Source organism: Podarcis liolepis, assembly GCF_965112155.1.
Source record: "Podarcis liolepis genome assembly, chromosome: 14".
Taxonomy (NCBI): Eukaryota; Metazoa; Chordata; class Lepidosauria; order Squamata; family Lacertidae; genus Podarcis; species Podarcis liolepis.
The window spans coordinates 14987615-15122618 of NC_139569.1; the positions used below are offsets into that span (position 1 = coordinate 14987615).

Genomic DNA, 135004 nt, shown 5'->3' on the forward strand with positions numbered 1-135004 from the left:
CTTTTACATCCATCAAAAATTATTTATCTTAATGCTGTCAGCGTTTTCAGCTGTATACAGTTATGTTTCACATATTAAATAAATGTTTTCCTATGTGTTAAATCTGCAAGTTGTGCATAGTCTGTCAATTTACTCTTTCGTTGGGACTTCGCTAACTTTCCATTTTTGGGCTAACAAAACATGGGCCACAGTTGTTGCATACATAAATAACCTTTTGTGACTCCTGGGCATTTCAGTCTAGGTTATCCCCAACAAAAATGACTCTGGTTTTTTGGGGGGAAAGTAGTTTTTAACATTTCCCCCAATTTATTATAAATCATTTCCCAATAGTTTTTGGCTTTTCCCCCCAACTGATAGGCAGCATTCTGTGACTACTACCAAGCATGCCCACCTGTCATCAAGTTGTTGTTGTTGTTGTTGTTGTTGTTGTTGTTGTTGTTGTTGTTGTTGTTGTTGTTGTTGTTGTTGTGTGTCCTATTATGTTTTTAAAATGTTTCTCTGGTGGTCCCTTGTTTCTCCTGAGCATGCTGATACCTGAATTTGTCTTGTTTCTCATTGGTGCAGTTGAACTATGATCCTTTTGTCACTTAGCATCTGAGTTCACTCTTAGACAGGTGTGTGTGTGTGTGTGTGTGTGTGTGTGTGTGTTTCTTGGGCTGTGAATTATAAGGCTGTATCTGCACTGAAAGCACATAGTACAGCCATAATACCACAGGTCAGGTTAACCTAAGCAGATTGCATTTCTTTTTCTTTCTTTAATATAATTCTTTATTGGAATTTTTTTTTACAACATAACATAACCCCCCACCCCCCAATACAGAAATCCACCCTCATTAAACGTGAACATAACATACAATAAATAAATCTTTCGCCTTTTACTAAGCAGATTGCACTTCAACCTTGACATTTACTCATGTAAACTAATAAGCAGATTGCATCTGAAATGAATTCCTGTTCTGTCCTTGTAAAGGGTTTAAAAGATGGGGATAATAATACCCCCTACGACTCTAAGGCTATGCCTTTGAAAGTGCCAACGATGCTTTAATTTAAGATGCCAGGCAATAACAAGAGTAAACAAACTTTTACTCAGAGTAGACTCATTGAAATTAATGGCTGTTACTAACTTAGGCCCATTGATTTTAATGAGTCTGCGCTGAGTAAAAGTTAAATACAGCCCTAAGTGTATTGAGTGTATAACTACTGAAGAAGATATTTATGCCTTTTAATGTGCCTACCTTATGTCTCATGTTCTGGCCCCCAGGCGTCTGGGTCTGGCCTTTGGAACGCTCCCCAGACTTTGCCCCTCACTGGTCCTGCTTCTCATCCCAAGTGAAATGTGTCCTTGAACTCTGGCGATGTTCAACTCTGGCCTTGGTGGAAGAAAGGGACAGGTATGTGCAGGAGCCAGCCACTGTTACAAAGGTATTCATTGCTCCTCCCACACTTGCCTCCGGCCCTGTGCAACACTGGCATGTGGCCCCTGGAAAGCTGCCTGGAAGAGCCTCCCCACCCCTGCTGTAATCCATAGGGTACCATAAATCTGCTGGCCTTTAGGATGCCGCGAGATACCTTTCCTCCAGAGGACGTTTCTGTGACCCTTTTGCAATCTGTAGCTTGTGGGCCACTTCTTTTAAAACTCCGCTGTATGAAAATTATATACATTGAGTTGGTACAGATTTGCCACTCAGTGACCCCTTCAGTCAATGTCTTTTCATTCTGTGACTCACTCACAGTGTGAACCAAAAAATAATGGTGTTTTCAAGGACTGTTAGGTAATATGAAAACTGGCTAGGGTTGGATCTGTGCTCTATACATGTAGGTGATGAGGTTTGGAGGCTGGTTACTGGATCAGGCCAAAGGGCCATAAAATTCAGCATCCTCTTCTCACAGTAGCCTATAGGATGCCTATGGGTTGTTTGCAAGAAGGACCTGTAAGCACAACAGCCCACTCCCCACTTTTGATTCCCAGTTACAGTGATGCAGAAGAGGAGTGGGGGTCTTGTTGCCTGGGCAACTGGCAGTTCTCCCAGTGGTGTCCCACTGGTGCTGTTTTGAATGACATATTTACATGAAATCATAGAGTTGGACGCGGGTGGCGCTGTGGGTTAAACCACAGAGCCTAGGATTTGCCAATCAGAAGGTCAGCAGTTCAAATCCCCGCGACGGGGTGAGCTCCCGTTGCTGGGTCCCTGCTCCTGCCAACCTAGCAGTTCGAAAGCACGTCAAAGTGCAAGTAGATAAATAGGTACTGCTCCGGCAGGAAGGTAAATGGCGTTTCCGTGCGCTGCTCTGGTTCGCCAGAAGCGGCTTAGTCATGCTGGCCACATGACCCGGAAGCTGTACGCCGGCTCCCTCGGCCAATAAAGCGAGATGAGCGCCACAACCTCAGAGTCGGTCATGACTGGACCTAATGGTCAGGGGTCCCTTTACCTTACCTATAGAGTTGGAAGGGACCCTATGGATCATCTAGTCCAGCCCCCTGCAATGCAGGAATATGCAGCTGTCCCTTACTGGGGGTCGAACCTGCAACCTTGGTGTTATCAACACCATGCTCTAACCCAGTGTTTCCCAACCTTTTTTGGGCAAAGGCACACTTGTTTCATGAAAAAAATCTCGAGGCACACCACCATTACAGCCCCGTGACGTCAGCGCGCAGCGTCACGCCGGGAGGGACATGAATTGCTAGCAAATTACATAATCACCTCCTTGAGGGCTGGCTCATCTTCTCCGAAGGCAGAACCCCATTAATTAACAGCACAGACTCACACCATAGCCAAGACGAGGGGGGAAAACCTCAGTCATGCACAGTCATGCACATGTGGGGGCTAAATGAGGACGAAGACCGGGCAGAGAGCAGGGTTCAAATCACCCCACCTGGCCAGGACAATCCCTGGGTGCTCCCTTGGGCCACTCGCCTGACCCACCTCGCAGGGCTGTTGTTGCGAGGATAACACGGGGAGAACCACGCGCGCCCCCGGGAGCTCCTTGGAGGAGAAAGCGGGCGATGAATGCAATGCACGAAATATATGAGAGGCGACCAGGTTTTGCAGGTGAGGGGCCCCCGCCAGCCTCCGCTTCCAACACCCGGCGCAACGACGCCAAAGTTTCCCCCCCGGGCTCGGCTCGGGGAGCAGCGCTGCTCCCCCCGGCTTCCCTTCGCCCTCTCTGCCGCCCACTGGGGACCCCTCTCACCTGCCAAGTCCGGAGCGCCGATGGAAGTTGCATGCATGCATGCAGGGCGCCGCGTTGCCATTGCATTGCACTGCACTCCATGCAACGCCTGCACGCATGCATTGCCTTGCACGCCCGCCAAGGGGTCTCCCTGCGGTCCAATGCGTCCCCTCCGGCGCGGATGCAGCATTGCAAAAATAACCCCCCCCCCGACACAGCCCTACCTGGGGGGCAGCCTCCGCCTCTGCCGCTCCGCCTCTGCGGGGATCCCCGGGCTCCATCCTGCCGCCCGATCTCCACGGGGGCGCAGGCGGGCTGCGCGGGGTCTGCGCGGAAGAGCCCCTGCCTGCCCGGCCGCCGCCGCTGCGCTCATTCCATGGCCGGGAGAAGAGCGCTTCAAACAAAACGCCCGGCTCGCCAGGCCACACTGGGAAACGTAGTTCGCGCACCCCGCGCGGGCGCGGAGCCCAAGGGCGAGGGGACTACGGATCCCGGCAGCCCCTGTGCCGGGGACGGAGGGGGAGAGGCCGGGTGCAGGGATGGAGGGACGGGTGGGCGAGCGAGTGAGTGAGTGGCAGCCGCCAAGCCTTGGCCGAGAGCCAGGAAGGGCCTCCCCGGAGGAGGAGGAGGGAGGCGCAGAGCGGGAGGGAGGGAGGGAACCCCAGGGGTCATCTAGTGACGGCGCCCCAATCGAAAATTTGACTTTTTTAAAAAAAAAAATCTTTCGAATTTTTTAATTTTTCCCGCGGCACACCAGGCAACATCTCGCGGCACACTAGTGTGCCGCGGAACAGTGGTTGGGAAACACTGCTCTAACCAACGGTGCTATCCAAGCATGCAGTTTGTAGCATTTTAAGTAGAGAGCAGTTGGTGCACGATGCCCCGTCGTCTCTCGGCTCTCCTTCGCCTGGAAATCAACGCAACACAAAATCGATGGTGGGTGTCTGCCTCAGTTTGCCGAGCAGGGAAAAGCAAAAGCATTTTTAACGCAGCTCTGTTTTCAGGGATTTTCATGGTTACGACTGTGTGGCATGGTAAAAGGGCATGTGCTTCTCATTTGCTTCATGGCTACTGTACTTGTTGAGGGTCTGGGGAGAGAGAACTGGAGCGTTCGCTCCATTAAAGTTCAAACCACTTGATTTCAAAGGAGGCGTGCTGTTAAAACCAAGCACTCATAACAAAACTTAATTGCTGGATCTATACTGTGGGATGCTTTAGGTGCACTGGGCCTCATTAGCAAATATTAGCTTGACTAACCACTCGAGTGGAAGCCTATTACTTAGCGCCCTATTAAAACAAGAACCTCGCCATGATCAATAAAGCTTTTGCGAAATCTGGCACGCCAAGCACAGTGCTGCTGGATCAGGCCAGGGGCCCATCTAGCTAGCATCCTGTTCTCGCAGTGGCCAATCAGATGCCTCAGGGAAGCCCCCAAGCAGTGCAATAGTGCTCTCTCACCTGGCAACTGTCATTTGGGTTGCTGATCATGGCTCAGCACAGGGCTGCCAGAGCCTTATCTCTCCCCTTCCGATGGGGAGAGGAGATAGAACCTTCATATTAGAATTGATACGATCATCTTTATTTTCATTGTCCCATAAAGAACAATGAAATTGAAAAAATCTACATCAGACATTCAAAAACCAACAAGCTTGCTATCCCAGCTATCCCAGCCTGGTTAAGGTAAAGGTAAAGGGACCCCTGACCATTAGGTCCAGTCGTGGCCGACTCTGGGGTTGCAGCGCTCATCTCGCTTTCCTGGCCAAGGGAGCCAGCGTACAGCTTCCAGGTCATGTAGCCAGCATGACTAAGCCGCTTCTGGCGAACTAGAGCATCACACGGAAACGCTGTTTACCTTCCCGCCGGAGCGGTACCTATTTATCTATTTGCACTTTGATGTGCTTTTGAACTGCTAGGTTGGCAGGAGCAGGGACCCAGCAACGGGAGCTCACCCCGTCACGGAGATTTAAACCGCTGATCTTCTGATCGGCAAGTCCTAGGCTCTGTGGTTTAACCCACAGCGCCACCCGCGTCCCTTCACCTCACAGGGTAGTTGGGGTCAGTGGCGTAGCGTGGGTTGTCAGCACCCGGGGCAAGGCAAGTAAACCCGTGGATTTGCGCCCCTTAACCCGTGGATTTGCACCCCCTAACCCTAACCCCCAGATGTTGCGCCCGGTGCGGCCGGCCCCCCTGCACCCCCCACGCTACGCCACTGGTTGGGGTTAAATGAGGAGGGGGAGGAGAACTGGGTACAACCCACTGAGTTCTTTGGAGAAAAATGTGGACTATAAATGCAACAAACAAATAATAATAATAGGGGTATCCTAACACCTCTCAGCACCCATAACAAACTACACTGCCCACAATTCCCAGCCTGGTTAACCCCCTAAAACTCTGATACCCCACAATTAAATACAATATACTCCCACAGAGACTACCTTAAACTGCGTTTAAACCAAAATCGCATTTGGATAAAAACTGTTTCTCAGGCGGCTAGTCCTAGTCTTTATAACCCTGTACCTTCTTCCAGAAGGCAGAAGCTGAAAGAGATCATTTCCGGGGTGCGTACTATCGTGCGCTAACTCTGCAGCTTTCTTATGGCACCTGGAAGCATAGATTTGATCTAATCATAGACTCATAGAGCTGGAAGGAAACCTGAGGAACATCTAGTCCAACCCCTGCAGTGCAGGAATATGCAGCTGCAGCAAGAGTCCCTCTTGCAGCTCGTGCGTGCAAATAAGGGGAGGTGGGACAGGCATGAACAGCCAAGCTGAGCAAGATATAACCCCTCCTTCATGAAATGAACAGAGGCTTAAATCCTGCAGCATTGGTTGTGCTTAGCTTTTCCCTACTGCATATGCAGCCAATACAGAATTTAACCCTGCCCTCCAACTCAAGAATGGCACCAGCTGATTGATAGGTGGGCAGGTTTGGGCAGGTCAAATTGGACTCCCCAGTGGGCCAAGATTGGCCCAAGGGCTGGTGGCTCCCCACCCTGATGTCTCTAATGGAGCGGCCTCTAGCCCACAAAAACAAAGGACACAATAAACCTATTAGTTTTTTAAAGTGCCCCCAAACTCTTTTTGGTGTTTTGTTGTAACGGATTGACAAAACGGCCCCTCTGGAATTTGTTGACTTTGATGAATTCATAGAAGATAAGTCTATCACGGGATACTAGGCATGATGGTCATGCTCTCCTACGGCTGGAGGCAGTAATGCTCCTGAAAATCAGTTGCTGGAGACCACAGGGAGGGAGAGATGCTCAAATCCTGCTCCAGGGTTTCTCAGGGGCATCCTGTTGGCCAGTGTGAGAATAGGATGCGGGATGAGATGGGCCTCATCCAGCAGTCGCTTTTTACGTCCCTACGTTGCAGAATTCAAGAGAAAAACATGACATCCTACACCTGAAAAGCGCAGATCCACCACTACCCAGTTTTCAAGTTAACTAGCTGTGCTTGAGGTAGACCCATTGAAATTAATGGGCATGACTAATTTAGGCTCATTAATTTCAATAGGTCTAACACTGAGCAGGACATAGTTGACCACAACTCTTGGTAGCTGCGAAACAATGAAACTTTTGCAAAAATGTAATTGTAACTTTTAACAATGTGAGCTAAGGATTACATAAATGTGAATCATTCACTGAATGAGTTTGTTTTGTTTTTTTATCCTCAAATACCTGAGCCAGCCTTGCCCAACCTAGTGCCCTCCAGATTACTGTCACATTACTGCAACACACATCGGCCCCAGCTAGCGTGGCCAACTGTCGGCCATGATGAGATATGTAGCTTAATATCTGGAGGGTGTCAGGCTAAGGAAAACTGGACTACAGTTGCCAAAAAAAGTTAGAACAGAAATAAAGTAAAGCAACAAGCGGCTATGGGGAAAGTCAGTTTTTAAAGGCAGTTGCGCTAAGAAAGCAGTAGTAGGCCAATTTAAACAATTCTCATCAGATGATCAGGTATTAACTAATGTCCTGATACTAAAACATTTCAATAATAACTAGCTGTACTTGAAAATGCAGTTACTTTCTGCAAAAATGCAGTGGTAGCCAGCAACTCTGGTGGCTTTAAGAGAAGAGTAGACAAATGCACAGAGGGTAAAGCTATCAGAGGCTACTTGCCACCATGATGGCTGTATTCTACATCCACTGTCAGCATCCCTCTGAATACCTGTTGCTGGGAATCTCAGGTGTGGAGGGAGGGATGCTGTTGCCTTTAGGTTCTGCTTCCAGGCTTCCAATGAGGATCTGGTTGGCCACTGTGGGAGCAGGATGCTGGAGACGGGCCTGATCCAGCGGGCTCTGCTTGTGTTCTTACGGTATGTGCTATTGAGAGTGGTCCAACAGAGTTGGAATATTGATCTATCAAGCTCAGTATTGTCTATACGAGGGTTTCCCAAATCTGGGTCTCCAGCTGTATTTGGACTACAACTCCCATCATCCCCAGTGGTCAGGGATGATGGGAATGGTGGTCCAAATACAGCTGGAGATCCAGATTTGGGAAACTCTGGCCTATCCTAACTGGCAGTGGCCCTGCAGGGATTCAGAGAGGAGTCTTCACCAGCCTTACTTTAAGAAGTCAAGGAATTATTTTTATTATTAATTATACCCCGGCTGCCTGGCTGGGTTTCCCCAGCCACTCTGGGCGGCTTCCAACACATATGAAAACATAATAAAACACCAGACATTGAAGCTGGGACCTTCTACATACATGCAAAGCACACATTCTGCCATAGAACTGTGGATCTGATTTCCTTTTGAGATAACCAGATCGTAACCGAGACAAGTTGACCTGCCAGATAATGATGGCATGATCTCAGATAAAATGATTTATGAATTGCTTCCACCTGCTGCCCCACCCCCAGTGAACTGAAGTCATTCTGGAGGGTCTCATGGTAAACAAAGAGTTGGAGGAAAAGCACCATTAAGCAATGCAGAGCTGGCTGGAGATTCCTTATCTCACAAGGGAGGAGCACAGCTGGAGGTAATTCTGAATCTAGTGAGCTCTAAATTACTTTCCTTTGGGTTTATTTATTCCTTTTGAAGGCCGGCACAGTGGAATGTCTTCCATCAAAGTTTCATCATGATAGAAGTCCCATCTGGTATGAAGGAAATGTTGTGAAGAGACTCAGGAGGCCACCAAAACAGATTTCTGGTTTCCAAGCATCCAAGATGTAAAAAAAAAGGGGGAGAGAGAGAGGAAGGGGGACTATTAGAACAGCTAATGATTTTGTTGTCCTAATAACAACCTGATTTCTGCACTGGAACAAGTTTCACAGTTTTCTTGCAATCAAAGGATATGGTTGCCATGCTCCCCCAAATTGCACTGTGATGAACCCGTTGTCTGATGTTGCTCCACAGTGGCATCTAGAGCAACTGGGATGTTGCATCCTTGTCGTGAACCCTGAATAGATAGCTACCAACTGTCCAGAGTCTTCAAGAAGGTGGAACTAACTCTAAGTAAATTTCTGATGGACCACAGAGATCACAGACATGAGAGATGGAGCAAATTTTGTTGTGTTTCAGTCAAACAGCAATCTGTATCCACACTCCAAGGCTGGCTTTTACTTGTCTCAGATTCCCACGAAAGTTACGTTTTGATGACTTTGTAGCAAAAGGCAGATAAAGCATCTAATAAAATAATAAATAACTAAACAGTGCCGTTTCAACGCCAGGTAAAAACATGGCTATTTATCCAATCATTTGGTGAAAACGCTGTCCCTCGCTTGTCTAATGATGTAATTATGTTGCTAATATTATGTTGCTAATATTTTGGTACTGGTATAATATTCCACCCTTCCTGAGGTCCTGCTAGAGAGAAACAAGAGGGCTTTGGCTCTTGTGAAATTTTCCCCCCAATATGTCCTTTTTCATATCTACTGCCTTAAAAAAACAACAACTTCTGGGCACCTTCCTCAGAATGTAAAGACAGAATTTTTTAGGCCAGCCATGGGTGACTTGTGGCCTTTCAGACGTTGCTTAACTACAACTCCCATCATCCTTGCTGGCTGGGGCTGATGGGTGTTGTAGTCCAACAGCAACCAGTGGGCCACAGGTTTCCTATCCCTGATTCATCCTGTGTCATTTCTGCCAAATGCGCTCTTTGTGCCCTTCAGCTCTGCATATTCTATCAGGGCCTTCTCAACACTGGCTCCGGCCTGGTGGAATGCTCTGTCTCATGAGACCAGGGCCCTGCGGGATCTGATTTCTTTCCGCATGGCCTGTAAGACAGAGTTGTTCTACCTGGCCTTTGGCTTAGAATCAGTTTGATTCCTTCCCCCTCTTTCTTTTTCCTTTCTCCTCCTATGAAGAGGCTGCATCCTAATGTTTTAATGTTGTATTTTTATCTTGTTTTTAAATTGTATTTCAATCAACTTGTTTTTATTATTGGTTGTTAGCTGCCCTGATCCCGGTCTTGGCTGGGGAGGGCGGGGTATAAATATAATTTATTATTATTATTATTATTATTATTATTATTATTATTATTATTATTATTACCTGTACCCTTTATATAACTCGTAATTTTGTGCTTTTTATTCTGTTTGTGCCATTTATATGCTCTGTTGTGTTAATGGTTCCATTTGCACAAATTGCACTGCCTGGATGACTTCTGGTAGCTATCATAGGCTATTTGCATAGGTGATGTAATTAGGTGTCTGTTTGCGCTTGCTGTAAATACGGCTGTGTGGAATGCAGCATGCACCTTGGGTGGAAAGATAATAAGTGGGTGTGTACTTCAGCTTGAAGTCCGAAGCAGCCCTATGTTCCAATGGATAGAGGAGGTTGGCCCACTAGAGCAGATGGGAAATGGCCAAACCAACCTCAGCCTGTCCTCAGCCAGCCAATTGTCATGGACTGGTTGGACACAGAGGAATGGTTGGAGGAGCCACCTGAGGAACAACCAAGCGAAGAAGGCTCAGAGACTGGGGAGTAGTGCTGGGACAATGATGATTGGTCAGAGGGAGAAGACTGGGAAGAGGGGTTCGGAAGATGTAGAAGTAACAGGGCTTAGTGAGCTGGGAGACTCAGTGGCAGAGATAAGTCCAGAATAGAGCCAGAAGCTGAAAGGTGGGAGGAGAGAGGCTAAGAGGCAGAGATGAATCAAGCTAGTGAAGAGTCACAGGTGTCTCCCCCTCTTGCTATGATAAGCTCCCCTCCCTGTTGTCTCCCAGAACCAGAAGAGGCATGAAAAGAGCGGAGGAGAGATTGGCAACATGCTGACATAGTCTCCAGTTGCTTGAGAAACACCCCTGGAGAGGAGGATACTTCAGCAGCTGTGGGGAGACCTTCAGGCTCAGCAACTGCTTCATAGGGGCAAGACCGACCAGAGACGAGTTGCCGGTGGAAGCTGGAGGCCTGTTCGCCATTAGGTTCAGCAGCATCTGATTGTGCCATTTCCACCTCAGTCGTGGTGCTCTGGATTTCTATTCAGTGCAGTCCCTAAGGGGTGGGGGAAGGAGAGAGATGTCTCCATCTCAATGCGCCACAGATAAGGTTATCTTAACATGACATGGCTCTTGGGAAAGCTCTTATTCTTTTGCTTCAGACAGGAGCCTTGGCATTGCGGGCCGAGCCTTAGACTGTATAGATCTCGAGTAATGGATGTGCTATTTTCAGACTGTAGGTAGTGGGCAGATTACTGCACACAGCTGCCAATCTTCTCCTCTTGAGTCATAAACAATATTATCTATCTCTTGTGTTTGCTTTACAAACTAGATTTCAATGGAGCCATTTGCTCCATCTCTTGTGTGCTTTCATGGAGCGAGAGGTTGTGCCTAAGAAGACACAAATGTTTTCACAAGAACTTGCTTATGTACATGTGTATTTGTTTACTTTATTTTATTTTGAATATAAAATTATTTATTTTATTTATTATTTATTTTGAATGTAAAAAATTGATTTCAGAAGTTTTTATTTATTTATTTAAATGCTGGGATTATGTGAAAGGAAGATAAAAGGGAGTTTTTAGAGCTGAATCCCTTTGGGTAGCTTGGAGGTTATATCAAACCACTAATAATCAAGGCTGGAGATGCCTCTGGGCTGTCAGCAGTGCCAGATTTATGTATAAGCTAAACAAGCTATAGCTTAGGGCCCCACTCTCTTGGGGCCCCCCCAAAACTAAAGGAAAACCTGCATGTACATTTCCAAAATATAAGATAAAAAACAAATAAAATAAAACCTACTACATACAGCAACAGTGTTTTGTGTTGTGTAGGCTCCTAGGATGTACCGTATTTTTCGCTCTATAAGACGCACCAGACCACAAGACGCACCTAGTTTTTAGAGGAGGAAAACAAGGGAAAAAATATTCTGAATCTCAGAAGCCAGAGCAACAAGAGGGATCGCTGCGCAGCGAAAGCAGAGATCCCTCTTGCTGTTCTGGCTTCTGGGATAGCTGTGCAGTCTGCATTCGCTCCATAAGACGCACACACATTTCCCCTTACTTTTTAGGAGGGAAAAAGTGAGTCTTATAGAGCAAAAAATACGGTAAGTAATGGCCCCCACCTGCTAGCCTGCTCACTGGTTTGCTCATTTATAGATATAGGGTGCCTACATTTTGCATGGACTGGTTATTTTGTTATGTGCAAATGGCTTTAGATACCCATTAGGTCCATAAGTTACCATATAGCATATATTCAACACAAAAAAACAGCAACAATTTGTTGTTGACGAAGGACAGCTGGACATATAAAGGGCCCCATTACCTTCAGTAGCTTAGGGCATCATCAAACCTAAACCCCGCCCTGGCTGTCAGTATTTTGCAGGGAATTTTGAGGGAACCCCCTGGGCAGATTTAGGGGGTTCATGGGGAGAGGGAGGGGAAGTTCCACTGCACAGCTAAAAGTCCTTGCACTGATGCAACAAGGGAGTCGAATGCCGCTCAGTGTACTGTATTTAAACCTTCCTAAGTGCACTAGTATAAATAAAGAAGGCGCCACAAGATTGCTTCCTTTGTACGAAAAGGAGGGGGGAGGTAGATTTCCCCTTCCCCACTGTTCAGATGACTCATCCAGAGTTGCTTGCCATCATTCTGTTTTTTAGCAATATCTCCAAATTGATTCTTCTCCTGGGTTCAGTTGCTTAGCAGCCACCTCTTGACTTGTGTGATTAGTCTGGGAGCAAAGTGCTCAGAGATTACCTGAATTGCCTGATGAATAACAGTTTAAGGTTTTTATTTTTAAAGACCGGGCACCGTTAGGGATGGGCAGATCTGTCCATCTCAGTTTCTCCTTGTTTCCATCCCCCCCACCTCAATACTGAGTTCAGTTCTCGGCATTTCTATATCAGTTTTCAAATTCTTTTTATTTGTTTTTGAAAATGTCAATACGAACATTTATCAGAGGTTTAGTGTGCGTTTCTCCTAATATACATACTTTTGGAAGCAATTTCCCCTGATTAAAATGCATGTCATTTTTACTAATCTATGCATTTTATGCAAAATTTTCGCCAGTATATGCATTTCTGTGCATATTACATAGAGAAAATTCCATTGCAAAATGTCCCCTCCTTGGCCAGGGTGCAGGATGCCAGCACCTTTACCCCAGATGGAGCCTGACGACCTAAAGCGTGAGCTATAAAGTGTGCACCGTATTTTTCGCCCCATAGGACGCACCGCCCCATAGGACGCACTGCCCCATAGGATGCACCTAGTTTTTTTGGGGGGGGAGGGAAATAAAAAAATATATATATATTTCCCCCCCAGGCACGGGGCTGGTGCAGGGGAAGCCCGAGCTTCCCCCGACCCCCGACCTCAGCCCCCAGAACAGCCTGCTATCCACAAGCCTAGGGAGGCGCGAAGCCCAGGAGCGCTCTTTAGCGCGCCCCAGGCTTCGGCGTGCAGGCAGCTCTGCGCAACCCTTGGGAGCCCGGCGCGGGCTCCCTAAGGTTGCGCAGTGCTTCGTGAAGCCTGGAGAGCAAGAGGGGTTGGTGCGCACCGACTCCTCTCGCTTTCCAGGCTTCAGTCAAAGCCTGTATTCGCCGCATAGGACGCACACACATTTCCCCTTCATTTTTGAAGGGGGAAAAGTGCGTCCTATAGGGCAAAAAATACGGTAAGTAGATTATAAAACTTGCTGATATTATTAGCATAAGAGAAAGTAGGGAAAGAGAGAACTGTTTGGTTGAAGAGTTTCTATCTTACTCAAATGAAAAAAAATATCCAAGATGCTTTGAAGTCTTTTATGTTGTTGAGAAAGATATACAGTGGTACCTCGGGTTACATACGCTTCAGGTTACAGACGCTTCAGGTTACAGACTCTGCTAACCCAGAAATAGTGCTTCAGGTTAAGAACTTTGCTTCAGGATGAGAACAGAAATCGTTCTCTGGCGGCGCAGCAGCAGCAGGAGGCCCCATTAGCTAAAGTGGTGCTTCAGGTTAAGAACAGTTTCAGGTTAACTACGGACCTCCAGAATGAATTAAGTACTTAACACGTGGTACCACTGTAAAATCAAATGTTAAAGGTTATTTTTAGGTCAGAGAAATAACTATTTTGTTGAAAGCTTCTTTAACTGAGAAAATTTAATTGTAAAAACCAGTTTACACATACAGTACTGTATAGTTGTAGGACTTACTATAATTTTGGATGATGTAAAACATATACTTATTTCTAATTTCATATGCGTATATTTCATACATACATAGCCTAATGAGTCTGCCGCACAACCTCGTTTAATGCATCCGAAAGGGGATGTTCTAATTCATTCATGAAGGTTTTATAATGTTCTGCAGTGAAGCCTTGTGCTGCAGGTGTGCTCTATTGACTGCCGTTCTATAATGACTCTTCCGGGCCCTGCAATTGTCATTGGGCTTTTTAAATGTTCAATATCTGTTTCAATTAAACCGTTTAATCTGAACCCGGTGGGATGTGCTATTCAGTAGGCAATGGGTGGTCCTGTTAATTGATTAATTCATTAATCAACTGCATTTCATACAATGAATGAGCTAAGATTCGTTTCCCTGAGTGTCTGTAACTTACCTTACCTGCCTTGGAGATACAGAAACTCAAATGACAATGAGTGTGCAGGTTCTAGAGGTCTTAATCAGACTTGCTTGCATAAACAATGGATGCTTTCCATTAAAAAAAAACCTCTGACAACATGTATAAAAATAAGAATCACATATTTTGCTTTGATCTCTTTTGCCTCTGGCCTTGCCCACCACTGAGAGGTGTCCCTCGCGAAGGCTGTTCATGGAGGAATCTGGCCCCTAGACAGAAAATGGTGCCCCACTCCTGTCTTATGTGAATCTGTTCGTCCTTGAAGATGGACTGCTCTGCCCTTCCTGACTTCTCCTGCTCTGCCCCCTTGCCTTTTGAGGCACAGCTGATGGCAACATGCAAAAGGACACCACCACATGCACCTTGTACATGCCAAAGAGGTTATCTTCACCTGGCAAATGTCAGACCTGCTTGGTGTAGGTTGTATGAGACTAAGAAGTGTCCAAAGTTTACATTTGATCTATCTGTAGGGAAAGCTAGCCATCTGCTGGTGCGTGCAGGAACTACATAAAAACTATTTTTGTTACATTTATTCTTGATAGTACAGTGGTACCTCAGGTTACATACGCTTCAGGTTACATATGCTTCAGGTTACATACTCCGCTAACCCAGAAATAGTGCTTCAGGTTAAGAACTTTGCTTCAGGTTGAGAACAGAAATCGTGCTCCGGCAGCGCAGCAGCAGCAGGAGGCCCCATTAGCTAAAGTGGTGCTTCAGGTTAAGAACAGCTTCAGGTTAAGTACGGACCTCCGGAACGAATTAAGTACTTAACCTGAGGTACCACTGCAAAAGGTAAAGGGACCGCTGACCATTAGGTCCAGTCGCGGATGACTCTGGGGTTGCGGTGCTCATCTTGCTTTAGTGGCCGAGGGAGCCAGCATACAGCTTCTGGGTCATGTGGCCAGCATCACTGGCGAAACCAGAGCAGCGCATGGAAACGCCGTTTACCTTCCCGCCGGAGCAGTACCCATTTATCTACTTGCACTTTGACGTGCTTTCAAATTGCTAGGTTGGCAGGAGCAGGGACCGAGCAACAGGAGCTCACCCAGTTGCGGGGATTCGAACCCCCGACCTTCTGATTGGCAAGCCCAAGAGACTCAGTGGTTTAGACCACAGTACCACCCACATCCTTTATTCTTGATAGAGGAGCTACAAAAGGATGAGTGCTTTTTCATCACACAAAGGAATATGTTTTTCTATCTATCTATCATCTATCATCTATCATCTATCATCTATCATCTATCATCTATCATCTATCATCTATCATCTATCTATATCTATATCTATATCTATATCTATATCTATATCTATATCTATATCTATATCTATATCTATATCTATATCTATATCTATATCTATCATCTATCATCTATCATCTATCATCTATCATCTATCATCTATCATCTATCATCTATCTATCTATATCTATATCTATCATCTATCTATCTATCTATCTATCTATCTATCTATCTATCTATCTATCATCATCTATCTATCACCTATCATCTATCATCTATCATCTATCTATCTACAGTGGTACCTTGGGTTAAGTACTTAATTCGTTCCAGAGGTCCGTACTTAACCTGAAACTGTTCTTAACCTGAAGCACCACTTTAGCTAATGGGGCCTCCCGCTGCTGCTGCGCCGCCAGAGCACGATTTCTGTTCTCATCCTGAAGCAAAGTTCTTAACCTGAAGCACTATTTCTGCGTTAGCGGAGTCTGTAACCTGAAGCGTATGTAACCCGAGGTACCACTGTATCTATCTATCTATCTATCTATCTATCTATCTATCTATCCATCATCTTTCCCAGAGATTGTGTCCAACTGAGGTGATAAGATGACCAATTTCAAATACCTGAAGGCCTGTCAAATGGAAGACGGAGCAAGCTTGTTTTCTGGGTAGACCCAAACAAATTGATTCAAAATACAATACAGGAGATTCTGACTAAATATTAGGAAGAACTTTCTGATGGTGAGAGCTGTTGAACAGTTGGCCTGACTACCTTGAAGGTAGTGGACTCTCCTTTAAAGGAGGTTTTGAAGCAGAGTTTGGATGATCATCTGTCAGGGATTCTTTAGCTGTGATTCCTGCATTGCAGGGGGTTGGGCTAGATGACCCTTGGGGTCCCTTCCAAGTCTACAGCTCTATGACTCTAAGTCCTACTCAGAGTAGAGATTAATGAAACTGAGTTAGGGCAACTTCAGACAGCACTTCGTTCACTTTTACTGATGTTTCCTTACCTGATAATTTCAGTGTTTTATATGTGATCTTTCACATGATCTAGAAAAGCAGGGTTCCTGGTGTTCAAACACTTTATTTCTTCTTTGTAATGTTTTAGTTGCTCCGAATAAAACTTGCAACTACAGTGGTACCTCAGGTTAAGAACTTAATTCGTTCTGGAGGTCTGTTCTTAACCTGAAACTGTTCTTAACCGGCGGTACCACTTTAGCTAATGAGGCCTCCTGCTGCCACCGCGCCACTGCTGCACAATTTCTGTTCTCATCCTGAAGCAAAGTTCTTAACCCCAGGTACTATTTCTGGGTTAGTGGAGTCTGTAGCCTGAAGAGTCTATAACCCGAGGTACCACTGTACTCACCCCCCCCCCCATGGACCAACACAACTCCCATCACTTTTTATTTTGTATTTTCTTTCCTTGCATTGTTTTAATTGTTCTTTAAGCTGCCTTGGGGACTATTGGTAGAAAGGCAGGGTATGCTTTAAAAAAACCAAAAGCAAATTTTAATTCCCACACTAGCTATTTGTGGTTCGAGGACCCGACCCCCGCGATGCGGAATGAATACACAAGGACACATGATATAAGGTTAATGGGCATGGAAAGGCCACAACTTTATTGATTACAGGAGTGGAGACGACGAGACGATGGCGAAGAATGAGGCCGGGGAGAGGCTGGCACCGCAGCAAAAGGCTGCTGAACACGCCGCCTCCGAGGCACCTGGTTGGCTGCCTCCCGAGGGGCGTGGGCGCCAGCCAGGTGAGGTGGAGGCAGGGGGCTATGCCCCCTGCTAGGGGCGGTGCTCGGGCTCCCATCCACAACCACTCCCCTCTCTTCCAGGGAGGAGAGTCTTTCCCACAGGGAAGAAGAATGAGAAGGACATGCAAAATGAAAGCATGCCAAAGAGTCCTCTGATGGATGACTTGCAGAAGTAAAGCCAAGCCACAAGGAAAAAAATGTTTTTGAAAAAGCTCTTCCTCTCATAACTGCCTAAAACGAAGAGTAAATGTTGCTAAATAGAGAGAGTTGCAGCATCCCTTATGTAATAAGAACAACTAGATTCATTACGCAATGAATTAAGCACTTCATTGAACATTTCTTAGAAAAACCAAGGAAACAGGTATTATCTCCAGTGGTTTGACTTCACACGCCCAAAGGCACAGTCCTCCATCATCCCCCGAGACAAAAGGATGCCAACAATTGAGTGGAAATTAGTGCAGGATAGGCTTGAGTTGACTTCACAGGCTCCTTACTATAAGGCCTCTTGCGCAACATACATTTAAAGCACTATGATTCCACCTTAAACAGTTCAAGGCTTTCCCCCCAAAATACTGGGAACTAGAGGGACACAAGTGGCGCTGTGGTCTAAACCACTGAGCCTCTTGGGCTTGCTGATTGGAAGGTTGGCAGTTCAAATCCCCACGACAGGGTGAGCTCCTGTTGCTCTGTCCCAGTTCCCACCAACCTAGCAGTTCGAAAGCACACCAGTGCAAGTAAATAAATAGGTACCACTGCAACTGGAAGGTAAATGGCATCTCCATGCGCTCTGGTTTCTGTCACAATGTTCTGTTGTGCCAGAGGCAGTTTAGTCATCGCAAAGCATTGGAAGACCCAAGATCTACCCACTTTGGAAGAATGGCAGATGAAGGTGATAGACTATATGGGACTGGCTGAAATGACTGGCAGAATCCGTGATCGGGGGAAAGAGACGGCGGAAGAAGACTGGAAGAAATTAAAGTTTATCTTAAGAAACATTGTAAAATCAATGAATGCTAAAATGTCGAGGTTTTAAGGGGGAAAAAGGAGACTACAACTGTAAAAGATTAAGTAAAAGAAAAGAATAATGGAAATTTGACAAAACTAAGTGTTAGGATTTGCTGAAATAATTTTGGAAATTGGGATGTAGAAAGGGGAGGTATGGGGAAGTCGGCGAAGTAAGGTTTAAGAAAAAGGGATTTGAAATTATACATGTTGTTTGTGTGTTTGTTTGTTTGTTTGTTTGTATTGTGTGTTGTTTGTGTTTATAAAAACTGTGAAAAACCAATAAAAATTTTTATTAAAAAAAACAAAACAGAGGCAGTTTAGTCATGCTGGCCACATGACCCGGAAAGCTGCCTCTGGATAAACGCCGGCTCCCTTGGCCTGAAAGTGAGATGAGAGCTGCAACCCCATAGTTGCCTTTGATTGGACTTAACCGTCCAGGGATCCTTTACCTTTTTACCTTTATTGGGAACTGTAGTTTCTTAAGGATGCTGGGAGCTGTTAGGAGACCCCCCATTACCCTCCCAGAGCTACAATTCCTGGGCTGCTTTAACAATAAATCCCTCTTGCCATGGTACTCTACCAATGGTAATAAATAGATAGAAGTGGGGCTTGGTGGTTTTCTGTTTGGATGAACTGATTTGGCGTGGAGGGAATTCTATCTTGTGAGCCTCCTGTTTGTGTCTGAAGTGATGTGGCCCACACACAGCTTCACCAGTTCGGTGAGAACTGCGTCTTAAGAAATGTTTGGCCTTCTGACAGAATTCTAACATTTCCCCCCCTTAAACAGAATTAATTGGGAAAAGAAAAGGAGCTGCGGTCTATATCTGACCGCGTCATGCTGAAGCGTGGTTGCAGTAAGCCTCATTAATTGCATTTATTTAATGTCAAAGGTAAAAAGGTTTGCTGAAAGTTGTACAGGTGGCTGGTTTTGTTAAATCAAAACCCCTGCCCAAAGTGTACTGCTTTTTCCCACGCTTGTTATTATGAACTCCAAATGCTATCTTCAAACCAGGAAATCTGAACTCGTCTCAATGCATTCTAGTTGTTTTCTCCAGAGCTGGCACCTTCTTCTTCTTGAAAAGGTCAAACTAGACATGACACAGTGGATCTGTGATAGAATCTCCTGGAACTGTGTGGTTGGTTTTTTAAAAGTAATTAAAAGCAGCAGTACAGAGTGTTTTTATATATATATATAAGATCTGTTAATTAGGCAAGTTGTCTTTCCCTTCCATGATCTTTGCTCTTTCAGGGGTGAGAAGCTGAACTTCCGGAAGATGCTTTTGAATTAAATAAACAGTGCAAGATATCCTGTCCAGACACATGCGCCCCCTTATAGCCTATATCTTTTCAATATCTTTATGCGCCCCCTTGCCCAGATTGTCCGGAGTTTTGGGCTGGGTTGTCATCAACCCATCTGTTTAAGGTTTGCCGCCCTGACTCGGCCCCGGACACACTGACCAGCTGCTTGGAAGCTGTGGCTGGATGGCTGCGTGGGAGCCGGTTGAAGTTAAATCCTTCGAAGACAGAGGTCCTTTGGCTGGGTCGGGACGACATGGGTTGGGGGGCCAACTCCCATCTCTTGCGGGGGCTCAATTAGTGCCAGCGCCTTCTGTCAAGAGCTTGGGTATAACCTTCGACGCCTTCCTTTCCATGGAGGCGCAGGTTGCAGCCACAGCAAAGGTAGCATTTTTCCATCTCCGCCGTATCAAGCAGTTGGTCCCTTACCTTTCTCACCCTGATCTGGCCACAGTGATCCATGCGACGGTCACCTCTAGGCTTGATTATTGTAACTCACTCTATGCGGGGTTGCCCTTGAAGCTGACCCAGAAACTCCAGCAGGTGCAGAATGCCGCGGCAAGGCTCCTTATGGTGTCCTTGCCACGATAGCACATTAATCCAGTGCTTTACCAGCTGCGCTGGCTCCCGGTGGAGTACAGGGTCAGGTTTAAGGTGCTGGTTTTGACCTTTAAAGCCCTATGTGGCCTAGGACCCTCATACCTGCAGGACCGCCTCTCTTCGTATGCCCCGTGGAGGACCTTAAGGTCCACAAATGACAACACTTTGGAGGTCCCAAGCCGCAAGGTGGTTAGATGGGTCTCAATTAGGGCCAGGGCCTTTTCAGTACTGGCCCCGACTTGGTGGAACGCTCTGTCACAAGAGACTAGGGCCCTGCGGGACTTGATATCTTTCCGCAGGGCCTGCAAGACAGAGCTGTTCCACCTGGCCTTTGTTTTGGACTCAGTCTGACCCTTATGTTTCCCTCCTCTTATGGTTTTGATTTATGGGCTACTTTTAAAATGAAGCTGCATTTTAAATTGTATTTTAACCTGTATTTTAATAAACTGGTTTTGTTTGTTTGTTTGTTCCCCCCCATTATGTTTTATTTTAATTTTATTGGTGTTAGCTGCCCTGAGCCCAGCTCTGGCCGGAGAGGGCGGGGTATACATAAATTTCTTCTTCTTCTTCTTCTTCTTCTTCTTCTTCTTCTTCTTCTTCTTCTTCTTCCTCCTATATTTCCATGCTTTTCTTTGCTGCATGTTTTGCCACGTTAAATCCCAGCTGGTGTGCTCTCATCAGAGTACTTGCCCCAAGCTCGGGTCTTGGCTTCCAGGATTTCCAATCTCTATCTAGTCATCAGAATTCTCCTCAGGCTATACATTGACTCCTCCTTGGCCCTGTTATGTACCAGAAATGTTTTTTCTGGAGAGGAATGTGTTCTTGAACTCTGATAAGGTCTCTTGCTTGTCTCGTGGGTGGATAGAGAGGGGTGTGTGCCTATGTGTGGAAACTAGCCTGTTGTACAAAGGTAATATCTTCACTTGCTCCTTGCTCCACGCACCACTGGCATGTGGTCCCAGGAAGGTTGTCCAGAACGGAGTGTGGCTCCACACTCCAGAAAAAGGTTCCCCACCCCTGCTGTGGGTGATAGATAAGATGCACATTCATCAGGGCTTAGAAACAAATTAGGAACCAATGAAAATGAAGCAATATTGGAATCACATGCTCCAAAGAAATAACAACAACAACAACAAAATTATTATTTATACTCCGCCCATCTGGTTGGGTTTTCCCAGCCACTCTGGGCGGCCTACAACATATATAAAAACATAGTAAAACATCAAGTATTAAAAACTTCCCAATAGAGGGCTGTCTTCAGATGTCTTCTAAAAGCTGTGTAGTTCTTTATCTCCTTGACATTTGAAGGGAGAGTATTCCACAGGGAGGGCACCACTACCAAGAAGGCCCTCTGCCTGGTTCCCTGTAACTTAGCTTCTTGCAGTGAGGGAACCACCAGGAGGCCCTCAGAGGAGGGCCTTAGTGTCTGGGCTGAACGATGGGGATGGAGACACTCCTTCAGGTATACAGTGGTACCTCGGGTTAAGAACTTAATTTGTTCTGGAGGTCCGTTCTTAACCTGAAACTGTTCTTAACCTGAGGTACCACTATAGCTAATGGGGCCTCCCACTGCATGATTTCTGTTCTCATCCTGAAGCAAAGTTCTTAACCCGACGTACTATTTCTGGGTTAGCGGAGTCTGTAACCTGAAGCATCTGTAACCCGAGGTACCACTGTACTGGGCTGAAGCCATTTAGGGCTTTAAAGGTCAGAAAGAAAGAAAGAAAGAAAGAAAGAAAGAAAGAAAGAAAGAAAGAAAGATCCTTTGTGATTATCAAAGTGGCTACACCCATACAATACATTTAAAGCACTATGATACCATTTTAAACCTTCATTGCTTCCCCCAAAGAATTCTGGGAGCTTTAGGTTGTTACGGGTGCTGTGAGTTGTTAGGAGATTCCTTGTCCCCTCATAAATACAGTGCTCAGAATGGTTTAACAATCAACTCCTCCCTACAGGGAACTCTAGAAATTGCAGCTCTTTGAGGGGAGTAGGGGTATCCTGACAACTCTCAGCACCCAAAACAAACTACAACTCCCAGGATTCTTTGGGGGAAGCCATGACTGTGCTAATGTATGGTGTGAATGTGGCCAATGTTTGAAAATCAGTGACAGCCCACTCATGAGGCAAGGTGAGGGAACCACCTCAGATGGCAGGATCCACTGGGGCAGCAGATTCCAATGTTGATCTTTCCCCCTGCTTGTTCCTGATGTAGATATTCCCTCTTTCCTTATTCCCTGGCAGGGAGGGAAGCACCATTCTGCGGTCTGCCTCAGGTGCCAAAATGTCTTGGGCCAGGCTCTGTTGAAAATGCACATGCAGTTTCAGCCTTGCTCTGACTCTGCTTGCACAGCACTGGCTGCTACTCTGTTGCTCCATTGAATTGGGACCCGTTTTGTGCAGAATCAGGAATATACCCTGCCTATGTTTCTTCATTGGCTTGCAAGTATAGAAGGTCCCAGGTTCAGTTCATGGCATCTCAAGGTAGGAATGAAACCCTGGAGAGCTGCTGCCAGCCAGTGTAGACAATACACTGGACCAATGTTCCAGTTTCCTATGCTACTTTTAAGGTAAGCAGCCTTGCCAAGGCTATTGTCCTGAAAGGTGGCTTAGAAATATTTGAAATAATAAACATAATAAAGTTTGACCTTAACAAGATTTCTCATGAAATAAAGAGAGGTAAGCCCATGGTTGTGACCTTTTCTACATGTCTCCAAAAATAGAGCAACGGCAAATGTATTAATATAGACCTGTGTTATCATAGTTTAGTTTATAGACCTTTTCCTTGTAAAGGAAGTGTTATTGTTTTCATTACTATACTCAAACGACTCTCTTGCTTTCTCTCTCGGGAAGTGGTCAAGGATATTGTTTCATATTTTCAGTGCAGACATCTTGGTTCCAAATTATGAACACGGTTGTCAAGGAGACATATCACCACCAGAATGCATTTCTTATATTTAGCATTTACTGTGCAATGCAAACCCTGGACTCTCTCCAGGTCAGAGAGAGTTTCACTATGGTGGAATTCCCACCCCAGTAATAGAGAGAGTCCATGTGGGTGGAAATTCTCTGCTGCTCTTGGAACCCCCTCCTCACCCCATGGACAGCCCAATTGATGGGAGATTATGTCCACTGTCAATCTGCTGGGAAGGTCACCCCAAAATGAGGTTTGATGGAGGCAGAGAAGGGGCATGTCAATGGGGTGTGTGTGCCTGGCAGCACATCCAACCCCCTGCAGATGACAGCCATACCCTTACAACCAATTGGATCCTATACCAATGAAAGGGTTGGTGGAAGGAGGGCTTCCTCAATAGGAAACAACAGGTGGGCCTGATTCAATAATTATGGGCTGCCACCTTTCCTGGCTATGCCCATTCCTATGCTGACACAGGAGCATTCTGGAATATGGCAGAGGCTAGTTGCCACATGACCATGGCAGGATATACTGTAAACCCTACATGCACCAGATGCAGCTCATATGACACCTCATCTGGTGCAGGATTATGCCTTGCACACACTCCTGGTGCAGGGACTTTTGATTGCAAGAAGGGGAGCTCTGGGGAAGAGGCGCCGCTCTCAGGAGCATTGAGTGCAAAGCTAGCAAGTTTGTCACCCAGTTAAATAAATCCTAGTTCATGTGTCTAACTGACAGATTCAAGCTGCATAATTTTGCAAATGGGAAAGCACCCAAAAATTCTAAAGAAAAAGCCTGCTTCCTTTGTTTGCTTGTTTTTTTTTTAGATTTTGTGTGTTGCAGCAGGCATCATTTTAGAAGATTCTCACACAGGAAGAACTGTCTCTTGTAAGGTGGGGCTTACTATCTGCGGGTTGTAGGTGTGTTTTAAATAAGAACTATTATTTAAATTTTTAGTTATAAAAATGTGATGACTATTCATTAATTGAGTAATCTAAGAGGTTTTAACTTCACCAGGCCCTGATAGCTATCTCATTCAAAAGCACAGAAAGATACCATGCTATCTGGCAACCATATCTGAGCTCCCATTGACAAAATAGACCATCCTGGCTTATTAACCAAGAATTTGCCTAGCAAAGGAATGGTCCACAAGGAGCCATAACAATGTACGACTTAGAATCCCAATGCTTTATGGTCATTTGGAGAGTTCTCAGTTCAGATCTCACCTTAGGCATAAACCCAAGTGTCGATCAATCTTATATACGTCTAAAATGTAATACCCACTGAATTCAATAGGACTTACAGGTGAGAAAAGGAGCTGTCTTATCCATGATTTTATGAAAAACGCTGTTCTCTTAGCCTAACAACATAGAAAATAAGACTGGCTGACCTCTGGGAAGCTACCGAGATTATTGAGATGTCAGTGTGATATTTACAATGCAGTCCAAGGGCAAGAGGTGTGTCTAGATGCTGGGTTTGGGGAAATCTCATGTAAGAATCCTGAAGATTCATTAGGAGCTACATTCATGTATCTAGTTTTTACTTCCCTCCCACTCCAAGTTGATAGTTCTAGTCATATGAAGTCAACAATGGTTCAGAAAGTGGCAACCAAAACGATCAAGGGGGTGGAGCAACTTCCATATGAAGAAAGGTTGCAGCAATTTGGCCTTTTTTAGTTTAAAGGAGAGTAGCAGGTCACACTGTAGAAATGTATGAAATTATGCACGGCACAGAGAAAGTGGAATGAGAAGTCCCCCCCCCCCCCGTCTGATAACACTAGAACCCATGGATATGTAATGAAGCTGAATATTAGAGCAGTGGTCTCCAACTGTTCCACCTCTGACTCCTATCCTGCAACACAGAACCCACTTTCACATATTCACTTTTCTATTTATACTTAACAGTGCTAATAAGGCAAGACACGGCCAGTTTACACCCCCCTTTTCCTTATTGTTGTTTATTAGATTCATAAGCTGCCTTTCCTCCCAAAGGAGCCCAGAGCAGCAAGCGTTACCATGGAATTGCCCAATGGGCGGAGGACCTCACAGCCCTGCCTTGTGCTGAATTTGAACGTATTTCATATGGCCGTGGGCCTGACCCAGGACCCTTTTCTTCTTCTTCTTCTTCAATTTATTGAATTTATACACCGCCCTATACCTGTAGATCAGTGGTTCATAGAACGAAATCAAAATAGAAAACCACAAAATATATAATCAAAATTAAAACCACCACCCAATAAACCCCCAACCACATTTTAAGAGAGGATGTCCCTGATGACGCCAGTTCTGCTTGCAGATGACCATATGGACATTTTGGAGGGGTTGCAGCACTAACACACGTTTAAGATGTTTGCACTGACGGTGACTGTATCCTAATTATTTTTTGTTCCTGGCATTGCTTAAATACTATTTTTCTTTTTATTGTCTGTATATTCCTCTCTGTCATTTGTTAAATATGTCCATTATTATTATTATTATTATTATTATTATTATTATTATGAATCTGACAGCTAGAGAGAGCTGTGGCTGCCATAAAAGAAGAGTGACTAGTGGGGTGCCACAGGGTTCTGTCTTGGGCCCGGTCTTATTCAACATCTTTATCAACGACTTGGATGATGGACTCAAGGGCATCCTGATCAAATTTGCAGATGACACCAAACTGGGAGGGGTGGCTAACACCCCAGAGGACAGGATCACACTTCAAAACGACCTTGACAGATTAGAGAACTGGGCCAAAACAAACAAGATGAACTTTAACAGGGAGAAATGTAAAGTATTGCACTTGGGCAAAAAAAATGAGAGGCACAAATACAAGATGGGTGACACCTGGCTTGAGAGCAGTACATGTGAAAAGGATCTAGGAGTCTTGGTTGACCACAAACTTGACATGAGCCAACAGTGTGACACAGCAGCTAAAAAAGCCAATGCAATTCTGGGCTGCATCAATAGGAGTATAGCATCTAGATCAAGGGAAGTAATGGTGCCACTGTATTCTGCTCTGGTCAGACCTCACCTGGAATACTGTGTCCAGTTCTGGGCACCACAGTTCAAGAAGGACACTGACAAACTGGAACGTGTCCAGAGGGCGGCAACCAAAATGGTCAAAGGCCTGGAAACGATGCCTTATGAGGAACGGCTAAGGGAGCTGGGCATGTTTAGCCTGGAGAAGAGGAGGTTAAGGGGTGATATGATAGCCATGTTCAAATATATAAAGTGATGTCATATAGAGGAAGGAAGAAAGGTTGTTTTCTGCTGCTCCAGAGAAGCAGACACGGAGCAATGGATCCAAACTACAAGAAAGAAGATTCCACCTAAACATTAGGAAGAACTTCCTGACAGTAAGAGCTGTTCGACAGTGGGATTTGCTGCCAAGGAGTGTGGTGGAGTCTCCTACTTTGGAGGTCTTTAAGCAGAGGCTTGACAACCATATGTCAGGAGTGCTCTGATGGTGTTTCCTGCTTGGCAGGGGGTTGGACTCGATGGCCCTTGTGGTCTCTTCCAACTCTATGATTCTATGCCCTGAGCAGAGAGGTAGGAACGGGAAGAACCCAACCCGCCCCTTCTCCTCTCACGACTCGGCCAGAGCAGCGGCCGTCCCATGATGCTCCGCGGCAGGCGGTCACCTCGGCTCGTCTCGGCCTGCGTTCCCGGCATGCCGCGCGCGGGCCCTCGCCTCAGCCTGCTGGAATCAGCAGCACTACTAGCAGGCGGGGCCGCCGTCGCTGTCGTCGCCTCCTCCTCCTCCGCCTCCCCGCCTCCCGTGTGAGACAGCAGGAGGAGCGCCCGCCGCCTCAGGAGGAGTAGCCACCCCGCCGAGCCGCAGTAGCCGCTCGCCTCCATTACCGCCGCTCTTCTTGCTGCTGCTACTATTATTGTTGTTATTGCCTCCTCCTCCTCCTCCTTCCCCTGCCGCCGCCGCTTCCCCGGCCGGCCATGCCGTCTCGGGCAAGGTAATGAGCCGCAGAGCCCCGGGGTCTCGGCTGAGCGGCGCTTCTTCCTCCGGCACCAGGCAGCACTATCACCCGCGGAGCTGGAATGACTGGCAACCCAGGTGGGCGAGCGGGCAGGCGGGTGTCTTCTATGGCGGAGGCGGCGCGGCCTAGGGTCTGAGGGCAGCGTGCGGGTGCCTCCCTCGCTCCCCTCAGCCTTGGCAGGGGTCGGGCCAGGGAGGAGGCCCTGAGGCAGGAAGGGAGCCGGCCGCCCTGGGTGGGGTGGGGGTTGAAGGAAAGTTGCCCTCTCATGCGCCCACCCGCCGCCACGGCAGGGCTCGCCTGGCGCGGCCTAGCGCGGAGAGGGAGAGGCTGGCCGCTTCGGCCCGTGTTGGGGATCGTCGGAGCGGGAAGGAGGAGGTGGCAGGAGACGGGGGAAGCCCTTGCAATTTCTCTCCCTCGCGGCCTACGAGGGAGGGAGGGAGGTCGCGGGGCTTCTCCTCCCGCCGCTTCTTCGGGTTGGTTTTGAGGCCTAGGGAGGTTTAAAGCGGGTGGGCAAATGTGTGTGTGGAATCCCACCCCATTTCTTCCTCTGTTCCTTTCTTATGTCTGTGTCTCTCCACCTCCACCCTTGTTGGCAGGGCCTCCGTGGAGATACTGGTTCCGGGTACGTGTGTGTGCGGGGAAGTTTGCTTTCACTCTCTCTCTCTGCATGTGTGTGACAAACCCAGTGGGCTGGTTGGAGGTAATAGGCCCCTTGCGTGGTGGGGTTTTTCCTAATTCATAGATCTTTTATTTCTGGGGTGGGAAAGAGGATTTGGCATGGGGTGGGAAACATGTATATTGGGGGGAGTTTTTGTACGAAGATGTCCTGCCTAGGAGGTTGAACTCGATGGCTTTTATGTAACTTCCCATCCAGATGTGATTCTACGAGTGGGTGGGATAATTTATAGAGAGGCACACTCCCCTCCTTGCCAGTTGAGGAATAATAAATATTAATGGGCTGTGCAAAAGCTGATGCCATAACAAATGCTGCAATAGAGCAAAAGCACGAAATACAGCATCTATACCCACAGTAGAGGACTTTGGGTTGGGATAGGTAACCTATGGCCTTCCAGATGTTGCTAGACTCTCAACTAAAATCACCTCTGGCCATTGGCCATGCTGGCTGGAGCTGATGGGAGTTAGGATCCAGCAACATCTGGAGGGCCACAGCTTTCCCAGCCCTTGCGCCAGGTACCGTTTCCATGCACGTTCCCATGCTCTGCTTCTGCAGATCTCCTTCCTATGATTGATGGAATTTGAATTAATTGTTCATTGGATGCCTTCATCCACTGGGTTAATTTCACAGGACTTTGGAGTTGCAACTTTGTTGTCTAGTTGGTAACTTGTTGATACTGTCTAGACATAAGGAAAGCCTGGTGACTTCTGTAAAGGATTTAGTGTCTAGTTCAAAATGCATTTACAGTACTTGAAAGGGTTTGAAACCATTAACTCTTAAATTTGGGCTTTTTAGATTGCTTATGACGCTGTTAGATTTTACATTGAATCTAGTATTTTAAATGGGTGATAAAATTAAATCCTTAATGGTTCAGATTTTCTATTTTTAATTTTAAAATTTGTCATAATTTGGTCTAATATGTTCACTATACTTAGGTACTCAGGACGTATCTTTTCACTTGCAGCACATTGGTGACATCAAAGTGCACGTAGGCTGTAGTGCTATACACAGTTATTTGAGTTCTATTAAACTCTAGGACTTTAGAATAGATGTTTATAGGGTTGTGCTATTTGTATCAGTGTTAAAGAAATGGATGTGAGGTGATAATGTCATGTACCTAAAGGATGATAAGATTTATTTATTTTATTTATTCCACAACATTTATATGCTGCTTGATTGTTTTAAGACCTCTAAGCAGTTTACAAAAAATAAGCATTGGTTCTGTTCCACATTTTCAGGTGTGTAAAAATAATAGTTCACTTTTGCTTGTCAATAATATTTAGATAAATCATTTGACATCTCCATAAAGGGCATATGAGTTTTGTACTGCAAATTGGTATCCAAGGAACTACTTGGGCATTGCCAGTGTGGTTTTTTGACCACTAAGAAGAGCAGGCCCCATGTCATACCACAGTCTGCTCATGAAAGTCCCCTCAGTTTCAAAAATGATTTGCTATGTGACATGTGGGGTTACTGTTAAAAAGAAACATGTAAGTAGTTTTCTTCAAAAAACTGGATACTTATCTCTTGAGCTCCAGTTTTCCCAGTAGCATTTATTTAGTGGTGGTATTTAGGACCAGAGAGTCAACAATAGAGAGTGCAGGACATGAGATTGCTCCTAAAGCCAACACTGCTAAACCGCAACATAGAGGGGTTTGTTTGTAAGGCAACAACAGTGTTAAACAGAATGTTGCTAATTTTTTTGAATAATGGAAAGAGAGAAGTTATAAATTAATGATGAGAGGCTAAACTGAAGGCACTGTATAAATAAAATTGCATCAATGTCATAATCGCATTTGAGAGAAATCACTTAAAATGCATGTTGGCAACAAGCTTGATGTAATCGGTCCGAGAACCAACTTCATCCTTTCAGATACATAAATGATACTGCTAAGATACACAGCACTCCAGTTTGAATGTATTGTAAATGAAGTACAAACTTTCATGCCTCTGTCATTCAGGATAAGGACTTAAGGTGAATTGTCATAGCTTTTTTTGTGGAGGTTTATTCTTTGGATGTAGATTCAATTCCAGACATCCCTAGGTAGGGCTCCAGGAGTTGCTGCTGTCTGAAACAATGGCAAGGTGTTTGATAATAGATGTTGGTGACTACTAGGGCTGGGTGATATATCAGTAAATCATCCAAAACTGGTTTGAAGTCCATATCATGATATTGGTCTCATAATTTTTGACCTGGCAATATACATGTGTATGTGCTATGCAAAAATCACAATGTGGGGAAAACCGTGGAGCCAGCCAATGCAGCCCTTGTTAATTCTGTTGGCTCAGCTCTCTCCAACCTCCTGCAGGGGGCAGCAAATCACAGGAGCAAGCTCCGGCAAAAATCACAATGCGGGAAAAACCAGGAAGCCAGCCAATACCTCTACATAGCTCCATCCTTATTTCAGGCATCCTGATATATTGGTATATCGCTATGTTTAGCTGATGATATATTACAGTGTTGAAAACCAGTGACTACATGAAATAAAAATATAAAAATTTGTAAATTTTGAGGCTGTGGGGAGGAAACTTTCCCCAGGAAAAAAATTGAAATTTTGGGAAAGATTGAAAATATGTGCTGTACTTTCTTATCAGACTTAAAGGTAGTTTCCTGTTTTAACAAAACAAAAGGTATCATTTATTATATAAGATTATTATAATATTAATTTATTGTATTTTAAATTATGTTTTATTACATGTGAACAACCTGTCTGTCTATATATGACCCACTCTTCTTACTGGAGCTTATGCCTAGTAAGCAAACATAGGATTGAATCCTAAAAGGATAAATACCTTAGTTTTGCAGCAGGGTGTCTTCCCAAGAATCCTTTGATGGTAGAGGTGAAAAGTTGACCACAAGGGAGGGACCAAGTCAGAAAGACAGCTTCCTAATATCTCCAAATTAGGTCACCAGAGAAGGCAAGCAGCAATTCATGAACCATGTAGGCCCTTTATGTTCCTTTCTTGAAAAGGACAGCACCTTTTAGCTGCAGAAATACGTACTGGATTTCACTTGACTTGTAGACATCTACAATCTTCAAATAAATTATCAGTCTCTAATCTCTTCATACCATACACTTTGAGTGGGTAAAACATTGTCTTAGGCAGCCTCCTAAGTTCTGCTCAAGCGAGAAATACTAGAGAATGCTTCACTTGATATGGTTAATCTCTATGTTACTACATTGATAGAACGGACTTTGGGTAGTGTTGTGAAGAGGGCCATTTGTGTGGTGAATTTTTCAATAAACTATTGATAACTCACCATGACCATTAACCATTGAAATTGCATTCCCACTAAAGGCTCTAGCTTAAACTCTAGGCATTTCCAGGAACATTTAAGTTTGCTACCTTTTTCCTGGCCCTGTTTCTTTAATTGCAGCCTGGCACAGGTTATACAGGTGAAGTTTTTCTTAGAGTGGAGAAAAGCAATGGGAAAAGCTTCTTCTGCTAGTTTCCTAATTGTCAAGCTGCTGTCAAAGGCACAGGAGCAGTACCAGTTAAAAAAGAAAGAAAATGGTAATCCTAATAATTGATCCTCATACATAACTCACTACTACTTCTTCACTCTGTTGTGCCTTATTACATATTTTTTGATGTCCTCTGTTCCTGCCTTCCTCTTTTTAGCAGCTTCAGGAAAGCCTTTTCCATCTAGAAAATTCAGCTGCATGCCTCTTGGCTCTGCATATGGTTTCCCTCTTCTTTTGCAGTCATGGTTGTCAGTACAATATTTGCTATGGGAGCACTTATCCTTCTTCCATAGATAATTCAGGTCCATATAGTAGTTGTGCTGGATAAATATTTTTATAGCTTTATTTTTCTGTGTGTGTACTGTATTTTTGTAGAATAGTAAAATTAAGTTTCTACTTTAAAAATCCTATTTCCTTGGATATGTTTATAGTAAACTGAGAGACAAAGCCAACCTCCACTCAAGCTGTGACTTTCCCTTTTTAGTATCTTTGTGGGTCATATGATGGTGTGAGGAGTAGCAGGGGTTAGGGTAAACATATACTTCATTTAGGAACTGTCACAACTTGCTCGGCAGCATAGCAGCACTTAGAATGGAGTTTTATCATTTTTGAAGGCAAAAAGTCATGTGTTAAACCTGCCATTTTTTAACAAACACACCATTTAAAGCACAATGGTAGCATGTTCTTCAGAAGATGCAGTCTCAAAGCTTCTCTTTTCAGGAAAAATAATCACTCTTCTAGTAATGTTGAGGTTGTGTCAAATATTACTTTCAATTCTCCACAAAACTGCTGTTAAAGTGGGTAGTATTGGCTTCTTGTTCTTAGTATGTTTGCAGAGCCAAGGATGCAGTATGGTTATGATGTTGTAGCTGATGTGGTGAGCTCTAGGTGTTGTGGACTGCAACTTCCATCAGTCCCAACATGGCTAGTGAGCATGGATGATGGGAATTGCACTTCACAACACGTGAAGGGAAGTAGGATATCCCTGGTCTATAACAGCTCAATATCATATGTAAAATGAAGAAAGAATGGAAGTATCAGTTCTTAGTGTGCTATACTGACAGTTTAATGAGAGAAATAATAATAATTTTATTATTTATACCCCTCCAATCTGGCTGGGTTTCCCCAGCCATTCTGGTCGGCTTACAGCATATATAAAACATAGTAAAATATCAAACATTAAAAGCTTCCCAATACAGAACTGTGTCCAGATGTCTTCTAAAAGTTATGTAGTTCTTTATCTCCTTGACAGCAAATCTTACATGTAGCTAGAGGGGGAAATTGCATTATAGTGGTTCAGTTCCTTAGATGGCAAAATGCGAATTATTAACTACAGTTAGAAATAAGACATTACTGAAAATGTATGACAGTTATTGAAAATACATTGTCAGCTGCTCTTTTCAACTCGCTTTGGGGGGGGGGGAGAATGGATGATATCAGATGTTATGCAAGAGGAAGAAATGGGAGTTCTTTCCCCTGCAGCCCCTCCAAATCTGCTCTGGAGGGTCCTCTAGCACTCTAGAGCAGATTTGGAGGGATGGGGTGTATGGAGAGGAAGGGGAAGTTCCATTTCTCTAGAGGAAGTCACTTCCGTTCATGAATGGGCAGAATTGAACGTCCCCCAATGTGTGCCTTGATGCCTTCACTTTTCCATTCTCCTGTACATGGCAGCCAATGAGGTTGGTCAGGGAGAATTTGAATAAGATGACTTGTATCATTTGTTCATTTTGCTGCATGTTGTAAGAAACAAATCCAGGGAATTGAGCACTATCACACCATCCATGGCTGTCATTTTTGTTGTCTCTTGGAGATTGAATGTGTTGGGTATTAAGATGCACGAGCGAAAGTCTTACTCACATGCGTTGGGTTGTAGCTAAGGTGCCTTGTGTGAGCAGATAGGACTTCACCTTGTACAAGGCAATCCTCCCTGCACTCCTGTTTTGGCAATTCTTCACTCCTACTGGAAGCCCTATTCTGCGACTTTTCAGAGTGTCTGGTTGGTTGAATATTTATATATGGTAGATGTGTGTTTTGTCTACCTCTAACTAAGGGCACTGTGGGACATTACTAATGTGAAATTGACTTGGTTTGTTTTGTATCCTATTATGTGTTGCTTTATATAGTACAAGAGATCAAATGAGTTAAGGTGAGCAGTTTTATTACAAACAAGGAATAGTATTGTGGCATTTAAAGACTAACAAATTTATCATGGCATGAGTTCTTTATTATTGTGAGATGCATTCGTGAGGAGAGGTGAACTGTGCTGCTTTGGGATTTTTCCTCCAACAAAAGAATGCTAACAGATACTTGTAAAATTCAGAAGCTTCAGTTCTAGTGGTCTCTAGCAACCACAGAATTTGGTTTGGATCCTCATTTGGCATTTGGGAAACAGCCTGATTTTGTTCGAAGCAGTTTGGAGATTATCCAATTTGGCTTGCAGTCTGAAGTTGAATCAGAGTTGGATGAAATTTGCAGGCCTTGTAGCCCCTTCTGAGAGGACGAATCCTGTCAAATTTCAAGGGCAACCTTTACAATTTTAGGGTGATTAAAAAGGGATTCACCTAATTTCCCCTATTATAGGGCAGTTTCTATGGAAATAACATACATCAAAGAGGTTCTTCCTAGATAAGAAACCTGCCAAATTGCAGACAAAGCGGTCTAGTGGTTTTAAGGTTGCTTTTTTAAGGGGGGGGATATCATCCTCCCTCCCTGTGGTTTATGAGCAACGGTTTTACTCTGAATATGGAACATAGATCTTAGAGGTGTCACTATGAAGGCAAACTGCCATATTTCAGGAGGATGGTTGCATGGGGTAGGGATTAAGAACTCGAAAAACAGCTTCAGGCATGTGTTTTGCTCAGTTGGTACCAAAAGACGCAGAAACCAAGTGCAAACAGATTAGATAGAAGTGGATGTGTGAGCATGTAACAGACATAGAATGACTTGAATGCCCAGCATTTTCCAAGCAAACGCCATGAGCAGAACTAACAGAGCACAGAACAATCAAGAAGATACCTTTGCCAAAGCGAAGAGCCCTGGTAAAACCATTATCTCAGAGTAGAAGCTAGACATATCAGTCTTATAAGAGACCTCTCTTCACTTTCTCCTCACTTTCTGTTTTCTTGGCAAGCAAGCTGTGGGGAAAATGTTTCTGTTTCTTCAGATATGCTGTCTGCAACTTTTTTTTTAAGCACCTCTGAATCTCTGAAGTACTCAGAATCAATTTGGTGGTCCTCAGTTCAGGGTACTTTGAAAGATCCAGTTTTGGGCTCAGATAAGCCATGAATCTGTCTGAAGTGGCCCGCTTTGGTCTTGTAATTCATCTGAATCTGATGCATAACCCAGTGTTGGGTATTGAACACCTTAAAAGGTGAAGGTTTACTAAAGTGTCAGATTTGATCATCATTTGTATATATTTTGTTTTTAAGGTTGATAATGGATATAGGATTCTGAGAGAGCTGCTCTACTAGATGAGAGCTTACGACTACTAAATCATGGTGCCACTTAATCAAAATACTTTTTGTTAGTGGGCAGAGGGGGGTATGGGGAGCTGAGGAACCTGTGATGTCAAACACTGGGGAGCTTTTTATATTAGCCACGTCTGATGTTGAAAGTCCTTCCATGCAGGGTGGAACTGTGTAAACTTCCATGTTACATCACTGATGCATGTATTTCACTGGCCTAACGTGTGGTGGAATAGATATGTTCATCATTCTAGGTCAATATTTGGTTTTTAAAAGGCATTTCCCATATGGGAATGCATCTCACATAGCTGCATAATATTTGAGTCTCCCTTCTCTAATAATAATTAATAATTCTCTCTCTCTTTTTACATGGTGAAAACCTGAGGACTGTTGCTAATTTGACTTGGAATAGCATTGAGAAGCTGTTAGTTGTGGGCTTTCCTGTTAGGGAAGTTTCTGCAGGTTTATCATTCGTAGGAGCTCTTTAAGTTTTTACAGGTTTTACTCCACTGAAATTTAGTTCAGCTTTTGCTGTGTCCTTGATGCACTTTTAGCTGATGCCGCAATAAATTAAATACAGAAATAGGTGGTACTGACCTTCTCCTCATACATGTGCTTAACTTGCTTGTTACCTTGATGAATTTTTCACTGGGCCAGAGATGTTTTATCAGCTGGGACTCCACTTATCAGATTGTTAAGTCACAGGGAGAATTCATATGTTCCACAAGCTAGTGAATACTTCTCCACCCTTCCAACCTTTCCTATTTAGAGATCAGAAATTCTAGAAATATGGGAATAGTAAGGGCCAAATCGGAGTAGAGCACTCACTTCAAACATTTCTCTTTTTGCAGAACTGACAGTGTATCAGCTGACCAAGAGAATTTAAAATACTCTTCATCCAGAGATCGGAGTAGTTCTTCTTCTTATGGATTACAATCCTCGAATTCAGCGGTGGTGTCTCGACATAGACATGATGATATCAGAGTCCCCACTGACATACAGAATGAAGAAAAAGGTACATAATTTGTCTTCATAGGTAAAAAGGAATACTGCCAGTGGAAATAAACTAGTTTGTGGTCTAGATGAGGGGTGGCTGACTTTTTCAACCCCATGGTTTCATTGAGGGTCAGCTGCTCCTCTGAAGCTGCTTGCTAGCAGTGAGCATGCCGAGTGCAATCTTGTATGTGCACACATTCACCATACACAGGTTACACATGCATCAAGCACACGTATTCACACAGCTGGGGAGTGGGGTTGGCTTACAGAAATGCAGCAGACTCTCACACAGAGATAGGCAGGCACATGGGGCAGGTTACAACAATTAAAACACAATATTTGCATTAAAACACAATATTAAAAATGGTTTAAAACAACTTAAAATTACAGAAATAGGGTGGGTACTAATACTACCTTCTCTTTTGTTGCCATCAGCTATATAAGTGGTCCCCAAACCCTGGTGGTGGTGTGAGTAGCAGTTATGGGACTGGTTTTTTGAGATCAGTGTCACAGACTCTAGGGAGTCCTGTATGTTATCATGAAGACTTGTTTCCCTATTGAACAATATATGGGTACTCCTCTCCAAGTATCCCCTGTGGAGAGCATGGCTGCCTCCCCCGACCACCTCTCTCATGATATGCAACCCCATGTTTATGCTAGACTTATTCTCTTAAATGATGGTTTAAGAAACACCCATTGGCTCAAGCACCACAAAAGCTGAGAAACTGGAAAGTAAGGTCTCTAATGCCTTAACAGATGTGCCCCGTGATCAGTGATGATGTTGTGCAATGTTACAAACTATGCTTGCTTACATCTTACCCTTAGGCCAAAAAATTGCCTCATTCTTTCTTCAGTTCTCTCTTTGCTCTTACCCTGATACAACATGAGAATTGCACTGTGCATGCTTAACTTATGTGATAAGCGGACTGGGCCTCTTTACAGCTAATTAAGAAATAATCACCAAACTAAAAATGTACGCTTTGGTGTGAATATCCACAAAAAAGCATTCCCAGATCTCTAATGTCTCGCATTCCCAGATCTCTAATGTCTCTTAACTCTTAGATCTTAAGATAAATCAACTATTGCACCACACTGCCTCTCCACTTTGGACAGGAGCACTGTGATGCTGGCAGTGTGGTCTAATGGTTTGACATGTGAGTCACAGGATACATTGCCACAATTACGACCGTATTTTTTCGTGTATAAGAGTAGGTTCCCCCCCAAATAATGTCAAATATTAGGGGTCATCTTCTACTCTGGGCCGTCTCCGCCCATTTTTGTAAATCTGAGTCCCCCAAAACGGGGGCGTCTTATACATGGGAGCATCTTATAGACAGAAAAATACAGTATCTCTCCACGTGACCTACACCACTGGGTTGCTGTTAGTATGATTCCAATATTTAATCTGTCTTCCTAGTGAACATTCTGAGGGTGTTCACTGTGTGGGAAGAGGTTCAGTGTCAGGCAGTGTGTATGTGTTTCAGTCTAGGGTGATTGTGAGGGGGTAAGGGGTGTGTGGGTGTTGTGTGGAGCAGTATGTGGGGGTGGCTTTTAAATGTACAGTTTCAGTGTTTAGAGTTTCAGTGCAGGGTGGGTGTGGAGGTCTCAGGATGGGGCAGGGATTGCATGAGCGTTTTCATTTATGGAGTTATTTATCTGGATAAACAGAAGGCATGCCACAGTTGCTGTCTCTCTACATGACCTAGTTTAAATGGTGGTTGTGAGATGAAATACTAAAAGAAACTCACCGTTGTCAGACCTCCTGTGGAGACAGTTGAGTGTGGGATGGGATATTTGTGAAGGAGGTTTCAGTGTAAGGCAGCATATATGTGGTGTTCACCATGGGCTAGGGCACATATTACGTTGCGGAAAACAGTGGGGTGGGTGCATGCATGGCTATGGGGTGCATGGTTCCCCCATGACAGTTTCTAAGGTGGTCAGAATTATTTATTTTATTCATTTAGGGCATTTATATCCCACCTTTTTCTCCAAGGACATCAAGGTGGCACACATAGTTATTCCCATCCTTATTTAATCTCCATAGCAACCCTGTGAGGTAGGTTAGTCTGAGAGGCAGTGACCAGCCTAAGGTCACCCATTGAGCTTCATGACTGAGTGGGGATTTGAACCCTGGCCTCCCAGGTCCTAGTGCAGTACTCTAACCACTATACCACACTGGCTCTCAAAGCCATATACTCCCAAAACTTTGGTGTCCCCCTGTGTTGCTATTGCATCACACAGTCACACGCGGTATTGTAGTTTTACAATGGGAGAGCATGTATATTAATGGGGTGTGGTCTTCCATGAGTTTCTTGGGTTTCAAATGTGCCCATGGCCCCAAAAGGTTGACAAGCCCTTATTTAACCATTGCTTCGCACTATGATATTTCATAGTAACAGAGTGTAACAGAGGTAACAGAGTGATTCATAAACTTAAATAAATAACCATCCCCGCTAAATGTATCATTCAGCTGAGAAGGACAGGTAGCTCTTAACCTTGGAAGTTTTTCAGAAACCCACAGTTCATGGCTGTCAAGAGAAACTAACATGGCTCTGGCACCTTTTCTTCTAGGTGGCTACAGTGTCAATGGAGGATCTGGGGAAAATACTTATGGTCGGAAGTCGTTGGGGCAAGAGCTGAGAGTTAACAATGTGACCAATTCTGATTTTACCAGTGTTCAGCATGGGAATCGTGCTTTAGTCACAAAAGACATGAGGAAAACACAGGGTAAGTGTTGTGTTGTCCTGAAGAAAAAGGGAAATTCTGTTTTTCTGGCAAAAAAAAATCCTGTTGCTACAGTAGCACTAGGGTCACTGCTCAAAGTAAAGTAGAGCCCTATTAAATTTTTGCAAACTCAAAATCTCTAGCATTTTGTCATGATTACACTTTAGTTTGTATAAATTGGGTATACTTTGTCTCTGAAAGTACTGCAAGAAGAGGCTTTTTCAATGGTAAGAATGATCCTTGGTCAATTGTTGCAGGTTTGGATTTGCTTCAGGGCTAGAAATCTTGTACTAAAGTTACTGCAAGTTGTGAGGTAAAGATGAAGTAAGCCTATTGCGTATAAGTTGCTCCTTGGTAATTGTTTATTTTATACTTTATACTTGGATAGAAGCATGCCCATGTGTAATATCTCAATTTTAGAGCGATCATTGTCTTACTCTGATGAGTCTCGACTGTCAAATCTTCTTCGGAGGATTACTCGGGAAGATGACAGAGACCGAAGACTGGCTACTGTAAAGCAAATGAAAGAATTCATTCAGCAACCAGAGAACAAACTGGTTAAGTATCTTCTGTTAGCAACATATTAATACTTTGTTACTCATATGATCTCTCTTGGGGCAGGTTTCTGGGTTGTAGGGGCAAAGAATGAAGGTTTGTCAGCACTGTCATTGGTTGCAGGATAACTTTGGCTCCGAATACTCTCAACCCTCCATATAAGCTTTCCTCACTGACTATATCAGTGAGGAAGGAGGGAGCCAGCTGACTGTCCCCACAACTTTGATTTTTGGAGAGCAGTTAACTGGCCTTTCACCTTCCTTCCCTCCTTTGATAACGAGAACCTTCCCTGTTCATCCATGTCCCACAGATAGGAAGGAGTAGCAGCAGCTTGCTTGCTTGCCAGAGGGAAGAAAGAATTTCTGGCCAGGTGACTTCATCCTGGTGTGACTGACTTTCCATGGCAGTTGGAAGGAAGGAAGTAAAGATCAGCTGTGCCACAGATAAATGAAGGAAAGGGACTGGTCTTGAGGGTCCCTTTTCCTTGTAGTAAGAAGCCACACTGAGAATAATATACATCAGCTGGCAGGCAGTGGGAGGTGGGGACTGTCTTTCCTTGGAATGGGGAGGGTGGGGGGGACAGAGCAGTTTTCAAATACTCTCCAGTTTTTCAGTCAGCCAGTTTTTTTCCAGAGGGTAATTAGTTTCCCTGTTTTCACATAGTCACTCTTTATGAATAATTAGTTCTAATCTGAGCCTCCTCAGGCTACTCTACAAATCTAATCAAATATTAGTTTAAAAGATCTGTAAATTGCTTGGCTTGAAGTTGTTGAAGTATTTCAATGATGTGTTAATACTTTAGCCTGGAGGGCTGGCTTCTGCTGAAACCAAGATGCCCAAGGACTAGCTTGTTGGGTCAGAGGAGGAATGGCTATGGTGATAATCTCTTTATTCATTGCCTTATGCCAAGATGGTTTCAAGAAATAAGAAATAAAGTACATACCAGTATAAAAAGAAATTAACTTTTATTTCTTAGTGACCATGTGCAAACCTTGACAGTTAAAAACCACCCCACACATCTGGTCAGGCAGTGCCGTATGAGCTGCTGCTTCTGATCTATTAGGTACCCCATGTGGAATGAGAATCCTCTGTGACTTGGATAGGGAGGAGAGCCTAAAAGTGGCATGGACAAGGCAAGAAAACACTGGGCATCCTTCCAGGGTAACATCTATTTCAGAAGGGATGGGGTGGCGCAATAACTTGGATTGTGGGCCATCACTTGACTGTTGTTGATTTGATTAACAAAGTTTCATCACAATTCGTAGTTATAATTGTATTTGGCAGCTATATTTATCAAAACATATTTTACCTATATACCACGAATCTTGTGGTTAATGCAATTTGCTTGGACTATTTCCCAATAGCTTTGTTTTATATTTGTATCTCTAAAGAGGTGTTGTGCATAACTTCGGGTAGACTTGCACTGAAACTTAAGAAAAATGGGACATGGTTGCATCCAGTTGCTAATATTAACAGAAGGTGTTAAAAGCGACCTATAAGTGAAACAATGACTGCTTGCGCTGCACATTTTCCCTCAAAGTCTTCATTGATATCATGAAGGATGTTTTTAGTATATCTAATGTATGCTTCATAGATTAAGCACTATTGCACTCAGCTTCCAGTAAAGCAGTCACACCCGTGCTACGAACAACCAGGAATGATATACACTTTTTGGAGGGACAAAAAATACGATGGCAAGCAGTGGTGTTTATCTTTCAAATGACAGAGCAATCTGAATTTAAATTACAATAGCAATTATTTTAAAAGGTGTATATGTTGGCTATTGCAGGTGCTTGTTAAACAACTGGATAATATCTTGACTGCCATACATGATGTACTTAATGAAAGGTAAGTTGGGCTGATGCATTCTTGAAGTTAGTGTATATGTGGCCAGCAAGCCAGGTAACACCTTCAACCTGGAAGCTGCTGCAGGAAGGACAAAGCACGGTTCATATAAAAGGGAAACAAGCAGCATCCTGCTTGCTTCTGACCAGCCTAGCCAAAATGTCTCATGATTACTTTTGGAAATCAATAACTGAATTCTTAGTTTGATATCAGTGGGAGCATACCATGTAGTGAACCTGTTGCTGGGCCAAGACAGACATCATCAGCTTGTTCAGGATTGATGCAGGCTTAGCACTCCTGAAGCAATAGGAATTGACTTGGATTTGCTTTGGAGATTGGCTTGAATTCTAGGAAGTGTGTTTCATTGCATGTTTCCTCTATGGTCAAACCTCAGTGACTGCTTTGTGGAGTATGCTATCCATTCTTGACCCCCAGTTATTGTGGGTTGGGTTCAGAGTGAGCTAAGAAGTGTGAGTCACAGGTATATATTTGCATATCTATTTGCTGATACGTCCAGGCAAAATGAAACAGGGGCAGAGCTGAGTCTGATGGAGACCAGTGAAATCCTATGGAGCATGCAGAATTTCAGTAACTGCTACTACTAGACATAGTAGTTCCTGGGCTGATTTAGAATGGCAACTGTGGCAAGAAATTCTGAGCTGCTGAGATAGGGGAGAGACAGAAGGTAGAGTCCTTCCTACCTTCCTCCTTGTGTTTCACATTGAACCACACACAGCACTTTAGTGTATAGAGCCCATAGAAAACAGCTTTCCATGCTCCTGCTCCTTATCTGATTCCCGCTTGTATGTTGGTACCCCACAACCCCGGGCAATATGCTACCAATATGCTGGCAGGTATCCATGAATAAGTAGATTTGTGTGAACAGAAATACTTGGGTGTATGTGAATGTTCATCTGTATGAATGACGTTTTGATTTCCGTGTGAGAGAGTCTTTGTGCTTGTAGATGGAGGGGAAAGCACAGGACAGAAGGGAAGAGGAGACATTTCATCCCTTTTGCAAATGCCTTCAACATGCTTAATCTTCAGGTTACCACCTGTGAGTTGGATGGAAAGAGAAGGGAAGTGGAAGGAATTGACAGCAAACCATGTGTTTCCACATTAATGGAAAGTTCTAACCAGATCATAGCCATTTATTCAAGTCTTTATTGTCCTCATTTGCTAAATGTCTACTGTTCATGACTGAAAATCCTTACCACTACTTTTTCTTTTTTCATAAATGCAGTAGCAAATTGCTTCAAGAACTCAGACAGGAGGGAGCTTGCTGTCTTGGACTTCTTTGTGCTTCTCTGAGCTATGAAGCGGAGAAGATCTTTAAATGGATTTTTAGTAAATTTAGCTCATCCACTAAAGATGAAGTTAAACTTCTTTATTTGTGTGCAACCTACAAAGCACTGGAGACTGTGGGAGAGAAGAAAGCATTTTCATCTGTAATGCAAGTAAGGATAAAAGTTAAATTGGAGCATTTTGACTTTTCAGATACTGAATCATTTTCTGAAATGAAGAAGCTGAAATTTAAGCAGGCTAGCATATTAGCACATTGAAACTTCATTTTAGATATTGGGCATAATAAACAGTTTCAGAACTTTGTGTACCTGAAATCCATAAGTGTTGAAATGTAGATTTGATGCATATTTTAATGTGCATTTTATAATGTTTATTTTTAAAACTGTTGATTTTATTTTTTATATATATTTAATGTAAATTGCTTCCGGGTTTTGATGATAAAGCAGCTTATGAATCTTGTTAAATAAATAAATGTGCTGTAGTAATCTGCTATAACTGATTGGTCTCCTAGCTCAATGTCATAACTTTTCACTGCTAGAAATTGCCTGCCAACAGAATTTTAAACCAGTTGTGGAATGCTCCAAACCTATTGAGACTACTTTCTGATCTCAGAGCATCTCCTTAAAGGCGTGTGATGTCCACATTTCTGTTTAACCATGAATTAAAATTACTAGAGTTGATTAGTGTCTGGAAATGATGGTAGAAAAACTGACATGATGGGCAGGAATTATTCAGTGGTGGAGACTGAAATTTAGAATTGGGGTAAGATGAAGGGGCAAGTGGGTTATATAAAATGAGTGGAAAAATCTAATAGTAGGAGCAACCCTTTGTTTTCTCTCAGTTGGACTGAGGTTCATTAGAACCAGTATCCCTCTTGCCAGTCCATCCAGACCCCTCTCTCCACCCCTGTAAAGCATGTGTCCAACATAGATTGAGAACCAAAGCAGTTCTACTCGGAAGCAGGTCTACTACTTCATCAGCAGGCATTTCTACACGTTGTTGACAAGATAAATTATTTATTTAAATAGTAGTTATTGATGCACTTCTGTAAACAGCGTGGTTGTTTTTTTAAAAATATATAGCCTGAATAGTTTTTGTTCAATATGGGTTTTTTGGGTGCACACTTTTTTTTCTTAAAGCTCGTCATGACTAGCCTGCAGTCTATCCTTGAGAACGTGGATACACCAGAATTGCTGTGTAAATGTGTCAAGTGCATCCTCCTTGTGTCCCGATGTTACCCTCACATTTTCAGCACTAACTTTAGGGTGAGCACCTTTGCTTCTCTTTCTTGGTTTTAGATCGGTATTGACACATGTGCTACAGGTGGATTAATTTTTCTGTATTGCTTTCCAAGGACACTGTTGACATATTAGTTGGGTGGCATATTGATCACACTCAGAAACCTTCTCTGACACAGCAAGTGTCTGGTAAGTCTTAAAAAATAAAATTTCATGTGATGACCTTAATAGATGTTCTTGGCTTCCTTCTGGAAGGTGAAGTGTTATTGCTAGTGTATACTTCACTTTGCTTATAGTGGAATGAGGAAATAGTATTAGTCACAGGGATTCAGTTAAAACATGAATCTCAGGGCTTGTGGGAATTTTGAGAAAGTGCTGTTGGTATCACTGTCTTTGATTGCTTCTCTCCGTGCCCTTCTCTACGTCCCGGTCAGTCTCCTTCCCTTCCTCCCCACCCCACCCACCCACTCTCTTTGCTTTTATAAGAGGTATGGGTAAATATCAGAGTAAAATTAAAATGGACCCCTTCCCTTGTGTCCCCGCAAAATCACCATCAAATTAAAGCTTAACTGTGACAGACCTTACAGTAAAAATCATAAATCCGGTTCTTGCCTGCAGAACAAACATAGATCTGAGGCGCAGATCCTCATGGATCTTCATGATTTTTACTTAGGATGACAACAAAGCCACGAGGTGACCTATGATTTAATGCAGGTTTTGAAGGGATTTATTGTAAATATATAATAATAATGAGGATACATGTTTTTGTTCCATGACAGTGGTAGAAAGCACCAGAACTGTATTTATAATTTTTATAGTTTAGTTAATGGAAGGTGGTAGTGATCTATGGTTGAGAACCTGTGAAAAAAATTGTGTAACTTCAAGAGAATCTGCTTTACTGGAGCCACTCCCCCCCCCCCCCATTTTCTTTCCCATTTCCCAGATTCTTCAGTTTTTGCTTCTGCCCTCTCTTTCACTCTGCTTTCTGTACAACTGCTCAGGGCATGATCAGAGCCTTGAAAAGCTCATAAAACTGAAAGAGGAAGTAGGGGAGAATAGCACTCCTCTTTTCATTTTTAGGTGCTATTGAAGGCTCACTCCTTCAACTTCCTCCTTCAGCTCTGTATGCTTTTCAAAGCAGGAAAGGTAACTACTCTCCCCACTTCTTGATGAAGGGTGCAATGGGTATGTGGTGAGCATGGTTTTGTGTGCGCTAGGAGAGCTCCTCGGGGGCACCACATTGGCAGCCCCAGTGTTAAAAGGAATGTCTGGCTTTCCTGAAGTTGAACATTTTTATCAGAATCAACTTGTTGAAAAATAAAATAAAATAATAAATTAGTGGCATCATACCATGGGAAAATGATCTGGTTTTCCCAGAGGTCTAAAGCTGGCTTTCTATCAAAATTGTAATTTGGTTTAATTTATACCTATGCAAGAACCAATAACTGAACTTGGGGCAAGGGCAGAGTTAATAAGGTGTTCTTTTGCACATTCCCATTTCTTGCAAATACGTTAACCATGAACAAGCTTGGATTGTTGCCAAATTCACATACAAGAGGGAGATACAGGTAGGCTCAGAGGAGTTCAAAGTTTGCAGAAGTAATGGAATGGAGTATCCTGGCATAGGTGGCTGGAACCGTGAACATGAGCATTTCATATTGCAAGTGTTCCCCCCCCTCCAACAATTGCATATGAGAAAGTTTCCTGCCCTCTCTCCCACCCACATTTCACATATAGGGCATATTCATGTTGCAACTATTTTGCTTTTTTGTTGCTGTTCATTTCATTGAGGATGTAGTTTTGTGGAGACCTCTCTGAAGTAGTGGCCAATCTTTTCCTATTTTTTAGTAATATACACCCCCACCCCATAAGACCATAAAGTTGCTATGTGTCAGTAATTGTGCAGCTCCCTCAGTAGACTTTCCTCTTTTAATGGAATGCCGGATTCTGATAAAGCCTTCCTTCCTTAATCCGATAGCCTTGAATTTCTTCAGTGTTGTATGTTGTGTCCCTTATTGCAGATGCCCCATGTCCCGAGAATACCCAGCCCTAATGAAGACCAGTGTTTGAAAGTTTAGTTTTTTATTGGCAAAGCACTTGATTACACCAGCTTCTAAGGCGCAGCAGCTTTAGCTACTTCTGTTGCTGTAAGCCTGTTCTTGTCTATGGAGACAGTGGTGGAGGGGACAGAGGAGATTCTAACAGCCCAGCTCTCTCTGGGACTGTCACTTCCACCTATGCACCTTCCTGCAACTCTTTCCTCTCCTCTTGTCTCTGACTGCCCGTACTTTCTCTCTTCTTCCTTCCCCTGGCTCCCCCCTCCCAAATTGCTGCCTCCCTTCCCCTGGATCATCTTCCTGCCGCCTCCTCTGCCCACCCCTCAGACTCCTGCCTGTCCCTGACACCCTGCTACAGAATCTCCTTTCTTTCAGAATATAGTTACCTGGCAACCTCATTCAATTCTGTAAAGTTGTTTTTAACTAATTATGAAATGAAAGATGCTTTATTTAATTTCCCAATATTGAGTCACATCCACACCATGGCTTTGAAGCATGTAGCTTCGCCCAAGGAATCCCGGGAACCTTAAGTTTATCCATCACAGAGCTACAATTAATAGCATTTTCAACAAACTATAGTTCACAGGATTCTTTCGGGGAAAGGGTGTGGCTTTCATTAGGTAGAATTTGGCCACAAATGTTCTCTGTTGACTATGCCTGGCTTATGCATTCTTCTAAATGTCTTGCTCTGTTTTTGATTTTCCTGATAAATGTAACTGATGTTATAAAATTACCACTGTGTAGGATTTATTAGAGCTGGTTGTTTGTTGTGTGTACACTTCACTTTGAGTTGACTTTGTTTCTGAGTAAACCAAGTGTACTTTTGATCATAACTTTGTTTTTATTGGTTTGGCACTTTGTACAGGGTGGTTACAGAGCCTCGAACCATTTTGGGTAGCTGACCTTGCATTTTCTACCACACTTCTTGGTCAGTTTCTAGAGGATATGGAAGCGTATGCTGAGGTAATAAAATGTTGGTCTTGATAAGTGTTTAAAAAGGAGCAGGGTATTGGGTATTGTTGGATATTGGGCCTTCCCTTGCATATAAATAATAGGCAGAATAGATTAGCACACTTTAAAAGCATTGTAAGGGTCAGGGAAATCTGTTTGAACATATGAATCTTCAGTTTTCACTCAAAGCTCATTTTCGGTGTCTCCTATATTGCAAGAGATGGTGTTCTAGAGGGTTGGTGCTACCATAGTGAAGGCCTACTTCCAAAAAAATCATCAGACAGCCGACCAAAGATAGTAGAAGCAAGGCCATTTTTGAAGGTCTTAAGATTTAACAGCTAAGCATCATAGCTGCCAAATTCTTCACTAACTGAACCTTCTGGAATATGCTTATGTTAGCATAGAGCTACAGTATGTTGCACTGTGGGGTTAGAATATACATAGCTTGCAGTTGTGAATTTGCATTGGGTATATGCTAATTACATTTCTTCATGTAGGACCTTGGCCACGTGGCTTCTGGAGAATCGGTAGATGAAGATATTCCTCCTCCTAGTGTTTCACTGCCCAAACTGGCAGCACTACTTCGAGTTTTCAGTACCGTGGTGAGGAGTATTGGAGAACGATTCAGTCCCATTAGAGGGCCACCAATTACTGAAGCATACGTAACTGATGTAAGGCTTCCTGTCTTTCATGTTGCATACCTAAAAACCCTTTGTGGCAGTGAACCCCAAACTGAACAGGAATCTGATAAGCTTGTTGCCTCTTCTCCTTAATTGTTGTCACCCATCGGTTGACATACTGGGTGCTCCCTCCCCAATCTTTCTGTTGGGAACATGCCTGCACCACAGGTGTGTAATTCCAGAGCATCAGATGTCACTGGATTAAAATTCACTGTTCCATACTTTAGTTTCAATCAGCAGAAAAGGACCTACGCAGAATACCTCTGTGGGACACATTCCAGCCAAAATTAACCATCTTCAACCCCTGTTTCTTTCAGTGGGATGAGGATGTGCTTATATCTTTTCTGTTTAAACCTCTGGAAGATGCAGTTGTGCTTAACTTTTGCATTGTTCCCTGTGTGCTGTCTGTACTTATGCCACCAGACTTTAAAATCATTTTCCATTTTGATGTGCAGTAGTGGTTATTAGTATTTTCTAGTGAAAGCGTGTGGCTGGAATGACTCCAGATGGTTGTGCAGTTTTACCCTCAGAGGAACTTGACAGCACTCATCTTTCAGTTAATTGTATCTCTTTTCCCTCTGTTTTCAGGTTTTGTACAGAGTAATGAGGTGTGTGACAGCAGCAAACCAAGTCTTCTTTTCTGAGGCTGTATTGACAGCTGCCAATGAGTGTGTTGGTGTCCTGCTTGGTAGTCTGGATCCCAGTATGACTATACACTGTGACATGGTCATCACTTACGGATTGGATCAGCTGGAAAATTGTCAGACTTGTGGTACTGATTATATCATCTCGGTGTTGAACTTACTGATGCTGGTACATACAGTTCTCATAATATCTCACTTTAATCATAGGTTTTTTTTTGTTCATTTGACAATTTAAGATTATGAGTGAGTGTACAGGGAGACCATTCTCTAGCTTGATCTTGGTTTTTATAATAATTTTATGGCCTTGAGCAAATCACTGCTTTTCCAGCCCCACCTCTCCATCTTTAAATGAGGAGAAAGGTGATTTACCTGATAGAGATGTTTGGAGGGATAGGAAGGGTTTAATAGCATTTTAAGGATTTAAGTACTTTGTAAATTATGGGATCACTTCTTATGTCTGTATTTTTAAAAGCTTACAATTTCCACCTGTCAAAATGTTGATGCTTGTTCTACATATTGGCTCTGGTACTAGCAGCCATTGTGGGATTATATCATTCCATATCCTTTACCTACCCAGGCGGCATTCATTAATGAATGGCTTAAGTCCTCCCGATAAGCAAGGAATCATGTGACTAAGCTTTTGTAGCTACCCGTGGCTCTTTAGGGGATGGGTAGGTGCCTATGGGGCTCTTTAATTCTGGTGGTTCCTTCCTGTCTGAAGCTGCACTTCTGGTATGCCTCAGATTTCTTTTGTCTGTCATAGGTGTGGCACCCTGGGCAGAACAGATACTAAAGCTTAGTATGATTCCTTGCTTCTCCTTGGTGGAGGGAGGATTTAAGCCATTTGCTTTTGTATGCCTTGTTCACCGCCAGAGAGAAACCACCTTCACAATAAACATCCTGTGTACCTTTCTAAGTTGCCAGTGGAAAGAAGAAATCTAAAATTGCCATTGGCTAAATATCTCAGCAAGCTATCAATGTTTTTCAAAATATGTATTTGACTTAAAGTGAAGATTTGACAAGTAAAAGTATAATGACAAAGTCTTCTTCTCTGTCCAGATTGTTGAACAAATAAATACAAAGCTTCCATCATCATTTATAGAGAAATTGTTTATACCGGAATCAAAATTGCTTGTACTCCGCTACCATAAGGAAAAAGAGGTAAGCAATAAATGGTTACCTTCATGCCACAATTGCTTAGATGCACTTTTAGATTTTGCATTTTGATGTTAATTTCTAAATTAAAAGAAAGCACATATGTACACACCCTTTAATTTTACAACTGACTCAGTGTGAGTAAGCTGTTCTGCATGGTTAGTAGCTCAATTCATGCATCATGCCCAATTGGTTTGCAGTGCTGCTCGAATTGACAAGCATAACTGGCCGTTGCTCCATCTCTGGAGGCTGTTGTGCCTAGAAACAGGAGTGGACTTAAGAAACCAAGTGCTAAGAGAACGAGAAACGAAGGCAGACAAGCAACTCTAGAGCATGCTTGGTATATTGAGCTGTTGTACTTGACAAGGCTCTTACAGGAGTTTTGTACAAAGGCCACAATATGCTTAGAGCACGCTTTGGGTGAAACAACTTTTTATTTTTAGGAGGATGGAAAATATTTTTGTTTGATCTTGATTTTATTTGATTGTTTCTGTGCTAGATATGAATTACACTACTCGTCCCCTCCCTCTGCATCTCTATAACACACAGCTTGCATCATTTGATAGCTCTCCCCTTACTCTCTGGAGAGGCTTTTTGGGGTGAGGGTGGTGATGGGTTGCAGCGCTGAAGAGGTTATTGAAAAGACTGGCTGCCTTTTTGCATAAAATTGGATACAACCCATAATTGACACTCTTGTCATGGTCCACAGGCAGTTGGTGAGCCTTCTCATTAATGAGGCTATGAATCAGTCCCATATAAACCATGAACAAATTTTATGAAGTAAATAAATAATGTTTTAGTACTTTAACTTTTGTATGTTTTAAAGTATAGTTGTGATTTTTTTCTTGATTTCACTGTTTTATTTTTTTTGTAAACCACTTTGAGGATTTATTTCTTACAATCAAGCTGTGTATAAATTTTATGAGTTGAATAAATAAATATTTCCATCCATGATCGCTTATCAAGGGTTTTACATAAGGGTGATATCCAACTTTAGCCATACGCAGAGTAGGCTCACTGAAATCAATGAACTTAAGTCCACTTGCTTCAGGGGGCGTGCTCTGAGTTAATTGGATGTTGTTCTAAATCTTTATGCCTTTCGGCAGTGCATGTTATAACTGCAGTGTGGGCATTCACTTCCAATAACAAAGACTTTCAGCTGTGATTATAGTAATTGTGGTTGTTCTAAGGAAACATATTTTGTTTATTACTATTTTATTTGTTAAAAAAACACTGCTAAACCACCCTTCATCCATGCTGATGCCAAGAGCAGCATACAGTGGGCATGGATAAAAATTAAAACACGCCACAAAGAACAGTACAGTAAAAATAATCAACTATTATAAAATTAGAGGCAAGTAAAATAAAGTTTAAGAATAGACTAAAATGCCAGATTTATTTTATACCAGTACTAAAGGTAAAGGTAAAGGGACCCCTGACCATTAGGTCGAGTCGTGGCCGACTCGGGTTGCGGCACTCATCTCGCTTTATTGGCCGAGGGAGCTGGCGTACAGCTTCCGGGTCATGTGGCCAGCATGACTAAGCCGCTTCTGGCGAACCAGAGCAGCGCACGGAAATGCCGTTTACCTTCCCGCTGGAGCGGTACCTATTTATCTACTTGCACTTTGACGTGCTTTCGAACTTCTAGGTTGGCAGGAGTAGGGACCGAGCAATGGGAGCTCACCCCGTCACGGGGATTCGAACCGCCAACCTTCTGATCGGCAAGTCCTAGGCTCTGTGGTTTAACCCACAGCCCCACCTGTGTCCCAGTACCATAACCTTCAACTGTGTTAATGATTGTGAAGAGTGGGCAAGCTATAGGTAATGTGTAACATGCAGCTCCAAACCTTTGTGACATGCTGATTTTCTCTTGTTTCTCAAGGTGGTTGCAGCAGCACATGCAGTGTATCAAGCAGTCCTAAGCTTAAAGAACATTCCGGTTTTGGAAACAGCCTACAGGTTGATTCTTGGGGAAATGGCATGTGCCTTGAACAGTCTTCTTTGCAGTCTGCAGCTTCCAGAGGCTTGTTCTGAAATCCAACACGATGCTTTCAAGAACCATGTTTTCGATGTAGCGAATGCAAAATTTGTTGTTATATTCGACCTTAGTGCTCTGACTACAATAGGAAATGCAAAAAACTCATTGATTGGAGTGAGTATGTTCTACAGTGTGAATATGAATGGCAATTATATTGCTAAGTGCTTACATCTTAGTGGCTGTTTAAAATTTAAAATCTGGTATAGCATCATATATATTGTCATGTCATTCACTTTGCTACATTGAAGGACAGCCACACATTTTTACTTGGGTGGGAAGTTCTTCCTGGGTTAGAATGGTTTACCAATCAACTTAACTCTGCTGTAGGAAACCTTAGCCCAGCCAGATGCTGCTGAACTACAACTTCCATCAGCCCTAGCAATCATGGCCAGTGGTCAGGGATTATGGGAGTTTTATTTCAGCATCATCAGGAGGGCCAGAGGTTCCCCATAGTCACTGTAACTAATTAAAGTAGACATTATCTTTGCTTTATTAGCTGCAACACAGGGTCGTATGTCAGTACACAGTGGGGAACACATTTTCTGTTTTTCCTCTCAATGCTGCCACATATGAAGAGAGAGTTCAAACACTAGCTGAAGTCACTTTGCTCTTTAAGATCACTTTATGGTGATTTCAGTTGTGGAAAATGTCCAGTATCTCCTGTCTCATCCCCTTTTGTCCTTGCATCACACTTTACAAGAAAACTTCTCGTTGTTGCTCAAATGTTAGTTTACTTCTAGTTTTGTGATTAGGTAGCAGCTGTGAGAAGACATAATCATGCTTTTTAAAAACAAAACAAAACAAAAACTAAATGAATATAGTACTGACAGCAATGTAATTTTCATAAATACTTTGTTCTTTACTGTTGCTTGCTTTGGCAGATGTGGGCTCTATCGCCAACAGTGTTTGCATTGCTGAGCAAGAATTTGATGGTTGCGCATGGTGACATAGCAGTTCACTTTCCTGCAGTCCAGTATGCAGTGCTCTACACCCTCTATTCACATTGCACCAGGTGTGAAGGCATTCATTCCATAATGTAAATGATAAAGTAGCAGCGCTATATCAGTTCAGGCACCAAATGCACTTGGTTGTTTTAGTTGAACAATGGAAGGTATTGTTAATACCTTATCAGTGTACTGTGTGCAACACAGTAGGTGCTATTGTACAATCTCCATTCTTTTTAATGGGCGTCCCCTCACAAACCACAGTCAGATAATGATGGCTGTGTTAGAAGATATCTGTTGTATTGTACTTTTTTTGTTTTCATGAGTGATAGTGAAACCTCTGCTCTTGACTGAGGTAATTTCTTAAAATGCTAAAAAAAATCAGAAAGCAACAAAATGGGCAGTATGGAGTGTTCCTAGTGAGTCTCTTTAAGAGAGAAAGAGAAGTGAGAGGATTGGGTTACTGGGATTAAAAACTTAGTTGCAAGAGAACCCTAGATTGGCAAGCCTGAATGAGAAGCGATTCTAGGAGGCAGTGAAGCAGGGTGGGTTGGGTTTTTTTAACATTATGAAGCTGCAGCAACATGTGGTGTTAACCCTGTGTGTGGTCACCAGATAGTAAACATTGAACTTTGTGTTGATCTCCAGGCACGACCATTTCATATCTAGCAGCCTCAGCTCTTCCTCTCCTTCCTTGTTTGATGGGGCTGTTATTAGCACTGTAACTACAGCTACGAAGAAACATTTCTCCATAATACTTAATCTCCTGGGACTTTTACTTAAGAAGGATAACCTTACGCATGATACCAGGTAACTAGTGCTTTCTCCCTGTCCAAAGAAGACATGTCTCTGACAGAATGATTAGTACTAATTAAACATCAACAGTATATTTATACATAAAAATGAGGGAACGTGATGCATTTATGTTTCTCATAACAGTTTGTGGAATTAGTTATGCCTTGCCAGAAAGCAGTTTCTTTAAAAAAAAAAAAAGTTTCACAGTATGCCTAACTACTCCAAAGCAACTCTAAAACAGCCAATTTTGTCTAGTACATTCCACATGTGCAGTTTTACTCTGCCTGTTTACTCAGAAGCAATTCCAGATGTTTTCAGTGGAGCTTACTCCCTACTATGTGTTCATATTTTATGTAAACCGCTTTTAGAGGTTTATATGATTCAGCAGTATACAAATGGGTTAAAAACTGCAGCCTTACTTTTTAGATAACATGCATTCTACTCAGTTCTCCAGTGATAAAATTAGATAAACGTTTCTTGCATTACTAGTGAAGTGGCTATGTCTGATATGTATGTACCAGGTCACTCAAACCTTGTGTTCTGTGTGTCATCTTAGAGTTGGATCCAGACTTGTCCTTCCATAAACATACAGACCCCTTCAATTTATGGAATGGACTGAGATCCAGCGGAAGTGGGTAGGGAGAGGTTCCTCTTTCCCTTTGTAGCTCTGCCACCTCACATGCTGCTAGGGGGGAGGGTATTGCAATTGAACATAGGGGGGGACCGGGGGGGGGAGGAGGGAAGAAAATGTGAAAATCTCCTTCCCCTCCAGTGGGAGCAGAACTCCTTTCATGACAAGCCTAGATCGAGCCCAACAGGATTAGAAATGTTAATTTGTAATTATCTAGACTAACTGTTCTATAATGTATCTCTAGGAAACTACTGATGACATGGGCTTTGGAAGTGGCTGTCCTAATGAAAAAATCAGAGACATATGCACCACTGTTCTCCCTCCCATCTTTTCATAAGTTCTGCAAGGGACTCCTGGCAAACAGTAAGTGGTTTATTATTCCGCTTAGCATAAGAAATGGGTAAAGTCAAGTCCTTCCAATTCTGTTGTTCATGCTTTGGCTAAACCCATAGTCAACCATTTTTCCAGTCCAGCCTAAAATTCATTTGCTAAATGGCAAATTCCGGAGGTGTAGACATCTTAGTCTGTTTTGGCAAAACCAGTAAAGACATCTGTGTGCCACCTTAAAGACTAATACATTTTATTATGCTTCGGTGCTTTGGTTAAGTTTTTAGGGTACCACACAGGAGTCTTGGTTAGTTAAATGCCCTTGCATGAAGTGACCCAAGCTGTAGAATTGACTGGGCATGGTAGTGAGAACTTGATGCTTCACATGGCTCTAAAAGGATAAGTAATCTGACAGTGCGTTGGATTATTGTGCTGTATGTAGAGCAATTAAATTTCTACATGAAGAAAAGAGGAACAAAAAATCCAATGAATTTCGGAACTCATGTCATGAGCCTAAGGGGTCATGATGCTTTTTTTTTTTTTACTGTACACTCTCCTCCGAACTGCACAACAAACTTCACTTTGTTGCAGAAGCTGTTTGTGACATGGCATGGACATAAATTCAAAGAAGAAAATGTCAGCATGGGAAAATGTCAGCATGGATGACACTACATGACTCACACTCTGGAACGAAATTATGTTAATGATGCACATCATTACTTTTATTTTCAGTGGCTTTTATAGCTCCTGGTGTAATAGGCCTATACTGGAAATTCTATTAGCATTGGTGTGTGAAATTAAGGACAGGGAGTGACGTATAATATTTGATCTTGGTTTTTAGAAAAACAAATAGAATTGTTGTTAGATCGTGTGAATTAAATATAGTGATAGCCTAAGTTACATGATTAAAAAAAATTAATACTGTCTCCTTTTTACCCAATACATAGCTCTTCTGGAAGATGTAAATATTTGTCTTCAGGCATGCAGCAGCCTCCATGCTTTGTCACCGTCTCTACCAGATGATCTGTTGCAGAGGTACGTTGTTAATTTTGTTTCCAGGACAAATAATAATGTTCAAATTTGTATGCAGTCCTTATTGTATTTATTTATCTGATGCAGATGTGTTGATGTATGCCGTGTTCAGCTAGTCCACAGCGGGGCTCGTATAAGGCAAGCTTTTGGAAAACTGTTGAAGTCTATTCCTTTAGATGTAGTACTAAGGTAAGTGTGTATGCATTGAATTTTTGGAACGAGGGTACTGGGTGTGTTAATCTGGTTTTAGTTACTGTATTTTTCGCTCTATAACACGCACCCGACCATAACACGCATGTAGTTTTTAGAGGAGGAAAATCCGTAGGCATGCCACCCGTAGGCATTCCCTCCATAACACGCACAGACATTTCCCCTTACTTTTTAGGAGGAAAAAAGTGAGTGTTATGGTGCAAAAAATACGGTAGATCTATATTGTAGTCTCTACTTGTAGCTACTTGTGAACGGAGAAAGTAGGGACAAGTGCACCAAGGGTGAAAGCGTCACAAAACGTAATGAGTTTCTGTACGTCAATAGCAACTACACACACACTAACAACAAATCTTCTAACTTCACACACACTTTTGGCTTCCGATTCTCCTTATTGTGCTTTCTACATATTCTTTGCCTATACGTACTTCCTGTTATATCTATTGCATATATATTGCATACTGTTCTTTTTTTTGTCTGTGCTGTTTTATGTAAACTGTTTTGCAATTAATTTTTTAAAAAACAACAACAAAAAGTAATGAGTTTCTGTATTTGCAGTAACAACCAACACACAGAAATACAAGAAATCTCTTTGGCTATAAGAAGTCATATGAGCAAAGCTCCAAGCAATACATTTCACCCACAAGACTTTTCTGATATCATTAGTTTCATCTTGTATGGGAGTTCTCACAGAACAGGGTAAGTCCGTGTTTGTATTATAAAGGATAAGTATTTTTTAAGATATTTGTATTTTTTTCTGTTGAAAAAAAGATCTGTGTTTTGCTTCCAGCAACCCAGCTGCCAAGAGATTTGTAAATTTGTCTTTACGTTAAGTAATTCACCAACCAGTTTATTGCACAATATCTATTGCTTCAATAGATTTGCATTCACAATTCGTTTGCTTAGCTGCTTTTACTTTTCTTTAGAACTAAATCCATGTTGAAGACACCTAAATGACTGGTCCTTTAGTATGGTGTAGAAGACAGCTTTTAATGTTGGATGTATGCATTCACCTTTTAAGCAAATCTTGATAGCAGGAGACATCTAACAGTGTCTGTCTGTTCATGCAATGGGGCTTCCCCTTGCGCAGCTTCCCTCTCCACCCAAGCACTTCCCCCCAAGGCAGTTGGAGGGCCCCCCAGAGAGCAGATTTGGAGGAGGAGGAGGAAGAGAGGAAGGAAAAGTCCAATTGCATTAGTGGACATCTGCTCCTTGGATGTCACCCATTTATTTTTTTTCATATGACAATAATCATTCAGGAAAAGCAGCTTCATCATAGATACAATAGATTAATGTTTGCGTGACTATCGCTGCTGTACCATGTGTCTTGCATACTCCTTCTCCCTTGGGTCCAAGTGGATATACATAAATGCAAATATTATGAGTTACATGTTTGTCTTAATACCTGATTTTATTTCAGGAAAGAAAGCTGGCTTGAAAGGTTATTTTACAGTTGCCAGAGACTGGATAAACGTGACCAATCAAATATTCCCCGCAATTTATTGAAAACTGAGGCTGTTCTTTGGCAGTGGGCTATCTGGGAAGCAGCACAATTTACTGTTCTTTCAAAGTTAAGGACTCCACTAGGCAGAGCTCAAGATACATTCCAAACAATTGAAGGTAATCTTAAAGAGCGTGTATATTTTTTGGAAGATTTTTTTTTTTTAAGTTTTAAAATCGTGATATAGCATTTCTTCCATTAACAAGTTAAAATGTATTTGGAGAAAAAGTGTTGATTTGTGTTTAGCTGCATATTGTCATTTTGGTTCTGTAGGTGACTTTCATTAATTTGAATGTTCATTGAATTGAGATTGAATGTCACAACATATTTGCATCTATTATGGTGTTAATTAAAATGTTTGATGTAGGTTATTTGTGATGCTTTCTTGAAGAGTTATTCTCAGGTTGGCATGGGATGAGTTGTGTCCTGTGATTCTCCCCAGTGTTCTTTGGAAATGGCTTAGAGGCTTTCAGTAAGCAGTACAGTTCATAAATGTTGTTGAATGGAAAAAAGCAAGAACATGTGATTGAGCCGTTGGAAGGACACCTTTTCCCTCTGGTTCTGCTTTTGTCTAAAGCAGACAAGGTCTTCCTTTCTCAACTTTCTCTGTTCCTTTCTTTTCCTTTCTATATTTTTTCAAACCTCTTTCTTCCATTAAGATTCTGTTTATCTTAGTTGTGCCTCCTGTTTTCTTAGAAAAAGAATATATATTTTCCCTAATCCTTACCTGTGCTTTCCCTTGCTTATTCCTTCACTGCTGGGCCTTACTCCAACTGAAAATAAGTCTTCCAAACCTAAAAAAAACTCAGTAGGCCACCAGTGCCTGGTGATCCTCACTGATTCTTCTGAAACATCTCCTAGTCTTCACAGACAATGCCATGATGAAAGTCCATTAGAATGGACAGAACCAGGTCCTTCTAACACAGGACCTGAACGCTCCTTTTCTGAGCTGAGAAGTATTTTCTCTTGCTGACGTTCCAGCAAATTAAGGATGGGCTCAACTGCACAGCAGGCTTCCAGAGCAGAGCTTGGTTCCAGCTGTGAAAGTGGATCCTCAGCAGCTCCACCTTTAAGCTACTTCAGTCGACCATGGACTCACCCTCCTAGACCTCTTCACCACGCTGGTCAGTGTGGAGCCTCTGTCTCCACCTGCCCCCAGTTTCAGATTTCAGAGCAGAGGCTATAGATTCCCTTACAGCTCCTTGGCACCAGGGTGGTCTGTTCAATTTTATTTCAATCCTTCTCCTGTCTAGAGTTCCTGAGTGGCCCAAGTCCTCCTTATTGCACTTCCCCAGCCCTATCACTTTGGTTTCTGGACCTCCTCCACTTAGACTTGTGGTTCATGCTGCTCAGACTGAGTATTATCTCCTGGGGACCAATACTGCCTGGGTCGACCTAGCCATGTGGACATTGAGTGAAGCTACCTCATCAGCTCACCTCATTACCTCACCATCCTTGCATTTCATAGGCTGTCCTCTGAATCTATGAGGCTGCTTGAAGAGCCTTTTGCAGATGAGCAAGGAGAAAAAAGCATTGTTGCCCTGTGTCCTGGCATTAAAGGACTTGTATACTTCCATCAAGTTGGTCTCGACCAAGGCCTCTTACCAGATGCCCTTATATACCAAACTAGTACCCTCTCCTATTTAACAATGATCTAATTGCAAACCCCCCTGTTTGCATCCACATGTACAGCACTTCTAGGGTGGAGGGGGGTCACTAATGAGACCTCTTGAGTGGTGTATCACTTTCTAGCATGGCATCTCCACACCGTTCTGCAGGCCGTGTCCTATTCACCCTATCTCAGTGCATTATTGTCTTCAAATACACATTTTCCAGGAGGACAGCATTGGACTGACCCTTCATTTGTACCTAAAGTGAACAATGCAAAGTGTTGGTGCTGACCTTTAAAGCCCTAAACGGCCTTGGCCCAGTATACCTGAAGGAGCGTCTCCACCCCCATTGCTTAGCCCGGACACTCAAGTCCTCCTCAGAAGGTCTTCTGGTGGTTCCCTCAGTGCAAAAAGTGAAGTTACAGGGAACCAGGCAGAGGGCCTTCTCAGTAGTGGCACCCTCCTCTTCAGATGTCAAGGAGACAAAGAATTACACAACTTTTAGAAGACATCTGGAGGCAGCCCTGTATTGAGAGATTTTTAACTTGATGTTTTGATTAAATTTTTAGATATACTGTAAGCCGCCCAGAGTGGCTAGGGAAACCCAGCCAAATGGGTGGGGTATAAATAGTAAAATTATTATAATATTATTATTAGGGCTCAAGATTTAGTCTTGCCCTCATTTTGTCCAGATGTGTCCTACGGAACACCCTGCCTAGTTGGAATGACCACCTTTTATAAAATCTGTTCCCCACTGTTGGTTATGATTTTTTTGGTAGATTGTACCATTGTCTAAATGTATCTCATGCCAACCTGAGAAGGGAACATTGCTTGCTTACTGTGAATGGGTCTTCTAGGTTGGCATAGTGATACATCCTCAGCAGCACTTTGGGAGGTTAGGGGTGTTTCCAGTGGCTGTTTTGTATTGACTCATTTCCCACCTCTTCACTCTAGTCTATTTCATCTTCCTCACTCAGATACATGCCCTTCTCGGTCCCCAACCTGATTTCCATCCCCTTGTAGGGAAAGGGATTGTGGGGATTATGTTTTCTTGTTCTCTGTAGTCTGAACTTTCTCCTTTTAGTTTGGCCACAGACGGAACTGGAGGAGGACCCAGAGGGAGACCTCCAACAGTTCAATCAATCACATGTCCTTGCCTTAAGCGAATTATAGGGCACAACCCATCTCATGAATGTATCCATATGCCAACCTGGAAGGTCCATTCATGGTAAGTGATCAGAGCTCCTTTTTGGAAATCATGGTTTTGGTTTGAAAACATCATTCTCATATCCTGTACCTTGAAATGTTCTGAATGGATGTTTCCAGGCATCATTAGAAGTCTTGCAGCCCACACCTTAAACCCTGAACAAGATGTCAGCCAGTGGACTACAGCAGACAATGATGAAGGTCATAGTAGTAACCAGCTGAGACTGGTTCTGCTTCTGCAGTACTTGGAGAATTTGGAGAAACTGATGTACAATGCCTATGAAGGATGTGCTAATGCACTCACATCTCCACCCAAGGTTTGTGTTCAGTAACATAATTGCAGTACCTTGCACTGGGTCTTCAGATTGTTGTGGAACATATCCATAGACCTTGTTTGGATGTAACAGTAAACTGTGGTTTAGCACTATGTGTTTCCTTGAAACTGTACTTTGGTGGGAAGAAGGCATCCAGGCTTGGTTATCTGCTAGGACTGTCCAGTGTACAGACAAGGATTCTGTGACTTGATCTTTGTATGCTAGGTGTGCCTTTCACTGGTTCTTCCCCAGTTTCTTCCCTGCTTTTCCCAGGAACAAAACACATCCTCTTGCATTTAATACCTAGCTTGTCAGTTGCTTCTTACTCTACTTTTTGCAACTGTCTTTAAATCCTTGAATTACTAGGATGATGGCTGTTGCAGCTGTATCAAATAGATATAAACATTTAATTTTTCTAATAATTCTGGGTGGTATCAAACTAATTTCTGCTCAGAATAGACCCATTGAAATAAATTGAATGATTATTAAGGCCTGCTAATTTCACTATGTGACTTGAAAAATTGATAAGACTTGATGCAAATAATTTTTCAGAGTGCGGAAGAAATACTGTAAAAACAAGTTGTTTTTTTCTCTCTGTTTCTGCTTATGAAGGTTATCAGGACATTCTTCTATACCAATCGCCAGACTTGCCAAGATTGGTTAACTCGAATTAGACTTTCCATCATGAGGGTTGGATTGTTGGCTGGACAGCCAGCCGTGACTGTAAGGCATGGCTTTGATTTACTGACAGAAATGAAGGCCAATAATATCTCTCAGGTACTGCATTTACATATAATTTCCTCCATAATATTATTGTGTCTTGAGTAAACAAGGGTGAGGATGCGGGTGGCGCTGTGGTCTAAACCACAGAGCCCAGGGCTTGCCGACCAGAAGGTCGGCGGTTTGAATCCCCGTGACTGGACCTAACGGTCAGGGGTACCTTTACTTTTACCTTTACCTTTAAACAAGGGTGGCTTTAATTCATGGCAAATAGATCTCTTGCAATGATAAATAATGATCCATCAAAGGAAACCCACACATTCTAATAAATGCAAGTAGTTGTACATGTCTTGGCTCCAGAGAAAAATAATTTGTCATTCTTGAATTACAGCTGATTGACTCCATTTTAAGCGATGCTTGTAATGGGTTACTGCAGTGGGAAATGTTACGATTGCCCTTCAGAGATTATTGTAAGAGTATACACAGATATGTAAATGAGTTTAAAAGGACTTTGTGGGTTGGTGTAATCTTGTTTCACTCTACCCTATAAATTGAAGTCTCTTTGTTTTCTCCATCCCACTATTAGGGGAATGAATTGGAAGTAACAATCATGATGGTGGTGGAAGCACTCTGTGAGCTTCATTGCCCTGAAGCAATCCAAGGAATAGCTGTCTGGTCATCTGCTGTAGTTGGGAGGAGTCTTGCTTGGATTAATTCCGTAGCCCAGCAAGCAGAAGGACGGTAAGTTAGTCCAAACATACAACCTACCTGAGAGTATATGTATGTATTTTATATTTAAGTGAAATGGTATTAACTGCCCCCCCCCCCGCAGTCCTGCAGTTGGGTTCTGTGCTTGTACAGAACATTTACAGAACCTGCTAGAAATCTCTGGTCAGTAAGACCATTTTCCCATCCCTCACTTCATACAGAAATATTTGCTCTCTCTGTACATGGCTTGGATGTGTGGGTGGGGACCACATTATGTCTTATTGTATATTCAGTGCTTTTTTTCTGGGGGAATGTTTTCCCTAAACATTTTGTGAATCTTTGTACTTTTGTTACTTTTGTCCATTTACTGTACAGTGGAACCTCGTGTTATGTACCGTCCTCCTTACGAATGCTTCGGGTTACGAGCTCCGCTAACCCGGAAGTAGATGCTCCCGGTTGCGAACTTTGCCCCAGGATGTGAGCAGAAGTCGCGCTCCGGCTGTGCGGCAGCAGCGGGAGGCACCATTAGCGAAAGCGCGCCTCATGTTAAAAACGGTTTCCGGTTACGAATGGACCTCTGGAACGAATTAAGTTCGTAACCGGAGGTACCACTGCATTTATTTTCCCCAATTTGAACTATAAAGTGCTGATTTTCTTGAGTCAAAATGAGAATACCCCAAAACATTTTTTTAGAAAAAAGCACTGTGTATATTAATTAAGAATCTGGTGCTTCAGTAACTCCAGTATGTTTATGAACACAATTCAAAGTGCTGGTGTTTTACTTCTGAAAAGCCTGTGTGGCTTGGGACCTGCGTACATGAAGGAACATATTCTACCACGTCAACTTGCGTGTGTAATAAGATCATCTGCCAAGAACCTCCTCTGGGTTGCACCTGCAGGAAAAGTCAAGAGGCTTAAGAGATATAAACAAGATATCTTCTTGCATTGCTTCTGCTTTTCCAAGCCTGGCAACAGATCAGAGCAAGAGGAGAGGGAGAGGCTGGTCATACAAAGATGAAATCATCCTTACACACCTCTCAGATACCCTTCTGTCTCTTTGCCTTTTCTGCCAGAGAATCCCAGCTTGGCAAGTAGGAAGGTGCTGCTGCCGTCGCCACGCTTCCTTGCTTGTTTTCATTGTCAGGAGGGGGGGCATAGGAGTCTTCTGTCCCAATCTTAGTGGCACTGACGGAGAGACAGAATTATCTGTGAGCATTATCCTAGTTTCATAAATCTGTCTCCCTTTGCTCTGAAGAAGACACCCAGAAGTAAAGGGAAAATGAGAACAGGGAGGGAATACTTAATTCTGCCATCCACCTGTATGCTTTTTCATTGAAACAACAGCAAAAGCATTTTAGTGAGGGATGCAGTATCTGTATAAACAGAAATGATACCTAACAGCTGACACTAAATCTTTTTAAGGTATGAAAAAGCTGCTGTTGAGTACCAGGAACATATTTGTGCCATGACAGGAGTGGATTGCTGTGTCACAGGATTTGATAAATCTGTTCTGAAGTTGGCCAATTCCAACAGTGGCAATAATGCCAGCCCCAGACACTCTGTAAATGGTAAGTATTATTGGAGGTAGATTGTATTGATTTGAATATGAGATAGTCACCTGTTGGCCTGAGTCTGTCCTTCCTCCGCCTCCAAATGTACCCCACTGCCGACTGAGTGAGGTGTGAAACAATCCTAAATCTTTACTTTCATAGGGGATTCGAGGAAAACAGTACTGTCTAAACCAAGTGACTCTTCACCTGAAGTCATAAATTACCTGGGTAACAAAGCTTGCGAATGCTACATCTCCATTGCTGATTGGTCTGCTGTGCAAGAATGGCAGAATGCTGTCCACGACCTGAAAAAAAACACAAGCAGTGCCTCAGTCAGTTTAAAAGCAGATTTCAACTATATCAAGTAAGTACCATTGACTTCTGCAATAGCAAACTGTCACACTAATACATGTCAGCCTGGTAAATGGTGTAGAATAGGAAAAATGGGAAGCGAGAAGTGCAAGATTTTCACAGTTCAGGTAAAAACAGATTACAGCTTTATTTAATTAGAAGACCAGATATTTGGACAATTTCAAAGCAGGAGCCAGTGCAGGCAGCCCGAGAGAGAAACACAGACTGACTGACTGACCCACATGCAGCTTGCCCAGTCCTGGGAGGAAGATGGTAGGAAGATGCTGTTTATGCCTCTGTTCTTTGATCTGACATTGTAGACTGTGTAGACTGTCAAAAATTGGAAATTTCTCTGGAATTGGAGTGAGCAAAACATAGGATCCGCTGGTAGATTAAATATTAAATTTATCTGGCTTTCCCTGTTCTGATTTAGAATGGTCATAAGATAAAATATGAAAATGTATTAAAACTTCATTGCAGGTCTCTAAGCAGTTTTGGATCTGGGGAGCTGGAAAAATGTACAGAACAGCTAGAATTGCTTCCAGGGGAAGACATCAACCTGCTTATTGGAGGAGCCAAAGAAAAAATAGGTATAAGTTGAGCACTAATAGATACATGAAGATTCTCAAGTTCTTTAAGCCTCGGAACTCTGTTTTAATTTCCATGCTTGTACATGGGTGATGTTACTTCTATGTTTTGTTGGTGGGAGGGGAGAAACAGAAAGAAAGAGAATATCTGCCAGCCACTACTGATAAATCTGTATGTATTGTCAACCTTTGCAGATATGAAGAAGCTTCTTCCCAACATGCTATCTCCTGATCCAAGAGAACTTCAGAAAGCAATTGAGGTTCAATTATTGAGAAGCTCGATATGTTTGGCAACAGCTATTAACCATATTGAGCAGGAACAAAAATGGCAACCCGTTACTGAGTGAGTCTTTCAAAATGCTAATGCAGCACTTCCAAAAATTAGAATAGAGCACAGGAGTTTTCTATAGGCTCTCCTCCCCAGGCAACTGCAGTCCCAGGATGAGTTGTATTAAAAGATATATAAAATGACAGAATCTAAAATCAAGTGCGGTATTACAAAAGGTGCAGCAGCAATATATCAAAATGGGGTGGTCGGAGTAATAGTAGTAGTAATAATAATAGTAGTAGTAGTAGTAGTAGTAGTAATAATAATAATAATAATAATAATAATAATAATAATAGCAGCACAGTGGTACCTCGGGTTAAGAACTTAATTCGTTTTGGAGGTGCGTTCTTAACCTGAGGTACCACTTTAGCTAATGGGGCCTCCCATTGCTGCCGTGCTGCCGGAGCACTATTTCTGTTCTCATCTTGAAGCAAAGTTCTTAACCTGAGGTACTATTTCTGGGTTAGCGGAGTCTGTAACCTGAAGCGTCTGTAACCCGAGGTACCACTGTAGTAGTAGTAGTAGTAGTAGTAGTAGTAATAATAATAATAATAATAATAAATTTCTTATCCCCCACCCCTTTGATTGGGTTGCCCCAGTCACTCCAGGGAGAAGAGGGGAGGGAAGAGAAGCACCATACTTTAAAATCTTCCCAAAACAGGGCTTCCTTCAAACCTCTATGAAAAAGTATATTGTTTGACATCTGCTGGGAGCCAGTGTGGTGTAGTGGTTAAGAGCGGTAGTCTCGTAATCTGGGTAACCGGGTTCGAGTCTCCGCTCCTCCACATGCAGCTGCTGGGTGACCTTGGGCCAGTCACGCTTCTTTGAAGTCTCTCAGCCCCACTCATCTCACAGAGTGTTTGTTGTGGGGGGGGGAGGGAAAGGAGAATGTTAGCCGCTTTGAGACTCCTTAGGGTAGTGATAAAGCGGGATATCAAATCCAAACTCTTCTTCTTCTTCTTCTTCTTCTTCTTCTTCTTCTTCTTCTTCTTCTTCTTCTTCTTCTTCTTCTTCTGGGAGGGCATTCCAAGTGTGGGTGTGACTGCCAAAAAGGCCTTCTGCCTGGTTCCCTGTAATTTCACTTCTTGCAGTGAGGGAAGCGCCAGAAGGCCCTCGGAGCTGGACCTTAGAATTAATTAAAACATCTCACCCTACCCCCTCCAAAAGCTTGCACAACAAAGTGCTGATGGAAGATGTACGATAACAGTGCAGGATGTACCTCTGAGGGGAGAGCATAATTAGCACTGCCTACTGTGTTAAGAAAATGGGGCTTATTTATATCTGACTGGAATGTTAATGCTCAAGATAGAACTTCACACCTTGTTCTCACTTTCATAATTTAAAATACAGAGCATTGCATAATGATTTGTACATACATTTATTTTGTGAAGTATAACTGCTTTAATAATTCTTATCTCATGCAATCTTTATTTCAGGAACCTTGTGAAATACTTAAAACAGACTTCACGAATTGCCATTGGGCCTTTAAGACTTGCTACTCTGACAGTGTCTCAGTCTTTGCCAGTACTGAGTACCCTGCAGCTGTACTGTTCATCTGCTTTGGAAAATACAGTGTCAAATAAGCTTTCTTCAGAGGTATTTTTCTTTTGCATAACCTAAGCGTTTGGTAAATTCACAGGTTTATGTGTATCGACACACACATTCATGTGTGGATTGCCCTGCTATACTGTATATATTGGCACATTGAGGGGAGAAATTTCATCAGCTAGTGGCTCCACATCAGCTGATGTGGAACAGGACCAAAACTGTCAGCAGTAATACTTTCAGAGGGAATAGTAACTTTCTGCCCCTATGCCGGTGTAAATTACACAAAGCCTGGTGTTAGCATTGTGATTTGTGTTACTGCTTATTAGTGCTGCTGTGAATGGTCACTGTGCTTATCTTGTGTACATTCCACATTAACTGATAAGGCACATGAACTGTGGCATCTGGATTGTATCCATCTAAATTATATTCAAGAGGAGACCCACGGAAATTAACAAGCCTAAGTTATTCATGTATATTGATTTCAGTGGATCTACTCCTGAGTCGGACTAACATTTGATGCAACACAAAAATTTAGTTCAAAGAACCTGTGTAGGAATGTTTTTATTAGAAGGTTAAGGGAAAACCAGAGCTTTTTAGGCAGCTTAAAGCCCTATCAAGCACTCAACTTTTATGCTTTTTACAGGATTGTCTCATTCCTCTCTTCAGTGAAGCATTGCGTTCATGCAAGCAACATGATGTTAGGCCATGGATGCATGCCTTAAGATATACCATGTACCAGAATCAGTTGCTGGAGAAACTTAAAGGTATAGACATTAAAGTAGAAGCATCTGTGTTCTGTAGGGTTAATTTGCCTCCAATTTGTGTTATTGCTCATTGCCTATGATATTACCTGTTTTGACTTACCTGCCAATTTCAGTATGTGCATGTTCCTCTGACTACAGTGAAATATCAACTTATTCAGAATAATAGGTTTCATCAGAACTAGATACTTTTGGGGTTATATTAGCAAAAGATTTCAGATCTTTTCACATTTAAGTAAAATGTAAAAAAAAAAATAGTCTATGGCAATACTATTTAAAGATAAGGAACTTTTAAAAAGACTTCTGGACACTTTTGGCTTATTATCATCATCATCATCATTCCACACCAGCAGAATTTATGAAAGCAGCTTCAAAACTCATACAAAATATACATATAAGATTGACGACATTTCATTCACAATAAATATCCATTACATACAAAGCCCATACAGTAATCAGTATATAAGTTTAAACAGTTTATTTGATTCAGAGGACATTTCTGGCTTTATATGTACTTTCAGAGCAAAGTATTCCAGTCAGAAGCCATTTAATGGAACTGGGACTGACTGCTGCAAGATTTGCTAGAAAACGTGGGAATGTTGCTTTGGCAACACGGTTGCTTGCTCAATGCAGTGAAGTTCAGCTTGGAAAAACCACAATGGCTCAAGATTTAGTCCAGCACTTTAAAAAACTCTCAACACCAATTCAGATGGATGAGAAATGGGGTCCTGAGCTTGAAATTGAAAAAACCAAATTGTTATACACAGCAGGTAAGTCTCATTTATATGTTTGTATTGCAAATCACTGTGAAATTCAGTCAAACTTTAATTTACATGTTTAGATAAATAGAACTAAATCTGCCTTTTTAAATGTCTGGGTGCATGCTAATGTTCACTATGGGGGTATTAGATCAGAATAAGAAGTAATGTAGGTTTCTCAAAGGGTCTGTGCATCTAGTGTTAGTCCTACTGAGATTGAAATTAATAGACATGGCTAATTTAGGTCTATTAATTTCAGTGGATCTACTCTGAGTAAAAGAAGGCTCCACCCCTGTGTAACAAGTAGATTTTTTGACATTGTAAGCCCACGTGCCATTCTCCGAACTATTTCCCAAACTCTACAGTTTTCGAAAGTGACTTGCTATGGATGGCCAGGATGGGGAAGACCAACTTCTTTTCTTTTTTGAGAAATGCAAATCCAGACCGCTTTGGGGTGATGGGTCTAGTAATGTGTGTGTTCTTGGCTCTTGCCATTAATTAATTCTCCACATATAACTTAGTTGGCAGTAAAAAATCAGCGGTGTTCTCTGAAGCATGCAAAATAAAAACTGATTATGCAACTAAAATGATATTAATTTTACTATTTTTTTCAGGCCAGTCAACCCATGCAATGGAAATGCTGAGCTCATGTGCCATCTGCTTTTGCAAATCTGCCAAAGCTGAATATGCTGTAGCCAAGTCTATTCTTACACTAGCCAAATGGATCCAAGCCGAATGGAAAGAGATTTCAGGGCAGCTGAAGCAAGTCTACAGAGCACGGCAGCAACAAAATCTTGCTGGCCTCTCCACATTATCTAAAAACATCTATAGTTTGATTGACCTGCCATCTGCTAACACCATTGAAGAGGACTATCCTAGGATTGAAAGTGAATCCACAGGTATAAAAGTTCCTCTGTTAGTTTTCTGCTTTGTCTGCATACATGTTTGATATGGTGGTTCCATTCTGTTCAGTAAGAGGCCACATTAATTATAGGCCAGAGGTGAACAGCCTGTGGCCCTTGGCAGAAATGTGGCCTCTGCCTAGTTTTTTGCAGCCCTTTGCCTAATTTTGAAAGTCCTTAGGCAAGAGTTACCTGTCCCACTAGGGTGGGGTGGGATGTGGAGAGAAGAGGGTGATCCTGTCAGTTGTGGCTTCTGCCGCAACCATGCAGCCCTTACAGATTGGCCCTTTAGATAGTCATACCCTTGAGCAAGTACATAGGTTTAATTACCTAGGATTACTTATGGATGAAAAGCTTTCACGGAAACCCCACCTGGATGCAACCAAGTTATTATCTGCCCACTCTGCTGGGCAGCCATTCAGGTTCTTCCATTTGAAGGGGTTGGGCAGTTAATCAATTGAGCCATCAAGATCTATGTGTCAAAGATCATTGCACAAGTGCTTTACAGGGCTGAGATCTAGGCATTCTTTATTCGTCATGCTAATTCAAATTAAGTATTTGAAGTGCTGGACTATTTGGTCCAGCTAAAGCTAATCTCCCAAGTGTAGACTGTCAAAAACTGAAAATTTCTCTGGAATTGAAGTGAGCAAAACATAGGATCCGCTGGTAGATTGTTAGATGGTTTGCAGCAGATTGGCAATGGTTTCTGGCAAGCAACAACACCCCCCCTCCCCATTGGACTGTTAGAGCTATATTTATCATAGCTTTGATGTAGTTTTGAACATAAATATGCAGGAGATTGGCTCTTTGGGTAGTTGGCTGTGCTCCTGAGATTCCATTTTGCATTAGGCTATATGTGACTCGGCCACAACTTTTCATTGTTTCTGCTTGGTAGACCTTGGTATTCTAGTAAAAAGCAAAGCAAATCTTGCAAGCCTGAAGTTTAATCATGTGCCCAGAGGATCATGATACCATTGTACCTTTTTGAAGCATCCACTTCATGCTTTGTTCTTTCATTGCAGTAAACATTGGTGTTGGAGAACCTGACTTCATCCTGGGACAGCTCTATCGCTTGTCTTCGGCACAAGCACCTGAAGTAGCCAAATCATGGGCAGCACTTGCTAGCTGGGCTTATAGATGGGGACGAAAGGTAGTTGATAATGCCAGGTAAATCTTACTTTTTAAAACCAAAATGGACTCTGAACATGTTTCACATTAAGTGATTTTCCTACCACTATGAAACTTGCCTGGTTAACATTGTGCTCTCCTGTCAAACAAGATGGCTTGCTAATGTATGAACCTTGCTGGCTGAGTAAGATATTCCCATTACTGAAAACCCAGGAGGTATAGATATGCAGCTTACATTATGGCAGTGACCGAGAGCACAGTGGGTCATTTTGTTCTTCTGATGAGCCATTGGATGCTAGAATTTGAATTCCTCAGATTTATAACAAATAATAAACTAAAGGCTCTCTTTAAAGCTGGCTGTTTAATGGAAACCGCTGTGCAAAGTTCTTTGCAAGCCCTGTGCAGCAATTAGCCCACAGTCAAAGCTTGCTTTCTGTAGGCATCAGGAAACTCCAATTCAGCCTGTCTAGCAGCCTTTGGCTTTTCCACCTGCCAGATGATGGGCAACAGAACTGAAGCATGCTGTCCCTTGCCAATGCACATTAGGGAGCACACTTTAAAGGCTTCCAGTTGTGCATTAGGAGCAGAGTCCTCTTCCTGCTGTTGCTTATGATGTCAGGTGTTGGACAGGTGGGGATGGTTTGGGGAAAACAGCCTCACGGGCCAAGATTCTGCACCTTGGTCTATACTCTCTTTCCATTCCAGATAAAATCACTTACTTTGCCCTTCCATTCCTCTAAAGAATTTTGCAGTTGCTTGCCTTTTCTTCTCTTCTACTGAGAAGAGCTTGACAGTTAAACAGACCATATTTACTTACTTGGTATTGTGTCTGAATGCAGTCATAGCTTGGAAGTAACTACAGTTGTTGCTGATGACTCTGCAGCACTGAATTGCAACTTACAGTTGCAAGCCTTTGTGCAGAGATGATGTTTTAACCTAAAGCAGCAAGTAATTTAAATGCTAGAGTATTAGAAGTCAATGCACAGTGTAGCAAAGATATGTTAGCACCATGCTTATTCCTTACTTTCAAAGTTGATAAAATATGTGGTGTTATACAGTCAGGGAGGTGTTCGTCTACTGCCAAGAGAGAAATCTGAAGTTCACAGCCTACTTCCAGAAAACGTTACAGAAGAAGACAGAGAGAAAATCTATGGCATCCTTGGACAGGCAGTGTGCCGGCCAGCTGGGATTCAGGTTAGTATAAATTAACTTTCAGAAACGTTTCATTTGTCAGGGGTAGCTAACATGGTGCTTTCCAGATGCTGTAGACTACAAATTGCATCAGCCCCAGCCAGTATTTTCAGTGATTAGAACTGATTATGTTTAATATGATTGGCAAATGCCACTAATAAGACCAGCATAAATAGGCTAGATAGCATATTAGTTTTTTGAGCTTTCGGGGAAAAACAAGCCACCTTTTATAACAGGTTGGTTATTTAAAATGTGAGACACCAGTTCAAAGGCAAATGACAAATGATTTATGTATACATGAAGAGGAGTGAATATTTGTAAGTGTGTACGTGATGGGTAAAATTGTTTATTTTTGTTTAACTTTAATTTAGGACGAAGACATAACTCTTCAGATTTCAGAGAATGAAGATAACGAAGAAGATGATATGGTTGATGTCATCTGGCGGCAGTTGTTGACGAGCTGTCCTTGGCTTTCAGACCTTGATGAAAATTCAACTGAGGGCCTAATCAAAGTGTGGAGAAAAGTTGTAGACAGAATCTTCAGTCTTTATAAACTCTCATGCAGTGCCTATTTTACTTTCCTTAAACTCAATGCTGGTCAGGTATGCTGTACGTTTTGACTAGTGATGTAAGCAAGGTTGTTTTGTTTTTAAAGTCTTTGGGGCTTCTGGGAGAGCTGTATGCTCAGTGAGGTTGTTTGTTTTCATGCGTAGGTTCCTCTGGATGAAGATGACCCCAGACTGCATCTAAGAAACATTTCAGAACAGAGTACTGATGATGTGATTGTAATGGCAACCTTAAGGCTGCTGAGACTGCTTGTGAAACATGCTGGAGAACTCCGGCAGTATCTGGAACATGGGCTGGAAACCACCCCGACAGCTCCATGGCGAGGTATGGAAGATCTCAGGCTCTTTTGAGAAGGAACCCCACAAGTTAGGGGCTGCCTCTGTCTCCACTGTTTGGTAGCAGAATAACATTCATTCCAGTAACTTGTAAATGGAGCAAAATTATGTTGCCCTTTAAAAATGAAAAAAAGGAGGCAAATGTGTTCTGTGGTAAGCTTATTTCTGTGCTTTTATCTTCATAAAGGTATTATTCCTCAACTCTTCTCACGTCTAAATCATCCTGAAGTATATGTTCGTCAGAGCATTTGTAATCTTCTTTGTCGGGTAGCACAAGATTCTCCTCACCTTATATTATACCCTGCAATTGTGGGTACTATTTCACTTAGCAGCGAATCTCAAGCTTCAGGTATGTTTTGGTAGTCATATTTATATTTGCCCGTCTCAATTCCATCCTTCATGTCACATACCATTTCAGAAGATCCCCCAACTTTCTTTTAATTTACCTTTCTTTAACACTTTTATCTTTTAACATCTTTACAGTTAAGAATTTCTAGTAGCTGTAACTGAGCTACCTCACAGGTGTGCCGTTCCACTGTTGCCAATACCTAGATTTAACTTCAATAGATTAACTGGTTTTACAAAATCTAGAGTTGCCAGACCTCAATTCAGCATAGTTTTCCTGTCTTGCCACGCAGCTGAGTGTGACTGGTGTTACTTAAACACGCTCACAGTATTTTGAGAGTTTCCTCTTGCATGAGCACACAGAGTTTATAGATGTTGTAGTCAAAGGCAAATCGTTATAATGCTGGTCAAAGATACAGTTTTACAGCATCCAGCTGGCCTTTGTGTTTTGACCTAACCTGTTGACCTAATATTTTCTCTTTAAAACCTAGGGAGCAAATTCCCGTCAGCAATACCTACCTTTTTGGGTAACATCCAGGGTGAAGAGTTGTTGGGTAGTGAGTGTGATGAGGGAAGTCCCCCTGCTTCTCAAGAGAGCATAAAGGATGAGCCAAAAATGGGCCTAAATGAAGACCAGGCGATGATGCAAGACTGCTACAGCAAGATTGTAGAGAAGTTGTCAGCTGCAAATCCAACAATGGTGTTGCAGGTATAATTGCAGTTCAGCCAGAATTTGGGGATATTTGTGTTTGGAGTCGAATCGAGTGCTTCATGTGTTGTGTACTTACGCAGGAAGAAATCCATTATATTTACTCTGGGAATTAAATTTTGAGACTTTTAGAAGTGCAACTGCACAGTTGAAAATGCACAATTTTTTGTGTTATCAATCCAGGTTCAGATGCTCGTAGCAGAATTGCGCAGAGTTACTGTTCTTTGGGATGAACTTTGGCTTGGAGTGCTTTTGCAACAGCACATGTATGTCCTTAGACGGATTCAGCAGCTGGAAGATGAAGTAAAGAGAGTCCAGAACAACAACACTCTGCGCAAGTATGTTTCCACCCAAGTGTATATGGATATGTGTTGCAAATGAGCAGCCTTTCCTTCTGATAATTAATGGTGCTATTTTTTTAATGGCATGTCGTGAAGAACAATCACATCATGAAAACAGCCCTATAATATTAATTTACCTCTACTTAAGATACTAAAGTGCCACAAAGGGAGTAGTAGAAAGTGTCCTTACTGGTGTGGAAAGGGTTTTTTGGATGTTCAGCAAATTATACTCAGTTCCTTTTGTTTCTCACTGTCCAAGGTTTCAGAGAACTCTGGAGACAGAATATCATGTAGTGTAAATTCTGATTCTAGATAATCTGGGGTGTGTGTGTTTAATACATTTATTTACATTCTTTTTCATGGTTGGCTTTAAAATAGCAAAGTTCCTTTCATTGTTTTTGGGAGCAATATCTAGAAATTCCAGCATACTTGACACTTTTGCCAAAACCTTTATCTCTTTTTTTTCAAGAGAGGAAAAAATAGCCATCATGCGTGAAAAGCACACTGCCCTAATGAAGCCCATTGTATTTGCTTTGGAACACGTGAGGAGCATCACTGCGGCTCCTGCTGAAACGCCGCATGAGAAGTGGTTTCAGGACAACTATGGAGATGCAATTGAAAATGCCCTAGAAAAACTAAAGAACCCATCTAATCCTGCAAAGCCTGGAAGCAGCTGGATTCCTTTTAAAGAGGTATAGTACGTCTCTCTTGCCAAGAATACAATAACTTAGAATATTTTTCTCTGCTGTGGAAGAATAAAAAAAAAGGGTGCTGCTGTTGTAATTTAGAATATTAATGGTTTTGTGGGTAATGACAAGGTTTAGGTTTTAGAGAATTGAGAAAAAGCAATAGAAAAATGGACTAGAAATACCATTAGTTCTTAAATTTTCTACGCTAGAGGTTGCTTTCATTTTTGGCCCATGGGCACATTTGCAAACTGCCATTGCCACTTCAATCCATATGTTTTCTTCTCTCCCCCACCCTCCTGACTGTGCCACTGGAAAAAATTGGGCCAGTCAGACGAACAGCTTCTTCTGCCAGTGTGGTACACGGCTATATGGAGAGGTTTAAGTTTCTCATTCATGTTGCTCAGATTGGCCATATGAAAAGTGGGGAGGGAACAATTTTCATCACATTGCAGGTTTGGGTGGGAGGCCCTGCCTTTCCCACTTTCCATGTTGAGGGTTAAAATAACTTGTCCCCTACACATCTCAGCTGCTTTTCATGGATCAGCTGAGGAGCAAGGAGGGGGCGGGCAGGGAATGCTGTGTGGCTACTTTTGGGATGCAGCCCCCAACACCTTTCTGCAGTAGCTAATAAAAACCAAACAGGCACCTTCTAAGATGTCTTCAGTTTTGTGAATTCCTTTGGAATTAGTGGGTTGTATCCAGGTAAGCTCTGTTGGGAGGAGGCTCATTGAAATTTATGGCTCTAATGTAGTCATGTCCATTATTTTCAGCAGGTCTACTCTGAGTAGGATTAGCACTGACTACAACCCAGTATTTTGATAGACTGGAAACCATGCAAGGGTCTGGACCTCACCTTCTTCAACCTTGTGTCTTTTAAAAAATAGGTAATGCTCAGTCTTCAACAGAGAGCCCAGAAGCGGGCCAGTTACATTCTACGTCTCGAGGAAATAAGCCCCTGGCTGGCTGCCATGACGAACACTGAAATAGCTCTCCCTGGAGAAGTGTCTGCCAGAGACACGGTCACAATTCATAGTGTAGGAAGCACCATAACAATTCTGCCTACTAAAACCAAGCCCAAGAAGCTCCTGTTTCTGGGCTCAGATGGGAAAAACTACCCATACCTTTTCAAAGGTGAGAACATTCTGTAACTTCTCCTTGTCCTAAGCAGAAAAAATTTAATGGAGGATATATTGCATTCCCTTTTCCAGTTACATTACGTACTGTCTGGTTTGCGTCTATTTTTCCCTGCAGGACTGGAAGACCTGCATCTTGATGAACGGATCATGCAGTTCTTATCCATTGTTAATACGATGTTTGCTACCATAAATCGCCAAGAGACACCCCGTTTCCATGCCAGGCATTACTCTGTTACTCCACTAGGAACACGATCAGGCCTAATTCAATGGGTGGATGGAGCCACTCCTTTATTTGGACTTTATAAAAGGTGGCAGCAGCGAGAAGCAGCTTTACAAGCACAAAAGGTAATGACTACATTATACATGCTGGTACCAGTTGTGAAGTAAACTCTGTAATTTTACATTATAATTCATGGAAGTATTAACGGTTACTGAGACAGAATCAAAATTCTGATTAAAATTCTAAGTATATGCTGAAATGTGGTGTCTTATAAGGGTTATTTTAAAATTAATTTGAGGTGCAGAGATTAATTAGAACACCTGATCATAATAATGAAATTGTGTGTGTGTGTGTGTGTGTGTGTGTGAGAGAGAGAGAGAGAGAGAGAGAGAGAGAGAGAGAGAGAAATGTTGTGTGTGTGTTGAACGGTGTGTATGTGTCCTTTTCTCAGCCTGCAGAGCTGTAACTTGGAAGGCTGGGTTTTGGGCTGAGGACATCTATGAACTCTGCTCTAGTGTGATAGCAGATCATAGAAACTCATGTCTTTAAAACGTGTGTGTGTTGTTGTATGCAAGTTCAGACCTGCTCTGTGCAGTGTCTCTTATCTTATGTAGCTTATGCAGACACGGAGGTTTTCTTTTGAAGAAAGCGTTCGCTGAGTCTGGAGTTAGAGGCACCTCCCAGTCCTCCTGCCGCTCCAGATGCAGAAAACTGAAAGAGGCAGAGATTCTATATGAACATTGGTCCCTGGGACGAATTGCTCCTGATTCCAGTACTGCCTATATGGAAAACAAGAGCAGTACTGCTTTAATTAAGTTAAGCAATACTGGCTATAGGAGAGTGCATATTCTTGGAGCAGGAAAGGGATGGTGCATACCAGAGCCTAGATGCCATAAGAATCCCGTCTTCTGTCTTGCTGTCCGTGTGCAGCACAGATATAGCAGTCATGGGAAATAATAGTTGGAGCAACAGCACCTAATGCAACAGGAGATATTGGAAAGCAGAGTGGGAAACTGGGAAACAATATGAGACACCCCCCCCCCGGCTAATTCTTCTTAAATTGATTTAGCTTGGAACTGCAGAAGGGTCAGTAGCAAGGAGCACCCTATATATTAAATGCAAGCACAAAGATTTATTCATCTGTTGCAAACAATCTTCCAGACAGGGTTTAAATATATGACATGTTGATTTCGTCTCCCAAGATATAATGGAATAGTAGTTGAACTGTGCAATTGACTTTTTTAGGCCCAAGATTCATACCAGACTCCTCAGAATCCTGGAATAGTGCCTAGACCTAGTGAACTGTACTACAGTAAGATCGGACCAGCTTTGAAGGCAGTTGGGCTTAGCTTGGATGTATCCCGTCGAGACTGGCCTCTAAATGTAATGAAGTCTGTTTTGGAAGAGTTAATGGAAGTAACACCTCCCAATCTTCTTGCTAAAGAACTTTGGTCATCATGCACTACACCTGATGAGTGGTGGAGAGTCACACAGGTATGTAGAGACCTTTCCTAATAAAATCTTAATGTTTGAGTAGGTTTAGTCTAATATCTCCTTGCCTTATGTACACAAACAACCATGCTTTCCATCTAAATTTGGTGGATTCTTGTAAAAATCCTGAGTGGCTTTTCTGAAGAGTTTCCCCTTATTTCAGAATAATTTTAATGGAAGAACAGACCATCTTTCATGATTGCTCTGGATGCCACTTAATTTCAAAATTAAAATTGGCAGATGTGCTTTCCCTCTAGGCAGCGGTCTGTTTTGGGGTCAGGGAGAGGCACAGCTTGTTGAGGATCACATGTATACATACATACATACATACATACATAGCTTCAGGAAAGGCACCTGTGATCCTTCACATGCTGTTGGAATTGTTAACATCAGCCCCAACCAGCATGGCCAATGGACAGGGAATTATGGGAGTTATAGTCCAACAACACCTGGAGAGCAATAGGTACCTATCCCTCATTTGCTTCTTATACCACATCTGTTAGTCGGACAGTAGAAATAGGAATGTGTCCGTGCTCATTCTTCTCCCTAGCCTGGTGCTTCTCCTTGAGCATAATTAGCCTTTGTGTGGATAAAGGAGCATGTGGCTTATAGTTAAGCTATATAAAAAACTTTTAGTAGTTTTTTATTTAGAGTACACTTTTTTAAATGGTGGGGAAAAGAGATTAATAATGATGATACTTCCCTCTCCCCCCCCCCCTTCCCAGTCTTATGCAAGATCCACTGCAGTTATGTCCATGGTTGGCTACATTATCGGCCTCGGAGACAGACATCTGGACAACGTTCTTATAGACATGACTACTGGAGAAGTTGTTCACATAGATTATAATGTTTGCTTTGAGAAAGGGAAAAGCCTTCGAGTGCCCGAGAAAGTTCCATTCCGGATGACACAAAATATTGAAACAGCATTTGGAGTAACAGGAGTGGAAGGCGTTTTCAGGCTTTCGTGTGAACAGGTAGGCCATGGGATATTGGGCTTTAAGGAAGTCTTGAATTTCTGTGAATGAAGCTTTTGCTTTATGGGGGGGGGGCCTTTTCAGTAGTGGTCTTAAGTGTGGAACGCCCTCCCCAGGAAGGCCTGCCGAGTCTTGCCACTGAATGCTTTCAGAAGTTGGGTTGAAACTCCCTAACACTGGATTTGGGCTTGGTAGCTAATTGCAAGTGCACATTTTAAATGATACATGTAATACGCTTTAAAAACAGGTTCTGCACATCATGCGGCGAGGACGAGAAACCCTTCTGACATTATTGGAAGCTTTTGTTTATGACCCACTTGTGGACTGGACTGCAGGGGGAGAGGCAGGGTTTGCTGGAGCAGTGTATGGTGGAGGTGGGCAGCAAGCTGAAAACAAGCAAAGCAAGAGAGAGATGGAAAGAGACATCACACGTAGCCTCTTCTCTTCCAGAGTTGCTGAAATAAAGGTATGTTCAGTCCTTTAAAAAATTCGTTTTATATGTATCTGCTTGTTACTTTAGATTCCAGGAACAGTGTGCAAAGTTGCTTGCAGGAATTAACTCGAAACAGGTTTTAGATTACAGTATTTCAAGCACGCTTCCATCTTAGTGAATCTATTTATGCTGTAACTTTAGAAAGACATACACTCATAACATGAGGGTTGTTTTTTTAAATTTTCTTACAAAAATGTGATTTTTCGATTGACTTGCCTAAGATCCAGGACAAAGCGCTGCCTTCTGGAAATTCCCCCCAGAAGTCAATTTCGCCTTTGAAATCCCAGTAATGTCTGGGAAAATCCAGACATGTGGCAGTCCTAGTCCAGGGGAATTTTTGGTAATCTGAGAAACTGATTGATAATACAAAATACACATTTCACCAAAGGAAAGACTGATGATAGTCAGAACCCTGAAAACAAACAAAAACAGGCAAAACATGCCATCAAAACATAACAGACAAGAAAGTAGGCAAATCAAAGTAGGCAACCTCCCCAATAAAATCTCAGTTTTAAAATTAAATGGAAGCAGGAGGCCCTGATGGGTGGTTAGGTGGTTGTTTGAAGATGCTGTGGTGACCATGAACAGCATGTTGGAGACCCAGTTTTTGCCATGCTGTCATTCAAACATTAATTTTGCTCTGAAGTTTTAAAATGTGTGACTTGTTCACCTTTTTATTTGTTTAATATTCAGTCTAATTTAGTGATAACAATATCAGTTTCACTCCACTTGTGATACTGGTAGTGAAAAGTGGTAGCAAGTGTTATTCATAAGTAAGTAACATAAATCTTGTCTACAGGTCAACTGGTTTAAGAACAGGGATGAGATGCTGGCTGTGCTTCCTAAGCTGGATGGCAGTTTAGGGGAATATTTAAATTTGCAAGAGCAGTTGACTGATGTTGAAAAATTGCAAGGCAAATTACTAGAAGAGAGTGCCTACCTGGAAGGAGCAGAAGCAGCGGATCACCCATGTCACACACTGCAGAACAGGTACAAGAAATCTCACTTTAGTTTAGATATTCAAATGCTTTATGGAAATTCAAAACTGCATATGTTTCTCTAGAATTTGGAGTTGGAAAAAAAATTCACTTAATGTGGCTTCTTCCTTTTTAACACAGATATTCTGAACACACTCAGCTGCAATCTCAGCAGAGAGCAGTACAAGAAGCAATCCAGGTGAAACTGAATGAATTTGAGCAGTGGATATCTCATTACCAAGCTGCTTTCAATAATCTGGAAGCAACTCAGCTCGCAAGTCTTCTTCAGGAAATCAGTACCCAAATGGATCTTGGTAATGAAACAAATTAGGTGGTCCTCCCCACCCCCCACCCCATTGTCCATATTGTGAGGCAGAGCAAGGTGGCAGATTAAGGGCAAGTAAAATGGTGTTGGGGGGTGTTTTTGTTTTTACTACAAGGAGTTAACATTTTTATATGTTCAGGACACTTCTTTGTTACAATACTGTACTGGGCAGTCAGCTGCTGAATGTCTGCTGCCTTTGGAATGCATTGCATTGGTCTGCAATGGATATCAGGTTATTCTAGGCCAATCATAGGTAAAGGTAAAGGGACCCCTGACCATTAGGTCCAGTCGCAGACGGCTCTGGGGTTGCAGCGCTCATCTCGCTTTATTGGCCAAGGGAGCCGGCATACAGCTTCCGGGTCATGTGGCCAGCATGACTAAGCCGCTTCTGGCGAACCAGAGCAGCGCACGGAAACACCATTTACCTTCCCGCCAGAGTGCTACCTATTTACCTACCTGCACTTTTACATGCTTCCGAACTGCTGGGTTGGTAGGAGCAGGGACCGAGCAATGGGAATTCACCCCGTCGCGGGGATTCAAACTGCCGACCTTCTGATCGGCAAGCCCTAGGCTCAGTGGTTTAACCCATAGTCCCAACCATACTGTGTGCATAGTCCTTTAGCTTCAACAAGGGTAGTCAACATGGTGCCCCCCAGATATTGTAGACTACCAGATGTTGTTGACTACCACTCCTATCTCCTCTGATCTGTGGCCTTGCTGACTGGGACTGAGGGAAGTTATGGTCTAAAATATGTGCAAGGCTGTTGCTGAACATGTTTTGCCCCTGAACATTTTCCTTCCCTGTAGTTAGGTTTTAACATCCTTCTTTTTTTAATGGTTCATTTTGAAGGTCCTCCAAGTTATGTCCCTGCAACTACCTTCCTTCAGAATGCTGGACAAGCACACTTGATCAGCCAGTGTGAGCAGCTAGAGGGTGAGGTTGGTGCTTTCCTTCAGCAGAGGCGATCTGTTCTGCGTGGATGTCTTGAACAGCTACACAACTATGCTACTGTAGCTCTTCAGTACCCCAAAACAGTGTTTCAGAAACACCGCATTGAGCAGTGGAAGACCTGGATGGAAGAACTGATTGTTAACATGACAATAGAACGCTGTCAGGATCTTTACCGGAAGTAAGTTGCCAGTTGTTTGCACCCACAGAAAGTGGGAGGGTTAAATTATTTCAAGTCTTTGGTAGTTCAATTTCTGCGGGAAAATAAATTCTCAGAATAAACCATACTAATTTCTGCAAAGTTGAGCTCAGTTAAGTGTTGTGTATGTGTCAGCATGTAAAATGTAAGTATTTTTCTGCCTCATGTATCTCAACAGAAAATGGTAGGTGTTTAAGGGTAGAGCACAGATGATGCTAGGCATTTGCCCAGCATCACATTGCAAAATGCATGAAAGAATATATATATTTAAATAAATATTTGTCATTTTATTGTTTGTCAGGTATGAAATTCAGTATGCTCCTCAGCCGCCTCCATCTGCGTGCCAGTTCATAACCACTACAGAAATGACTTTGCAGAGATACGCAGCAGACATCAACAGCAGGCTTATCCGACAAGTGGAACGTTTGAAGCAAGAGGCAGTCACTGTTCCTGTGTGTGAGGAACAGCTAAAAGAAATTGAGCGTTGCATTAAGGTCTTTCTTCATGAAAACGGAGAAGAGGGTTCATTGAGCTTAGCAAGTGTTATCATCTCGGCTCTCTGCACTCTTACCAGGTGAGATGCCTGCAAAATTTGACAAGAGGTGGTGGTTTTTTTTGTTTTGTTTTTTGACCCCTCCTTCAAAAATACATTTCCCAAGCTTTTAAATTCCTTTAATTTCATATGTATCAAATTTACTTAACCATAATTCATGAAAATGCTTTATCTAGAAATGGAATATACTGCATTTTTCCATGTATAAGACAATCTTTTTTTCTGGAAAAAAATAGTGATAAATTGGGGGTTGTCTTATACACGGGTTAATACAGTAAGTAAGCAAGGGCTGGAGCCCTGGTGGTAGTTATGGCACCAGTTCCGTCAGCCAGAGCGGGGGATTGTCAAAAAACAGCTCAGCAACTTTCTAAATTATTAAATTTCTTAATTTTGGGTTCCCAAAAATAGGGGTTGTCTTTATACATGGGGCCGTGTTATACATGGGAAAATACAATAGTATCCTTTCTAATGGGTTTTAAAAGATTAAGATGCATAAATTGGAACAAAAACTTCTATTTATTTACAAGCTATCTTTTTCATTTAGACGTAATCTAATGATGGAAGGTGCTGCATCCAGCGCTGGAGAACAGCTGGTGGACCTGACTTCAAGAGATGGAGCCTGGTTCTTGGAGGAGCTGTGTAGCATGAGTGGGAACGTTACGTGTCTTGTGCAGTTACTGAAGCAGTGTCATCTGGTCCCACAGGATTTAGATATTCCTAATCCAGTTGAAGCATCAGAAGCTATTCACCTAGCTAATGGAGTTTACATCTCACTTCAGGTGAAATATATCTACAATGTGTGTTTGTAGCAGCTCATGCTAATATACAAACCCCTTTGTAGTGAGCTGTAATAAGTTGAAGTAAAGTTGGAATAATGCTACAGTCCTAAATAGGTTTATCTGGGAGAAAGACCCACTGAGAATAGGGGACTGACTTCTGAGAATACAATTGAGAGCATATTCTAAACACTTACATTTGTTCTCCTTATTAACCAGCAGCAGATTATACTATGAGAACATAATAATAATAATAATAATAATAATAATAATAATAATAATAATAATAATAATATAATAATACCCCACCCATCTGGCTGGGTTTCCCCAGCTACTCTGGGCGGCTTCCAGCAGAATATTAAAATACAATAGTCAGTTAAACATTAAAAGCTTCCCTAAAAATTGTAGCATAGACATCAGATACTTTGCTGCTATCTTCTTGTTTTCATGCATTTGTTGTTGTTCCGCCAGGAGCTGAATTCAAATTTCCGTCAGATTATTTTCCCAGAAGCACTTAGGTGCTTAATGAAAGGAGAATATACTTTGGAGAGCATGCTCAATGAACTGGATAACCTGATCGAACAAGTTACCGATGTTCCTTTGCAAACTCTGGTTGAGTCTCTTCAAGCTTACCTAAGAAACGCCGCAATGGGGCTTGAAGAAGAAACACATACTCATTGTATTGATGTTGCAAGGTAAATTCATTGGGTTTGTTGTATCTGGTGCAAATGCTTGCTTTAAGAGTTAGCTTGAAACAGCCCACAATCATGGGTCATAAGACAACATGCCATATGGTGGCTTGTTTGTGCCCTGTGTGACACCCACAAGACACCCACATTCACAACTTAGCCGTGGTTTAAAAAAAGCTACAGCTTAGCGTGATCTGAAATGTGTTGAAGGATTAGTCAGTTATTTGACATTTCTTTAACCAAATGATAGGCCTGCCGTAGTGTTTGTCCTTAAAACTATTTGGATATTCAGGTCCTAACTACCCTTTTTGCTTCTTTCTTTAGGATGCTTCACGCCCAGTATGGTGAACTGATTCAGCCAAGGAATGGCTCGGTTGACGAAACACCCAAAATGTCAGCAGGCCAGATGCTGTTGGTAGCATTTGATGGAATGTTTGCCCAAGTGGAAACAGCATTTGGCTTATTAGTTGAAAAGGTAAGGTTACTACTAAAAAGGTTACTTACTAAAGCTAACTTTGGAAATAAGGTCCAGGCAACTCCCGATTCACACGGGGGTTGCGTTCTGAGTCATCGCGTGCCATGCAGAGCGTACTGCACATAAATCCACCTCGCCCCTTTTTCCACCCACTTTCAGTTTGCCGTGATGTGTGCATGCACACATCATTTGGTCTTTGTATTTGGCAAATGACCTAACATTTTTCTTATTTTCCTCCAGTTAAACAAGATGGAAATACCAGTTGCCTGGCGTAAGATTGACATCATCAGGGAAGCTCGCAGCACCCAAACTAACTTTTTTGATGATGATAACAATCGGCAGGTTTTAGAAGAGATTTTCTTTTTAAAACGACTGCAGACAATAAAGGATTTTTTCAGACTCTGTGGCACTTTTTCTAAAACTCTTTCAGGTAAGTGCATACAACATTCCTAGTTTACATCTCATTAGGTAAAGTTAAGCACTGTTGTCTGCCTTGAATCTTAAAGTGAAATTACAAATAACAGTATCTATGTATTAAACAAAATAAACCATTGGGCTCAGCAGATTTTCATCTTGTATTACCTGCATGTTTTAAAGCTGTGATGTAATGACTACAGTAGCAGCATTCTCAAAATACATGGGTTATACTGTGCCATGAACAACTTCTAGTAGTACCATAAGTATTAAGCTGTTACACACAAAAAAACAAAAAAACAACAACAAAAAAACAACTGGTTAAAAGGTGCCGAAGACAGCCAGTAAGCACAGGAAATTTATTTCCATGCTTGCTCAAGCTTTCTTTGTGAAGAGCAAACCCAGAGTTTTCATGTTTCCTCTGTGATGTTTCAACACTTGCTTTATTATTGAACCAGTACATATTACTGAATGTATCGACTGTTGAATTATTTTGGCATTATTTGGAAGGCAGCAAAATGGAATAGATGTTTGCTTCCATGTTTTCATTTTCCCCTAGAAAAGAACCAAGAACATTTTTAATTAATTCAGGAATGCTATTGTGGAGTTAGCCAAATCAGTGTGCCTTAAAGCATGTACCAGCCTGTTAAAATGGGGTTTATATTTATCTCAGTCAGCTTGGACCTTGCCCATTTGCATTTCATAAGAGTGCCATTGTAATCTTGGCTGCAGTTAATTTATGTTGTCAGCTCTCTAGAGCAGAAATTCCTGGTCTGTATGTATTTGTTCAATGGCTGTTTCTTTTGTTTCTTTTTTTGTAAGGTGTAAGTTCAATTGAAGATCAAAGCTCTATGAATGGACCAGTGCCAATGGTAAACGTGAAAACCTTGTATCGGAATTCTTGCTTTAGTGAAGACCAAATGGCCAAACCAATCAAAGCCTTCACAGCTGACTTTGTCCGGCAGCTTTTAATCGGCCTTCCCAATCAAGCCTTGGGACTTACATTGTGCAGTTTTATTAGTGCTCTGGGTGTAGATATAATTGCTCAAGTAGAAGCAAAGGATTTTGGGGCTGAAAGCAAAGTCTCAGTGGATGACTTGTGTAAGAAAGCTGTAGAACACAATATCCAAATTGGCAAATATTCACAGTTGGTTATGAACAGAGCAACAGTGCTGGCCAGTTCATACGACACCGCATGGAAGAAGCACGATCTGGTGCGGAGACTTGAAACCAGTATTTCTTCTTGTAAGACTAGCCTTCAGAGAGTGCAACTACACATCGCTATGTTCCAGGTAAGTCTTCAAACTTGTATTTCATTTCAGAATATTTGCTACAGATGCGGAAAGTTGCATAATAAACTAATTGTCTTTGGCACCATACCTAAGTTGTGGAGAGAAGTTACCTCTTCAGATTTTAAACAGTATCGTACATTTAGAAGTAGCTTCATACTGTTTTCCACGTTATTGATCTGTGGAGCAGCCCTCTTCATCATGTGAGGTGAACTTCATGGCTGCATGAGGATTTGAGAGTCCTTATTTCACCAACTTTGTCCATTTGCCCCTTGAAACCTCTCTCTTATTGAAAACCTGCAGGGTGGATTTCCTGCGGGCCTCTTGGCAATACTTTGAAGCAGATCCTGTTCTCTGGTTCTGAGGGCACTTTGAATTTTTCTAGGCAGAAACCCTCTATCTTTGTTAGTCATGAAGTTTATAGCTACTGTTGTAGCTGTTGGGTACAGCTGAATTTTCATGCAGGTGTGGAGCAAAATTATTAAATGGCATCATTATATTTCTCTCAGCAGATCAATGTACAATTTGGATTTTCTGCAAAGCAGAGTCAGAATTCTGACAACTTTCCTTTTAAAAAAAGCAAAGCAAAGGGGAATGATAATCAGAACTTTTGGTGCACTTAAGGATTTTAGAAGCAAAATAGCTGCAATTTTTCAAAAGAGCTGTCACTTCACATTTACAGACAGTGTGAACATAAACACTTTTTATGTTGGTTATGTTTGTTGCTTATTGCTCTGTAAATGTTCACGGTTATTGACTTAGGCATCTTGATTAGGCTCTTGGGGCCGTATCTCGCTGAACTTCTCAGTCTTACCATTTATATAGCATTATCATAACACTGAATAGAAACATCTTTTTCTCTTGCCTTTCAAAAGTGGCAGCATGAAGATCTCCTCATCAATCGCCCACAAGCCATGACAGTCTCTCCTCCACCTCGGTCCGCAATCTTAGCCAGTATGAAAAAGAAACTTCATACTCTTGGCCAGATTGAAGCTTCAATTGCAGCAGTTCAGGTAAGTTTCTTCACTGCTCCATGGGGGAAGCAGTGGAGGACTGTTGAGGAAAAATATGGAAGCAAAATAACTGGTCTTTCACCAGTATTTGGGAATATTGGTCTTCCAGCTCCATTGTTACAATATACTGAAACTGCAAGAATGGTAATGTTTGAAGTGCCTTGTTTTCAAGTCATACAAATTTCCCCAGTTATAACAGTGTTCAATCCTACTTTACTGTGGGGCATGTTCAGGGTTTTGAATTAAAGTCAAATCTTTAATAACAGTTTTTACAAGATTGAACTCTTTAGACTCTTAGATTAAGCTGAAAATCTGTAGTGACTGTTGATGTAATTTTTGATAGCCCTCCACAGTTTGATCACTTTGGAAGCTGGTCATAAGAATCTGAGCCAATGTCATCCTGCAGTGTGTACCCTAGATTTGATAGCTGAATCTAGGGACCTGTGGCAGGGGTGCAGTGCACGAGTGTCTTAGGTTGACTCTTATCAAATCAGTATCTTATGTACCGCTTTTGGAGAGTCTCCAGAATTTTGTATATTTTTGTTGTCCCAGGTTGCAGTGTCATCCAGTCAGCTAGTGGCTGGGTATGTGGAAATGTGTATATGTCACAACCCTTCTCTCTTCAATACATGGATACTGATACTGATACTGCATAGAGGCACATTTTGAAAAGATTTTGTTGGTTGGGAAATATACCGTCCTAGTTTGCCCTGCTGGTTGCCAGAACTGAATATGTTGGATTCCTTGCCCTTGTTATAATAGTAGTTAAGTAATTGCATCTGTTCAGGCCCCAGGTATAAGCAAAAATTGTAAGATTTAATGCTTTTGATTTTCATTCTATCAACAATCTCAGGAAAAGCTGGCAGCACTTGAAGCAAGTATTGAGCAGCGTTTGAAGTGGGCAGGAGGCGCTAATCCAGCATTAGCACCAGTTCTTCAAGATTTTGATGCCACAATATCTGAAAGAAGAAATCTTGTCCTTAAGGAAAGTCAGAGAGCCAGCCAGGTACTACAAATAGCATGATGTGATGAGTTTTGAGTTTATTTTCACTAACAAACTGTGTATAAGAGAGCAAAAAACTTTTATCAGATGGGATCAGGCTTAAGGAGAAAAGCATTTGCCGTATGTAGGGAGCTATTTTGGAGTGAATACTAATGAGGTCCAAAATACAAAGGGCTGTTTGGGATTTAGTTATTTGTGTGTGTCGCAACTATCTAGCAGTACATATTGTCACATTTCTTTCTTTGTGATACTTTGAATTGAGTTGCATTTTAATCACATTTGACATCATTATCTTAGTTATTTGGCTTTGACCTTAATTTGTGGTGTAACTACATCTCTTGATAGTATAATATAACTCCTTTGTGATTCTTGATCATTTCAGTTTAGGCCTTGTTTAATCCTTGGTCCCGTAATTTCTCAGCCCATTGTAATAATATAAAAATTATACAAGACAGCTTAAAACCTAGATTTTAAATCAAGTCTCAGACCTCAAAATATTTTGTTGGTGCTGGTGGGCTAAATTTTGAACGATTCAACAAAAATTGTAATTCAGGGTGTGGGTGTGTATATGCATATATATATAAAATTGGGTGTGACTGCAGAAAAGCACTAGAATATATATGTTTTAAATAAAGTAGTCAGTTTCCTCTCTGGCAGCCTTTCAGTGCATTTTTTGAAAATAAAATCTAGAAGCTTAAGCTGTGTGTGAATGTTATGAGCCTTTTCTCTCTGTGCCTTGTCTTTCAGGTTACTTTCCTCTGTAGCAACATCATTCATTTTGAAAGCTTGCGTACCAGAACAGCGGAAGCCTTAAACCTAGACACTGCCTTGTTTGAACTTGTCAAACGTTGCCAGCAAATGTGTTCCTTTGCTTCACAGTTTAACAGCTCAGTTTCTGAACTGGAACTTCGTTTACTTCACAGAGTGGTGAGTGCAAGACACACACCCAATGGGTGGGGTGCAGTGGGCAGGGAAAAGGTGCATTGGCTTCTTTTACATATAATACCAAATCATGTTAGGCTGCAAGAACTGTGCACTGAGGTCACTCTCCCCCTTCTCCTTGAGGGTTCTGATTCTCCCTCTCATTTCCTAGTTCAGGCAAACTGTGGTTTATGAAAGCCATAGCTTCCTTCCAAATGAGAACTGGAAAATTCTGGCTTCTCACAAAACATAGTTTTGTTGCAAAAAACAACAGCCATCAAATTGCCTGAATGAGGAAAGCAAGGAGGGAGTACATGAGTATTAAAAAAATGGTTGGACTAATGTGTGTTAACAGGATCATCTGTCTCGACTCCGACATGCCAAACCATGTTGTGTTGTCTAATCGTGTTGCCAAACCATGTTGTGTGTAGAATCCAGATCATGGTCTTGAGCTTGCAAATATACAGGCAAACAATGGTTGTTTACTGCTCAGTGGTGTTCATTTTCTGTCTGCTCATCACTCCCATCTCTAGGCACAGTGATCTCTGGGAGTGAAGCAAATACTGTTACTGTAGCTTGTCAGTACAGATACCGTGCTAAACTTGTTGCACACCTTGATTTGTAAATAGTTTCTGGTGCTGACTTGCCAGACAATGTATCAATTCAGCCTTCATGATAAATCATGGCATCATTTTAGTCACTGTTTGCTTTGAAGTCTGAACTGAGCCATTGCAAATTATAGTAACAACACATCTCAAAATGCCTGTGCTCGTTTAAGATTATAATTGGGATGGGGGTTGGCAGCAAGTGTCTTGCAATCTGACTTTAATACATGTATTGATTTTATTTGCCTCATTAAACAAAGAATATCAGGGTCCTATGTACTAAATTATCTTTCTTAGCTTCAGAAGAACAGAGAATTTAGACTGGCAAACAGTAATTTGCTCAAAGCCTCTTAAGTTTCATAGCTCAGTGGGGAACTGATCTGGCCTTGCTTGGAGATGAGTTTCAGTAGCTTGACTGGTATTTGGAAACTTGTTTTGTTACAGGGCACCAATCTCGACCATCCTATTGGTAGCACAGAATGGCTTCTTTTGGCTCATAAGCAACTGACGCAGGACACGTCTACCCAGAGGACCGTGCAAATAGAGAGAGAGCAACAGATAGAAACTGTGTGTGAAACCATTCAGAATCTGGTTGATAGTATTAAAACTGTGCTCACTGGACACAACAGGCAACTTGGGGATGTCAAGCACTTGCTGAAAGCCATGGCAAAGGTAAAGCCCAATTATTCATTGGTGGGGGAATAGAACAGAAAAAACTTTGATGTTCATGGAATACTTTCTGAAGTTATGGGGAGGCGGATAAATAGTGGATAAAAACTTATCATTTTTCCAAGCTTCTGTTTCCAATAGTGAAGTCATAATAAATGTTACTTTATTACAGGATGAAGAAGCAGCGCTGGCAGATGGTGAAGATGTTGCCTATGAGAATAGTGTTAGACAGTTCTTGGGTGAATATAAGTTATGGCAAGACAATATTCAGACAGTTCTGTTTACATTAGTTCAGGCCATGGGTCAGGTTCGCAGTCAGGAACATACTGAAATGCTGCAAGAAATTACTCCCACCCTGAAAGAACTGAGAACCCAGAGTCAAAGGTAAGCAGACATTCTCTGAATTCTTGTAAATTTGTGTATTTGGCTAAAAACAAAGAATATAATGCAGGCATAGGCAAACTCAGCCCTCCAGATGTTTTGGGTCTACAATTCCAATCATCCCTAGCTAACAGGACCAGTGGTCAGGGATGATGGGAGTTGTAGTCCCAAAGTATTTGGAGGGCCGAGTTTGCCTATGCCTGATATAATGGATAGATTATAGTTATTAGAAGCACAGAAACGACATTCTTATGACACTTGGAATCAAAAGGTCTATGGTTACGAGGGAGGGATTTAGTTATGTTTCAGTTTGTTTATTTGTTATGTGGTTCTGTGTATGTTTGTTTGCTGGCTGAGGAAAGTATAATAGTGTGATGCAATTGTATCGGCATACATTATTCAACACATAACTTCTTCAGCTTATGTATTTTCTTATTCTCGAAAACCTACTAATTATTATTTTTTAGCAGCACAAAAACTGACAGGATCCCCTAATATTGTAATGCATCATCTACAGAATCTAAACATCTAAACTTTCTCAAACTGTGCCAAAATACTTTTGAATTATCTAACATTCTTCCACAGGCTTTCTGTTTTTTGATTTCCAGATAGGTCATGTGTCAAGATTAATATTGATCATTTTCCTTATTTTTCCTAGTGTCTACAATAATCTAGTGAGTTTTGCATCTCCCTTAATCACGGATACGCCAAATGAATGCTCAAGTCCAACATCTGTTGCTACATGTCAACCAACATTTGCTGCAGGTAAAAGATGGAATACATTGAATCTAATTTCTCCGTCACTGAGCTTGAATGTAGATGTTGTCATAATTCTCCTTCTAGATGTAGTAGAGCAGTCTACTTGCTAAATTTCTTCATTATCTTCAAAAAGACAAATGTCAAGGAGTTAAACCACCTGTCTGAATGCAGACTTACCAGAGAACCTGACTAAACTCTGCTTACCAAAGAGTACCACTCATTTCTGTTAGAATGTTCATCATTCTGAGATAGGGACTCCTTGGGGAAATGACTTAATGACTGCCTCCTACTTGCTACTTGAAGACCTTCCAAGTCTACTAGGAACTACCCACCCATGAGCAGAAGTAATATTTACACTATTAATATGTTTTCCGTATAAGGCTCTTGCAGAATTTTACTATCTTAAGGCATCTAACCAACAAGTGAATTTTATTGGTAAGGTATATAAATTAGCATTAAAATAAAGATAAAAAACAAGTTGATACCCAATGCAAAGATGCTGTAGCAGATTCTAAAACTCTATTTACAGAACTTCCATCCATATTGAGGTACCATATGGATACTTGTCAAGAAAGAGGTGGCTCTCCATAAACATTTGGTTTGCTGAGCATCTCTGAAATGACACATCTTGCATAAAGGGGGAAACCTGGTATCCCAACCTTGTTAGGGTTCAAATCTCAAGAAAGATGTGGCGATGTAGGTTCCACTGCAGCTTAGGTTGTTAAGAACTGCAGTACATATGTGTGACATACATACTCTCATTTCAGCAAGGAATGGAAACCTAAAAACTGAATTCTTCATGCAGCTTGCTTGACCTGTTGAAAGGCTTTTTTATTTTTTTTAAAAAAAACACTATTTGAATTGTCTTGATCCATTTCAGTCAGGCTTCAGCATTAGACTGCTTTGGTTGATGGAAGAGAGACAGGGCAGGTCCAACCTTGTTGGTTCTTTTTAATCTTTGACTTTTGATACCATCAATTATTGTATCCTCTTGGAATTGTTTGGTGGATTGGGGCCATGGTGATACAGTGGTTCTGCTCATAGCTGCAGGCAGTGTCCAGAGAGTAGCATTGGGTGACTTCTGCTCAGCCTCAAGGTAGCTGAGATTCAAGGCCCTGTGCAGTTCCATTTTGCCCCCAATCAGTGGCTGGCCGTGGCTCTCCAGGACTTCTGGATATGGGGTCTTTCCTATCCCTACCTGGAGATGCTAGGGATAGAACCTTTAACCTTTAGCCAGTGTGGTGTAGTGGTTAAGAGCGGTAGTCTCGTAATCTGGTGAACCGGGTTCGCGTCTCCGCTCCTCCACATGCAGCTGCTGGGTGACCTTGGGCTAGTCACACTTATTTGAAGTCTCTCAGCCCTACTCACCTCACAGAGTGTTTGTTGTGGGGGAGGAAGGGAAAGGAGAACGTTAGCCGCTTTGAGACTTCTTAAAGGGAGTGAAAGGCGGGATATCAAATCCAAACTCTTCTTCTTCTTCTTTTGTATCTTCGGCCATTGCGCTTTGTCCCTTCCCTTAGCCTGGCCACAGTTTTGCATGGTCATGTGACATCAGGCTCAGGAAGGATGGGTATGGTTAGGCCAAAATAGCCTGGTGGGCCAGCCTCTGAGGCTTGGTGGGCCTAATTTGGCTTGCAGGCCGATGGTTCCCCTTCACTGTCCTAGAAGCACAGATGACCATGTTTTTCAGCTTCTGTCACCTACTTACAACAACTTGTTAATTCAGGCTTATGGTGGACTTGGTTAACCCTGCTGTGGCTTGCTGTTTTGTTTTGTACTATACTGTTGTTGTTGTTGTTGTTGTTGTTGACCCTGCTGTGGCTTGCAGTTTTGTTTTGTACTATACTGTTGTTGTTGTTGTTGAATCTAAGATAATTTTAATTGTGTTTTATTGCTTTACATACTATGTTTTGTTTTTTGTGTTGGCAACAACATTTTGACCACACAATGGAAAAGTAGTCTACAATTGTTGGAAATGAAATCAAACCATGATATCATATATTGACTTTATTTTGAAGCCATAAATCATAGCTTTTGGTGCTGAATTCTGACTTGTTCTGCCATTCATGTAAAGGGAGCAGGTAAACTACTACAGTAAGCTTGCAACTCATGTGGGAGCTACGTTCCAGGGATCGCACCTAAAGCCAAAATCGCATATAGTCAAAACCCATTGGGCTCAGTGGTGGGCAGTGTTGCCAAAATCATTTCCCCCGGAACCCTGTCCCCTTTTAATTTTTTTGCTCTGCATGTAAGGGTGAATATGCACAAGTTAAATGTGCGTAAGTTGCAGGTTTACTGCATAAAGGAGCTCCATGGACCCACACATAGGTCATGCAAATCTTATTAAGCCAATCTTTGGCTTAACTTTGCCTATGCACCCAATCACTGTGTGGGCAGAAGGCCTGAAATCAGTGCCTTTTGCCAGTGCATTATATGTTTTGTAGGCATGTTTGGTTTTGTTGTAAAACAAAACATTTTTCTTTTTGATTATGAATAAAACTTACTTGGTTCCTTTTAATAGCATTTTCAATATTTTATTTTCATTTGTTGACAGCGGTCCGCAGCAATACAGGGCAGAAAACTCAGCCAGAGGTCATGTCGCAGAATACAAGAAAGTTAATTCAGAAAACCCTTGCACCATCAGCAGATACTCCACCGGGGGTAATTACAGGCGCTGGAAAGAGTGTTGTTTCTAGTCCTAAAAAAGCCATCAGGGACCCCAAAACAGGAAAAGGTAAGTAGCAATATTAAATTTATGTAGAAAGATAGGCTTTGTAATCAGCAACACATTAAGATTTGCATGGACTGGGTGTTTTTGTTTTTGTTTTTGAAGCTGTGCAAGAGCGGAATTCATATGCAGTAAGTGTGTGGAAACGTGTCAAAGCCAAGTTAGAGGGCCGGGACTTGGATCCCAACAGGAGAATGTCCGTTGCTGAACAGGTAATTCGAGGAGCAAAACTTGTTCCCTTCCCTTCAGATGATTTTAACATTTAAGTTTATGGTGTGTGTGTGTGTGTGTGTGTGTGTGTGAGAGAGAGAGAGAGAGAGAGAGAGAGAGAATATTTTTAAATGTGCTCTGATATGTTGCTGGATGTTCAGTGGGAAAAGTTTATTCATATAAGCATCATTTTTCCTTGAAACTTCACTCCTACATACCTTAAATTACCTGGCAGGCTAGTGTGCCCTCTTGCTTCCTTTCTGCTTAGCCCATGCCATTTGAAGACAACCATATGCAAGTCATGTCATGGCTGGCAATACATTAAACATTTCATTGCTAAACTGTCGTTTGGCTTGCAAAAATAATGAGAATTTTTCATATCCTATGGAGACATGCTGGCTTGTTTTAGACATGTAAAAATGGTTGGTTGTTACATATTTTAACCATAGCTGGTTGTATCCAAACGAGGTATGTGTGTTTTGTTCAAATCAGTCTAACAAGGCAGGATATCAAGCTGGGATCCAGGTTGGATATTCTGGCTTGTTAAACAAAAACCTATGGTTTTAACAAACTACCACTTGCCGAGTTCAGGCACGATAATGGCAGCCTTAAATCTTATTTCTTTGCACATGCACAATAATAGAATCGTACAGTTGGAAGGGACCCCAAGGGTCATCTAGTCCAAATCCCCCTGCAATGCAGGAATCTTTTACTCAATGTGGGGCTTGAACTCACAACCCTGAGATTAAGGGTCATATGCTCTACCCACTGAGCTATCCTAGGTCCTGATGCTCTTGCCAGCTCATTCATGTAAACAACACATGGTTTGGTCCTAGGTCTGAACCTGGCCACTTACAGTTTTTAGTAGTGTCTGCTGTGTACATAGACTATAAATGTTAAAGGAGTAAACCTTGGTCTTCCTAAAATTCTAACATAAACTGTTGATAAGTAATGGTGGACAAACTTGCTGCTGAACATGCTAATAAAGGTGGTCTTGAAGTTCTCTGAATGTACAAAATCCAAAGCCCTAACTTATTTTACATTGCAATTTCATAGGTTGACTATGTGATTAAGGAAGCAACTAATCTAGATAACTTGGCTCAGCTGTATGAAGGTTGGACAGCCTGGGTATGAACAGGAAGATAGCAGGTCAGTCTGGTTCAGCGAGGTCAGACATCCAGCAGAATCAACTCGGCCTCCGGCATCCATAGCAGCACCACAGTCGGTGGTGATGCCTTTCTGGGGCTTAATGTGAGGAAACCTAGGCAATCTCGGTGCACTGGGAAGTGAGTCCTGCAGAGTAGCTGCACTCAGGGATACGCTAAACACAATGGCCTGGAACCCCCAGGGTCAAGGGTGAAAGCTCACCGCCTGAACAACACGGCTGTCTTTCTGCTACAGAAGAACTGCAATCGTGTCGGGGGGAAACATAGCTGCAGAAAGGAAATTGGGAATGCTACATACCGCAGAGTGATTTGGAACCCAGTTCCACCTGACCCTGTGAACAATCCAGGAGAAACCGAAACCGAAAAAAGGGGGCCGTGAAGAAATCGCAGCAAAGGAAGATTTGAGAGATTGAGTTTCTTGAGTCGCTCTTGTTGCTTGGCAACAGTGCTGGTTGAGTTGACCAGTTTGTGCAAAAAATGAATAAATAAATGCTACATGAGAATGAACTTCAGAAATGGACTGAAAATGCAAAGAGCTGCATGTCAGCTGTGTTGGAAGAACCTCTTTGAGAAGAGAGAGCCTTTGTGTCTTTTTTTTTTAAGTTCTTTCCCACTTCTGGTTTATTCTTGTTCTTTAGATGTATTTCTAATATGTTTTTATTTCAATCCTTGTAATTTCACTGTTCAGTCAAATTAATCATTTCTTCTTTGTTTTTTGCAAACCAAATTTTCCAAAAGCACAGGGAACGCTGAACATTTAAGCAAATCTTTTGTGTTGGATGATCAAACGCAAATGGTTGGAGTTTTGGTTCTTTTAAAGTGATTTTTTGTGATTCTATCATGTACAGTTTCCCCAAATTCACTGTGCATTTCAAAGTAATGAATCTAACAGGCATTTGGTTTTCATGTGCACCTCCCTCTGCTTGCAGTGTACACTCCTTTTTGTAGTTCAAACCTTTTCCTCCAAAACACATTCTATTGTGATTTTGCTGTAGTTTCTTTTGTAAACGTAGGTACTCCAATGTAATCTTTACCTTAAAAATGATTAGAATATCTAAGTAGACTCTTTTACATTGTTGATGACAGAAAATCAATAAAGTCAAGTTCTAGTGGAGGTAGTTTTATGCTGTTTGATTCATTTCAAATTTTGATTTACACTTGTAAATGTATAGTGTTTCAGTTCAATCTGGGAATTTAAAGATAGACATAAATACAAAGCTAAAGTGGACTATCTCTTTTTTTGTTCAAGCGAAATTGTATAAAGATCTGTGTGAAGTTACATTTCCATATGACTTCCAATAGGTGGTGTTCAGTTGTGAATTTCTCAGCAAGTTTTCCTAAACCTACCTTGCACTTTTGAACTATGGGTGTGACAAAAGTTGCTATTAAAACGGCACTTTAAATCAGTCTGTTTCCATATGTCCTCAGTGTTTTACTTGCCTGCTCACTAAAATCATTACCTTAGGAGCTTGTTTTAACTTTGCTTTAGGAAAGAACAGACTGCTTCTTAACTCAGTTATCACTAATCGGTGTCATGTTTTGATAGGCACCACTTGAATCTAAACTTCCAAATTGAACTTGTGGGGCTATGTGAACTTATTGAATTTGCTTTGAAAGCCTTTAAATGAGGACAAATCAAATGTTCCCATCACTTCCTCTTTAGTCTCTTAAGGATTTTAAAAACCTTTCCAACAGTTAATTTTTTTAATTGATGCAGCCTATTTATCAGAGTTTGAGCTTTGCCCTTTGTTTTGAAGAGTTGCTATCAAATATATATTAAGGTCCAGCACAAGAAGAAGCTAATTATTCCAGCGTTTTTATAATGTGGAAAAATTGTTTTCACTTCCTCAGAATATCTGATACAGAAGTGACTTGATACTGGTATCAGTCTTCCACATAGGCGCTAGCTATCTCCTTTTAATTACCTGCCCATGACATGTCATGTGCACTGCCTACATATTTACTAATGCTTGTGAGTAAATGCATTCCAACTCAGTACTCTGGAACTTCGCTCTTAGCATTGCAAGAGTGAGAGGTTTGCTTTTCAGTAAAATTCAGTTAAAGCAAAATCCAAGCATTTGGTGAGTGTACCTTTATTTTCCTTGTACGAAACATCCTTAATGAGCAGTCTGTATCCAAATACGAGTGGGATAAGATGGTAACATGTTTTTCTTTCCTTTGGGAACCAGGGGTCAGGGCAGGCTGCTGCGCTTGTGATTCATGTATTATTATACCACACTATCCAGAAATGTGTATGGAGACAGGGGTCTTTACTGCATAATGTAATAAAGCTCAAAAATCTATTTGTATTCTTCATTCCCTGTGTGGCATTCTTTTCTTTACTGCAGTAACATTCAAAGTTCTAGATCTCTAACTTGCAGTGTGCAGTGATCATGGTACCAAGCATGTGTAACCTCTGCAATTGTGGGGAAGGTTACCACCTCTTTCACAGAGGGGAATCAGCACAAGGAGTACGGTGAAAGCTGCAGCTAGTTGCCTGCCATGCATATAATCCACACAAATGTGTCTAAAGCAAAAGTTATGGTTGCACATTTAAGCAACCATTGTGCAACAACATCTGGAGGGCACCATGTATCGGCAGCAAATCACTGACAGCACAAAGTGGAAAAAATGAAGTGCATACCAAAGCAGGGGCTTCCCATGGTTTGCTTTGACTGAAGCAGGCAGGCAATATATTTTAGTAGGTTGGTTCTGTGTGTAATGAGACATTTATAATATATACTTTGATGCATTTCGAGCATGAGCTCTTCAAGGGGATGCACAGAGAATTAACAACTGCAACATCCTGCAGAATCTAATTGGACGTTATTGTGATAGTTCACATTGATTCATTGGACTTAGGAATTCCTAACCACACAAAATTTGCTTCTCTCTGCTGCTCCCCCCCCCCTCCAAATGGGAACATCAGAACCTGCCCCTTTTCATCTTCAGCCTTCACTATATTTGAAACTTCAGTAAGTTATTCAGGAGTGTTGGAAGCTGTTGGGGGAGAAATGAGTTTAAAATCACCTTTGTTAGGATGCAGGTTTTTGCATTAGTTGGACTCCCAGATAAATGCACCTAGACTTTGCAGTCTGTCTCCTGCTGTTGTTCAAGCTTGCCCCTTTTATCCAGAAAATGTAGGGCTTTTGAATCAAACAAGTTGAATGTACTATATTATTCCTGGTCTTTTTTTCTTTTCTTTTTTTAAGTATGGCAATTCGGTTTACCAACATATAGTAGGTTACAGAAGTGGGGAAAGCATAGGTTTAGGATCAAACTAATACTCAACACAGAAACAAATGGTAGTATATAAAATATGTGTATGAGAGAAAGAGAATTATATTATTATTATTATTATTATTATTATTATTATTATTATTATTATTATTAATACCCCGCCCATCTGGCTGGGCTTCCCCAGCCACTCTGGGCGGCTTCCAAAAAAATATTAAAATACTATAATACATCAAACATTAAAAGCTTCCCTAAACAGGGCTGCCTTCAGATGTCTTCTAAAAGTCTGGTAGTTGTTCTCTTTGACATCTGGTGGGAGGGCGTTCCACAGGGAGGGCGCCGCTACTGAGAAGGCCCTCTGCCTGGTTCCCTGTAACTTGGCTTCTTGCAGCGAGGAAACCGCCAGAAGGCCCTCGGCGGTGGACCTGTGTCCGGGTAGAACGATGGGGGTGGAGACGCTCCTTCAGATATACTGGACCGAGGCCATTTAGGGGTCCGCTTTAAAGGTCCGCACCAACACTTTAAATTGTGCTCGGAAACGTACTGGGACTACCAGTCCTTTCCAAATCCCTTCTCACTCTCCTCCGGTCACTTCCAAACTGCAAGCCTCGTTTGATTCATAAAGGTACTTCTTTTGGTTTGACTCATACAGGTACTTCCAGCTGGCCTGCTCCACCCACATTGCCTTGCTCAGCACCAACACCTCAGGCCCTGGCCCTGCTCGGACTTGGCAAACCCCTTGCTCAGCTGTGGCACTCACTGGGTGACCTCAGGCCAGTCACTGGTTCTTCGCCTAGCCTACCTCACAGGGTTGTTGTAAATAGGGAGAGGGAGAACCCACATAGGCCACCTTGAGCTCCTTTGAGGAAAAATAATAAATGTTCTAAGTAATGCATAAAATAGACACTCATGGCAAAGTCTCATTTATCCAGCTGGGAAAACCTGTGGGAACAACTCCCACAATACCCCCCATAAGGGGCCAGTTTGCTTCTACTTGGAAAGGCGCTAAGGAGTCCTTCCCCACCCTCACCCCCCCACTCCGGAATCCCCCTCCAAAAACCCGTTAAACGGTTTCTGCTGCGGGACGTCAAAGGAACAACGCGACGTCTCTCCTCACGCGCCCGAAGTCACGACGAGCAGAAGGAGGGAGCTGATTGGTCCAAATTCAAAGGCGAACGGGCAGAGGGCGCTGGTTACGGGAGTGAGATGGTCCTTATCCAATGGAAAGCGTCGGGGAGGCGGGATGGGCGGGGCCGCCGAGCTCATAAAAGGGGAAGGAGGGCGAGGCGGCGAAGGGTTCTTGCTCGCGAGGCCGACGGGGAGGCAGAAAGGAGGTGTTGCTTCGGGAGGGGGGCGTGGCCTGGAAGGCTAGGCGGAGGAGGCGGGGCTTAACCCGTGACGGTTTGCGAGGGGTGGGAGAGAAGGAGTCTGCCGAAAGCAGCTGTCTGGGCCACACAAAATGGCGGAGGGCGACAATAGGAGCACCAACCAGCTGGTGGGTGAGCGCTGAGGCGAAGCACATTGGGTGGGGGGGGGGCGAGTTGAGGCCCTCACTTCCCTCAAGAAGTGGGAAGGGAGGAAGCGGGGGTGCTTCCTTGGGCTGTGTCCTGCGAGGAGCATCTGCGGAGGGGCGCTTGTTTTTACGCAGGAAGAGGGAGGGGCTGACTCTTCTGTCTCCATGCACGTCTTGCGAGGCTGCCATAGCGGCCTCTTCACCCCCACTCCCAGCCCCGCCATTCCTATTCTGCGTTATTTTAAAGTGGGGGGTGGGAGGTTTGCGCCATTTGTGCAACTCTTTCTTTGAGGGGTGGAGGTTGCGAACTGCTTCATAGAGTAGAGGGGGCTGCAAGGGGCGAAGTGAGGAAACTTCGAAAGTGTAACAGGCACACCAAAGAATCTTATGGCGCTCTTCAAGACTTAGGTTTACTGCAATGCAGGGGGTTGGGCTGGATGACCCTCGGGCCCCTTCCGACGCCACAATTCTGCGATTCTAAGACCCGCAGATTTTTGATGGCAGAAGCTTTTGTGGACTGAAGGCTGCTTCGTCGGATGCACGAAGTGGTTGTTTGATGGTGTGTGTATGAATGTCTTCTTTCACACACACGTTGTTACCTATCAGTATGTGCATATTTGTATTAACACTCACCTGTGTGTAAATAGATATGTGTGTGTGTTTATATATATATATACATACACATACGGATGGATAATAACATTTTGTGCGTTTGATTAATGGGGTTTTATCCTGTGAAGCTTCTGCCACCATAAGCCTTAAAGGTGCCCCAAGGTTGTTTGTGTGTTGGCTGTATGAAACTGTCCTTCTGGAACTTAAATAACACCCCACGGTCTAGTCATGTTTACTCAGATTGAAGGCCTGAGTAAATCGGGTTTATTCCAAGGTAAATATGTCACCTCAAATTTCGCCTTTTGAGAGCTGTGGAAGGATCCAAAATCAGGAGAGAACCCATTATATTTTGCTGATGCACAAGGTTTTAGAAGCTGGCAGAGGCAGCAGTAGTGTTTTGTAGGAACGTGGGATCAGAATTGCAGAGCTGAAAGGCAAAATAGCCTTCTTACAAATGGGTAGGGATGGAGGCTTTTCTTCCCACCAAATAATACATTAAAAAAGATTCTAGGCAAGCCATCTTGAAAAAGATCAGGTTTCATTTTCCGGTTTCTCCAGTAGGACTCTGCTATGTCATCTTCCTTTGTAGTATTAGAGACACACCTGGCCAGCCTGCTTATGCTAATAGGAGCAGAAATAAGCAGGGTGCTTTGTTTAGGCTGTCAAAGGAGCTGCAGCGCTTCAGGGATAGGTGGTTGAAAGTCAGGTGCACAGCACTGAGCATTATGGTTGATGAACAGAGGAGCGCAGATACTGTGTGTGCCTTTTCTTTGAGTTTAAAATGCAGATCATTTGTATCCACAGTGTTATCTGCTACATTTTTCAGTATGTCATATGCTTAGTATACCCTGCTTTTTGAGTTGAAGACAGTGCACTTGAGTCTCCCCCTGTTTTATAATGGCCCTATGCAGCCACTGAGGCTGTGTGCGCATAGATGGCCCAATATAACTTGAGTGAACTTGATGGGAAGGAGAGATTTTAACCCAGGCAGAACAACAGTTTAGTTTGTCTTGTGACTGAATCATTTCAAAGACATGAGTTAAGGGTATGTGTGTGTGTGTGATGGAATATTCACAGATCTAAGCTTCAAGGGAAGAGAGAAATGTTTAGAAACAAAATTTATTGGCTAGAACTCGCTATATCTTGCTGATCTAGAAGGCCATGTTAGGAAATGGACAGAAATTGAAGAACAGAAATTAGAATTCAAAATAAGGAAGCATTAAACATGCTAGACTAGGAGGAGTTTTATACAGTGTGTAGACCTCAGTGGCAGGTCTCTCCCGCCCCCCTTCATGGTTCATTATGAAAGTTTCACCTACGTACTATTCACAAATCTTCAGTTTATGGTCCTGGGCTGAGACAGCAACCAGTACAAAACACAGCTGTGTAGGATGTCCAAAGTAACAGTTATTCAGAGTTAATTAAAATTTTGGTAAATCCAATTTTGCACACAGAACCTTGCATAACATTTAACACTGTTAGGATAATAAATAATGTAAAAACAGTTTAATTTCAAATATATATTGCTTGCAAAAAAAAAAAGAAATTAAATATTTTGTTTATATTGAGTTACTTTCTCATGCTGCCCAAGTTCAAGATCATAAGATTTGGGTTCTCCATAAGCCAGATAAATTTTATCCTAATATCCAAGCTGGAATCAGAACAAGTCTCAAAATAAGGTCCTGGAGCACAGTTTTCACAGAATGGTGCCATAACAATAAATGGCAGGTAGAATAGCTCTTTGTTACGAAAAATCCTAACTACTGGATCTAGAGTTATCATTGGTTCTAGAAGAGGCTCCCACTTGAGGAATGTGGGAAAGACAATTTCTGCCAATTTCCCCTTTCCCCTCTGACCTTAAGGAATCCCCAAACCTCTAGAGCAGCTTTTCATTGGCTGCAGGAGGAAGGAAGAATTGGTGTAAATTGCATCCACAACCCTTTTGCTCTAGCCAGAGCATCCTGTTCCGCTCATGGGAACTCTGGATTGAGTTCTGCTCATGGGAACTCTGGATTGTATGTAGAAATATATCCTAGGAATATGGCACTGTTCTCCTAGTTGGGAGTAACTAGATATTTTGTTGCATGATAGACATAAAGCTTCAAATTAAAAGGACCAGTTAAGAGGATGCAGACATAAAAAACTGAGTTATATTCTGTAAAGCGAAGTAAGGATAAAGCTGTTATATTGTCTAACATAAGACAGCCTACATGTCCAATGAAGCATATGCATTGTGTAAGCATTTTTCTGCCTGGGGCAATTACATATGTTAAAATGCTTTTATTCACAGGCTGCAGAGACAGCTAGCTTGGAAGAGCAGTTGCAAGGATGGGGTGAAGTGATTCTGGTGACAGACAAAATCCTTCGTTGGGAAAAACCATGGTTTCCACCTGCTATGATTGCTGTAGTTTCCTTCATCTTTCTGTAAGTTATTGGAGAGAATGTTACAAAAAATAATAATGCTAAAGACAGTTAAGCTAGTAGTTACTTTCCTGAAATTCTCAGTACTGCTCTGCTGTATAAAAAGTACATGGGAAGTTTTATGCAGCTGGAAAAACAATCCTGCTATAAACAAACCAAATATATGTTCAAACTTGGGGGCATTCTTAGTCATTTTATTTCATAGAAGGGCCTATTAATTGGAAATGATAGGGAAGAGCAACAACTTTTTATTCCTTTCAAACTTCCATTTTCTCTCTCCTTCCAACCTACTCTCCCATTGCAGAAACTAAATTGAGGCATTATTTCTCAACCACTGGCTATGTTGGCTGGGGCTGATGGGAGTTGGGTACTTCAAAATAAAATTTGGAGGCTGCTTCTTCTCCACACCTCCTTTAATCACATTGTTAAATGTTTTGCCGCTAGATAACAACATTTTTCTTGCCCCAACAGGATGATCTACTACTTGGACCCATCTGTTCTTTCAGGTGTTTCTTGCTTTGTTATGCTGCTTTGTTTGGCTGACTACCTTGTACCTGCTCTTGCTCCTAGAATTTTTGGCTCCAGTAAATGGTATGTTGTTTGACAGTCCCTTAAGTATAACATTTAGCAAGAATAGAATTGAACCAACATATATTCAGTGTTAACTATGTGCATCAGTCCTGAACAAAAATCCTTCTACCTAGTGTTCTGATATAACTAGTGTTGTTCTACTACCTAGGGCAGGCATAGGCAAACTCGGCCCTCCAGATGTTTTGGGACTACAGTTCCCATCATCCCTGACCACTGGTCCTTTTAGCTAGCGATGATGAGAGTTGTAGTCCCAAAACATCTGGAGGACCGTTTGTCTATGCCTGACTTAGAGCAACAATATCTGTGTATACTAAAGGCTCGGTTGTCTCTTTTTTCTGTTTGATACCTTTGCTTGTATAATTATGTTTAGACTGCAAGGTCATTGAGGCAGGAACCTATCTTTTCCTCCTGTTCCCGCCCCCCTTATGTTACTCTCTACAGCACCATGCACATTGATAGTAGACTAAAAACAGAGCTGTAGCCTTTAAACAACTGGCTGTCATGGATTCTTGGGGTGTAAATATATATAAAGATATTGCCATCTAACTGAAAGTTTTGAGACAGCTGAAGAACCTCTTTGCTGGAAATGGTGATTTGCTGAATAGGACACAGATTTGCAGTTAATGGTAAATTCTTCATAATATCTGGTCATTCAGAACACATGTCAACTGCAAATTAATGCAAGTTTTAGTCCATTAAAATATATATGATCTCATTCTTGGATTTGTTGATCACCCTAACAGTGAATAGTTATAGTAGAGAATCAAAGAAATATATATTGTACATATATGAACGGGACATTAAAATAGCATCAAATTTTGAACTGGGTGGCGGGAGGTCGAGATGATAATGGTTGCTCATGTGCAGTTTCTAAAGTGGAGGCGAGACCATAATATCAAGAGTTTTGTTCAAAATAATTTCTTTAAAGGACTACTGAACAACAGCAGCGGTTCCATGAAATTTGTAGCAACCTGGTAAAAACACGGCGTGGAATTGTTGGTTGGTGGAAACGTCTTTTCACATTTAAGGAGGAAAAGCCTAAAATGGTAATATATGTGCTTCTCTGAAAATGTTTCATCCTTATTGCAAATTGGATGTTGCTTTATAAATCCATTCTGCCTTACATATACAAAAACAAATGCTTTTGGTGACTGGCATGTATATTTGTTTTTTAAATGAGAATCCCTTTTTCTTACCTAAAATGCTTTAGTAAGTGCACACACCATCTGATCAGAGCTTTTTATGGTATCTTGATTTGAGTATTTTACTCTCCCCCCCTCCTCCACTTTTGTTTCAGGCACTTTTTGGTTGTTGTTTTTTGCTTCATAGTCTCTAGGACAGTTATTGTAGTGGTATGCAAATATATTCCTGTCTGCAATTTATAACATCGTCCTAATGCATCCAGCAAGCCAATAACAATATAAGCTAAGCTCCTAAAACCTACTTGCTTGAAATAAATTTCCACTGAAGTGAATGAGATATTCTGCTAAGTGTGTTTGTTTGTTCACTCATTCAGAATCCATGCTAAATCAATAATGCTGCTTTTAATAGCAGCAGGGAAAGTACTTAGAGAGGTAACTATCATGCCTTCATAACTTACTTTTAAGGACTGCTACCATTCTTATTTCTCTTCTAGTACTTCATGACAATGCTCTGTTCCTTAGCTGTGATTGCTTGGATAGGACAGCAAGTTCATAACCTCTTCCTCACCTACCTTATTGGTAAGTGGTGCAGAATAATATATTGCTGTGTTTTTCCATAATAGAGAATGGGGGAGATATTTGTAGTTGGGATGCCTGTAATGAAGCGATTGCAACATAAATGTGATGAGTCGGTATGGGGGATGAATTTGCAAATGAACATAGCTGGTGATAACTTCTTCTTTACTCTCCCCTAGTGAGCTGCTTCTTGTTGTTTCCTGGGTTAAACAAGCACGGAATAATTTCAAAATATGCTGGAATGGCAAAAAGGGAGGTCAACAAACTCCTGAAGCAAAAGGAGAAGAAAAACGAATGAAACATTGCTTGCTAATTCACTCTATAGTATAATTGTGTTCTGGGAACAATTCAACGAATTATTGTGTGTTTAATAGTATAGAAGTGCTTATTTCAGTCATCGCTTTTTGATTTTAAATAAGGGCCCTTCTTACGCTGTTTAAACAGGAACTGTATGGTCCCTCAGTCACAAACTAATAGTCTTCTAACACGGACAGTTATTCTTACAGTAAGTGTGACTAGCAACTTCAATACTGTAATAAGACTGATCAATAACAACTGGTGGTGGTGAACTGGGTAACATTTTCCATTCCTCTTGAGCATTTTAAGGACCCTCTTGGACTGTCTAGATTTACTTCAAAATGCCCTCTAGATTAAATTGCTAAACGTACAATGTTGTAGGTGACAGGTGATTTGAATAAACAAAGCTCCTAAACTCTGAATCCCAGTTGTAGTTGTAGCTCTGCAATGCAACTTAATTGCACTGAAACTGAATGAAAAACTTAAGTCAGGATGCACAGACAGTCAACTTCATTGCTTCTATTATTTAAATAGCTCTAGTTTTGGTGTTGTGAAACATGTCTGTAGTTTTTTAAAAATATGGTCTTATATAAAATCATGTTGAAAATACGTGATGCGTCTGTCTTGCCAACAAGTCTCTGGAGTTATTTGTGTTTTCTTAATGCTATTTTGTTTTTACTACACATTTCTTAAGTAAAAGTTTGTAACCTGTTAAAATGATAGGCATCTTAAATTTCTGTTTAACAGGCAAATTTCTGTCTTAATTGTAAATTGATGAACAGTGTTATCTTACGTTTGAAAATATAGACTTGAGAAATCTTGAAACTTTGTTTCATTATTATCTTTTTTGACAAAATGAGATCTGCTGCTTACATTACTGCCTTACAGATGGTAGCTGCTTTTCATTCTAAGTTCCCAACCTTTCAGTTTTCTCTGAAACACTGTACGTAATTCAGTAAACATTTTTTGTAAATGTGTCTCAAAAGGACAAAGTTTTTAAGTTGCTCTTGTGATATATTGCCTATAGTGAAGCCCGAAAGGCCATAACTGTGTTGGCAGCATTGGCAGCAAGGGATAGAAAGTCTTCTAACTAGAACTAACACAAATATTATTTTTATCATCACTCTCATACTAATTGGCTCGCAACAATAAAAAGCAGTCTCTCTCTCTTCACACACATCTAACATTTTTGAATGCTAGGGGTGGGATGTGGCTCATTTTTTACTGCCATACTAGTATGTAACATGGTGCAGATAACTTATCTGCATAAGGACACTAGGGTGGCGTTCAACACTTAAACATGCCTATGTTGGATCTCTTGTGACAAATGAACGAAAAACCATTTTTGGACTCATTAGAGCAACCTCATAAGATCTCTGCCTTAGGAGAAGAAACAAAGCCTCTTACTAAGGCTAGTGAAAAGAGAAATCCCCGAAGCAGGCTTTCTTCAGCAGGTGAAAGGAGCAACATTATCTATTACTGCTCCTTGGGTTGAAACACTTCGGTATGCCAACTTAGTTATCATTGTAGTAAGTATTTTCCCATTCATGAATACCTTATTTGACATTATACCTTCAGTTTGGACATTAGAAGCAGCACACAAATCCTGAGAAAAGTGAGAACTTATAGTTGCAAAATGAATTATATTTAGTCATTGGAAGTCTGTGATGGCAGTTCCTGTATCTAGTAGTTATGGGCACTAGCAACAACATGGTGAAATATAAAACTATTTTGGAATGATTTAGTGATAGCTTAAGTGTCAGGAACCGGTTTGTTTCAAAAACATCACACTTTCCCATAAGTCCTACCCACCCCCCACTCCCTGATTTTGTGTGTTTATTTTAGACAGGATAACTAAACCAACTTTACCTAGTTTGGGTAGTTACAGATAGGTAGCCGTGTTGGTCTGCCATAGTCAAAATAAAAAAATTCCTTCCAGTAGCACCTTAAAGACCAACTAAGTTAGTTCTTGGTATGAGCTTTCGTATGCATGCACACGAAAGCTCATACCAAGAAGTGTGCATGCACACGAAAGCTCATACCAAGAACTAACTTAGTTGGTCTTTAAGGTGCTACTGGAAGGAATTTTTTTATTTAGTTTGAGTAGGAGTGCAGTGTTTTGCGTGAAGGGAAAGCAATGTTGTAATATGATTTAGGAGGGAGCCATGTAGGGTGGGAAGGTAGAGTAAAAGACTTGGAGGGAGGGGAAATAAGTTCCATGTACCAGCCTTTTTTTTGGTTAATGTTGTTGATTGCGTTGATACGCAATGTAGATGGATAATAAATGTATTATCTAGAGAGCTAAAAGTTGAATAAAAATGTTAGTAGAAGAAAAAAATGGCAATTATTGAATGTGTATGTAAGGCCCCTGTCTGCTTTTCTCCATTCATCTAACCAGGAAAATAAAGTCATAGCAAAATTGGAGCTAACTTATTGATGTCTTAAGACACAAGTGGGCAGAATTCAGTTTTGAACTTTCAAACAGATCCAGATGCAAAATAGTGGCTCAGGAATGCAGGTGTAGAATAGCATAACAGCCTTCAGCACATACTCAGTTTAAATTTATTTTCCTTACCAGATCTAGACCCCCCCTTTTTAAAAAAAGACAAATCTTCAGTCTTCCCAGGCTTTCTTGATTTGAGCTAGCTAGTTTAAGAGGAGAAAAAGACTTGGTTGGTGCTGATGCTCCTTTGCAAGCACAAACCATTTATGAGCTAACTGCCAAACATCACCAGAGATCTACTAGTAGATTCTACTCTACCATCTGACTACCCCTGCTTCAAAAGGCTGCTGCTGAGGCCTTTAGGTTCCCCTCAAGTTTTCCTCCACTCTGTTGTATAATGTCATCCTTTCGGTGTTGGTAAAACAGTCTGTTTAGGAAATGCCTCATGCCTCAAATTTGTGAAGCCGAAAATATTTCCACATCTGCTTGAGACTTCCTTTTATCCCTTCCTAAGAAATTGGTTTGGCACCTTCTGAGGATTTTCCTTGGTAACATCTATACAACATTATAGGGCCTAGCAAGCTGGGGACTCTCAGGCCAACAGGCTGAATGCTATCTCCCTGGACTCTGAACCCCGCCCCCAGCCACACCCTCTCCCCTGGCACTGCTTCATACCCCAATTATTTTTGCCTGTCTCAAATGTGTCACTGAACTTTCATAATGCCTCTTCCTTCTCTAGATGGAAGATGGAGAATTGTGAGTGCATAGAAACTACTGTACAGTACAAAGGTAAACTTTGGTTGTTGAATTTGCAAGCCCCTCTTAGGAGGCTTTAAGCCTAAAGGGCTGCATATAAATACTGTTAACATTTACATTTGTTCCTGTGTTCATTTCTGCCTTCAGAAGGTTGCCCAGAAAGGAACACAGCCCTCTGGCCGAAAAAGATTCCCCATGCTAGGCCTAACTGGAGACAGACAGAGGAGCTGTCTGGATGGGCAGCCCTTCGTGCTTCTTAAATAAAGGACTTAGAACATGTCATGGTTTCCATTGCACTAGAATAATTGCAGAGCTCTTTCTGGAACCTGCCCTCACTTCTTGGGTGGCGGCAGTGGGTGGGGCGCTACCCCACGGATTCTGCCACCTGAGGCGGTTGCTTCAGCCTGCTTCTGGGTGGTACCAAAACTCGGGGCACAGCACCAGATCTGCCTCATTGCCCTCAAGAAGGCAACATGAATCATGTAAGAGGCAGGTTCAAATCATTGATGAAACTGACCAGGCAACCTGGTCTGTGTTACTCTTGTCTAGTCCAGTTTTCTTCAACCTTAGGTCTCCAGATGTCCTTGGACTACAACTCCCATCATCCCCAGCCAGCTTATCCAATAGTCAAGGGCGGCGGGCCTTGTACTCCCATCAAAATACAGTGGTACCTTGGGTTACATACGCTTCAGGTTACATATGCTTCAGGTTACAGACTCCGCTAACCCAGAAATAGTACCTCGGGTTAAGAACTTTGCTTCAGGATGAGAACGGAAATGGTGCTCCGGCGGCGTGGCAGCAGCAGGAGGCCCCATTAGCTAAAGTGGTGCTTCAGGTTAAGAACAGTTTCAGGTTAAGAACGGACCTCCGGAACGAATTAAGTACTTAACCCGAGGTACCACTGTACGGTACCTGAGGAACCCAAGGTTGGGGGACTCTGCCATAGCTGTCAACGTTTCCCTTTTTTAAAGGGAATTTCCCTTATTCCGAATAGGATTCCTCGCAAGAAAAGGGAAAAGTTGACAGCTATGGACTCTGCCCTAGCCTATCTCACTTAAGGGGGCTGTGAGAGTAAAATGGAGGATAGGGAAGATCCCTATATGGTGCCTTGGAGCAACTCGCGTGTGTGTGGCCTGGAGGAAACGGGATAAAACGTGTAGTGCATATACAGTAGAATGAATTCATGCGACGGAGTCCTGCCGCACAGTGACAGAAACAGGCTGAGCACCTACAAAACCGTCGCCTGGCCTCGCCCCTTTTCCAGAAGCGTTCTTGGTTGCTACTGGATACCAAAACCGAAAGGGCGGCTGGGAGTCCGCTCTCCGCCAACTCCTGCCGAGCTGTTTGAAGACGCCTTGCCTTCAGGCCACAGAGATAGGAAAATGTAGTGTCGGTAACTTCCGGGTAGCTGCCGTTGAGAAATCTTGGCGGAAGTACTCTTTCTAACTCATATAATCACCCAAAATTTATCGAGAGATCAAGCCTGAATCCAGCGGTCCGTTGAACACAGAAGTCTTGCGCTTCATTGACTTGCATGCAGACATGTTGCACTTTAAAATGTTTTCTGCTTCCAAAATTTTATTTTAAAGAATCCCCTCAAATGTGGCATGCATAGGTTTGCGGGTTCTTTCCGTTTCTGAGTGGAGAAGCTGCTGCCAAAAAAATAAAAATAAAATCCTGGAAAAACTAGCTCAAAGACATTCTGAACACTGCAGCTATCTACTCAAAGCGACGTCCCAGTGATTTCAACAGGTTTGCTCCCAAATGAGTACGCAGAAGATCGCATCCTAAAAGATCAGAAAACTGAGCCCTTGTGTCGATTCAGCCTTAACACAAGATATCTCTACATTTTGTTCTCTACGGTCCACAGCGTAGCCGTTGACGAGCACTGGCTGAGCGTAAATCTCCCCGAGGCATTTTAACCCGGGAACAAGGTAATCTCGCGAGAGAAACCCCCGCCACTTCCTTGTTATCCTGCCGCCTCGATTTCCCATAACACCCCGCGCTCGCTCGGCCGCCTTCCTTTTTCCGCCATATTGCTGCACTGGTGAGTAGTGGCCGATGGCCGTTCCTGGGTGGCATCCGTCGTATATCGAACCCATCCTGTCTCCTTGGGCCGCTGTCGACCCGGTTCCTGGAAGCTGGGGCTCCGCTCGACCTGCGCAGCTTATTTGGAGATGACCGCGCTTCTCCTGGGCCTCGCGGCAGCCGCCTAAACGGAGCGGGGGGGGGAGCGGTTGGGAGAGGAATGCCTTGGTCTGGGGCTTTGCGTGGAGGAAGGGCTGGGCTGGCGGGCTGTGCCTGACTGGGGAGGCCTTGACCAGTAGGCAGGCAGAAGGTGCCTTGCTGGACGAAGGACGCCGGGCACAGCTGCGTGTTCACGCGTTCGGGCTGCAACTTACTTTACATGCGTGTAAGCCCCAGGGCACGTAGTGGAGCTTCCATGTGCCCCTCGTGGTTGCATTTTAGGTCCTCGCGAGACATGGGCGCCTGCACCAGCTTGGGCGGGGGTGGCTTGCAGGCTGCTGCTATATAGCTGGCCGACACGGGTGGCATTAAGCTTCGGGTCGTCCCTTAAAATCCCGGGATCGCTGGATGCTTCACTGGGGTAGCAAAGTTTGGGGCCCTCAGCTTCTCATGCATTCCAGTTCCTGGAGCGGGTAGTTTGGCTTACCAAGTGTTTACAATATAACTCCTTCCTTTTGGGGATTGTTGGCTTCGGGAAAGTATTGCACTCACGAGCTAATGTTAACTTGTAAGCGGTGGGGAGACACACAAAAGCCCATCTCTTGTGGCATTCTTACTGCAGATACATCAGAGCTGCTTGCTGTGTTAATAATTCAAAGAGTTGCTGTGTACGTCTTGCTTGATCACACCAAAGTTGTGAAGTCCAGTGCCCTGTTTCTCAGAGATGCTTCTGGGATGGTCACAAGCAGGTCTAGGGGCAAATGTGACTTAAAAACGAAAAATAACACAGACTTTGAAGATATGCCCAATCTAGTCTCTGTGTCTTGATGCAGGGTAGCTTAATGTAGTCCCAATGAGTGCCTGATAATTGCGCACAAAAAGCTATTACAGTCTCCCAAAACCATCTTGTTTCATGCATAAGCAGCTCTTAAATTTTGAAGTGCTTGTGTGTGCTGCACTGGGGGGCATGTGTGTATGAACAGCACTGGGCAAATACTCTCCTGATTGCAACTACTTTAGAGCATCCAACCTGGGCAGTTCTTAAGAATTGGAGGCAATTAATCCTTTTTGTGTTTAAACTTCTACTGTACCAGATGTAACTGTGTAAGCATTTGAGCTTAGTACCTTGTGAACTTGTTTGCAAGGCTGCGCTGAATCTACACTTTTTATGATTTTGGGTTGTTAGAGCTCTTTGAAAAGAAGTCAACAGTTATTTTTTTCTGGAAATACACACAGTGTAGTGCCCTTGCAATTCAGTACTTGCTACTTATTCACTGTGACAGTCACCCCTGTCTGTAGGCAGTTACTGAGGCTATTATATCAACTTACTACCCTTATCCAAAACTTAAGAGCAGAATTGCTCTTAACTTGCTTTGTCCTAGGAATGAAAGCTTGTAGCTTTAACTGGCTAGTGAACTAAATGATTTATTTGCAGTTGGAGTGGCCACATCGTAACAGCAGATAATACATGCCATTTGTTTAGAAAGTGTGTTTTGATTACTCTTTTAATTAGCTCCCTATGTTTTGTGCTGCTTCCAACATCCCGACGCAATCCAGTGAGCCACCATTTGAAGAAAGAAAACTGATACATGTTAGCAGTTGGGCTTATCATTTAAATTTGTGTATTTTATCCATGCAGGCATCATGGTGCGCATGAACGTTCTGGCAGATGCTCTAAAAAGCATCAACAATGCTGAGAAGCGTGGAAAACGTCAAGTACTCATCAGACCATGCTCGAAAGTTATCGTCCGGTTCTTAACTGTGATGATGAAGCATGGTAAGTCCACAGAATATACGTAAAACAGTCCAGGAAAGATTCAGATTTTTGGCCTTTTAAACTCCAGTATCACCTTGGCTGGGAAAGATGCCAGTGAATATATTATCTTCATAGTTAGATGTGGGTATAGGTTGACATGGGCTTAATTACTTAAAAGTTCTGTTTGAAGATGACTGTGGTTGAAGCAGCATACTTGGGGTTGGGGGGCAGTGAAAATGGCCAGCTCACCATAAGCCAAGTAACTTGCTCCTTCAAATTGTACAGTGCAAGTAGTATTTTAAATTATTTCTCACACCTGTGCTTCGTCCTTCCTCCAGAGGGTTCAGGGACCATCCATTTTTGTTCTCATTGTTCGTTGATTGTTTAGCCAAGAAGGCACTGTCCTTAGATGTACATACTTTGTAAAACAAAACAAGCAGCAATACAATGGTACCTCATGTTAGGTACCATCCCCCTTACGAATGCTGCGGGTTATGCACTCCGCTAACCCAGAAATAGATGCCCCTTGTTGTGACCTTTGCTCCGGGATGTGAGCGGAAGTTGCGCTCCGGCAGAAGCGGGAGGTGCCATTAGTTTTGTATTTGCAAATTGAATCACTTTGAATGCCACAGGTTGTGTGAAATAGTAACTTGCCAAATGCAAGCCAAGTCTCCATGGTACAGCAAGGATTTGAATCCCTGCATTCCTAGTTCTAGTCAAATAGTATCTGCTATGCCACACTGGCTCATATAGCCCACCCTCATAGTCAAGCAGTTCAGTTAACGGGGAGGAATGGGTTGCTTTAGTTCTATTTCAATGGTCCAAAGGTTTGAATATGCTGAGTGCTTTTCTTTGGTTCACAGGTTACATAGGTGAATTTGAGATCATTGACGATCACAGAGCTGGGAAGATTGTCGTTAATCTCACAGGCAGACTCAACAAGGTAGGACCTGACTTCCATTTAAGCCCCACTGGACTTAATGCCAGAATTACATCTTGGAAGATACACTTGTTAGCTGCATCAAAGTTCACCTCACTTCACAGGAAAATTCACCCTTTGTGGGTTATGTATTTAGGCAAAAATTCCTTTAGTCCTAGGGCCAGTTCAGACAATTTGTTTTGTTCCTATAATTGTATGCCTGACCAAATGGGAACTTTTGGTATAAGCAAATGGCTTTAAGAGGTCCTTGATGGGAATGGCTTGAAAAGAAGCAGCTGTGAATCCTGGAGGTTTAAGGAATATCATTTAAAGGTCCTCTGGTCCTTTGAATGTTCTACAACAGCCGCTGTGCTGGTTCACTTGAGTTGACAACATTGTGCCTTAAAACTGGCAAATCGGAAGACATCTACTCTGCTTGTCTTAAAAACCCTTGGAGAACAGCCTTTAGAGTGCCACCTAAGTGGCTGTCATCAATGGATCCTCTTCTTTCTCCTTGACCTCTTTGAAATCAGTCTTGGGAAGCCTCTTCTGATCAACCTATGGTTCCTGGTTCACTTTCTGGCATCTCTGGGTGCAGTTGGCAAGGGCTCCTTGCCTGAAACTCTAGAGAGCTGGTTCTAGTCAGTGAAGGGACTTTTGAACTCCTTGAACCCACACATCTGATAAGGCAGATTCTTATTTTACTATTTGTATAATTTTGTTTCTAACTTGATTTCTACGTTATTGAATTGAGATGTGCATTTATACATTCACATGATTCTTGGGTTTTTATTTTCTCAGTTTTTAGTTTTTCCTGAGATTGGAGTTTATTTTCTTCTTCTTACCTAGCATTGCTTGGACAAATGTTAATAGGCCCAGAATGAAAATAGCTGGTAAACTGATATATTCAGATCTGTTAGGGCATAGCAGCTTACAGCTGCACCTTTGGAATGGGTTGTATTTATATTTTCTTCTCCATGCCACTTTTAGATACCAAATTTTAAATGTGTGTGTTGTGTTCTGGATGTTGCAAGTTTTAAGAGTATTGTTACAGGGCTGTATATATTGTTATACTCTTAAAAGAGTATTGTGATACTTTTTCAAACATGTTTTTTTCTTTCCTTGTGTTCAAAATATTTGACTTGATTGTTAGTTACAGGCTGATATTACAAATTCAGGATGAAACTATATAACTATTCATACCCAAGTTCTGAATCATTTCTTACTGAAAAGTTTAAGTTAGCTGTGCTGGCTCATAGGAGACATTACAAAACCATGGTTAGAACAGAATATCACAAAATTGTGTGTGTGCTTTTGAGGCCTCCAGAGCCTGTCTTCTTTCCTGTTGAAATAAATGATTTCAAATTTCTTATTAGAAGTAATAAGAAAAATGGCGGTAGCTGTTTGGTTTCATTTAGAAAATTCACAAGACCTTCGTTGGGACCAACAGAAAAATCACAAAATAGAGCAGAAATGGAGTAGCCATGTGCCAGCAACATTTTCCTCTTCCCACCTTCTCCTTTTTTGCTTTCTTTAACATCTTGTCAGAGGAAAAACATCCCACAGAACTCAAAAGCGCACAATTTTTGTGACTTGTCAGTTGGTCCTAATGCAAGCACAACACTACTTCAATAATTAGGTGGAAAGCTATAGTGGGGCAGGAGAGCTGAAAATAATGACAATATTCACATCTGGCAACCAATGTGCCCCTCTGGTTTCAGATAGTACATGAGTAGACAAGTCGAAAAAGCCTGGGAAACAAATTTTCACAGTCCTCTAGCGGCTATGGTGGATCATTTACCATAAGTAATCTATTTAGTGTTAACTCTGGAAGTGTATACATGGTACCTCAGGTTATGGACTTAATCCGTTCTGGAAGTCCATTCTTAACCCGAAACTGCTCTTAACCTGAGGTTATGCTAATGGGGCCTCGTGCTGCCGGTGCGCGATTGCCATTTTCATCCTGGGGCAAAGTTCTCAACCCGAGGTACTAATTCCGGGTTAGTGGAGTTTGTAACCCGAAGCGTTTGTAACCTGAGGTACAACTGTACTCTATTCTGACCAAAGTAAGCCTCATAGGATGCGGCTGTCTGGCCCTTGCTGCTAGTACAGCAGCTGAACATCTCCCTTCCATCCTCCCCAAATTGGCAATGGGGAGGAGGCAAAATCACTTCTTAGCTGCCGGGAGAATCCTCACCCACCTCTGCTGCTTCAAAAGTTGGGAAGAAGGCTAGTTGCTTGTCACACTCCACAGAAGGCAATTTGCATATAATACGCAACTCTAGTGTAGTTGAAGACTGGCATGCACCTCTGCCTCTTGGCAGAAATGTTGGCATTTCTGTCAGCCCTGTCAAAGCAGCATAATGCCAAGGTTTCTGTTGTGCCCTGCGGCTTGTGACAAAACCAGTGTTTGCATTTGACACGTGCTTGTTCAACTCCTGTACGTTGGTGTGAGGCAGCGCTTCAATTTATTTATTTTGTTATCTGTATTTATAGCCCACCCTTCACCAAATGGTCGCTGGGTGGGCTGCAAAATATAGCAATTAAGAACAGTGTGTAATTAAAATTGTAAAATAAAACACAGTTATCAGAATAACAAAAGTAGCACAGAACTGCAGCACACAGCAGAGTAGGAGGAGGGAAGATACGCACTCATCCAAAGGCCTAGGTAAAGAAATGTACCTTCAGGTATAGGGCGGTATATAAATTTAATTGATGATGGTGGTGGTGATAATATTCAGTGATGGCACAATATGGGCTTCAGAAGGGAGGTCATTTCACTAGCTGGGGGCCACCACAGAGAAGAGCCTCTCTTGCCGCCATCTATGTTGCCTTCCATCATGTAACTTAGATGTGTTCTAGGCAGGGTTCCCAGTTTGTCTCCCATTCAGACACTGCTTAACTCAAGCAAGATGGTTTCATCCTGTGCCTAACTGACAGTGCCATCTGGATCCTGTTCAGGATTGTATGAACTGGCTATATATAAATCACAGTCCCTGAACCCACAAACATTTCTTGTTGTTCCCAGGCACTTTTCCATGGTTCCACTTCCTGTTGAATTGGGTAGCACAGCTGTGTTCCATCTATCAAATTTATTGAAAATATTTTAATGCCACATCCTTCAGTTCAATAACTTCTGAACTTTGCAAGTAATACGTTAGAAAGATGGTTAAGTCTTTCCCCCTTTGTTTGGCTTGATAGTGTGGTGTGATCAGCCCCAGATTTGATGTCCAACTGAAGGATTTGGAAAAGTGGCAGAACAACCTGCTACCTTCACGTCAGTTTGGGTAAGTATCAGCTTTGTAGAACTGGATTGCCAAAGCTTGTGATTAGGGCTGCTTCATTGCTTTGAGTTTTACCTTAGCTATTGCTCCTTGGTGCTAGATTCATACTGCAAGATAAGCGCATGCCGAATAGCATTGAGTCTATTCAACATTTTGGATCAAAAGCCAGAACTACTACTACTAGCACTTAACCTGCTAACTGGCACATTAGCTTTTGCTTTTGGTAGAATCAGTGGGTTGTATGCAACTAATGGTGCAAGGTTCCCCTCACTCATCTTCCCCCATAGCAGCTCTGGGAGTTTCCCCTAACTCTCTGAAGCAGATTTGTTGTTAGGAAAGAGGGAGAAGTTCCTTGGTGCTCATGGAAGTTGTTTTGCATGCACGATGATCTAGCTGGATTCAAACCAGTATGGCAATGGTCACATAAGACTCTAATCCGTATACGTGTTAAGCAGTTTTGCATTTAGTTTTTGTGGTAGTACATTTTTCTAATGTGCTGCCTGTTAAAGATGAGGTTAAATTCTTCTTTCTGCTTTTGCAAATGGGTAAGAAATCAAGCATAAAGCATAACGGGTATTTTCCTCACCCTTTTAATAGGTACATTGTGCTGACAACTTCAGCTGGCATCATGGACCACGAGGAAGCTAGGCGAAAACACACAGGAGGAAAAATCCTGGGATTCTTTTTCTAAACTTGTAAAAAGAGGCAAACTAATAAATTGTTCAAATAGACTCTTTTCAGCTTGCATGTTAAAGTCAATCCTTGTTCCATCGCCCTAGTGTATAATGCTATTCAGGTAATAGTATATTTTACATTGTTGTGTAAAATGAGCAACAGCCTCAGGTGTGGGCACCTTTGCTGGCTCAGGTTATCTTCTCAATCTTGCTGCTTTATATTGGATAAACTGAACACATATGTCTATGCACACGTATATCTATGCACCAGAAATTAACAGAAGAGTAGTGTACAATGCAGAAGTAAGTGTGAGACTTGGTTTCTATAAGTTTGGGGCAATTGCTGGTCTTCATCCATCAACAGCAGTTACAAGAGAGCAGGACGTTACTAGTAAGGAGCGGAGTACAAAAGCACATCAGCAGTCAGTATTGTATGCTGAGCAGTTGCTTATGTGCACTGGCAAATGGTTGTCTGTATGGACAGACATTGGCATTAATGCAGTGCTCAAAAGATTAGTGCTTTGACCAGATGTATAAAGGACAGGACAGACAGGCTAAAGTAATGAGAACCACATATCTTGAGAGCAGTTCACACAGTGATCTGTTGTGCAGACTGTAGGTTTATGGGATGCATATGTGAATCTTGGGGCTTATGCATATTTTGCTTCCACCGTCAGATAGTGGGAGAGACGCTTAAAATTCCCTGTTCATGCTTACAGAAGTTTCAAAACGGATAAAAGAATTTAAATAAGGAACTTAATATATTTTAATAAGAAACCAACTCTTTAAATCTGAAAGTGCAGGAGAGTTTCTCCAGTTTAGTGGCTGCCACAGAGAATGCCTTGCCCCATGTAGGTTGGATGCAATCTCACTAATTAATAACTTCGGAAGTGCTGTGTTGTGGTGGATAACGAAATTAAGCAAATCTTCCCTTTGTGTTGTATAGAGGCAAATTCATTAAGTCTTAAAAGTAATCCTATAGGGGTTTTCTGAATAGCTGACAGCCATTCAGACAACTAGCCTTTTCTTTGCTTTGGACATTTGCAGCGTCCCATTTTGCAGGGAGCCTTATTTTGTATATTCATGATCAGCAGTGAAGACACTGTGTGCTTGCAGAACGTTGGTAAACTGAAGTCATCCTCCACCCTTTTCCCCATTTGTGCCCATTTTTTAAAAGGGTTGGATTTTGTTGGCCAGCCAAGGACTCCCAGATCTCATTCATTTGATGCATCCATATCACAGGACTTCATGTTTATCCGCCTCTAATGAATATGGAAAGAATTGTGCGGTTGGCCAATTTTACAGTAGAGTTGCCAGTCATGCCTATTATTGTTCCTTATCGCACTCCCTCTGCCTCTCCTATGTTGGAACGCAGCCCGCTACCTTCAGAGTATCTTCTTGCCCTTGAGTCTTCAAGCTTTTGGAAAGCCTCTGGCTGACTGCCCATCCTCCTGGTCCCACTCTCTCTTTCTGACTCCTAAAAACACCCAACTGATTATCCTCCAGAATTTCTTGCTTTGCATCTAGGAGCAAAAAACCCAGAGTTCCACCTTAAACAGTGAACAAATGGATTATGGTGCAGTCATTTGGGAACTAAGGCCCAGTCCATCAGATGCACAAAGCCTTTTATGGTTTTAATTCTGCGTTTTGCACTTCCCTGAAGCATTTTATTGTAGTATTTGTGTCACTTAGAAGGCAATTGATATCAATTTTGTTAGAGATGCTTATTAGTACTGTCTTCATTACTGGGAAGATAGAGAGGCTATCAAAATTGAAATGATGTTAACATAAGAAGAGACCTGCTGGATGAGGGCAATGGCCCATTTAGTCCAGCATCCTGTTGCTGCAATGGCCAACCTGATTTGTGTAGGAAACTCACAAGATGGACCTGAGCAGAAGAATACTACTACAGTTTAGAGCAACTGTGGCTCCTAGAAGCTGTCAGTGTGTGACAGCAGCCACGGACCACAAAACAGCTTCAACTGGATGGCTAAACCAGGTGAGGGTAGCAGATGGGTCTCAGTCCTTCCATGAGTTAGGGACTTCCCTTGCATGTGAAGGCAGACTCTGATGGATTGAGCAGATGAGTCGCATGGTGGATCCAATGGTCAAAAAGGCAGTTTCTGCACATGCTGTAGAGGGAAGTGAGGGGCAGTTGGGGCTTTGTCAACCTGGGAAGAAGAAGGAGAAGCAAACACTGTTCCTAAAGCCTTTAAGCTGTACTGATTTTTGAGAAAGCCTTCAGTAGTAAACCCTGAAGAAAAATCTCCATGCTGCCTTGTGGGACATCTTTGGGAGGAGATGTTTGTTGCTTGGTCCCAACCTTCCGTCCGTGACACAAAAGGAAAATGGTTTGGAAGGGAGGAGGGAATAAGCAAAACTCAGCCATATAATATTTAAGTGCACAATTGAACAAAAATATATTGTCAGATTAATCTGGAAACGGGAGGAGCTAACTTTTGGGTGCACACATTCAAAAATGACAGACTAATTTGCCTGTCCCTACACTGAATCGCTAATAAATTTCCTTTCTCAAATATATACTTCATGTGAGCTTTTAATTAAATGGCTGTACTCCATTTTGATTAGACTTGTCCAGAGAGATAAATCATTCAACAAAGTACCCTGAAAGAGTTTGCTCATTTGCCCTGGAATTCTGTACCTACTACAGGAAATCCCCGTCTGTCCCCCTCCTCCTTTAAAATAATTCTCTTAATTGAACTCATGACTGTTAAATTACTGGTGACTGAAGACATATGGCCCATAATTTAAGTTTTCTTCATGCTTGCATCAGTAATAGGACTGGTGTGCCATACTTCTTCATGGAATTCGTGTGTTGAAAATGCATAAAATGGAAAACAAAGGAGTTAATATGTGCCTTCTACTCAGAAGCAAGTCCCATAGAGCGCAACAGGCCTCTCTATTATGCACCCTTATTTAGGGTTGTACAGTTTTAAGAACTAAACACGGAACCTTCCCTGGAGTTCAAATGAGGTTTGGCATATCCATTTTGTCTTTGGCACAGTTTAATCTCTGCCTCTGTTCCTCATTTAAGCAAGGCACAGGAACGAGCAAAGGAAAGGCAATATGCAAATATTGCTGGCATCAAAAATGTCTTGAAAATGCTATCTTGCAAATGAGCACGGTTTGGAAATTGACATCAAGTTAGGTGCAGCGAGCCTATGGCTATTTCTGAGTCCTCTTGGATGGAGCTGAGGACTGGCAATAGCAAATACACTTCTTGAAACACAGTACAAAGGGAAAAGGAGATGTGCTATCTCCTATTCCAAATGACGGAAATGGTAGAGGAATGGATCTAAAACCCAAATGAATTTGCATTTTCCTCCCTTCTACATTTCAACAAGCATGGATATTGAAATTCAGCTCTTTATTTTTCTTCAGTTGTACTGGAACGACCAAAATTCTGATCAGCATCCCCAAAAATGACTGAAAATCAAAGTTGTTTGCAGATGAGGGCTGATCCATGAGTCATTGTCTGCCAGTCCATAGAGACTCCACCACAGCCCAGGTTGGGTGGGATGCTTCAGGGACCAAATATGGCGCCAGTCCCTGGCACATTGGTTGATTTTTTAATGCCAGTCCACCACATCAAGTAGCTTGAGAAACAATGGCTAAAATATGACACATGGGTCAGGATTTAAAAAATGATTGAAAAATAATGTGCAGGTCAGGATCCTGAAAAATAACTGAAAATGTGGCATGCAAGCTAGGATTCTAGAAAAAAAAATAGCAAAAATTTGACCTGTAGGTGAGGATTCCCCAAAACGGCTCAAAACAACAATCACAGGATAGGATCACAATTACCAAAAACATGATCAAGAAGACAGGCAAAAACCACCTGAGTGCGTTTTGAGGGAGCTTAAGCCACAGATCATTTTATCAGATCCTGACTTGGAAAAACTGGTGGTTTTTCAACTTTTTGATCTGTGAGTCCTCATGAATTTCAGCGACTCATCTAGCAGGTGGAGGAGGCTGGAGAGAAAGCCAGAATTAGTTGGCAGCTCTTCTTACTGGCTTCGGATCCAACTGATTTTGGTCTCCCTGCCTTCTGGACCACCAGCCCGAAAGGGCACCAACTATCATTCATCTTAATCTCGTACTTCTGAAGGTGCCACGAGACTTGTGTTGCTTTTTGGATTGGGTACTTTGATTCGAACCTGACGCTCCTCTATACCAGCTCCCTCTTGCACCAGTCAGCCATCAAGTGCGTTAGGTGAGCTGGGTTTCTGGTAAGATGGCAGATATGTAAGAAGTGAGCTCCCTTCTCTAAACTTCTAAGGATCCCCTGGCCAGCAACCACTTGGTCTTTCTTGTGGGGTGGAAAGAGACAAGACTAGGTTGGCTGCCCTAAATGCAGTGGAGAAGAGTAGAAAAAGAATCTATGTTTAAAATCTTCCTCTTGTCAGTGGCGGACCTACATTTTGGGGGCCCTGAATTTCAGAACTGTCACGGGGCCCCTTTGCAACCAGCATCAAGGTCTGGGTAGCCACTGATACCTTTTTCAATGAGGTAGTTCCGTGACAGATCACCACACCTTTACAACATCTGTGTTACTGACACTCAAGCTTGGGGATGGTTGAAATGTATACAACAAAAAATTAATCACAGGATTCAAATTTGCTCTACTAGACCCAACATTTTACAGCAATGTGGATTAAATTGGTTTGTGGGGCTGCTCTGGGATTAGGGGCCCTGAAGTTAAGATTCAATAGTTTCATAGTAGATCATCCCCAACTCCCATACATTTTTTAAATTTACAGTTCTATAACAGTGACAATTTGTGGCTGGAGGAGAGGGAGGCCGGCTTAGGATCTTTGACATGAGGCTTCAGAGTGGAGCAGGGAGTTCCCCTATCTCACCTCTACCTCAGTACCCTAATATGGGCTTAACTTTTTGTGGCAGCCACCAGCAGCCCTATTTATTTCCTGCCATTTGAAAATCATGTTCCTGTACTTGGTACTTGAAAGACAGTGATCTCAGCCTCAAAAAGAAGGATGAAATGAAGAGACTTGTCAGTTTGATTGATATGGGAGTAATCTGTGTGGAAGTTTCCATTTCAGCAGAGGGCACTCTTGGCTTATATAATGCATCCAAGGCAAGCAAAGACATCATCTTCCCTACCAGAGGTGACCTCAGAAGACTTCCCGGCTGCTTCCCTGGATTCAGCAATGTTGTGTCTTTGAATCAAACCCACCATTCAATGGAAAGAGCAACAAAGTAATGCTATTGCAAAATTAGAATTCAAATATTGAAATCTCAGGGTTCCCATGGTCTGCCTGGTGTTGGGTCTCTAGATCACACTCGGTTATCATTCCCTTAATTACACATGTACGAGTGTACTTACATTATTCTTATTATTTTACCAACAGCTTCCTATGAAATATCTCAATTAACAACAACAATACCAGGAATATAAAAATGTTCACATTTTAAAAAATCAATTACACCAATTTCCATCTGCTGGAAAACTCAGACTTGCTCTGAAGCTTGCAAGCTACCTTCAGTCTTTGACAATGTCATGATAGACCAAACAATGAATGTGTGAATCAATGCAGGAGAGATACCTGTCAATGTTGCATGAATGTTGTCATTGTGTATGTATGTATGTATCAATCTTTTGTTGCTTTTGTCAGAAGCAAGGAGTAATTTTCATGGGGGTGTTTTTGGGGGTTCCTGCCCTAAATATTTTTGTGCGTTTCTACAGAACTTTGCTCCCCCCCCCCAACACTGCCAATATCTCCATCTTCTTCATGGGTTGTGCCATTTTGGCAACACAAGAAATGGCACTCAGATTGGACATTAGAAATAGAGGGAATATTCGTTTCTGCATCATCTTCCTTGTGTTCCATTTTTGTGCTGTTAGTTGCTTTGAGTTCCCACAGGAGGAGGAGGAGGAGGAGGAGGAGGAGGAGGAGAAGAAGAAGAAGAAGAAGAAGAAGAAGAAGAAGAAGAAGAAGAAGAAGAAAATGATCTCTCCTCCCCTCCTTTGCAGCACACAAACAGCACACAAACTCGGAGCACCCAGCAACTCCAAACATACCTGGTAGTGCAAAATTGTCTGGCTATGTGTGTTATTGCTTGATATAAACAAGGAGTAGGGAATCTGTGTCCCGCTAGATCTGGCATCCCCAACCTTTGGCCCTCCAGATGTTTTTGACTACAATTCCCACCATCCCTAACCACTAGTCCTGTTAGCTAGCGATCATGGTAGTTGTAGGCCAAAATATCTGGAGAGCCGCAGGTTGGGGGTGCCTGTGCTAGATCTTATTGGACTCCAACTCACAGCCTTGACCATTAGGCATGCTGGCAGGAGTGAGAGCTGGAGTCCGACAACATCTGGAGGGCCACAAACACCAGATACAGAGGGAAGGGAAGGCTTGGCTTATCTTTATCAAGGGAGGACTTGGGCAATCTTTTGTAGTATGGTGCCCTGTGCGAGGCCAAAATTTGGCGCCCCAAAGTGGCTCTTCCCGGTTATGGACCTTCTCAGTTTTGTGCCCCCTTGGCTCAGCTCCCTGTGTGGGGGAAGCTCTTGCACCACCCTAAATCTGGCACTGACTCCATCATGGGCCGAGCGAGGCTCATTCTCTTGCCTTGGACGTCCTCAGTCAAAATGGTTCCTTAGTAAATTGAGGGGGGGGGGATCCAAAGTATGAGGACAGAAAATGTCGCCTGAATAATCCTGGCACCACAGGACATAGTCAGTGAATGAGGGAGTCTCAGATCCAGCCCTGCCCCATGATATTCTAGTTTTCTAGTGAGGAGGGAGGGTTATTTTCCACACTGGCCCCCTAACCTATAACAATATATAGACATGTTTTTAGTTGCATATATACAGTGGTACCTCGGATTAAGAACTTAATTCATTCTGGAGGTCTGTTCTTAACCCGAAACTGTTCTTAACCTGAAGACCACTTTAGCTAATGGGTCCTCCCACTGCCGCTGCCGCCCGATTTCTGTTCTCATCCTGAAGCAAAGTTCTTAAACTTGAGGTACTTTTTCTGGGTCAGCGGAGTCTGCGACCTGAAGCGTCTGTAACCTGAAGCGTCTAACCCGAGGTACCACTGTATGTATATACACTGGTACCTCGGGTTACATACGCAGTGTCTTAAAATGGTTTTATATATGTAATTGTTCTGTGTATGTTTCTATTGAACTGTAAATCACCTCAAGATGCCTCATACATTTAATTATACACGCACACCGTCTGTCTCATCTGCCTTTACTCTAACCAGAACTTGGGTAGTAAAGATATTTACTACTAAGCCCTTTAGGAAGATTGGGTTTTATCCAGTGCTATTTTTCTAGAAAAAGAGATGCTGGAACTCAACATGAATGCCGCCCTTTTTCTCTTATACAGTAATGGCAATGGTGCCCACCTGAGAGGTGTCGGAACTGAGTTCCAGCGAGTTCCGGCTGGGGTGTGTGTGGAAAGCCCTGGTTGTATCTGATTTAATTCTACTCAGAGTAGCTCGACTGGAACTTAACTGATCTAAATTAGTCATAATTTAAATGAGTGTATAGTCTTCTAGAATTTAGTTGAATACAATGCCAGTCTGTTTGCCCATATTGAAATGTTCAAGATGGTGGAAACATCCTAAGAGGGACACATTGTGGATTGTGCAGTTAGAAGAGGCAAAGTGACCATTGATGGCAGTAGCTTTCGTCTCTTAGAAAGTAATAATATCACTCCATGCAACAATAATGCCATTTTCATCAAAACACTGGGTTTCTCTTGAAGCATCCCCCCCCCCAAATTCACTGCCTTGCACCCCCCTCTCCCCCCATCTGCTTCTAATACAGACTCAATTAATTATCAGTAGCATTGCTGAGATGAAGCAGTCATAACTTCCTAACTCTCTTTTTATTCATGTAGAGGGCTGAACTGCAAGCATTGCACAAATCAAATGCTGCCCAGATTTTTGAACAGCTATAACTCAATATGAAGCTTTTATAGAACTGCAAATAGTTAAAAGAGAGGGAGTTAAGCAAACTCACATGGCTATAAAGTGGAAAACACTCTGAAAGACAGACAGTCCCCTCCCACTTTTTAGTTCATGCACTCACCACCACGCAGGGTACCTGAATCAACAGATATCCAAAATCAATGCAGGAAAAAAAATCATTCACAATTCACAAATTCATATGTATGATTATATATATGCACACACATATGGGGTGGGGTAGTATGTCGGGGGGGGCATGCTCCTGCTTGGGTAGTTTGCCCTCTTTTGGTCCCTACCCTGCACTCAGCTCTCACCTGGGGCTCCTAGAAGCTGTCAGCGTGTGACACAAGCCACAGTCCAGGAATGGCTTTGATTGGCTGGCTAAACCAGGTGAGGGTAGCTGATGGGTCTCAAACCGTTGCTGAGTTAAGGACTTCTCCTGCATGCAAAGACAGACTCCAGCAGATTGAGCAGACAAGATCAATAGTGGATCCAATGGTTAAGAAGGCAGTTTTTGTACATGCTGTGGAAGTGAGGGGCAGATGGGGCTTGTCATCCTGGGAAGGTAACCCATCTAGGAGGAGCAAAATTATTGTCTGGGCAGCCCAGGACCTCCATACACACTGCCCAAGCTTGAGCCCTGGAGAAGTCATGTTGGTGCTGCTAATGCAGCGGTTTGACTTCACTCCTGGAGGTGAACTCCATTGTCACTTGAGACAGATGGATGCCAGCAACTGTGTGTGTGTGTGTGTGATCACTTATGGCAAAGCTCAAAACTTACTTCTACTTAATAAAAACTGCTTGGAACAATTTTTTTTCTGTTCCAGCAGAAAAATAATAGTTAAAAGGCCCTTTTGCCAAAGCACATGGCAAGGAGTCTGATGCTCCGGTCAGGCTTTGATCTCCTGAGCAAGCTCATTTCAAAAGTTCAAAATATTATTTGGAGGGTGGGAGGAGGAGCATGCAACCCTCAAATCACCTCACTGGTACTTTAAAGTGTGTTTTAAACCCTCGGATCACCTCACTTTGAGATCCAAGTAGGGCAGGCTGCTCTTCCATTCCTCGGGGTGATGGCATGTTTGGCAGGACGGTTAACACACTGATGCTTGGCTATGCAGGAGACAGGCCTGGCCACCAGCTTCAAGAGAGGATTAGACCCATTCATGGAGGACACAGCTATCAATGGCTACTAGCCACCATAGCTGTGCCCTACCTTTTCTGTCAGAGGCATTATGGCCCTGAAAAGCAGTTTCTGGGAATCACAGGTGGGCAGAGTGCTGAGTCCAGCTTACAGGCTTCTCACAAGCATCTGCTGGCCGCTGTGAGAACACCATGCTGGACTAGATGGGCCTTTGGCCTGATCCAGGAGGCCCGCCTGATGTCCTTAACTGGCCTCTAGCCAGAGGGTAAATGTTACCAGATCTATATTCTGGTCAGTGCCCTTCAGATGCTGCCAAAGGAAGATCAAGCGCTTGACCTTTGGACTCACTGAAGTAAATGACAAAAGCCACCATTGATTTTTCCCCCAGCAGCCAAGGCTCCTCATCTTGGAGAACAACATGTCAAGATGAAAAGCATTTATCCTTCTTGCATGTCTAATTTGTTCTTTGGAACATTATGCCTTTCTTCGTATCTTGGGTTTATTTTTACCCTTTTGGTTCAGAAGACACCAATTATATATAAAAAAAAATCTTTTGAAAGCCCCTTTTCTTTAGCACGAGTTTCCTTTATTCTTTGCAAACAAGGGAGATGTTACATGCTTCAGATGGGATGAATCCTCTTTGTATTAAAGGCCAGAATGACTTCATTGAAGGAGACAATATGCCAGTGAGCTGGTCTGCAGGGGGCTCCTTGTATCTGGTTGGTGGCCTCTAGCAGTAACACTTGGACAGGGCCAGTTCCAGGTGTGAGAGGGCTCTAGATTAAACCCCCTCTGCTGGTTACTGTCCTCTCCTGTGGACCCAGAGAAGCTTGCCTGGTGGTGGCAAGTGGCTGCCCCATCCACTAGGGGTGGCTGTGTCTAGGTGTCATTAAATGAGAAGGTCTGTTAGGCCAGCTTTGTAGGTTTGCACCATGGAGCATCTGCTGATGCCCACACCAGCAGGGACCGTGCTGTTGATCCCGCAAAGCCCTCTGCCCCTCTTACTCCTTTCTCTGCTTTTCCTTTATGTTTTCTTGCCCATGAACAAGGAGCAGAAGTATATGCTTGCTTCTCTTCGCTGTAGTTCCACGACCCCCCAATCTCTGCGCAGCGAGAGACTCCACGGGTCCCAAGCACTTATCCAGGGTTCATCTTCCTTGGAAAGGTCAATGCAGACCAGTGGCACGCAGTGAAATTTTTCATGGGGAACAGTTAGAGCCAGAAGTGCCAGCTTGTAAGGGCAGTGGGAGGGAACGTCACATACAGGAGCATCACGCCTCCCTCCCTAAGCCAGGCAGAAGCTTCCTGGGCTTTGGGAAGGAGGCACCAGGCTTTAATACTTTAATACTCTAATTTAGTGAGCTAGCCTAGTCCCCCTAGTCCACTGACCGCACTGATCTTTAGGATACATGGTTTTATTTACCCATTTATACAACCTGAACACAGGATGGAGGGGCTCACAGCATGAACAGCCCAGAATATATTGCTTCTTAGTTATGGACCATTGGTCCACAGTCCCTGAAGGAGGAACTCAAATTGAAATAACACTTTTATTATATATCTACTTAGGGCTGCTGTCCTTTATTGGGATTCTGTAATTTTTGAGAGCATGCGAGTGTAGGTTGGTTGAGGTCTTGATGTGGCTCTTGAATGAATTTAAGCATGCTCAGTGAAATGCTGTGTTCTGAAGTTTGATGTGTTATATATATGGATTTTGATGTTTTCAATATGTTATCTAATTGCCTTTTCTTTGTAAACTGCTTCGTGGGTTTTTTGTTTTAAAAAATGAATGAATGAATGAATAGGGTGAAGCATCCGCCCACCTGCTTGCTCTCCAGACGTTGTTGACTTCCAGCTCTCATCAGCCCCAATCAGGATATTCGGTGATTAGATTTGCCAGGTCAGGAGCATCCCAAACCCTCAGATTTCAGAGCCCTAACCTGAGACCCAGGGGCAGCCCCTGGTGATGTCATAGGGGCGGGTCCTGGAGATGGAGGTTAATTGGAGGGGGGGGAGCAGAGGAGGGCAGACCCTTGTCCCCAGAGTGCCCATGCTACAGTTTGTAGCTGAAGTTTGTCAGCTGCATGCACACTCTTCATAATATTATATATATATATATTATTAAAGGCAGTCTTTTCTATCTTGAGATTCTGGTCCTCTACCTGCTCCCTGGAGAGGTCAAAGCAAACTCGAAGGCTTCAGACCTGGAAGAGGTCTGGCAACCTTATCAATGGCAGAGACAATTTTGGGGGGACTGGTAGATACACTGATGTCAGACCCTGTTCAAGACTGTGTTCCAGAACCACTTATATTTTCTTCACTTTCCTTTTCAACATTTGTTGCACCTTCTTCTGGAGGGGAGCTTCAAACTTTGGTACCGCCTTCGCTCTTGCTTATTTGCTAGAGCAATCAGTGCGATTATTTCTTTTGCTTCCAGGTCAGCTGATGACCACAGCTCCCCTGTTCATCCCAGTGTGTGGTGACAGGAGAGCCCTGGGTCAAGCAATGAGCCATAAAACATCTCGTTCTAATTCACTGTGGTTGTAATACAGTGATCTGCATGCTGCCAGTCATCCACCATATTGATGAGATTAGCTGGTAATTAAAAACTCAGCCAAGCCATGGAGAAGGGGGAATGACTCAATTAGCAGAATGTCACTGAATCTAATTTACTTTGCTTACCACAGATTTGATTCTCTAACGAATTAGAAGAGAAGTGTGGGACACCTTCAGAGGAAAATCTACAAGATTGCAGGATTTAAAATTTGCTAATGCTCTTTTTCTTTACTACATATAATGGGATTTTGATATCGAATACGTATTAAATCACAGTAGTGTTGTTGTTGTTGCTACTCGTCCTTCAGCAGCAGGTCCAAGGGAGGCTGACAGCAATTTAAAATCCAGCATTCATTCATTTATTTATTTCATAGAATTTATATGCCACATGACTGCAAATAAAAACTCAAAGCAATTTACAAAAAGAACAGAAGAGTTAAAAACAGCAATTTAAAACATTCAAATAATTAAAACCAGCTCTAAACTAAAAATAGATTAAAACACATGTCAGCATTCTGGCTAGGCTGGTCTAAATAAAATTGTTTTTAGCAGGCACTGAAAGGAGTACAGTGAAGTTGGTGCCTGGCTGATATCAATATGCAGGAAGTTCCAAAGTATGAGTGCTGCCACATAAAATGTACATTTCTTAAGAGTGCTACGTGGCACGTGTAACAGTGCCAGTTCCATAGATTGGAAACTACCCTCTGTATACCTTCCAAGTGCCTCAGGAAAAATGGAACATCCCATTTTTTTGATGGCGGCCATCTTGGCGGCCATTTTGGGTGCAGCGATCTTGCTCTCTCTTGCGAGGTGTGGGTCATGTGAGTTGCCCAGGAGCATGTCCTGGAAGGCAGGCCTCCCAGTTTTGTGTAGGAAAAAGTTGGAAAGGAGGCCTCTGCTGATCTTAAACACCTAAGAGGGTCTGTAGGGAAGATGGCAGTATAGACAGAAAAGGTGAAGCATACAACGCTGTTCCTACAATAACTGTCAATCATGCGCAGTAATGAGAAGGCAGGCATACAGCTGGTTTTTCTCTGTGGTTTCAACCTTTACCATCTGTGTGTCAAATGCCAGAGGTGGGTGGCATCAGAGGCAAATGACAGGGGTTTTCATGGGCCAGGAGTCGGCTTCACCTGTTGAGCAGCAGCCTGAAGGAGCAGGAGGCAGAGTGACTGCACCTGCGGGTGATCAGCCTTCTTGCTCCTGATGAGAACCAGCTGACTCCAGCCTCCTTAAGCAGAGTTCCCAGCCTCAGTCAGTTGCTGGAAACAACATTTGTCGTTCCTGGACAGACCTTGCTGCTTCTTGCGACCTTGGACTCTTGGCTTTCTTGACCTCTGGACCATCTGTCTACGTGAACTGAGATACTCCTGACCTTAGGACTGGACTGAAACTTGCATTTGGACTCTGCCCCCAGGCAAGTACCCCCCTGAGACTTGGCTGGTTAGCTGGCCTCGCCCACCCCTGAGCTCTGCCGTGACTGAGCAGCGTGGGAGTACGACAGAGGTGGGTGGCATCTGTCTACAATAGATGGGTGTGAATGGGGTGTGTGGTCGTGTGACTGTGTGTAGAATCAAGCCTACTGCACAAAAGTAGAATTTACATTTGTTTCCACCTACTTTTGCTTATGGTCCCACCTGCCTCTGGCATGTGGCCCCCAGAAGGTTCACCCAGAAGGCAATTTGGCCCTCAGGAAGAAAAAGGGTCCCTCCCCCTGGTGTAAGCTGACAGCCAAGCACATGTACATCCACACGCATCCCTTACACTCCCACACACAGGACCAATGCCACTTTTGCCTCCTTCAACAAATGGCACACTTGCGCAGACAATTTGGGCAGTGTTCATTATTGCTGGTTACAACAACAATGTTCTCTCCCAGGCATGTTGCTTGCTTCCATTGCGCTCCGAGTCTTTTGGCTATGCAATGGAAGTTTGAAAGCATTAAGAAAATTACCATGGTGATTTTTTTCAGAGATAAGAGAGAAGAATGTAGCAAAAATGTTATCGCTGCTCAAGAGTTGTGACAGCAAAGTCAGGCTGAATACAGGCAATTTTCTCGACAAAGTAGGTCGCAAAAAATAATCTGTTATTGCTGAGCCTTTGGCGTGCGAGGGGGTGGCGAAGGAAGCTTGGATAGGCTGGGATGGGGAGTCAGTGCAGGAAGAGAAAGCTGTGCTTGATCGCCAAGCGAGAGACCGTCAAGAGAGACTCTGGTGAGCTGCAAGGAAGCATATTTAATTCCCTGATAGACAATGAGGATTGTTTCACGAGCGTGATGGATGCACTGCCCCACCAACCTCGGTCTGCCCTCAGCCAGACCTGCCTTCTCAACCTTTCAGGAGCATAGCCCCGGCTGTCGGCTTCCTCCTCCATAGTCTCAGGCTGCCTACAAATGATAAAGCGCATTCAAAGCACACTTTTTCCTTCAAATAACTCCCTCCCCACAGAGTTACAGTTCCTAGCAAGCCTTAACAAATTACAGTACCTAGCATTCTTGGAGGGCAGAATGTGCTTCAAGGGTGCTTTAAAGGGGCAGCATGTACAGACCCTTAGTGTTGCTTTCCTAGAACTCAACAGGGAGGAAGATGGGGTCAACATTAGAATGAGTTGGCTTTGTTTGTCATTGGCTCTGGCGCCACCTGCTATTGGCATCCCTGATCTTGCATCTCAGTGGGTACCAGCCACCATTGCTGATCACCCATGGACGACTTCTTTCTTCCATGAGCTCTCATCACTGTAGAATTTAAGAGTGTCATTCTGTCTATTGCTTGGTGACACATAAGATATCTTGACAGACAGGAAGCAGGCCACACACTCAAATTTCTGTTGTAGACAGCCTCTTTCTGCGACCCATGCTTTTGGGGTGGTCCTTGGCTAAGGGGCTGGGCAATTTCTACAGCCTTGTACACTTTTGTTATGGATCCTCGCCTACCTAAAATGTGTGTGGCTTCTGTTGCAACAAAATAAAAAAAAAATCTGCTGGATCCTGCATCAGTTCATTCTTCTCTGACCAATAATGAATTTGGGGGACTCTGGGAGTTGGGTTGTTAAAGCCCCCCCCCCCCCATTTTATGGTCACAGACACCCTCACTGAAGATGGGTGCTAGGTAACATGGCAGATTGTATGGGTGTCTTAATAGATAATACTCTACCCAATACTAATGCAGGAAAGACCTGGGATTAACCATTTGTGGTAGTGTTTGTTTACACAACAACAATGTATTGTACTTCTGTGAAGGCTGTCCAGTGTCCACTCATTCCCCACCCAGAGGGTCACAGCATGTGGATGAATTGCTGAAACCAAACTATATTGTGTTAGGTTTCCTTAATATTGATGTGGTCAGTGGTGCTACGCAGAGGTGTGTGTTTGTAATTATAACCTGCATGGCAGCACATCTGTGAGTTCTTAACAATTTGACTAATTAGCAGGGGGGAGTTTACCTGCTGCACCGAATGCAGCGATGTGATAGGGTAATTGATTATTTTGAAAACTGTATTTAAGTTGACCAAATGCTTTGTATGGTACTGGCTGGTGTAGAGTGGCGAGGGGTTGTGAGTTGCAGCTGTTTGATTATTATTTAAAATAAGGATATGCAGAGATATTGTGGGCAAGTTTTTATTCCATCGCTCCAGTCGTTGCGCAAACTTGGTTGGCGAAGAAAGTCCAACATATTGTTTATTTATTTACACTCTTTGAGGGTTTAAAGCATGATGGTTTCAGGAGTGAGGCACAACAACTTAGTTTTAAGAAGCACACTCTTTACAGAGAATTTTAAATGACACTCTTTCCCAAACTAAGTCTCAAGAAAGACTTTCCCCACCAAGAATGGCTATTACTGTTCTTAACCAGCAATACCCATTCAGCCCCTTCTCAATTTTCTTTCCCCTCATGGGATCAAACTGCACTGCCTAGCTTATCCCAACAGACCAACTCCCTCTCTTGAGGCCACTTAATCCAAACTCCAACTGCCCACATTGGCAGTTAGACTCTGAGAGTCAAATCCCTATCTGACTGTATGATACCACTTTAAATGGTCATGGCTTCCTCCAAAGAATTATGTAGACTTTTTTTTTAAGGTGCTGAGAATTGTTAGGAGACCCCTATTCTGCTCCAGAGCCACAGCTCCCAGGGTGGTTTAACAATTAGTCCCAGGAAACATTGGGAATTGTATCTCTGAGAAGCAAATAGGGGTCTCCTAACTACACCCAGCGCCTATAACAAACTGCGGCTGGCTCCCATAATTCTTTGGGGGAGGGGAAGTCATGCCTGTTTAAAGTGGTATCACAGAGCTTTAACTGTATGGTGTGACTGTGGCCCCACAATCTATCAAAAATGGCAAGTGTCGTTCTTGGCACCATAATCTCAGTCTTACTGGCTTTCTTCATAGCTGTACAGAAGTAGTTAAATCTGTTATTTCATGCTATTCTCTTTCAAGTCCTACTTCAATTTTCATTTTACAAGGCTCTAATGTGCCATTGTCCAGGCATTTAGATATTTTTAGTGGCGCCCAGTGAACGATAAATCTCTGGCTAATGCTGTGCAAAAGCGAGAGTTCTGGCAATGCAAGAGACGGATTCTCAGTTTGCAATGCACCAGCCTCCTTTTAATTTTATTGCTTACCTGATTTTACAACTTGAGCTGGTAAGTTTTATTTTTATGTCCCTCCCAATTAAGTAGTGTCTCTCTCTGTGTGTGTTTTCATCTCTGGAATCAATTAATCTAGAGGGCATGACCTCTTGTGTTTTAATGAACAATTTTGGAATGGCAACTGATAATATTGTATAACATTGAGCTGGTGTTCTTTAAAAGCTGTGGTGAATGCAGAGCTCTCATTCAAAATGTAAAGATCAATGGGAAATCTCCAACTTAGTCATATGCAGAGTAGACCCACTGAAATCAATGCTCCTCTAAACATATGGATCTAAGAAGCCCAGCTGGATCAGACCAAAGGCCCGTCTAGTCTAGTTTCTCAGTGGCAAGCCAGACTATCCTTCCTGTGCTGTTGCTCCTAAATGACTAGGCTCCCATCTGCACTATACATTTAAAGCAGGATTGTAGCACTTTAAGCAGTTGCGACTTCCCCCAAAGAATCCTGGGAACTGTAGCATGACAAGGGGTCCCTGGGGAGAGGGACTGATTGTTAAACCACCCTGGGAATTGTAGCTAAGGGTCTCCCCACAACTCATCACCCTTAACATCTCCTAAGATTCCTCTGGGAGAAGCCATGACTGGTATGATCCGTCCCTGCCATATATAGTCATTATGAATAATGGCCATGGAAATAGCTTTCTCCTCCATGAATATGCCTGCTTCTCTTTTGAAGCCATCTGACTGATGGCCAGCAGTGCATCCTGGGACAGACACAAAAGATAGGGCTTTCCGTTGTTAAAACCAATGGAATTCCGCCTCCTTTGTCATTCCTCTTAAAACCACCGCAACTTGAAATACAAAATAAAAAAGAAAGAGGGAAGCTAGACATATGGTTCACATGTTCCATTTCTTGGTTTTGGAATGAGAACATTTGGAATAAGAAAAGGAATTCTGGCTTTTTTTTGCTGCTGAAATGCTCTGTGGTGTTTTCAGCTGTCACGAAACCAATGGGTATCTTGTTCATTGGATTCAGAGAGGCCTGCTTGCTCCTCAAGGTACATGACTTGTGAGGTGTCTGGAGGACTCCGTGGTCTGGGCCAGATGTGGCACTTTATAATATGGAACTTCAGATTTACCGACAATCGCAGGAAGCGGTGACAATGGAACTCATTTGAAACTAGTACCAAAATTAAACATGCCTTCCATGCAGCAGCGTCTCTGAAACAGATTAATGTGGAATGACCAGAGGATGCTTCTTATTCATTGATTTAACAAAAAAATCCCAGTAACAATCCTTTTTATTTTGGCGTCTGAGCTCATCAGGCAGTCTATAGTGTTCTCAATTCACTCGGCTGAAATACCAGGTCACCCTTTTGAGTTCTCTTGCCATCCTGTTTCTTGCAAAGGATGTTGTATCTCTGCTTTGTTCGACACGGTTTAAAACTTGAAAGCCTTGTTTGCTAGATTGGCTATTGAACGTAACAATAGTCCGAGAAAGCAATGTTGCCGTTTTGTTTGAACAAGACGTGGCGCATGAAAAGGGAGGGGAAACATTTGAGCAATTTTCAGTCACTATATTAAGACAAGAACTTCAACAAAACTCAAGGCTGCATTGTCTTAAACAAATGCTTCTGATAGAATTAATGTTTGTGTTTCTGCGTATCCCTTTCTTGTCTTCGTTATCGTGAGATGCGCTCCCCCCCCCTTGCCGCACATCAATCTACTCTTTTTTCTCTTTCCGATTGTTCTTGTTCTCTGTTTTCAGGGGAAGGGAGAACAATCAGTTTTTGGACTCTGCTTAAAGTATTTCTTTTGTTTCTTCCAACCCACTCCAAAAATACATTAAAATAACTGACTTCAAGGTTATGAACGTAGGGATGCAGTGGACGCTGGTCCATTAGGGCAAATGGGGCACTGCCCCACCAACCTCAGTCTTGATCCCTCCAAGCCCCGTCCAGAGGGTAGTCCTTGCTGTTCGTTTCCTCCTCCTTTGTATCGGTTTACCCCTTTGCAGTACTCATCAGGGAGCAGGATGAGGACCAAACAAGAATTAGCTGGCTCTAGCGCCACCTACTGTGGGTCTCCCTTCCTTCCACCCTACCACCTCCAATGGGTTTGAAGCGTGTTCATTCAGAACTCCTTATTCCTAGCATCCAAACTCACAACCACATGGAGTATCACCAAGAAAAACGACGTTTCCCCATCCCTGTGCTAGATGGCTTGGGACTAGCCTACCTGAAAGATCCCCACCTGTCTTTACATCCCTGCCTGAAGATCCTCTTCAGAGGCCCAGCTGTGAGCACCTCCCAGCGTGTGCTTTTTCTGTGGTGGCATCTGACTGATGGAATAATGTCTCCCCTGGCAGGGTCACATAGTATCTTCTTTAGGCCAGGTAAAAATCATTTTATCGTCCCCTCTGCAAATTGTTTTATGCTACCTCTGCTGCCAAGAGACAATTTGCTTTCTTTTATTGTTTTATTGTTGGAAACGCGTCTTTAAAACAAATTATTGGGCATGCCTAGCTTGTTCTGATTTGCAAGCATTCTTCTGCATTACCACTGGGTCACAAGACCGTTCATGACATTTTGTTTGGCATTGCTGACGTGCCATTTCAATTTTTTTTTGGGGGGGGGGGGAGGCAGGCATGCTTATATTCCCATCTATTTGCTGAAATAAACTGAAGTATGGCACAGAATAGAAGGCCCAATTTGTGCTAGAAATAACTGCAATTACTAATTCTGAATTAAACACATCCCTTCATGAATAATGGAGAGGCAGGCCAGAAGAAAAATCAGATAAGATCTTCAATCCATGTATTTTTAATTGCTTCATTATTAAAAGAAAATATGGTGAGGATAGCCATATCCACAGTGTGCTGCTAACACACACACACACACACACACACACACACACACACGAATTTTAGGCTAATTCACAAAAGGCTATCAAAAATTAATTTTTGTGTGCTGTGATCAATGAAAACGTAAGTGATTTTGTGACACTGAGACAGAATGTGCCATTTATATGCTAATAATGAACATGACTTTTTTGTTTCATGTTGATGCCGTTATTTCACTTCTTTGTAATGAATTATGGAA

General features: G+C 42.5%; 3 protein-coding genes across 3 annotated transcripts; all 3 read left to right on the plus strand.

Annotated features, from left to right (window-relative positions):
* The first annotated feature begins 26668 nt into the window (after window positions 1–26668).
* On the plus strand, window positions 26669–95559 carry SMG1 (SMG1 nonsense mediated mRNA decay associated PI3K related kinase). Its single transcript, XM_083474108.1, has 62 exons — window positions 26669–27025; window positions 35407–35570; window positions 38123–38278; window positions 38696–38832; window positions 40620–40678; window positions 41919–42132; window positions 43120–43245; window positions 43335–43407; window positions 46141–46238; window positions 46724–46897; window positions 47495–47719; window positions 48610–48711; window positions 50588–50857; window positions 51625–51755; window positions 52336–52497; window positions 53358–53476; window positions 54388–54475; window positions 54560–54661; window positions 55238–55378; window positions 56100–56299; window positions 59117–59313; window positions 59923–60087; window positions 60617–60771; window positions 62161–62306; window positions 62451–62652; window positions 63120–63229; window positions 63422–63569; window positions 64991–65150; window positions 65746–65866; window positions 66385–66633; window positions 67236–67520; window positions 68546–68690; window positions 69710–69845; window positions 70214–70444; window positions 70556–70733; window positions 70932–71093; window positions 71581–71798; window positions 71982–72136; window positions 72609–72831; window positions 73713–73959; window positions 74080–74309; window positions 75430–75678; window positions 76401–76649; window positions 76897–77115; window positions 77942–78132; window positions 78261–78433; window positions 79295–79574; window positions 79894–80166; window positions 80690–80924; window positions 81393–81616; window positions 81935–82085; window positions 82326–82515; window positions 83322–83791; window positions 84664–84801; window positions 85655–85807; window positions 86552–86731; window positions 87775–88002; window positions 88172–88383; window positions 89039–89145; window positions 91694–91873; window positions 91973–92079; window positions 93134–95559. Exons 1-62 carry the CDS (start codon window positions 26928–26930, stop codon window positions 93209–93211), a joined length of 10989 nt encoding a protein of 3662 aa, XP_083330234.1. The 5' UTR covers window positions 26669–26927; the 3' UTR covers window positions 93212–95559.
* Window positions 95560–97776: 2217 nt separating this feature from the next.
* Window positions 97777–104457, plus strand: ARL6IP1 (ARL6 interacting reticulophagy regulator 1). The gene is made up of 6 exons (XM_083474576.1): window positions 97777–97975; window positions 100896–101029; window positions 101498–101617; window positions 102546–102663; window positions 103254–103338; window positions 103515–104457. The coding sequence occupies exons 1-6, from the start codon at window positions 97940–97942 to the stop codon at window positions 103631–103633; spliced, it is 612 nt and encodes a 203-aa protein (XP_083330702.1). The 5' UTR covers window positions 97777–97939; the 3' UTR covers window positions 103634–104457.
* A 4286-nt stretch (window positions 104458–108743) lies between these two features.
* On the plus strand, window positions 108744–115708 carry RPS15A (ribosomal protein S15a). The gene is made up of 5 exons (XM_083474592.1): window positions 108744–108878; window positions 110658–110795; window positions 111638–111717; window positions 114895–114980; window positions 115575–115708. Exons 2-5 carry the CDS (start codon window positions 110663–110665, stop codon window positions 115666–115668), a joined length of 393 nt encoding a protein of 130 aa, XP_083330718.1. The 5' UTR covers window positions 108744–108878; window positions 110658–110662; the 3' UTR covers window positions 115669–115708.
* Window positions 115709–135004: the final 19296 nt, after the last annotated feature.

What these genes read in the sequence shown, in the direction of transcription:
- SMG1 (XM_083474108.1), top strand. Translation starts at nt 26,928, where the DNA reads ATGAGCCGCAGAGCCCCGGGGTCTCGGCTGAGCGGCGCTTCTTCCTCC. An exon ending in AGGCCAATAATATCTCTCAG is followed by an intron (nt 60,088 to 60,616) that starts GTACTGCATTTA and finishes TCCCACTATTAG; the next exon opens with GGGAATGAATTGGAAGTAAC. An exon ending in TGCTGAAAGCCATGGCAAAG is followed by an intron (nt 88,003 to 88,171) that starts GTAAAGCCCAAT and finishes ACTTTATTACAG; the next exon opens with GATGAAGAAGCAGCGCTGGC.
- ARL6IP1 (XM_083474576.1), top strand. Translation starts at nt 97,940, where the DNA reads ATGGCGGAGGGCGACAATAGGAGCACCAACCAGCTG. An exon ending in ATTTTTGGCTCCAGTAAATG is followed by an intron (nt 101,618 to 102,545) that starts GTATGTTGTTTG and finishes ATTTCTTTAAAG; the next exon opens with GACTACTGAACAACAGCAGC. An exon ending in AGGAGGAAAAGCCTAAAATG is followed by an intron (nt 102,664 to 103,253) that starts GTAATATATGTG and finishes TTTCTCTTCTAG; the next exon opens with TACTTCATGACAATGCTCTG.
- RPS15A (XM_083474592.1), top strand. Translation starts at nt 110,663, where the DNA reads ATGGTGCGCATGAACGTTCTGGCAGATGCTCTAAAAAGCATCAACAAT. An exon ending in AACTGTGATGATGAAGCATG is followed by an intron (nt 110,796 to 111,637) that starts GTAAGTCCACAG and finishes TTTGGTTCACAG; the next exon opens with GTTACATAGGTGAATTTGAG. An exon ending in CTACCTTCACGTCAGTTTGG is followed by an intron (nt 114,981 to 115,574) that starts GTAAGTATCAGC and finishes CCCTTTTAATAG; the next exon opens with GTACATTGTGCTGACAACTT.